Source organism: Lissotriton vulgaris, chromosome 4_1, assembly GCF_964263255.1.
Source record: "Lissotriton vulgaris chromosome 4_1, aLisVul1.2, whole genome shotgun sequence".
In the NCBI taxonomy this organism is placed as follows: domain Eukaryota; kingdom Metazoa; phylum Chordata; class Amphibia; order Caudata; family Salamandridae; genus Lissotriton; species Lissotriton vulgaris.
This window is the reverse complement of record NC_141691.1, coordinates 1,984,706,862-1,984,851,040: the sequence shown is the minus strand read 5'-3', so window position 1 is coordinate 1,984,851,040 and position 144,179 is coordinate 1,984,706,862. Positions and strand designations below refer to the sequence as shown.

Genomic DNA, 144,179 nt, shown 5'->3' with positions numbered 1-144,179 from the left:
GAGATCCCCTACTACAGAAGGAGTAGTTTCTGTCCTGTAACTCCAGTTCTGTAGTAGGGGTATCTCTGTTATAGTCATAAGCGCCCGCCCTCCTCCCCGGTGGAGATATTTCTTCATGTAAAGAATGCGACAGGTCTGGCGTGCTTCACCTTCAAAAAGAACTGAAAGTAGAGGGACCTGCTATGCATTCTGGGATACTGGGAGAAAGTTCTAGAAAGCTCTCTTAAAGGCACAGTATCCTATTTAAGCCACATAATGGCAGCCTATGGGGCTTGTCTGTCCATGCCCTCCTCTCTATCATTCCAGAGTCTTTTACTGGTGGAGGCAAGTTTCTGTATGGTAGAAACTGGGCTGGCTGTATTTTGTGTGGTGTTAGTTGGTGGAATTTCTAGTTGAAGTACTGGACAGTGTAGCCTGTGGATATAGGCTGCATTATTTGTCTTTAAATTCTCTCTTAAGTGTCTTTGCAGTTTCTGCATGATTTGACAACTTAAGAGATTATTTTTGATTGCCGGGGTCCATGCACATGGGCGGGACTATTCACTAGATTATGACTATAACAGAGATACCCCTACTACAGAACTGGAGTTACAGGACAGAAACTACTCCTTATCTCAACTAACTATAACAGCCAAATTTCTCTGGTTTTGTACGAGTAAAATGTCCAACTTACTATAACGTCCCTGAAACCTGTGTTTTTTCAGGGAATTTCTAAGGTTTTTTAAATGCTAATTTCTAACTATAACGTCCCTGAAACCAATGTTTTTTTCAGTGAATTTCCAAGATTTTTAAATGCTAATTTCTAACTATAACGTCCCTTAAACCTCTGGTTTTTTCAGTGTATTTCAAAGGTTTTTAAATGCTAATTTCTAATTGTAATGTTAAAAAAAATACTTTTTCCAAACTTTTAAAGTTTTATAAAAATAATGTAAACTTTTCTCTTTTCTAAATACTCTTTTACCTTTTTTTATTTCTTTAAAATTGGATTCGCGTACCCATCGTGTACCAAACACAGTGGTTGCGCGAATCAAAGAATTTTTCCACCATATTGCTTAGGACATGTATGATGCGCGTTGCGTATACAGGAGTGGGGCGGTTCTCGACACCGCGCAATGGCACGGACCTATTTCTGGGGGTCGTGCCGGGTGAGCGAATCCATTGTAAATCTTTACGTTTTAAAAGTATAAGTATCTAACTTTATCATATATATTATACCAAGACATTATTTAAGATAATTGTAATTATCGTATATTATAGTTAAATCTATTTTTCCGGAATCATGCAGGGTGCGTGCTAGTTGCACGAACCCATGTGACTTCAAAAGAAAGCATTTCATTGATTGAGAACCTATTGATTCTAGAATTGAAGAACCCCACCCATTTTTTTCATTCTTTGAAGAGCATCTTAGCAGACAGACCTGCTGTCTTCTGTTACTCTAGCTTGCCTTTTTTTGGTGTATTTTTTACAGAACTGAAAATGGCAGCTGGTAATGCACCTGTACTGCTTACCCCTGAAGAGGAAGAAGTCCTGGAGGAACCTGTAAAGAAGAGATATGAAAGTGTTGTATGGGCAAAAAAAAAGGTAAATGAGAAAAAAAGGTAAATGTCTGGAAAGTCACGTGCACTGTTTCTGAAAAAGTCCTCTCACGAGGTTCTGAGAAAAAATATTCCCGTTGGTCGTCGTTGATGTTGAAACACCTACAAACAATACTTCCTTGACGTCTAGCTAAGGAACAGCATAGACCGGAACAAGAGAGGCAGACAAGTGACAACACGCTGCTGGACCTAGCACATCAAGTGCTTCAACATCATCTAGCACAGCCAACATCTTCCCTGACTTCGCTAGAGTGGAGCAGCATTGCATGAAAGCAAAAAAAATCTCTCTGTTTTGATGAGCAATCACTGGGTGCTGTCCTGGTTGCTATTAGAAACCACCACTGTTAATGTTGTTTTTTTTTCTATGCAATGAGTTTATAACTGCATTTTTATTCAACATGTTCACTGTAGGTTCTGTTTATTTTTTCTTTAAAAAAAAATAAAAAACACACCCCAAAAATTCAAAAAAGGTTACACAAATATAAAAAAAAAATAAGAAAAAAACTGTTCTTTTTAGAACCACCTAATTGGTTGAAAATAGACAAACTTGTAGGTGTTAATGACTGCTATGGTAATATCTGAGTCATTGTATGAGTGAATAAGTACTGTCTCAGTGAATGCAGTTTGCCTGAGTCGTTGAATGAGTGCATGGATAGTGTTTGAGGGAATGAATGAGTGCAGTAGTAGTCATCCCTGACTGATTGCAGGCGGTTATAGGTAGTGCCTGGCTTATTGCATGAGTGAATGTATAGTGTCTGGATGACTGGAGGAGTAGAAGGGTAATGCCTGTGATGTGTTTTATCTAGAACCCCGATCAATATTGTGACCTTATGCCCCTATACGGCTATAATCAATACATATCCCTATAACAGCATAATTAATTAGAGCCATATTTCTGTAACTCGCCTCTGCAGTCCATGACAGTCCATGACACAGCAGAAGCCACTTCCTTAGATTCCTAGATAGCACACCGAGTTCTTTCGACACACCAAACCCCCAGCAACCTGGGAAAGCCCCGCTTGCTTTGTTTTGATTAGTAATAGAACTCCTGCGAGCACTGTAAGAACGACCAGTTCTTAGTGACATCTTTATTGACGTCTTATGTCCAAAAACTTACGTCAATCTCGGGACCTTTCAGGTATAAATAATACCAACGTTGCCTTAAGCAAACACACGGTGGTGGTGAATACTGGAGCAGATCAGCTGTCCCCTTGCAGAGAGCCCAGCAGATGCGAGAAGCCCACGGACGCTGCCCCATCGTCTTTGACGCGCTGAGAAAGACGCTGTCTTTTTCCTGCTGAGAAAATCCAGCTCCGGCGTTTCCAGCCTACCCTTGCGGGTGACTGGAATATCGAGTCCTGAGAGGAGATACCAGACCTCCAACATTCTATTCCAGAGGTACGGTGCTGACTAAACCCTTAAAGAGAATTCTTGAAGCAAACTCTTGGCAAAACCAACTTAACTTAAACTGTTACTTACTCCCTCCAACGTATTAGGCTTAGGTCAGGTACACTGGGGTAGGCGTAATTAGAAGCACCAGTTGAGAACGTTAGCCAATGTATATAAGAATGTATATATTTTATTCATTTTAACCATCTTATGGCTAAGAAACCATATCAATGCTTTTACAGTATTATTTCGTAATACTACTTTTACTGTACGCACTTTTTATAATAACAAGTCTTGCAATTGTGGCAATTCATTTCTCTTGCATGAGAAGGAAGACTGTTCAATAAATAAAACCTTTTATTGAAAACGCCCTTCTCTCTATTCTCTGCATCCTGGTGAAAATAAATCTTCACAACTGACTGAGTGAAATAGCTGTCTATTGTTCTACACGACTCTAGAGATTGACTCTTATTCTGAGGAGCAAAGTTGTCATGTTATATGGTTGTCGGAAAACTGAATCCCTTCTTGTCTGAGGCAGGGACGCTGATCACTTCCTATTCAGTCAAGAAAGTTTCCAGTGACCTCTGAGCTAGCTGGCACAAATCCAATTAAGTCTAACATAGTCAGTAGAGACCTAGAAGACCGCAGTCCTACGTCTACACTGCTGTTTATGTTATTCAAGTGCGCAGGGCCTAAAGGGAAAATAGGAACTACACTACATGGCGCCCAACGTTTGGTAAGGCGATAAAACTAACGCAAGACGGTAGAGTAACTCAGTCGTGCTTTTTCACACAGACCCTTTCTCCCGTAAATACTCCAATAGACGTCTGGAGTGGGTGAAAGGTTAATATCCACTGGAACTTAGTAGGATGAGAATCCTATGTATTAGTTTTTGGTTTAGTCAACGTTGAAGGATACAATGTTCCAAAATATTATGCACCTAATCTTTGTCTCCTTGAAACCTGATCTGCAACAAAAAACCTTTCTGACAGTAGAATGCCAGGAGGTGGCGAAAACAACGGGACCGCTGAAGCCGCGGTAAATGCGACTCAGCAGGACTATGATGAAACAGGGATTTATCCACCGGGTGCGAATATCATCCCGGCAAACATAAGAAAATCTATAACGTCAAAACTTATAGAAAACGGACTGACCTCACGAGGTGGTACAGTCATTTTCGTGATAGAGGCACACGAATATCGGCAGGCAGAGGTATTCTATTCATGGATAAACTTTCCAGCGGCAAACGCTACAACACACGAGTTTCACTATTACAAAATAGAGGAACCACCGGAAGAGTACGCTCCTTTCGAGGAGATTGAAATTCCATTAAAATACCAAGAGCACCTGCTCTGGTTTAAAGGCACCCTAAAACACAATGATCACATCACCAGGCTCGGTCCACTAGGTAGACCAGGAGCAACGTGGCCGGTTCTAGCCAGCTACACACCACATCCAGACATTGATAAAATGTCAAGAGAAGAACTTTTAGCACAGTTAAAAATATTAATTAAAATACACAGACAGTTAGTCCAATATGTAATGCGGACTGCAACAGTCCAAACAGCTGTTAATATTCCACAGCAAACCCCCCACTAGGGGAACACAAATAAAATTACACCACAAAACATACAATCATGTCTTGGGAATTCTCCCGCAAAACGGGAACAAATTCCCTTCTGGTTAGCACAGAAAATTACTCAAATAGAGGCAGTATTCCCTAATACTACCCCTATTGAGAAACACAGAATTCTGACTATCTGCCTTCCAATAGGGATCGCACCACATGTGGAGGACTGTGACACTTGGGGTACAGTCTTTGCTTCCATTTACACAAAACCACATGGCGTTCCGTCTATGGCGGTAATACCAGATGTGCTAAAACAGATTCAGAATGAATACTGTCCAGAACCTGCTTTAACTCTTGGTATGAAATTACTGAAAGACTTCAAACAGGTCTCGGCTACATTACTAGCCAACATAAAAGGAGAAGCAGCATCTGTGGCGATCCGCCAGAAATTTAAAGAAACAGATATAACAGATCAACCAATTGAGCTTGCCAGAATAATAGAAAAATGTTATGAAGAATTAGGTAGAGATAGTTTGGAAGGGAAACCAGTAAAACCCCAACTACTCGAAAATCCTGAAAAAATATTTATTAAAAATAATTTAAACACTCGTAAAAAGATCTGGGATGGAAATAAACAATCCACTCCCAAAGAAAAAGTTTTCCAGTCCAGAGGAAGGTCTCCTCGGAGGAGGGAAGGAACTCCTAATCGAGAACACCAGTCTCCCCAGAGGGAGCACTCTGAAAAAAGATATAACCTTAGAAATAGGGATAACTTGAAAAAGCCTGATAGATATCAAAGTATAGATACACGTCCCTCTTGATCTTTTTCGCAGAAATCGGAAAGAAGAGGACGGTCAGACCCAGGAGAGCACACCAAGTCAAAGACAAGGAACCTGCTCAAAGTAAAAAATCCCAATTTCCAAGAAAGAAGGTAGCCAGTATTAGAGTAATCGAACATGCCGAGAATACTGAGGACGCAGCTGAAAAACGGGGAGTGGGCACAGACAATCCTAGACAGCGCAGCAGAAATCAGCATAGCTCGCAAGATCCTGATGAGTCATCTGGAGACAGTGGACACAAATGAATACATTCAAGTAGAAACTGCAGACACCAGAGTTAGCGAACCTCATAAGATATACAAAATAACACTGTGTATAGAGGGAGGTAAGACTAGGAAAATAAAGGGTCTATTTTGGGATAACCTCTCAAAAGGCTATGACATCCTGTTAGCTGAGAAAGATTGGCCCCCGGAGTTTGTCAGGGAGTGCCCTCATGGCGAAGAAATGATTATGCCTGCCTTCTCGAATCACATTCCAATTCACACTAAATATATATATGCAAAGAAATGGGCAGTAGCCCAGGCACCGGCATTATATAAAAATCATGCAGGATGGGATGAGGATTCTCCTCCTCACAAAATCCAGTTAAAAAGTCAACCAACTGCACAAAGGCAGTATCCAATTAAGCAAGAAGCTAAAAAACAGGTCAGGGTGATTTTAGATCAACTTGAATACCAGGTGGTGATTGAAACATGCACCTCTCAAATGAACAATCCTTTGTTTCCTGTCTCCAAACCAGACAATTCGCATTGTCTAGTCTTGGACTACAGACACCTTAACTCATGTTGCAAAACATTTGTAGTACACAATTTGCATAGTGCTGCACTAATGAATAACATACCCCCACATGCATCAATCTAGGATTTTGCATTTCTCAAATAGCGAAAATTAAGGAATCGCTATTTAGGAAATGCAAAATGCTATGCATCATTTTTTTCGGTATTTCTTTGTGATTCGGTAAAAATCGCATTTTTTACCGAATCCCAAAGAAATACCGAATTCTTAAGTTAATTTTCGCAATTTCCATTGATTCCTATGGGCCAAAAGGCCCATAGGAGTCAATGCAAATTGCGAGTGGCACTTAGAAAATTTCATGGGTGCAGGGGGGGGTCCAAAGGACCCCCCCATGCACCCCTGAAATGTATTTTTCGCATCATGTTGCACACTGTCCGTAACATGAATGTTGAAAAAAAACATTTAAAGCATTTTAAACACTTTTTCCAAATTTACCGAGTGGTTCAACCACTCGGTAAATTTGGAACCCTAAGTGCGAATTTTCACTTGTCAAAAGTGATGATGCATTGCTTTTAAGAAGTCGCACATCTGCGACTTCTTAAAAGCACCCGCAATTTTAGAACTCGCAACAATGTTGCAATTTCTAAAATTGCTTCATGCATCCCAAAAAGCACTTTTGCATTCGCAAACGGCCGATTTTAAGGAATCGCACCGTTTGCGAATGAAAAAGTGCTTGATGCATGTGGGGGATAGTTCGGAAAAAATACAAAACAACATTAGACATATCTAATGGGTTCTTTTGTCAAAATATTGCACCGGAAAGCAGGTACTTGACCGCTTTCTCAATAATGGGGTCACAGAAAAATTTCTGTAGGCTCCCACAGGGATTCAAGAACAGCCCAGGACTATTCTCAGCCAGAGTAACAGAGTTACTACAAATGTATGATGATGAGGCATTATCTTATGTTGATGACATCTATCTCACAGATGACGACTTGGATACTCACTTGAAAAGAGTGAACACCATAATACTTGGGTTCGCAGCAGAGGGTTACAAATTCAACTTTAAAAAGTCTTGAATTGCCCATCTAACAGTCTTATTTTTAGTTTACGAATTATCAAGTGAAGGAAAAAGCCTGGCAGACAACTTCTTAGAGAAGTGCGCTGTACTCCAAGCACCAAAAACGCTGAAGAACTTACAATCGATTCTAGGCTTCCAGAATTTCGGAAGAACTTACATATTAAACTATGCAGAGAGGATTAAACCTCTCTACGAATTAATAAAACCTGATTTTAAACCAATCAACTGGACTCAAAAACACACAGAAATTTTGAGATCACTGCAAACAGACATGTTAGCTAAAACAAAATTAGAAACACGTGACAATACACGAAACCTTGTAATCCGTGTCATCCCAGGAAGATGCAGATTCACGTACCTGACCTCTAATGAGGGAGAAACGGTACCAATAGCTTACAAATCACATTTGTATACAAAAGCTGAAATAAAATTCAGTTCAACTGAGAAAATTCTAACTGCGGTTCAGACTGCTGTAGCAAAAGAAAGGGCCCCAGCACAAGGTAAACGAATAATAATCGTTACACCTATACCTGCGCTAGAAGCGGTAACAAAAGCCAGCATTCCAAATGCTAAAGCTCTGCATCCAAGATGGATCCAATGGGTTAATTCTCTTGCTGCAACAGACGTAGTATATGAATTTGATCCTAACCTAAAGACACAGGAATTTTTGAAATATGAATATGAATGTCCTCTGCCAATAGAGATTCTCCCTCTAGAACAATAGGAATGTATCATATATACAGACGGATCAGCACAACCCGCAGTTGGGGGTAAACAAGCTTATAGTGCTGCGTGCGCGATTGTTAAAGGTCGTTGGCACAAGGGAAAATTTAGACCCCTGGTCACTAAAACGCAATCTCTAGGAGATTGTAGAGCTCAACGAGCTGAACTACTAGCATTTAAGATGGCGCTCGAAAATACCGATCGCGAATTCCCCACACTTATAGTGTGCGATTCTTATTATTGCGTTCAATCTTATAATGAATACTTGCAGAATTGGGTTGAAACGGGTTCAAAGAAGCAAAAGGTGGCACAATCAAGCATAAAATGCTTTAGGAATAAGCAGTTCTTTTACAGAAAGAACTACAAAAGACTCACGTGATACACACTCTGAGTCATCAACGTGATGGCGTTCACGTTGTAGGGAATTCATTGGCTAATAAAGCCACAGCGGAAGCAACTAAACCGGCTTCCGTAGCCACAAAAAAGCCTTCAGAAAAATACATTGATGGGGAAACCATGCTGGCAGTAAAAACGTCTTCGAAAGGCAACTGTGCGGCACTACCTGTAAACTATCCACTCAATTATACGTACGTAATTGATGCAAACTCCGTTCCTTTTGCTCGAATCCCTGGAGTGGGGGATAGGGTAATTCCAAACACGAATCGGAGAGTCATATTAATAGCAGACGCACACATGGGTGAAGGTCCTAGGCATATACAGATGAAGGAATCTCTGACTGAATTACAATCAGAGTACTGGTGGCCGGGGATGAGCGTGCAACATCAAAAATTTGCAAAAAGCTGCCAAGACTGCAGCAGAGATCGCAGTTGTGAACCGGTCCAGCCTGTAGCCCAGATACCCTTTATGGACAGAGTAATGCTGTCTATACGCAAGAATGCGCCCCATAATGTTTAAGACTAAAACTGACTTAAAAAATGCGGCCCCAGCGCTCGGCTGACGCCAGAACTGTTATAAAAGATTTGCGAGTCTTTATCGGCACATACGCAATTGCCATGCTTCATTCTGACCAGGGTCCTGCTTTTAGCTCTCGAGCTTATAAGGAGGCCATGACCAGCATGGGCATTGGATTGTGGTTCTCTTGTCCCTTCCATCCTGAGGGAAACGGGGTAGTGGAAAGAAAAAAACGAGACATAAAGCAATCTATAACAGCAAAGGTATTAGGTTCGGGTGATGGGTGGGTCCAACATTTAACAAGTGTCCAAAGTAGTCTTAATAACTTGCCAAGAAATTCTCTAAAAGGTTTCAGCCCGTACGAACTATTGTTCGGAACTAGAATGTATTTTCAGGACCTTGATAGTCAGGCTTCAGTTGTAAAAGATGAGAATACAGACTTTGACATCAAAGATCGTTTGGCTGTTTTACAGGACTTAAATGAAACAAGAAAATCCTTAAGCAACATAAAGTTGAAACAACAGCCAACCACCACTGAAGACACACCACCTGTCCCAGCAAGACCTGTCTGGATTCCAAAGATTGGGGATCTGGTCGAGAGAAAATAGCAGTGAAGAAGAAATTTGGGCCTTCGTACAGAAAAGCAGTACCTGTCTTGGCAATCAACGGAACAAGATCAGTAGTACTACCGCCCCTTGCTGGTAAAAAGGAGAACCGAGTTGTATCGATCGACCTGGTGAAACCACAAGCATGTGGCCTATAATAAATAGTAGGCCCAGTGGACTCCCAAGAAGTAACAGAATACCCAAATTTGCTAGTTTCCAAGAGGTTCAAACTGAAAAACTAATCACATTTGATAAACCTACAGTGAATAAAAAAGGACTATGCAGAAATGCAATGGAACTTGTGCCTCTTGAAACCCAAATTGAAACAGTTCGTCATGAAACACCAGTCTACAATGATGTGGCATCAGAATGTGCTAATGAAAATCAAACGGGAAATGCTATTCCTACAATCGACAGAAAAGCATCTGGCTACTTCATCAATTTCGATAACTTTTCTGAAGATCAAAGCGACCCTGAAGTGACGCCAGAAACAAAGACTTTTAAAGAAAAGGCAACAGACCTCTTTCAGCAACTCAAGGAAACATTTCTGAATGCACCATTGTTTGAGAATTGGATTGTATCAGGGGTACTTATACTCCTACTATGCGTAATTTTAGTTTTAATTTTAGGAAAGTTTATTACAGTTCAATGGACACAGCAAGTCAGAACATCAACTTAGTTCTGAAGCCCCACAAATCAGCTCACATCGAGAAAAGAGAACTATCATCAGTGAATGTCACAGCCATTCCAATACCCGGCGGGGTAGTTTGGGACAAGACAGATTACGAAATATATGGCCCGTTCGAACTGTTGAAATATCCTCATCAGTTTAAGGTTTCATTAAGTGACTTTGTAAAACCAAGTACATTCTCTGATGATTGGGATTTTGAAAGTATAAATAATATGATGTCGGATTTAGTGTTGTCAGCAAAATTTACAGAACATGATTATTTACAAGGTTCATCTAATTATGAACAAATGTACTGTTTTACTCGTTACGCAGACCACTATTTACATAAATCTGCTCAACCTAGAAATGTTTTTAAATATAACCAATGGGAACATTGTGCTACTCCACCGAAAAGCAGTTCAAAAACATTCTATGGGAAATTCCAATACTTCTCATGGTTTAACACAAGTAATGCAGAGACATTTTACTATAAACTGTTGGATAAAACAGGGACAAAAACAATGCTGACAAATACTAAATTGATATATTCAGAAGCATTTTATTGAAAAATGATTACATTTGGTTGTGATTTCTGGAAAAATACCATTCAAACGAAAACCATCTGGGGTACAAAAGATTGGCAGGTACAAGGCCTAGAAGCATTATTTTGAGCCTGCATGATCCCAGAACAAATAATGTTCTTGAATGACACAATTCAACAAACAACCTTTCTTGGCCTAGCCAAGATTAAAGACTTTAACAAACCGCCTATTCCAAAGCCAATACCTGATAATCCAACCACAGATATTGAAGTAGACGTATCTCAAATTTTAAATAAAAACAGAACACATTCCGATTGGAAAAAGTGGTTAATCTGGCCTACAGACACGAACAACTGTCAAGATAGATTCCTGAACAAATTACAGGGGTTAAAAATGACCAGACCAGACCCTAGATACTCCCAGAGACAACATCCAGGGATAGTAACAACATACAGTGTAGGGAAACTATGCCTCGAATGGCTACAAACATCCACACTGGCACAAATTAAGCAACATTTGTCTTTACTTAAAGATGGTGCTGATTTGCGAGATTTCTTAATGGGACCAAGCAAACAGCGTCAGAAACGTTTCATAGCGGCCAGCATATATGCTGCATACAACGAGGCATGGAAATTAACTCAAATTGAAGCTGCAAAGAAAATACGAGAAATTGATCGTATTAATTTGGAAAAATCACTTTCTGTTGTGGACAATGGGTTAATGACTCTGTCCTCCAGAATATATTCACTGGACAGTATTGTATCCTCTGCTATTGATATAATAGACCAGGACCTGCTAATGTTACAACATGGCCAGTCCCAATTACGTTCTATTGTACAGCTAGGCTGGACGTTGCAAAGTCTCTGTTCAGGCTATGTGCCATGGCGTTTAATCAACACAACGTCATTGTTTTCTATCTTTAACCTCACTGATAAACAAATCAGTTTGGCACAGAAAGGAGCAGACTATACAATCCTGAGCATCGAAAAACTTGAGAGATTACCATTGACAATGTCAGAAAGACCTGTCATTGAATGGATAATACACGGGATTATCACAATTCCGATAACAACTTTCCAGTTTAAAAATTGCCTTGAGTATATACCGGTAGGCCAGTATGAAAAGTTGGGTAAAGGATACATTAAGTCATCATGGAAATTACCATATACACACACATGTTATAGTGACAACAACAAAAGTGTATTTCTTAGTGGTGATAAGTGTAAACATTCCCTAAGCGGTATACTTTTGTGCGAAGGTATTAACTTGCATGGGGCCTGTGAGGGTACTTCAAATAACCTTTCATGCCACCAGCACGGCGCACCTGCAACACAAATAGAGCCATTCTTTAGGCAACTTTCTAATAACGGATCACAGCTGTTGTGGCTTGGTGCCAGGGAAAGCATATCTCTTAAGCGTGAGTTCCATGGTCACTTGCTGTATGCAAGCATTGTATCCAAATGGCCCTGGAGACAAAGTGGCTCCGATTTGGCCTCCCTTGAATATCTCTTCTATACGAATTGATACTTTAAGGAGAATGAAGTCTGTGCTTTTGCAGACAACTGTGCCCATCACGTCATCAAAAGAAACGTATGATCTCCAAGTTGCAAGGACAACATCGGAGATACATGAACTTTTATCAACAAGTTGCCCCGTGCATTTCACAGAAATGCTCAGCCAAATCCTAAATATGTCGGATGCCAGTGGTATCTCGAGTGTATTTTTCGGGACTGTTAACACCATTTGAAGCAGTCCTGGGCGTTTTTCCAAATTTTGTCCATTCGATCTTTGGCGGCCTACCACTACTTTTGGGACTCGTAGCAGGTATTCTATTTTTGACCCTCCTGCTCCGATATGGCAAAACAAAATGCAGACATGACTCCGGCAGGGATGGAAGAAACTATCCTAGCAGTACGCTACCGGGACCGCATAACTAGAGTCCTTGGACTAGCCCGGCTAAGAGATCTGAATATGACCTGGTTTCTTTCATTTAGACCTATATGGCAGAACTGCATATTACCTGTGCTTCGATGTATGCTTTGCGGAGAGGAATGCGTATTAGACACCTGTCTTGCACTACAATCAGCAGTACCAATGGATGTCGATACTTTGCTAAGTCCAGTTATGGTTCACGCATCGTGTTGTCCCCAGCGGTTACCAATCCTGATGACGGCATTCGTTGAGACTCCTGCGCTACGACTAGGTGGCGGCAGTGAAGCAAGGAATGAAAGCAACATCACCCAGGTACGACCTTCTGTGAGCATTGCTGATCCTGACATCGATGATAGCAATCATTCTCACAACTGCCAGGTTACTGCACTATCGAACCTGGTCGAACTGTCACCTGAATATGTAGACCTATTCTTTGAGAGCTTGTCTGATATGATGTTCTCCCCTGAACAGAAACAATTAATTTTGGAAAACAATCCGGCGCACAGCGTTCCCATGAACTCTGAATTCGGCCTTTAGCTTTGATAAACAAAAGCTACTGAAAAGCGTTTGGAACTCTATTTCCCCGCTCACCATGAGATTTTTTTTTTTTTTTTTAATCAGAAATCTTTCAAAATATTTACCTTTTTTCTGGCACAAATACTTTGCTTAAAGTAGAACTATTCATAAAGAACAGAGCTTCTATTTTTAGTAGATCTAGAGACAAAAGCCTCTAGCACGCTTTACGGAATTGTATTTCTATGTGATGTTATGTTATGTTATGTTAAAAAAATTTTAATACCACGCTCATACACCAATTGGTTTCTTGGCGCTCGAAGACAGTGGACTAGGACGCAGGGGGTGTGGACAGCTAACCGTGAGCAAGACGGAACAAATGAGTTTTTAAAGATTTGCGAAAAGTAGGATAGTCAGGGGTGAGCCGAATAGGGAGGGGAAGGGAGTTCCAAGTGAATGGGGCAAGGAAGGAGAAGCTAGCACCACCGTGCTTCTTACGTCTAAACCTAGGGGTGACCAGCAGATTGTGGGCAGAGGATCTAAGGTGTCGGGGAGGAGTGTAAGGGTGTAGACAGAGAGAAATGAAAGCAGGAGCAGAAACAAAAAGAGATTTGAAAACGGTGCAACCAAGTTTGAAAATGCATCGTTGCGCAACCGGGAGCCAGTGCAAGGTTTTTAACAGCGGGGTAACATGTTGATGTTTTGGTTGCTGGAAGATTAATCTGGCAGCCTGGTTTTGCACCAGTTGAAGTCGTTGAAGATGGTAGGCTGGGATCCCCACGTATAGACAGTTGGCATAGTCTAAACGTGAGGTGACCAGGGCCAAGATGACAAGAATAAGAGCCTCTGGGGACAGGTACCTTCGGATCTTCCCGATCCTGCGGAGATAGAAAAAGCAGGCCGAGGTAACAGCATTAATGTGCGGCCGCATCGAGAGATCGCTGGAGATGACAACACCTAAGCTCTTCACGGAGTCAACTGGGCAAGGGGGGGGGCCGAGGGCAGGAGGCCAGAAGTTGGAAGTCCAAGGATGAGGGGACCCACCTATCAGGACCAGCTCTGTCTTACTAGGATTGAGCTTCAGCTGGCTGAAGTTCATCCACTCATAGATGGAAAGCATGGTGGTTTGGAAATTAGAGCGGGAGAGAGGAGAAGAGTCGATAGGAAAGATAAGTTGCAGATCATCTGCATAATTAAAAGTGGTAACAGAAGAGTGACGGAGGGAGACCAGAAGAGGCTGCAAATAAAGATTGAACAAAAGGGGGGGATAAGGCAGAACCCTGGGGGACACCGCAAGAAAGTGAAGTGGAAGGGGCAGAAAAGGAGGATAGGTGTACAGATTGGGTCCGAAGTTGGAGAAAGGACACAATCCAAGACAGGGCCAGGCCCGAGATCCCAGCATTTCTGACACGGTCGACCAGAATGTCGTGGTCGACCGTGTCGAAAGCGGCCGAGAGATCAAGTAGCACCAGGGCCTGGGCCAAGTTCTTATCCGCCCCCTGTCTCAGCGTGTCCATGATCGCTGTCACCACTGCCTCCGTAGAGTGGGAGGGTCTGAAGCCTGCCTGTTGATCATCGAGGAAATGAGTCTCCTCGATGAAAGAGCTCAGGCAACGGGTGACATAGGTTTCCAAGACCTTCCCAAGATATGGGAAAAGGGAGATAGGTCAGTAGTTGCCCAGTACCGCGGGATCGGAACCGGGTTTTTTCAGGATAGGTACCACCACAGCGCTTTTGAAAGCATTGGGGACAGAGCCTATGGAGAGTGAACGGTTTAGGAGGTCCAGAGGAGGGTCGGGACATGCCATCAAGGCATCTCTAAGGATTTGGGGGGGGCAGCAATCCTTGGGAGAGCCTGAGCCCACAGCCGAAAGTAGAGAGCGGAAGGTGTCTAAAGAAATCTGGGGAAAAACATTCAGGGAATGGGGATTCGAAGGAGGGAGGGCGCTGATATGAGACGTAGTGGTAGGGGGAATATTGTTTTTGATTGTGGCAATTTTATCAATAAAAAAAGAATTGAGGGAGTCGCACAAAGCTTGTGATGGCTGAGGCTGAGGTGTTACACGGTCGGGTAGAGAAAGTTCAGCGACAATTGAAAAAATTTCTTTAGTCTTGGATGCAGAGTTAATTACTTTTTGGGAAAAATAAGCAGATTTGGCCAGGATGATGGATTTTTTGTAAGATTTAAGTAAGTCAGTATAGACAGACTTCAATGAGGGATCATAGTTACGCCTCCATCGGCGCTCAGCCTGGCGAAGAAGGAGTTTGCTGGCCTTGAGTTGGTCAGTGAAACAGTGCTGAGCATCGTGGGGTCGCTTCGATTTAATGGATTTGGCTGGAGCGACTGCGTCACTGGCTTGAGACAGCCATTGATCCATTGCGGCTGCTTGGGAGTTCAAATCGGAGTGACTAGGGGGTAGGGTGGAAGCAAGGGTCGAGTGGAACAAAGAAATATCGGCGTGCTTCCAGTTGCGTGCGGGAAAATTAGAGGTTGGAGGGGGGCGGGTGAGTGCAATGATTTGTAGGGTAAAAGAAATAAAAAAGTGGTCGGACCAGGTACAGGGGTAGACCAAAGGAGAAGAAATGTCCAAATTAGTGGTCCACACCTGATCCAGGGTATGGCCCTTGATGTGAGTCGGAACAGAGATATGTTGGGAAAGATTTAGGCCTGATAAAAAACCAGAAAAATCAAGTGACACGGAGGATTCAGAAGGGTCGGATGGCCAGTAATTAAAGTCACCAATGATCAGGATCCTAGCAGAGTTAATGGTAAGTTGCGAAATGAGTTCGCTGAACAAAGATGGGAAAGAGGGCATGTTAACAGGGGGACGGTACACTAAAACACAAATGAAGGAGTGATTGGGAGAGGAAAATTTCAACATAAGAATGTCGGAGTTCGATATAGGAGTGGTTGTTAAAGAAGTGAATTGCAGGTTGGAGCGAATGATGGCAGCAACTCCCCCACCCGGTCTACCAGAGGTCCTGTTGGAATGAAGGATATAGTAGCCCGGGGGTATTGCGGCCAGGATGTCAGGATAGGAGTCCGCATGTAACCAGGTTTCAACGAGGAGCAGGATGTCAATGTTGCCAGCCTCGAGAAGTTGGAAGACCTCGAGCTGATGTTTGGGAAGAGAGCAGGTGTTCAGGTACACGACAGAAATGGAGCGCGTACCAATGGAACTAGGCCTGGGAAGTGTGGGAGTGGAAGAGTTGGGGGGAAAGGTAGTAGAGGGGGCAGCCAGAGGGGAGCTAGGTGAGAGAGGGGAGAAAATACCATGGGTCCGAGCGATGGCAATCGTGTGAGGGGAGGAGGAGCACGGGAAAAACATGAACGAAGTTCCTGTGAGGTATAAGTGATGCGCTGATCAGCATGCATGGCCCTGGCCCCGGTCGGCCGCGGACGGGCGCAGACGGGCTTGACTTATGCGCGACTTCGGCGCGAAGTCGGCGCTCCCGCTGCGCTCGTCCGCTGCGCTTCCTCCAGGTTGCCATTTATGCTAGTCAACGTTAACCACTAGACCGCTCACCTGCACGGTGGAGAGGCAGGGCGGAAGTGGTGCAAAGCCGGAAGTGACGCTCGTGCAGGGACCCTCCGCGCAAACGGCACTCTGCCGGGGCGGACCGGGGTCTAGAGCGGGAAAATGAGGTAAGCAGCAGGTCAGATAATGCAAGTTAGATGCGGGCGCGATGCAGCAAGAAACAAAGTACAAGTTTAAAATTGACAGCCAGCTCGTAGTCAGCTGGAGTGCAAATTAAAATTAGTGCACGCCCGCGGCCAGTAGCCACGATAGTCTCGCCCTTCTATTCTGTATTTAGAGACATTTCATGTGTAATTTCGCATAATCGTTCAACTGAATATGTATGCATAGATTTTTTTGAATGATTAATCTGCTTATAACGTACATTACCTATATTTTCATGTATTTCATATACACCATTTCAAATGCAAAATGTATTTTGGGGTGGGTAGGAATACACGCGCATCTTATTGCTTTAGTTTTTAGTAATTTGATGGACATAAATTCGTGGAGTGGGTGATGTGTTTTATCCAGGACCCCGATCAATATTGTGACCTTATGCCCCTATATGGCTATAATCAATACATATCCCTATACCAGCATAATTAATTAGAGCCATATTTCTGTAACTCACCTCTGCAGTCCATGACAGTCCATGACACAGCAGAAGCCACTTCCTTAGATTCTTAGATAGCACACCGAGTTCTTTCGACACACCAAACACCCAGCAACCTGGGAAAGCCCCACTTGCTTTGTTTTGATTAGTAATAGAACTCCTGCGAGCACTGTAAGAACGACCAGTTCTTAGTGACATCTTTATTGACGTCTTATGTCCAAAAACTTACGTCAAACTCGGCACCTTTCAGGTATAAATAATACCAACGTTGCCTTAAGCAAACACACGGTGGTGGTGAATACTGGAGCAGATCAGCTGTCCCCTTGCAGAGAGCCCAGCAGATGCGAGAAGCCCACGGACGCTGCCCCTCCTCTTTGATGCGCCGAGAAAGACGCTGTCTTTTCTCCTGCCGAGAAAATCCAGCTCTGGCGTTTCCAGCCTACCCTTGCGGGTGACTGGAATATCGAGTCCTGAGAGGAGATACCAGACCTCCTACATTCTATTCCAGAGGTACGGTGCTGACTAAACCCTTAAAGAGAATTCTTGAAGCAAACTCTTGGCAAAACCAACTTAACTTAAACTGTTACTTACTCCCTCCCACGTATTAGGCTTAGGTCAAGTACACTGGGGTAGGCGTAATTAGAAGCACCAGTTGAGAACGTTAGCCAATGTATATATGAATGTATATATTTTATTCATTTTAACCATCTTATGGCTAAGAAACCATATCAATGCTTTCACAGTATTATTTCGTAATACTACTTTTACTGTACGCACTTTTTATAATAACAAGTCTTGCAATTGTGGCAATTCATTTCTCTTGCATGAGAAGAAAGACTGTTCAATAAATAATACCTTTTATTGAAAACGCCCGTCTCTCTATTCTCTGCATTCTGGTGAAAGTAAATCTGCACAACTGACTGAGTGAAATAGCTGTCTATTGTTTCACACGACTCTAGAGATTGACTCTTATTCTGAGGAACAAAGTTGTCATGTTATATGGTTGTCGGAAAACTGAATCCCTTCTTGTCTGAGGCAGGGAAGCTGATCACTTCCTATTCAGTCAAGAAAGTTTCCAGTGACCTCTGAGCTAGCTGGCACAAACCCAATTAAGTCTAACATAGTCAGTAGAGACCTAGAAGACCGCAGTCCTACGTCTACACTGCTGTTTATGTTATTCCAATGCGCAGGGCCTAAAGGGAAAATAGGAACTACACTACACCTGGGTTATTCCACGGGTGCATAAGTAGTGCCTGGGGGATTGCATGATTGCAGGGGTAGTGCCTGAGTGATTGAAGGAGTGCATGGGTAATGCCTATGTGATTGTATGAGTGCAGGTATAATGTCTGGGTAATGGAAGGAGTGCATGGGTAATGCCTGGGTGCATGGAAGAGTATATGGGTAGTGCCTCGGTGCATGTAGGACTGCCTGGGTAGTTTATGGGTGATATTGAGGTGTGCATGAGTAGTAGAAGGGTGATTGCATGAGTGCAGGAGTAGTGCGTGGATGATTGGAAGACTGCTTGGGTAGTGCTTGGTTGATTGCATGAGTGCTGCAGAAGTGCCTGAGCACATGTATGACTGCATGGGCACTGCCTGAGTGATTGAAATAGTGCATGGGTCATGCCTGGGTTATTGGATGAATGGAAGGGTAATGTCTGGGTGGATGGAGGAGTGCATGGGTAGTGCCTGAGTGATTACACAAGTGAATAGGTAGTGCCATGGTGATTTGGTAGTGGTGGTGATTGGATTACCCAGGTAAGGAATACCCTGACCCCCCAGATTTGAATATTACAACCTAATTTCAAAATTGAAGACGCGCAGTTTCCCGAGGGTGGGCTAAATCCCAGTGGCATGCCGGGTTATTATAATAAAGAACGGGTGCTCATGGGGCCCCACTCCTAGGCTTTTGACAGGCACCCTCTCACCCCAGGGACTACCACATCATCTGGGCTTATTTATTAATGGGGGCTACACGGACCCCTCCAGCAGCCCAGGGGGCCACCACCTCCGTGAGAGTTAATTTGCAAAAAATGTGTGGGGTCCACACAGACCCCCACAGCCTTGGGGACAGCAACTTCCACCGGTCTTGAAACAAATTGAATGCGGGCAGCACACACCTCCGCGGCCCTGGGGACAACCACCCCTCCCAAAGCAACTTCTAATAAAGGAGTGGTCCCTGCGACCCCCCCCCCCCGGAACCATAAATGGCCCTGGGGACCGCCACCCCTGAGGGCCAGCTCCTGCTATGTTCCAGTGTGCCAACCTCTGCGAAATAGCTGTTTACTGTAGCTTGCCTTGGCAAGAGCTTTACTGCAAACTTTGAGCAAGTGAGAGCTCAAAGCGGAGCACAACTGCTTTGACAGGGAGGGAGCTGCATATTCAGCAGCTCCCTCTGTGTCAAAGCAATGCCTGCTCCTGCAGGAGGCAGGAAGCCGGCAGGGATCACAGGGACATTAAGGCTCCCCCCGCTGTCCCCAACACCTCAAAGTGGGGGCCCTGAGTGGGATCAGGGCACCCATACTAGAGGCCGGGTCACAGGATGGAGTCCATGGGACTGAAATTAGCCTGGAGGGTGTGTGGCTCCTCCCATTATTAATTTATCTTAAAAAATGAAAAGGCCACACCCAGGGGGATGGGATCACCTGGGACAAAATTAGCTCAGCATGGGGGTCACTCATCGACTCTCTCTTTAAGTTATGAAAAAAGGCTAGGACCAGGGGGATGAGGTCCCTGGGGCCAAAATTGGCCCTGGGAGGGGGGCCATGCAATCCCCCACCCCAAATGAAAAAATACAAAAAAGACAGGCAAGTCACCGGATGCCCAGCCCCCTTTCTTCAGCACTCTGCAAACATGCCACCTGGCACACTGTTGGTTGGGGGCTAAAGTCCCCTTGTACCCTGAGGGTCCTTGAGGGCCAATAAGCCCTCCTGTTACCTCCAGTAAGTTCCAAACAGCCTGATTGCTGAGAGGACTTCAGAGACCATGCCCCCTTTCTCCACTACTCTGAAAATGCGCCTCTTGGCATACCGCTGGCTGGGGAATGAAGTCCCCTTGGCTTCCGAAGATCCTTTGGGGCCAACAAGACCTCCTATCAGCTACAGTAAGTCCCACACAGCATGATTGCTGTGAGGTCGTCAGAGGTCATGCCCCCTTTTTCCACCTCTCTGCAAACGGGCCACCTGTCGCACTACTTTTTGGGGGATGAAGTCTCCTTGCCTCCTGAGGTTCCTTGGGGGCCATAAAACCCTCCTGTTACCTTCAGTGAGTCCCACACAGCAGGATTGCTGAGACGTGGACATAGGCCATGCCCCTTTTTTCACCACTCTGCAAACGCTCCTTCTGGTGCAATACTAGGTGGGGATGAAGTCCCTTCGAATGCTGAGGGTCCTTGGGGGCCAACAAGCCCGCGTGTTACCTTCAGTAAGTCCCACACACCAGAACTGCTGAAAGGTCTTTGGAGGCCACGCCTCCTTTCTCCACCACTTTACAGACACACCTCCTGGCACTCTACTGGTTGGGAGATGAAGTCCTCTTGGAATCTGATTGTCCTTAGGGGCCAAGAAGCCCTACTGTTACCTCTAATAAAGGTGATACAGTGGGATTCATGAGAGCTGTTTGGAGGCCTCGCCCCCACCCTGTTTCTCCACCACTCTACAAATGTAACTTCTAGTTAAAAAAACTGAAAATTCACTGAAAAAACTAAAGGTTACAGGGACGTTACAATTAGGAAATAGAATTTTAAAAAACGTAGAAATTCACAGAAAAACCCAAAGGTTAGAGGGACGTTATAGTTAGGCTGATATTTGACTTGTACAAAACCACAGAAATTCAGCAGTTATAGTTAGATGAGCTAACTATAACGTATGACTCTGCAATGCACTGCCTATTCCCTCACATATTACATCACTCTTGACATGATCAGTGACATCACTCATAACATTGCTGATGACATCTCAAATGAAATCACTGATGACATCATCCACACACTTGCCTACTCACTGATTCATAGAGCCACTCAGCCACTAACACAACCACTAACTCTAATTTACAGCCACTCGTGCACCTACTCACTGACAAATACAGCTACTGACACATCCAGACATATACTTAAACCCCCACTCACCCATTCTCATACTCAATCAGTCACCTATACAAAAACTCACATACCTACTCACTTACCCGTACAGTCACTCACACATATACTCACTTACTCATAGATATGCTAACACATCTACTCCCTTATCTATACAGTCACTGAGACAAGTAAAGACTCTACCATACAACCACTCTCACACTCACTTTTTCACTGATACATCTACTCCCACACCAATACAATTACTCACACACCCACTCACACATACACCCACTTACCCACCCATACAGTCACTATGTACCCTGTCTCTCACACATACATACATTTATGTACCTGCTAAGTCACCCATTCAACCACTCATGCACTCTCTCATTCACCATTTACAGACACTAACACACTCCCACACACAAAAACTCACACACCCACTCACTCATTATACAGTCTCTCAAATACCCACTAACTCTTATATACACCACCTACACCCACACACTCACCCATATAGGATCTCCCATAGCCATTTACCTTGGTATATATGTTTAACACTCAGTACCTTCTAGAAAACACTCACAAACACTGGATGATGTAATTAGTGATGTAGTTGTGATGTGATCACTGATATCATTTGAGATATCACCAGTGATGTCATCAGTGATGTTTTTTGAGATGTCATGAGTAATGTCACTGACCATGGAGTGTTAAGTGATAGTTAGCTCAACTAAATGAAACTGCTGAAGTTCTCTGGTTTTGTACGAGTCAAATGTCAGCCTAACTAACTGTATAACATCCCTGTAACCTTTGTTTTTTCAGTGAATATATATATGTATATATATATACACACACACATTTATATACATATATTTATAATTTCATATGAATTCCTCAAAATTACTATGTTAATTTAGAAAACACATTATACTAATCTGTTACATGTGATTTGCATTTTAATTTTTGATTTACAAATATGTAGGAATCAGTGTATGAAATATTTACTGTGATGTTATGCCAATTTCTGCATAAAGTGGAAGTCAGCATGTTTCTTAAAAAATTCACAATAGTAAAACAAACTGGAAATAACTTCTTGCTCTGTACTAAGGTTTATTAGAAACTTATCAAGCCCTTTGTATTTACTTGTGCTGTAGAAGTGATTTGTAAATCCCCCAAAAATTATTTCTTTATTTCTTTAACAGCATAAGTAAATACATAGGGTGTGATACATTAATAAACAAATTCAGCATTGAATTTATATAATATTTTTAACATTTGAAAAATACTAAGTTACTTGTAGAAAGTGATGCCATTGTGAAATGCTCAAATAAAGGAAACATGCATTCACTTTATACATATATTGGTACAACGTTACAGTAATTGTTAACACAAATTGATTCATATCTTAATTTTAAAAAATAAAAATAGTTCTGCTTTTGTTTTGTACACACGCTGTACAAATGTATTTTTGTTTATATTGTTTTGTTTGTGACATATGTTCACGATTCAAAACAACAAATCAGAACCATTCAGAGGTGTTAAACAGTTCCCGGAGAGAATTTAAAATAGTTAAGGGAAAAGATCATAAATTATATTGGAGCAATTATTAGAAATTACAAACGTGTGACAACATGATTTCAGAAGATGTTCCCTACATGCATGAAATAATGATGAAAATGAACCACAGTTTGAAAGCCTTGAAGCAGGTAAAATCTGAAAATTGTGAAAATGTTTTGAGAAAAAACCTCATGATCAGTTATATTTACACAATAACAGTAAAACTATTGTATATGTCTTTTCAGCATCTTCAGAAGCAGGTGAACGGGATGTTTTCCATGAAGGCGGGAAAGCAGCTGACCACTGGGTTTTGGGTGGTGAGACCACAGACAGCGATCAACGGGGAGGCCAACAGCATGTCAACATCTTCCGATGCTTCCACAAACTACCAATCCCCAGTGGAGCGGACCCTACAGGAACTGTACCAACTGAATCCATGTCTGCCACCCAGAGACCCATCTCCACTCTCCCTCTTTCTCCCCCTCAAATGGACAAACCTGACCCCCTAAAAGGGTTGGGGTCTCCTTCACCACAGGGATCTCACCCCCTGCCAACCCTGGCTGTGCCAAGTGAGGAGGCTATTGACCTCTTACACAGCATCTCTTTAGGCCAGACTGCGATCATTAATGGTACCCAAGGCCTTAGTTGTGAAATGCATTGAATGGTTGCATTTCTGGATGCCATTCATAGTTCAATGTCTGGCATGCAGAGATCACTTGCCTGAATAACCTCCTCAGTGACCCCAGCCTCAGAACCAGACCAACCTTGTGCCCCAACTCTGGTCCTTACCTCATCCCAAATCCCAAATCCCCTCACTTCTTTGCAGACACCCACTACAACAGACACAAGCAGTGCAAACACACACAAACAAAAACACCCAGACACTATACACACACTATTGACTCTACACCCACAACCATCACAACCACCACCACACCCACACAAGCACCATTACCATCAGCAAAGCCGCAAGCACCACAACCACTAGCACAAGCACCACAACCACACCCATAATCACCAGCACACCAACAATCACCACAACTACCACCACACCCACTAGAACCTGCACACCCACAAGCACCACAACCACCACCACACCCACAACCACCTGAACACCCACAAGCACAACTGCCAGCACACCCATAACCACCAGCACACCTACAAGCACCACAACCACACCAACCACTACAAAAGCACACTCTTCCAAAACAACACCCTCTCACAAAAGCACAACTACATGAAAAATAACACCAACCAAACAGAATGCACACACTCACCCAAACACCTGCAACAAAACACACACTCCAACATACAGACAATATGCCAGACCAACATGCACTTTCAAAACATACAGACGCACACCACCCACTCCAGCTCCCTCTACCTCCAAAACCCTACCCTCTCCCATCGCTCCTACCCTTACTCCTCAAGAGGAATTTACAATGTACCTGCCCCTAACCCCTGTAAAACCCAAACCTAACCCCTCTAAAGAATGAGTCTTGTGGTGCCTGCTTTGTGCCCCCTAGATGCCTCTTCCTGAAGAGGTTATCCTTTGGCAGTCTGTTTAAGAGGCATGTTCCAGGCAACAATCCCACAGGCTGCTACTGTATTTTGTGTTTGTCCTCCCTTCATAATAATTTTTTCAATATAAAATTCTAGAGAAGTATCTCCTTTATTAATAAAAATATTTCATTTTTACAAAGTTTGTCCTGAAATTATTATTCATTTACAAGTCATTGATTAATAACAATGTTAGTGATGAAAACGTGAGCTGTATATTCTTAATTACATTTGTGACAGTAAAGACAAATGCTTATTTAAATACCATACTTGTACAGTGCAAAAATCAGTGCTAAAACATTTTAATGGACATAGAAATGTTGGTGTAAGCATTCATCATGATAATGGACACTTTCACTTAAAATATTTACATTTTAATTTTTTTTAGTGTTAATACAAGTATGTTTATTTTTACTGGATACGTGATCAAAATAAACACTTATGCATTACACGTTAAAAAATTAAGAGTAAATTAAAATGTATTTACATACAGAAAATGGACTAGATAAAGGTGAAATGTGAAATTAATAAATATAGAAGATATTTTAAATTTAGAACTAACATTGATTTCACATTTATTGGAAAACAACATTGCCATGTCTAGTGCAATTTCTACAATCCATTAAATTGAATATATTCTAATAATGTGTAATGCATATGTTTATAATTTGATAGTTTACCAAAAATAATTAAACCCACCTGTGTGGACACTTTTTGATTGTTTGATTGATGTACATTTTTGAGTAAGTGTTCATTATCATGAAAGCATCTTGCATCAAATTAAATAAAATAATGAAATTTTACAGGTGTTGGTCTATAAATTTCATAAATGTTCACATAACATAAATATGCATTACACATTTGTTTTGTTTCCATATCTTTATTCAATCTAATTTGAAAACATAGATCATCAAAGTGTACATGTTAAAAAAATGAGACAGTGTCATTCTTCACAGTGCAATACAGTTCACTGCATATGAGTTATTAAAAACTAACAATTAAAATAGCAAAAAACAATGTGCAAGTCCAGACCCCAAAACAATGGGGATATGCAAATTATGCAATTCAATGTGTATTATTTGTGCAGTTTACGTAATAAAAGAGTAATTGCTGGACTGCAAGTTCTCCGTTTCCCCATAAATACATAGATTTAAAAACAGATACATTTAGTTAATAAGGGACAACCTTTGTCAGTTATAAAAAGCCCTTTTAAAGGTATTACATGTGTTATGGAGATCCTTTGGGCCATATGCATCAAGCTATTTAGGAATCGCAAACGGCGCGATTCGGTAAAATCGTCCGTTTGCGATTCCTAAATAGCTTTTTACTATGCATCAAGCATTTTAGGAAAAATCACTATTTTTAGCGAATTCCAAAAATGCGATTGCTCTTAAGGAATCGCAAATTTGCGATTCCTTAAAAGCATTGCATGATTAATTTTAAAATTGCGAATTCGCAATTAGGGGGGGCAAATTACCACGAGAGTGAACCTCGTGGTAATTTGCGAAAAAGGCTTAAAATGCTCAAATTAGCATTTTAAACAATGTCATGTTACAGACACACATGTCCTTAGGACATGTGTGTGTGAAACATCCATTTTAAAATACATTTCAGGGGTGCAGGGGGTGGTCCTTTGGACCCCCCCTGCACCCATGGAATGCATTAACATTTTGCGAATTCCAATTTGCGAATTCGCAATTCCCATTGATTCCTACTGGTTATGGAGACGTATTTGTCTCCTATACCCATATTATTAAATATAATATCCAATTTGGACATAATATAATCTATTGTTGTGTAGCATTATCTCTCGATTATAGGATACATTTCTTAACTCTATTCCAGTGACATAACGATAACATACTGCCTATACAAACTCCTTCTTTTTGTCATGGGAGTTGAAAACGCGGTAGACACCCCGGGTAGTCTTTCATCGGTATCTATTACTTCCGCATTCGTCATTCAGACGTCCGCCGGCAAATCAGTTCTGTGTATATATGTCAGCGCGACCTTCTCAGTCGTTGCTAGCCGGTAGAAGGAGCAGACATCCACGCGGGACGCTTTTTGTGTGTATTAAAGAGGTAAGGAATGATGCGGGCTTGTTCATATTGAAACGCGGTGCTATTAGCGGGGCACGCCTCCGACACAGACTGTGTCTGTTTGTTGTGTTTTGAATACAGGGTAAAACACGGAGGATAGTATCCCGTGTCCCGGGTATTTATTTGGAACCTGGAACCCCTCGACGTTATAACCGCTTCGTTTATAGTTGGAAGCTGGTATCCAGTTCAGCACTACCGCGTGTTTTGGACATATTATTTTAACTCTTCTGTGAGTATATCTGGAGACTGTATTAGTATTGGCGGAATTTTTCCTGTTCCGATTAAGCCATTAATGGCATGTTCTCTATTTTCAGTTCCCAGCCATTATGCTGGATGCGCTACCAAAAGTGGAATTATGATAATGATTCCGCCATCATTTTAATTTAGTAAGTATAAGGCGAACAGTCCCATTTTTCTTTATGTGTATGACTATCCGTGTTTGATCGAACAAGGTGCCATTTGCTCCAAGAGTAGATACAGATCCACTATTACGTGTGTTGATGATTGATCACGTTTCTTTATGTCGCGTAGAATCTCTGGCATAAACGCTCTAGTATAATATGAGGTTTAAAAAAATTGTGTAAGACGCTGTAAGGAAATGCTATCAGTAGGGCGAGGCTCGCTGTATCAGGTCTGTTAACACTTAAGTGGGAGTATATATACTATGTACGGATAGATCTCTATTCTATTTGGTATCTAGATAGGTCGTGAGCTAAGGACGTTGATCTAAAAGAACACATTGGTCTTCATAAATATTAAATGGGATGTTTATTCATGTCACAATTAGGAATACAGTGTATAACGAGAAGAGAATTCGCTGGACGAATATCTCCAACAAATGATAAGGAGGCAGTACACCCCTTAAGACACACTGAAAGACCCTTTGCTTACCTGAGGTAGGTGACGCATTACAGTTCTCCATTTTGCCACCTCGGTTTTAGAACGGGCCTTTCTTATAATTTGACATTAAAATCATGTGATGTCTGGTCATATGTTCCTGGCCTTTAGCTAGGTTGATATAGTGAAGGTCTCGTATCATATATAGTCAATATGAGGAATATTACCTATGTGATGTAATGAACTTAAATGTTTTTGGTTACTATTTGGACCCATATGTGGTCTGTAATGATATATGTTGTATGTTTTGTATATTTGGAAGCAATGTCTATGTGTGTTTATAAATTGAGTAGAGAATATATACATTATGTTTTTTAAGGATGTTGTTTGAACTTGCTTTTGTTTAATATGATCTGTTGTGTTTATAACCTGTAACTAAGACCAATCTTATTTTATTTTCAGAAGTATTGGGAAACATTTGTACTAATCGCCCTGATGAAGCCGGTTTTATATTGATTATACCGCCGAAACGCGTCGATGCCCAAGGAGTAAATCTGGGAATAGAAACTAAGGAAAATTCAAAATAACTGTTTTTGTTTGAGTTTAGTCCTTTCTCCCTGTTGCTCCTTTTTTATTGGAATGTTGATTTTTATTGATTATTGTTCCGTCCTGTATGTGTTTCCCAATTTTTAACAAATGTAATGTATGCTAATAAATTGTTTGAATATTTAATTTTATCATAGTGTTTTCACGTGTATTGAATTTATCACTTATTGTCATTGCTTCCCTGTTATTTGTTTTTGGTAAGTTTATTATTTGTCTGTAAGTACTTATGTATTAACGTTAATTCGCCGAAAGGGAATTAATTTTTGACTTGCGTACACAGAAACATACAAAAGGATCATGAAGCTTTTTCTGGTGGAATAGGGCAATGCGGCACTGCTTAAATTCGTTTTGCATTAAAGGAGGTGTAATATATCTGGCTCTCTGCTCCTTATAAAAATGACAAAAGAAGGAAAGGTGGAAGTCAGACTGGATTGATTGATTATCGCATGGGCAAGTTGACAAGTCACTATAAGCATATTGTTTGATGGGAAGCCCAGCATTAGGGAAATTAGGTTGAAGCTGAACGTTAAAAGGATAAACTTATAGTGCAGGTTCCTTACCCTGTCCAGGTAGAAGTATTCACCCACTGTCACTGGTGGGATCGAGTGATAGGTCTTTACAGTTATTTTTAACTTCTGTGATTCCTCCCTTTCATAGGCTAGCTTCACCAAAATTAGTGTCTTTAGCCTCTTCTTAGGTAACCTGGAACACGAGCTGGGGTTTACATACAGCTGGGTCTAAAAGTATGGCTTCAAGAATTGTGTCGACATGTTTGGCTCAACGGAGTCTACAGGGCTTTCGTCAGGACTAAACAGACATACAAACATAGAGTAATTACTTACACATTTTGTGCAGTGTACTTAGATGGCTAACTGGTAAATTTTTCAGTGGCCATTCCAACTCTTTTTTAATCTCTATTTTGAATAAGGAGAGGCTCCGTCAGGGGTACAGGCTAAGTTACCGCCTCAGAGCCGCGTTGGGGAAAGCTTCCGCCTCTTGTGCTGACTCTGCCCCTGGACGTCCAGGGGCAGAGTCAGCACAAGAGGCGGAAGCTTTCCCCAACGCGGCTCTGAGGCGGTAACTTAGCCTGTACCCCTGACGGAGCCTCTCCTTATTCAAGGGGCAGAGTCAGCACAAGAGGCGGAAGCTTTCCCCAACGCGGCTCTGAGGCGGTAACTTAGCCTGTACCCCTGACGGAGCCTCTCCTTATTCAAAATAGAGATTAAAAAAGAGTTGGAATGGCCACTGAAAAATTTACCAGTTAGCCATCTAAGTACACTGCACACAATGTGTAAGTAATTACTCTATGTTTGTATGTCTGTTTAGTCCTGACGAAAGCCCTGTAGACTCCGTTGAGCCATAGGGGGCTGAAACATGTCGACACAATTCTTGAAGCCATACTTTTAGACCCAGTTACACGGTCTAGTAAAAGTACCACAACTTTTTAATCATTAGATCCACACCATTAATAAATACCTGGGTGTAGACCTAATTTTTAATTTTTACTTTTCATTTTTTCTCCTTTTTTTGGGGGGGGTCCCTACAATTGTAACTCACACCTCAATCTATCTCTGGACACTGCAAATCGAAACCAGAGGAGCCTCTGGATGAGGCAGGCACCTAGCACGTCTTATGGTATTCAATGATAACTGCCACAACAACAATGTAGGGGCGGATGAAAGATATATACCGCTATTCCAACTAAAACATTGTGTTTTTGAGAATACCATAAATCTATCCAAAAGTTGAGATTTGTTACAAGTGCCCATTTCACACCTGATAACTTCCATACTTACCCAGGGGAAGCAAGTGGACACTTATTCCTCCTCCCTACCTTGATTACTTATTTTATTAATTTAGTATAATAGTCTGGTTAACATTCACTGTATCCCTATTCCAAATTGAGTGCCACAGCATGATCTGGGTTACTCTCACCATGTCAGACACATAGGGCATATCCAGCTCTAAGTGAGTGACATGGTTTGAAAATGAAAGAGGGAGCGGGGTGATCCTTTTTAAAAACCCATTCTCCAGGTTCTGTAAGGAGTCGATTGGTGCTGTGTCCAAGAGCCCTGCCCCATAGGTCGCAGCCAAGACCGTTTTAGCATTATAGATAATTTTTAATGTTGTTAGGGGTTTTGAGCCTAGTTTTTTAATAAAACCAGTAACTGCCGCCATAGTATGCTCCATTGTTTGGGCCCTAGTACTTACCATGTATGACCAGGTTTGTTTAGTATCGAAAACAACCACTAGGTATGAGAAGGTCTCCACAATAGCAAATTTATGAGTTCCAATATGGAACTACGGAATGTTTTTGGAGGAGGTAGTCCTGACACTAAGATAAAGGTTTTCGACTTGTTGGCTTTAAGATCCATGGATTACATAAAGCTCACATAGGTGTCAATTAGGCATTGTAGTGCTACCCCTGTCCTTGCTATCAGGACCGCGGGGTCCGTGTAGCCCAGAATTGGTAATGGACCTGGGAGAAACGGTGGAACATCAGGCGTGCACGTTTTCAGGGCTCCTTCATCCCCATTTGTGTAAATTGTGCATTACAAATTCATAAAATATTGCTTGTATTGATTTAAAAATGCGCGAGTCCAGGGCTAATGTTGACAGTTAATTCAAAATCCCTGTGACAACGGGGTTGAGTTGCTTTTTTGTGAAGTAGCAGCAGCAGCAAAGGCAGGACTTGGTCAATTGGGCCAATGACGGAAACGGAAATTGGAAACAGGAAGAAGGTAAGTTTCAGCCTTAGTGCCGGTCCTAGACAGATCTGTGTACCAGCTCTCCCACGACAGTTCTCTTGTCCAGCTTGCCAGTAGACCGCTAACCTCTGCTGCCTGTGTACCTGCTGCGCTCTGTTTTGCCTTTTCTGCACATTTTTTTCCCTCTGTTTTGCCCTCTTTGGCTCTGTTTCGCATTTATGCTCGTTTTTATGCCCTCTGTTTTGCCCTTTGATTTGCCTTTTCTGCCCTCTGTTTTGCCCTCTTCTGCTCTATTTTGTCTTTCCTGCTTGTTCCCCCCCTTGTTTTGCCTTTCCTGTTAGTTTTCTGCTTTCTATTTTGCCTTTTCTGGTAATTTTTCTGCCCTCTGTTTTGTCCTCTTCCGCTTGTTTTTCTGCCCTCCTTTTCTGCTAGTTTTTCTACCCTCTGTTGCATTTCTGCTCATTTTTTTGCCCTCTGTTTTGCCCTCTTCTGCTCTGTTTTGCTTACTGCTCATTTTTATGCCCTCTGTTTTGCCTTTTCAGATTTTTTTGCCCTGTTTGTTTCTCTTCTCTCTCTTTTGCCTTTACTGCTCCTTTTTCTGCCCTCTGTTTTGCTTTTTCTGCTCGTTCATTTTCCTGCCCTCTTTTTTGCCTTTTTCTGCTCATTTCTTCCTTCTTTCCACGACCATCTCACACCTGACGCAGGGGGAGTTGGTGCGACAGAGACCTCACACCCCAGCAGGGTATCTTCCAGGGAAGACAGTGCCACGCTCTACAAATGCTGAGTGATTGATATCCCATTCAATTGGCCAACTCAGGTGTGGATGTTTCCCCGCCACAGTTGCGTAGCGTTGACAGGAAGGCACATTGGACAAACTGGCTGTATTCCCTCAAACAGCCGCTTTGGCAGATGGTGTTGTTGACGCGGGTAGAAAAATGTGATGGTGGCACTCTGATGGTGTTTCATCCATTTAACCACCAGCTTCTAAATAGGATGGGCGGACTACCTAGACGGCGGATGGAGAATTCGACAGAAAAGCGACGGAGGGACTAAATCCGCCAAGGTCTAAATCATGTCCTCTGTCCCAGTTCGGTGAAACCAGATAGCCACAGTTGGCACTTTGTTCTTTTAAGCACTATTTTGATCTAAACATTTGACATTGAATATCTCTGGTTCTACTAATAGGATGTTTGTAATTTTAGCTTCAAATAATTTATTCAATTTTACTCTAGTTTTCTAAATTAGTGAGAAATGTTTCTTGTGTTATGTTTTCACTTTATAAACACAACAAGATGATGGATGGGGTACTGAAACTTCAGCCACTCACCCCCAGTCATAGATCTGGGTTTAATCCATTGTTCTTTTGCTCACTATGCCACCCCAGTTAGAACCCATCCATATGCAAATCAGTCTTGACCCTGTTCCTCATGGGAAGAGGTCAGCCCGAACTGCAAGCCCAGGTCCTCCCTGGACTAGAAACAAGCATCCTGGGATTGGTTTTGGGTTTCACCCCTCATCAGCCAGGCTTACTTTAATCCAGTGGTACAGTGAGCAAGGGACCTATGTCTGGGTATACCCTTGACCACTTAGGGCAAACATAGCAAACACAACAGGATGATGGACGGAGTGCTGACATTTTTCAACCACTAACTCCCTGTCACAGACCTGGATTTAATCATCATGCCTTTGCTCACTATGCCACACAGTTTGGACCCAGTCATATGTAAACCAGTCGTGGCCCTGTTCCTCATGGGAACAGTCCAGCCTGAACTTCCAGGCCAGGTCCTCCCTGGTCTTGAAACAAGCATCCTGGGACCAGTTTCAGGGTTTCACTCCTCGTCAGCCAGACTAGCCTGAATCCAGTGGCACCTGAGCCTGGGACCCATGTCTGGCATACCCTTGGCCACTTAGGGTGAGCATAGCAAACACAACAAGATGATGGACAAGGTGCTTAAAATTTTCAAACACTCACCGAGTCACTTTATTACTGTTTGAGTGCTTCATAAATACTTTACACATTGTTGCTACATTAAGCTTGACTGCTTTTGTGCCGCACTACAAGAGGGCTGAGCACAGATTAATTTGGGGTTCTGCTTGTGTTTCACCCAGAGAAGCTGATTTAGTAGGGTGTCACCCCCCCAACCAGTAACCCAGTTTCCTATATCTAGTGTTTGCAAAAAATATGTATTCCATACGCTCAATTTGCAAAAACTTATTTGGCTTGTTCTGGAGTTTTGTCAAAAAGTGGGCACAGATAACAAGTTGCCGCATTTCATATGATACACCATCTAAAATCTAAAATATGATGACAATTAGTTTATCTATGACTGGTACATTTGGTTTTCTTATAAATCCCTAGTAAAGTGGTATATCATATACCCAGGGCCTGTAAACCAAATGCTACTAGTGGGCCTGTAGCACTGATTGTGCCACCCAAGGAAATAGCCTTTCCATCCTGACTCAGGCCTGCCATTGCAGGGTCTGTGGGCGCAGTTTACTGCCACCTCAATTTGGCATTTCCAAGACCTAAAACTCCCCTATTATTACATCTCAGTCACCCCTAAAGCAGGACCTAAGTAGTTCTATGGGCAGGGTGTTTTGCAACTAAAAGGTAGGACATGCATTATTAAGTTTTACATGTCCTGGTAGTGACGAAGTACTAAATTCGTTTTTCACTACTATGAGGCCTACTTCTCTTAGGCTAGCATTGGGAATTCCTTAAAGCACTTTAAAAATATAATTCCTGATTGGAAAGAAGTAGCTGCATCATGTTTCATATCTTTGGAATGATAATGATAAATCCTCTTTACTATTAAAGTTGAATTTAACATTACTATTTTTGAAATGCTACTTTTACAAAGAGTTGGGGCGGATCACTGCATCTGATCGAACACACCACTGGATGACAGAATTATGGATTCATGAATTTATCATAATGGAAGGAGTGCATTCTCAACATATGTGTTCTGCTTTACCATTTATCGTTCTAAAAGAGTTTGCACCCCATGGCTGAGTAATATATTTTGCGAGTCAAGACAAAGATTGTTGCACCACTGTGGAGATAGAAAATGGAGCAAATTTTTCAACAGCATGTGTGATATATGAGAAACTGTAGCTGGATTACGGACAGTTGACCTTTGCGAGTTTAATTGTTTTATGCACTAATACTTTTCAGTTACAGGACATCCATTTTAGGAGCAATAGACTCTGTGTTTATTTTCATTTTGATAACGAACTGACATTTATTTATTTATCATTGTTGCAAATATTGATTTTTGTCACAGATGATCAACGGAAATTGCTGGGTTGTTAGTATTTGTTTGTTTTTTGTTTTAATGTTGGATTCAATCGTGGTATGGTTTTCAGGAGTGCATTGTGGGAGTTGAAGTTGTTGTTGCACTTCGGATGAATATGGTGCAAATTGGCACGGGTCAGAAGCACTGAATTTGATTGGGTATACGTAGGTGATAACTCGGTTTAAAACAACGGATTACACGCCAGCGAGAATGGATGACTTTCGAATATACAGGGAGAGTTGGATGAGGAGGTTAGGCTGCCGGTAGCGGCTTGAGTAAGGTAATTTTGTCGACTTTGAAAGTGGGGGAAAGGGGGAAGACGAGTTTCGATTTGAAAATGGGTCAGAGGCATATGGCGAGTATTGGTAATTGGATAGAGGGGGTTGCATTAAGCATTTTGGGGATTTTTTTTATTGCGTGTTTAGTTATGATTAACCCTTTCGATGCTGATGACGAGCTCAGCTCGTCATGATGCACGGTTGAGCTGTGCTGATGACGAGCTGAGCTCGTCATGAAACCAAAGCAATAATGAAATATCAGCACAGGAGGGGAAAACACCTAGCAGCCAAGGTGTTAAGTGGATAGGTTAAAGGATAGATTACATTGAATTTTATATACCCTCAAGGAGTCTGCCGTCACTACATTTGGCGCTGGGTAGAACAAAGTCCATTAAGAGAGTGAGGTCTGGAGGGAGATCCTTCACATACCTAGTGGCAAAGAAATGGAATGAGATACCTTTGGATCTACGGCTCACCTCCAACCATTTAGCTTTCCGGAAAAAACTAAAGACCCACCTGTTCCCCAAAACCTTGGAAACTTCAGCCCGACCCTCTTTAGCTTCACCGGACCATGTGCTTTAGCGCCTTGATATCCCGATGGGATGAGGGCTGCGCTTTATAATAAATAAATTAAATTAAATATATAGGTGAAAGGGGTTTGAGTAATGGGAATGGGATTTTCTTGATGTTTGAGTGAACAGGTTCCTAGTTAGGTGGGTTTGGGAGTAGAAGGGGCATGAGTGAGACAGTGTGGGTGTTGATATTATTTGGTCGTATTGAAGGCCAACAGTAAGTAGTTAGCTGAGTGTCTTTTATTTATTGCAGAATACCCTGAAGAAGAGTCAGTGTAGGTTTGAAATGCGTTGGGTATGACAAGACAAGCCAACTCTGTTGTACGTTCTACTTTTCCATTGTACGGGTTGCTGTGAAAAGTCTGATTGGCACGCAGTAGTCATTTGAAGTAAATAAAGACAGAAGGTGGAAAGGCGCTGTCTCCTCAGTGATTTAATAAGCTTGGATGAACGAAGAAAAAGAAACAGTATAACTATTGGTTTCTAATTATGAAAATGGATAAAGGATGTTTTATGGGTTTAATGAAAGGAGAATTCCTACCCACAACGCAGTGCGACAGATGGGACGTGAGACGTGTGTACTGAGGTATATTTTTAGAAAGTGGACATTTCTCTGCTCAGAAATATTCCTTTGTCTAACCACAATCTCCCGCGCTGATTGGAGGGAGAGAAGAGACAGAAAGAGAGAGAGATAGATCTGACTGTCTCAGAGTGTCTCTTGCAGGCTGTGATCTGCTTTCAATGGCCTCTCTGTGGGAAGGGGGGGTGGGGAGAGAGCGATCTCTGCAGAAGCACTGAACCCCACCCCAGGCTGCCGTGTTTGGTACTTTGAATCTGACAGCCACGCTTCAGTTGTTTATGTTCGACTGTACAAAGCTGGCTGGCATGACCCTGCTCTCTTTAAATACAAATATGCATTTTCTGAAGAGGAATTTGAGACTGTGGAGATTTTAAGGGCTCTAGATTTGGGAAGATCAGGAAACTGGCTTGCCCAAGATCACACAGTTTGTTCAAGTGGCGCTTCCGAAATTTCACCAGGTATCACCTGGTTCCACAAATGTATCCAAATGTCACATCTTTCCCCTGCTTCTCTCGTGAGGCTTGTTTACCCAGACACACGGCCTATCCTCGCCTAAACCCCCAGACCCCAACCAGTAACCCAGTTTCCTATATCTAGTGTTTGCAAAAAATATATATTCCATACGCTCAATTTGCAAAAACTTATTTGGCTTGTTCTGGAGTTTTGTCAAAAAGTGGGCACAGATAACAAGTTGCCGCATTTCATATGATACACCATCTAAAATCTAAAATATGATGACAATTAGTTTTTCTATGACTGGTACATTTGGTTTTCTTATAAATCCCTAGTAAAGTGGTATATCATATACCCAGGGCCTGTAAACCAAATGCTACTAGTGGGCCTGTAGCACTGATTGTGCCACCCAAGGAAATAGCCTTTCCATCCTGACTCAGGCCTGCCATTGCAGGGTCTGTGGGCGCAGTTTACTGCCACCTCAATTTGGCATTTCCAAGACCTAAAACTCCCCTATTATTACATCTCAGTCACCCCTAAAGCAGGACCTAAGTAGTTCTATGGGCAGGGTGCTGTGCAACTAAAAGGTAGGACATGCATTATTAAGTTTTACATGTCCTGGTAGTGACAAAGTACTAAATTCGTTTTTCACTACTATGAGGCCTACTTCTCTTAGGCTAGCATTGGGAATTCCTTAAAGCACTTTAAAAATATAATTCCTGATTGGAAAGAAGTAGCTGCATCATGTTTCATATCTTTGGAATGATAATGATAAATCCTCTTTACTATTAAAGTTGAATTTAACATTACTATTTTTGAAATGCTACTTTTACAAAGAGTTGGGGCGGATCACTGCATCTGATCGAACACACCACAGGATGACAGAATTATGGATTCATGAATTTATCATAATGGAAGGAGTGCATTCTCAACATATGTGTTCTGCTTTACCATTTATCGTTCTAAAAGAGTTTGCACCCCATGGCTGAGTAATATATTTTGCGAGTCAAGACAAAGATTGTTGCACCACTGTGGAGATAGGGTGAAAATGGAGCAAATTTTTCAACAGCATGTGTGATATATGAGAAACTGCAGCTGGATTACGGACAGTTGACCTTTGCGAGTTTAATTGTTTTATGCACTAATACTTTTCAGTTACAGGACATCCATTTTAGGAGCAATAGACTGTGTTTATTTTCATTTTGATAACGAACTGACATTTATTTATTTATCAGTGTTGCAAATATTGATTTTTGTCACAGATGATCAACGGAAATTGCTGGGTTGTTAGTATTTGTTTGTTTTTTGTTGTAATGTTGGATTCAATCGTGGTATGGTTTTCAGGAGTGCATTGTGGGAGTTGAAGTTGTTGTTGCACTTCGGAAGAATATGGTGCAAATTGGCACGGGTCAGAAGCACTGAATTTGATTAGGTATACGTAGGTGATAACTCGGTTTAAAACAACGGATTACACGCCAGCGAGAATGGATGACTTTCGAATATACAGGGAGAGTTGGATGAGGAGGTTAGGCTGCCGGTAGCGGCTTGAGTAAGGTAATTTTGTCGACTTTGAAAGTACGGGAAAGGGGGAAGACGAGTTTCGATTTGAAAATGGGTCAGAGGCATATGGCGAGTATTGGTAATTGGATAGAGGGGGTTGTATTAAGCATTTTGGGGATTTTTTTATTGCGTGTTTAGTTATGATTAAGTGGATAGGTTAAAGGATAGATTAAATTGAATTTTATATCCCCTCAAGGAGTCTGCCGTCACTACATTTGGCGCTGGGTAGAACAAAGTGCATTAAGAGAGTGAGGTCTGGAGGGAGATCCTTCACATACCTAGTGGCAAAGAAATGGAATGAGATACCTTTGGATCTACGGCTCACCTCCAACCATTTAGCTTTCCGGAAAAAACTAAAGACCCACCTGTTCCCCAAAACCTTGGAAACTTCAGCCCGACCCTCTTTAGCTTCACCGGACCATGTGCTTTAGCGCCTTGATATCCCGATGGGATGAGGGCTGCGCTTTATAAATAAATAAATTAAATTAAATATATAGGTGAAAGGGGTTTGAGTAATGGGAATGGGATTTTCTTGATGTTTGAGTGAACAGGTTCCTAGTTAGGTGGGTTTGGGAGTAGAAGGGGCATGAGTGAGACAGTTTGGGTGTTGATATTATTTGGTCGTATTGAAGGCCAACAGTAAGTAGTTAGCTGAGTGTATTTTATTTATTGCAGAAACCCCTGAAGAAGAGTCAGTGTAGGTTTGAAATGCGTTGGGTATGACAAGACAAGCCAACTCTGTTGTACGTTCTACTTTTCCATTGTACGGGTTGCTGTGAAAAGTCTGATTGGCACGCAGTAGTCATTTGAAGTAAATAAAGACAGAAGGTGGAATGGCGCTGTCTCCTCAGTGATTTAATAAGCTTGGATGAACGAAGAAAAAGAAACAGTATAACTATTGGTTTCTAATTATGAAAATGGATAAAGGATGTTTTATGGGTTTAATGAAAGGAGAATTCCTACCCACAACGCAGTGCGACAGATGGGACGTGAGACGTGTGTACTGAGGTATATTTTTAGAAAGTGGACATTTCTCTGCTCTTACTGCTCTGTGTGTCTTGCTACTTGTCTCCATTACACATCTGACATGGTGACAGCTACACTGTGTGCATACCCTCTAGAAAGCAACAAACACAGGAAGGATGGGTGTGACAGAGAACCCATCTGCATTCATCTATATTCTGAAATATCTTATTGGGCAGATTACCCCCATAGATAACCTGCCATGCAGGGCTCAGATGAAAGAGGACCTGTGCACTTCAAGGGCCTGCTTTGAAGTCACTCGCACTTCAAAGGCACATTTGGGTATAATTAGTGGGGCTCTGACCCTGCCAAGACAGAACACTACTGGCCCTGTAAAGCCTCACTCTCCTGAGGCTTTCCCAATGCTGATTGTCTGTGGCCGCTGTACAATGAGGTTACACAGGCACTAGCTTAGTTCTCTGCCATGTCTGGGGATTTGCACCTGTTTCAAGATCTTCTTGGTTTCTCATTGCTCAAATGGGTGTCATTTCTGATAAATATATGTTTCCTTCATCGTCATTCCTTAATTTTGCTCGTAAGAAAGTGTTACTCATAGTCGTTGAAATGCCACTGATAATTACACTGAAATTATGAAAAGGTCACATATAGCAATCTGAAACCTTGGCAGCTATCAGCACATGCACCCGTTTTCTGATACAGTTGCATAGAAAACAGCCTGAGCCTACCTCTAAAAAAACTGCAATTTTGATAAAAATGGGTGATTGGCTGTGAAGCATTCACTGGTAAGCTGCTGACTGCCCAGATGGCGTGTGACACTGCCTAGCACCTGCACTTCACTGGAGTAACACTTAGACTGGACTGTGTGCATCTCCCTGCTCTGTAGGTGGTGGTCGGGCAGTGGAAAGGGCTCCGATTTTATGAACAGTGTGCAAAGAGACGGCACATAAGTGTTCTATGAGCTCAGCTCATTGGCGAGATAATTGGGAGACACACTGTGGCATATAGAAATGCTGCCCAACGTACAGCTACATACTACATTACGCAATCTAATGTTTACCCCTTAACCCACTACATACTGCATTCTAATGTGTTGTATCCTTAAAAATGGTAGTCCACACAGGAATGAATGTAGAATAAAGGTTTATTCTGGATTAAAGGAAGAAAGCACCAAGGACACTCACTGAGCAGCTCCCATCATCAGCCCACAGCATCAACTGAACTATTCTGGAGCTTCAGAGAAGCTAACATTCTCATAACTTAGATGGCTATGATGAAATTAACACATAACTACCTATGGAGTAAGTAAACTGTAGTTGGCAGGTGCTCCTCAGTGTAAAACGGAAATTATGTATGAGGAGCTCTAACCAATAAGGAGACTCGAAAAAAGAGGAATGCAGGAGTGGACCAATGGCAAGCAGCAGGTGGGATTGCATTCATAGAGTGATTACAGCAGGTCTTTCAGACAGCCATGTGCGACCTTAAAACTGCTGTGCTCCTTCTGAGGCAAACATGAACCCATACTGCTGCAGCCATATCCAACTGGGCCCAAGTGTTTACAAAACATACAGTAAAAAGAGTGAATAGGAACTATAACATATTACTTTTTAAAATGTTTATGTCCTGAAATGAGCTACTTTTTAGCTGTAAACAGTGTAGAATTTTAGAGAATTGTTTTCATGTGTGTGTAACTGTGTATTTTATTGTGTTTGGTGCAAACAGTGGTGGACTGGTAGCTAAAAGCAGCCCTGGACATTGTGTCCATTTCAACCACAGAGTGAGTGTAACGACTGAGTGCGACAGTCTCCAGAGGACACTAGGGGGCAAATTATATTTATGCAATGCTTAATTTGAGCCAGTGGTTGCCAGTGGGAGCTACTGACACTTTTTGGGGGAACCCACACTCATTTTTCTGCATCACACGTTGACACATAGGAAAACAGAAAAACCCACACATCGGAAAGTCAGAAGAAACGAAAGATGGAAAACCAGTTACAAAGGCAGAAAGTAGTGAGAGAAAAGTGCAGGGGGGTCTGATAATGGATTAAAGAAGCCTGAGGTGAATTTAGACTATACAACTTTAGTATTCGGCTTGCTGTTGTTTAATTGCACTGGCTATAGGCGTCTGAGCAGAGCTTTAAGCAGTCACTCATTCTTTTAAAAATTAAGCACTGTCTATACGCCTACCAGTAAATAGTGTCCGCTTCCCCAGGCCCACCGACCCACAGCTTATATGGACAATCAAACCCTTGGTGAGAAACATGCATCTTAGTAAGCCATGGACTGAATAACAAACAGGCGCGTGCCCTGCTTCTCCAATGAAAGAATGACCCGTCAAAGACGTCAGGCATTCATGGACACCTTTGAAACCGCGGAAGCAGAGGGTGCAGTTGTGCATTGTGCCCGCAGCTGTACTTGTCGGACCACATTCTTTAGAAGGATGTCAGACCGATGGTGACATCCACTTTCTCACGAAACAATGCTATATATACAGCCTCGAACGCCCCTCAGTACTTTCAGGAAGCTTCCAACACCATACAAAGATGAAGGCCCTTCTGTTTGCTGTGTTCTGTGCAGCCCTGAGTGTCCAAGTGGGTAAGTGAGGCTGGTTGGGGGTCCCCAGGGGCCTGCAGCATGTGGGCCCTCTTTCACAGCTGTTAAATGCAGGCTTGCCCCAGTTTCACAAAATGCACTGCTTCTCAACTGGGACATGGCTCTCTGAGCTTGCACTGTGGAATATTTGGCAGGCATTGCATTTGCCCAGACTGGTCTATTGTCATTCTGTATGCGACAATCAGCTGGCATTCTGAACAACACTAGGTCCATCACAAGTGGTGCAAGGCCGGATGGGGCTGCTCTTTAGCATAGAAGAGGAGTGCGAGGTTGCCCAAACAGTGAGTTCTGCAGAGCTCTGAGGATTTTTGTAGGGGAACAATGCAGCTTTCTGCAATGCCCAAAATTATGGAAAAAGGCGTCCATAAAAGGGATCATCATGGACAATGGATGTGAGATCCAAATAATTGACGGTCCATTACATTTATGGACAATTGGTCACCCTAATGACATAGTGCTGCAGTAGAACCAGTGATACCCTAAAGTGTATTTCTCCTCAAGTGAACATCACTTTTATAAGTGTGCAAAGTTTTTGTCTCACTAGCAAATTCTCCCTTCCTGTAAATTTGCGTAGGTCATTACAGACACTGTCCCCAATCTTGAAACGTTTACCAACAAATCACTGATTTCAGGTGTGATAGTCTAATTAGATTAATAGATGTAAAACTATCACACAAAAATTCATGACTGGAAACAAAGTCTCTAATAATTTGGAGGAAGGTGTGAAGTTTATCAACACAAACCGCATTTATTAGAATTTTGAGTTCTAGTTAGCGCTAAAAATAAGTATGCCTTTTTCTCACAATTTAACTATAAATCTTTTTCCCTTTCGACTTTGAATACTGTATGAATGTGGGAGTTTTTTTTCCAAATAACTTCAAAGGCGCACTTAAGTTTCAATTGTGATTTGACACAAGGACTTCCATTCACGAAAGTTTCTTGAACAGCAGAAGTGAAATCAAACACCCTTGAACTTAATGACATCACAGGAAGTGAAATATATATTATCTTTGAACTTCAATATTTCTAGGAAGTGATGTCACATGAGCTTATAAAGACACAACACAAACAAATGTATACTTTAGACACCACCTATATTAGGGTGCTGACGTTATATGCCAAGGAAACCTCGAATTTCCATGACCATACAAAATAAATATACCTTCGAACTCATTTGATATGGTCACGGAACGCCTCAGTAACTTGCAATATCCTTTTAATGCACAGAAGGTGGTACTTTATCTCGTATAATATTCACTATTCGCATGTAAAATAAATGGGCACAAAAGAAGGTGGCGGAAATGCAGAATTACTACACAAAGAGAACCTCAGATTGGGTACTTTTCTGGTTCTGAATTCCCGCAACACTCATGAGCGTTCGTCCTATTAATATTGAGTGTTGGGAGAGAGGTCTGCAGCACATTAGGTGTTATGCAAAATTAGAGCTCAGAAATAACCATTGTGTTAGTTTTTTTTTTTGCATTTTCGGTGGGAGCGGAGGGAGGAGCAGATATCAATTGTTTCAAAGAGGCCCTGGCATAGCAGAGGGCAGCGCTGGGGGCTTTGCTGATACCTGACAACCTGTCTTTGCATTTTGAGGGTAATGGCCAGTCCACCCCTAACTGGACATTTAATTTTCTGCTGTGTAGAAATAATTATCCTGGAGAATGTGGCATAGAATCCCTTACTGTTTAGGTTATTTAATGAGTATCAAAAAGGAAAAAAAAACACTGTTTCTAAAAAGTATTGCCTTTTAGTGAATATATTTTTTTTTAAAATACACTTACAAATACCAAGTTCAGCAATATTGTTCCCCTCCTGTACTTTTGCCCCTTCACCACCTGAAAGGCTTTGCTTGTCATGACGTCACTTCTTTCTTGGAGGATGTGTGTTATTCTATGACTTGCACAGAATGAAGTTTTGTTGGTACTAACGCCGACATAAGCCCTCGGATGCATAACCAACGGCATGCCCTTCGGCACAAAGCCAAGGGCGAGATTCACCAAGATGCCAGAAAGGTACAACAAGCAAAGTTTGAGCCTCAGAGACGCCACAGGGCCGTTTTAGCCAATCAGCAGCCTCCTGTTTGCCAACGAAGGGCTAAGGCGAAGGAACGCTGTTGCTTTTTTGACCCCTGGGACTAGAGGTCGCAAGGGCAGTGGCTGAGGTACAAATGGGCCCCTTGAAGTCCTAAAGAATGGAGTAGTCCAAACACTTCTGAAGGTTGAGTGACAATCACTCTGTCCCTTAAAAGGAGTCATCCGGTGTATGACCCCATGAGTCATCTTCAAACTAAGCAACATTCTAGAACGCTGGTTGTTAGAGAGCCAGGACTGGGTAAAGAGAACTGTTTTTCACTGTATACTAATTCACCACTCGCCAAAAAAGAGCTTCAACGCCTTATCAAGGGTAGCAAGCGCTATATAAATACACAACTTTTCCCCTCTTCTGTCCCTCCACTATCCTTCTCAATCCAAATAACTGACTAATATATCCACTACTACTCAAATCACTTTCATATGTCACTATACTAATTCACCACTAATCGTTTATGGGTTCCAAAGTAGCGTGCTACTCGCCGACAAAGCGGTTTGACGCCTCGTCAGGGGTAGTAAGTGCTAAATAAATGCAATCACAATACAATACAATACAATACACTGGATGGCCCCTTTAAGCAGAGGAGTTAGGTGGAAGGATAGGTGAACAATGACAGGAGGACCGTTCAAAGGGAAAAGCGTATTTCAATTAAATAGATGGAAAGAATGCTACCTGCTAGTGATCTAATAGTAATATTCGATAAAAAAAAGCTAAAGGGAAATGATATATCTAAGAGCTCACTTTCACATTAAAGTTAATGAACAAAAAAGCGAGAAAGGCGGAGCAGTAGAAAAGTAGGGTTAAGGGTGGAGTGGGGCATGGGATAGATGGCAGTTTCAATCTGTTTATGGCATCAGCTTCACATTTAAATAGAGGCACGTGAGAGTAAGAAGATAGAAGTAGTGTAAAGGAACAAAGCAAAGGGTGTCACCGTTTTCAAAAAGCACCGTTTTTCCAAGACAAACAAATCTTGTTTAAACCACTTGACTTTGAAATAATTACATTATGTGGTCAACAAAGAAGGGAGTGGACATGTATGTACTTGTCTGCGTTGCACTTCCCTTGTGGCAGAACTCTGTACTACCAGAACTGTGATTGTGCACTGGGTGATAAAATAGGCACTGAAGGCACATATTTCATTTCATCCCCCTGTGAATAACAGTGATCTGCCCCATCCAGGGCCGGCTTTAGGGCAGTCCGACTGGTGCAACCGCACTGGGCGCTGACCTCGGGAGGGCCGCGGTGTTTAGCAATGCCTGGTGGTAGTGAGAAAATCCGAGATGGCGGTCACGGGGTGTGGGGGCACCAACACTGACTGTAGCACAGGGCGCCACCAGCCCTGGCCTCATCACACCTTCTTGCATGACTGAGCCCCAATCTTTGTCACGAGGCAGAAAATGATGAGAGCAATGTGTACATACATAACACATTTGTTTGTGTGCAGATGTGTGAATCAATGCACCATCAGCATATTTGTGGGACCCCCTCTCAATCGTTGGGTGCAGTTAGAAAGATTTAGTACATTCACCTAGCCACTAAATATTTCAATATGTTTGGCCGTATCATTTGAAACCAAATGGCAAGGGCGAAATGTTAAGAAAATGTATATTTGTGTCTCTTTTGGTGAAAAATCGTGTTTTTCTTTACAGCACATTCTTTGGTTTGCTACGAGTGCGATTCACAGTCTAACAATGCGAACTGCTTCACCAAAAAGACCTGCTTGTACGGCGCTGATTCCTACTGCATGACCACCGTGACAAATTCCATAATTAGTAAGTGCCAGTTTATATTGGGATCATGATTAACACTAGGAAATGTGTGTTCCAATGCGCATCTTTATTTTTAATGCGCTAAAGTAATCTGTCATGTGTGTATCCCGATTATTTCAGTAGATAGTCAACTACTTGGGTACTCACAAAAATCCTGAGGAGGAGTCTTGGAAATCGATGTAAGTCTACAGTGCGCCACCTCTGCATCACTCACATAGGTGCAGACTTACTAACACTTTGCTCTGGGTTTGCTTTACTTTTATAACTTTATATCTTTTGTAACTTGTACTTACTGATTTGCGATGGAAAGTTGGCCAAAGTAATGCTAAGTAGAAAATTGGATTGTTGAGAGCTCCATTGAAGACAATGGAGCAGCAGAGGCCTATAAGCACTGGCATAGGCCTGCTGTCTCAACATTCCAAAGTACTTATAAACAGCCTCTGCCTTTCTCTTTCCCCTGCCTTTCCAAAAGGGTAGGGGAAAGCGAAAGGCAGAGGCTGTGCTGCAGGGCACACCAGGGCCTTCCCCCTCCCCCTCCCTTGCTCAGAGTCACTGGAGTTCAGAAGCAGGGCTGACTTCAGCCCCTTTTCACAGCTTTTGCTGTGAATGTTCAACAGTTAACATTCGTGGCCCTGCGCACACTGTTAATTGTTGAACAATCACAGCAACAGCTGTGAAACAAAGGCTTCGGAGCTTTGGTTTGGTTTTTTATAATTAGGGCATTCTGCATTCCTCAGGTGGAATGTTCTAATAGCCTTATTGCCCGCTGTGGCCTCGTCTTCAGCTCAGGCCTTTAACGCTGGAGCAGTCCTTTAATGGCCGGTATAGCCTGATACAGTGGGCTATGAGGCTCCAGTAGCACTATGCGCTACTTTGCCTCATGGGGGCTTTTCATGGGTGGTACATGGGTGTTACCATGAAGCCACCCATAGGTTCTTATATAAATCCCTATCCACAAAGCATTATAGAAGAGGATCTGTGGCAAAAACGTAGACTTTCTTAAGGCAAGTGTAACAGAGGGTAAATGTTCTAATCTGCCCACACTGTTCAAACTTGGCATGTGTGCTGCATTGTACCGCACATGCACAGAGTGGGAAAAGTGATAAAGGATAGCTTTTCTACAGGAAGCGTCTCCTTCCAGCGCATAACCTATGCTTGACAGAAATCACATACCCTTGCCCTATTATTCAAGGATCCGTCGATTAGGACATTGCAGTCACATTTTTGCCAGCATTGGGGATCTCTTATTTTAATATTGATGCTAAATTTATGTAGTCTCTGCAATGCAGCTTTTAGAGATTTAAGGAGGATGGGTAGATCATTAGATGGAAGGTGTGTCCAAGATGGTCCAGTGTATGGGCTGCAAGGAAGGGTGGAGGTGTGGATGTTGTGCTGCCTACTTTTGTTAGTCTTGGTTGAAAAAAGCTTCTTTATGGCAATGCATTCCTCTATCGAGTTGACAGGAAGAACAGCTTGCATGGGATTCCAGCAATGTTTGTTTGTTTTGAACCTAGGCTTCCTCTCGTGATATGCAGCCAAAGTGTTTAATTGGCTGGTTCTAGCTGCAGAGATGCACTATCTGTGGGAGAGGTGTACTTCATACATTTTCTTGAGATTGCACCATTTCCAAATTCCTGGTTATACACAGGCATGGGGGGTTTCCATTTCTATGCATTGGGATTAGCTTTGGTCAGAAGTACGTGGTCTCAAGGATGAGTCTCAATTTTGAATTTTGGTCTGCAGGTGGTGACTAGTATCAAGATACTTTGGTGGAGTGCATGTTTTGGGAAGATCTTGAAGGATCTCTGGAGGAGATGAGTTAGGTACTGTTGTTCTTTATGTTTTAGGGATGTGTTTTGACCAAAGGCAATGGTTGTGTGGACAGACCGGGTGACTGAAGGAGGATTGAGATATATGAGGTTGGTCATGCTGCAGCAGATGAAGCCAAATGTGTTTCCTCTAGTGTGCATCAGAAGAGCCAAAGGTGGTCCTGGATACAGGTCTCCTGGAGATTGAAGTAACAAAACAAGGAGCTTTTGGTGTTACAGTCAGAAGATGTGAGAAGCAGGAAGGAATTAGGAAATTAGGGGTGGACTGGGTGGTGTGTTGATGAGAAGGAGTGTTACAGTCTCAGTTACTGTCAGAGGATGTGGCAAAAAAGATTTGGAACTGGGCACGGTGATTGATGGATCCCTGGACAACTCTAGGCTGATGGGGCATTTTCTCTTCATTGTCAAGCAGGGCTGTGGCAAAGATTCTCTGATCTTGGGTCTTGGGAAGCTCCATGGACTCGGACCGGCAGCATTCACAGCAGGACCTGCAGCTCTGATGCTGAGTAAGGCTGAGTCTAAAAAAGACCAATCTGTCTACCTCCTGTCTGTCAGGTCATAGAAACTGCAGGCCTTTTACACCCAGAGTTCTTTGAAGTCAAAGTGGGAACTCGGAAACCTATGTCATAGGGCCTGCTCATACCCACATATTCTATAGGTATAGCTGAGTGCCATTGAAACTGGTATCGAATAATATGCACAAAATGCACAATAGCTGTGATTCCATGCTGATGGCAGGGATCCCATACTGTTCATAAGAGATATATCTGTTCGAAACACACCTTCCACCAATCAATGATTGTTGCTGGGCTCAGCTCTCCTTGAAAGACCTAGGATATGGGGATGGGCAGTCAGCCCGTCTCTTTTGTTGAGGTCTCTGGCAGGGGCAGGCCATGGTCACAATCATTTATTCTGAGGGAAGAAAACCGATAGGCTGGATTACAGGCCAAAGGTAATCATCAATGGTGGAGATTAATTCAAGCAACCCAACATGCGACACCCTGTGTGTAATGGATGTGCCCAGGAGTGGGTTTCATGTTCACTGTGCCATAGGATTCGAGCTGCACTCTAACTATGAAGCCCAAAGTGTTTGACACAGGTCCGGAGTTGCTTGCATTCTTACCCAGAGTGCACCTGGCCTGGTAGCCACCCATCAAGGTTTTGTTTTTCTCAGTTTGAACATGGAAAGCGTACACACAAAATACATTCCAACTCCATTCTATCAATAATACATTTTTATTTTATTTATTTATTATTTATTTATTGAAGTTTTGTACAGCGCTAGCTGGACCCGGTGGTATCAGAGCGCTTCACAGCAAATAGAGATAAGCAGCAAGGAAAATAAACATAGAAAAACAGGAATCAGGAACAACAGGTAGGAAATAGAGTCTGTAAAACAGCAACTTGAGCGCAATATGGGACGGAGTTCAAGAGCGAATCAATCGGCTCTGGATTCAGATAAATATCGGACTTCACCATCAGGCGTGGGGTTCTCGTTAAGCACCGGAGCGTTCAAGGAAGAGGGCTTTGAGTAGCGATTTGAATTGCGGGAAGGAGGCGGTCATTCTGATAAGGGGGGGGATGGCTTTCCAGATCCTGGGAGCATTCCCCGCAAAGGATTTATTTGAGGTATTGCGTTTCTGTGATTTCAGAGGGATGAGTAGTAGTGTGTTGGTGCTTCTGAGGTTCCTGGATTGACACGCCCTTTTGAGTTTGGTGGCCAGGTATTCTGGTTTGCCTGTATGCAGGGCTTTATATGTGAGGCAGGCTGTGCGGGAGTTGGCTCGTTGGTCAATCGGGAGCCATTTCAGTTCTTTGAGTGCTGGAGAGATGTGGTCATATTTCTTTGTTCCTGTGACCATTCTTGCTTCTGCGTTGAGGGTGGAGGTGAGAGGTCCGAGGTGCGACTTGGCTGTTCCAGTCAGTACAGCAATGCCATAGTCAATTCTGGAGAGCACAAATGCCTGCATGGCCTGTTTCAGATCTTTGGGGGGGAGGAAGGGTTTAATTGTACAGAGAAGTTTCAGGTTCATGAACGCGCTTTTGGCGGTTTTAGAGATGTGTTTATTCATGGCCAGTTTGGGGTCGAGAGTGATTCCTAGGGATTTTGCGGAGTCCGTTGGCGTTATAGAGACATTGAGGGCATTTAAGGCTTTGAGCCATTCCACTATTTGTGGGTTTTCATCTTTGTTCAAGATTAGGAGTACTTCTGTTTTCTCTTCATTCAGTTTGAGGTGGATGACTGAGAGTTCGTGTTGGACCTCCATGAGTGTAGCATTTAATCTGTGAATGTCTGCGATCGAAGTGGATTCCAATTAGAGTTAAGTGTCATCGGCGTAAAGGTGGAAGGGGATGTTGGTTTTCCTTAGAAGTGCGGTGAGGGGTTCCATGTAGATGTTGAAAAGTTGCGGGGAGAGTACTGAACCTTGAGGGACTCCTCTGCTGAGGGGGAAGGGGTCTGATTCGAAGCTGTTGATCTTCATTCTTTGAGTGCAGTTGTTAAGAAAGGAGGAGAACCATTTTAGGACTGTCTTTTCGATGCCCGCTCTCTCTCAGAGGACATTAAGTAGGAGGGTATGATATACTGTGTCAAACGCAGCCGAGAGGTCAAGGAGAATGAGAAGGCTACAATGGTCGAGTGACATGTGCAGATCATCAAGGACATTTAGGATTGCGGTTTCAGTACTGCAGCCTTTCCTGAACCCTGACTGGAGAGGATCCAGTAGATTATAATTCTCTAGATGTTGGTTTAATTGTGAAAGCACACACCTTTCAAGAATTTTGGCTAGGAACTGAAGGTTCGAGACCGGCCTGAAGTTGTTCATGTCCTTGAGATCAAGGCCAGCTTTTTCCAGCAGTGGTGTGACTTGTCCTAGTTTAAGGCAGTCAGGGATGTAGCCCTCGCTCAAGGAGCTATTGATGATCTTGCCCCAGATTGGGGCTAGAGTGAGCTTCAAATCTTTGGTCAGTCTCGAGGGAAGTTGATCGAGGGAGTGAGATGAGGGTTTTACAGCGGCGATAAGATTGCTTATAATTTCTTCCTTGACCGGCTGGAAGAAGACCAGCGGATAGACGGGGTTACTGGGGGGATGGGGTTGGTTGCAGGACTCGAGCTGAAGGAACAATCAATTTTGGCGATTTTTTCATTGAAAAAGCTTGCAAAGTAGTTACACTGGGTCTTGGATGCAACTAAGTCGGCTGATTTAAGAATGGAGGTGTGTTTCCTAATGATGTTGAAGAGTTCTTTGGGGCGGTTTTTGGCATTATCTAATGAATGTCTGACATAATATCGACGGACAGAATATCGAACTACAAAAATATCGGAACAAAAATATCGACATCAAAAATATCGGAATCCTATCTTCATAAAGGTAAGTACAAAAATATCGAAAAAAATTATCGTAGTACAAAAATATCGGAATAAAAAATATCGTTTTTTTAAATGTATTAATAATAATGAAAAATAATTTTAAAATACATATAATTTTACAAATATTAAATAAAAATATTAAAACTAAATTAAAAGTAATACATATACATTTAAAATAAATAAAACACTTAATAATTTAATGTAATTTTATTGTTTTAATGTTATTTAATTGATTTAATGTAATTTTTTTTGTTTTTACCCTGTACGCCTGTACCCCAAAAACCCCAAACTGACCCTGAACCCTAAAAATATCCCTGTACACCAAAAACCCCAAACTGGCCCTGAACCCTAAAAATACCCCTTTACCCAAAAACTGAAAACTGACCCTGAACCCTAAAAATACCCCTTTACCCATGAACTGAAAACTGACCCTTATCCCTAAAAATACCCCTTTACCCAAAAACTGAAAACTGACCCTGAACCCTAAAAATACCCCTTTACCCAAAAACTGAAAACTGACCCTGAACCCTAAAAATATCCCTTTACCCAAGAACTGAAAACTGACCCTGAACCCTAAACATACCCCTTTACCCAAAAACTGAAAACTGACCCTGAACCCTAAAAATACCCCTTTACCCAAAAACTGAAAACTGACCCAGAACCCTAAAAATACCCCTTTACCCAAGAACTGAAAACTGACCCTGAACCCTAAAAATACCCCTTTACCCAAAAACTGAAAACTGACCCTGAACCCTAAAAATACTCCTTTACCCAAAATTAATTAATATTATTTAATTACCAATTAATTATTAATTAACAATAACAATAAAGTAAATATATTAGCACATTAGCTGTAATTAATTTAATTTAATAATTAATATTATTTTCCCCAATTAATTAATTAAGAATAACAAAAACTTATATATAAAAAAATTACTATAATTAATGTAATTAACTAATTAATATTAATTAATTACCAACTAATTAATAATTAAAAATATGTACAAAATTATATTAATTAATTAACTAATTAATATAAATTAATTACCAATTAATTATTAATTAAAATATGTACAAACATATATTAATTAATTAATTATTATTAAATTACTTCCCACCCTATTCCCCTATAAACCCATAACCCGCTACAGAACATATTTATCAATTAATCAATTAATTAAAATTAATTAAAAATTATTTCTCAATTAATTAATTAATAATTCCTACTAATTAATAATTAATTTAACATAATTAAATTACTTCCCACCCTATTCCCCTATAAACCCACAACCCGCTACAGTAGTAAAAGACAATATTTAATTAAATTACATTAAAAATAAATAATAAAACATAATATATACAATATAATATACACTAAATTTAGTTAAAAATTGATATTAGTAACATCGAAGTTATTTATTTCGATATTATTGACATCGATATTTAAAACTTCGATATTACTGATATCATACTAATATCGATATTAAGACTGTCGATATTACCTACCTTCGATATTTTGTCCCATCGATATTTAAACTTCGATATTATTGTATATCGATATTTAAAACTCGATATTTTGTCTGTGTACCTTATCTAATGCAGAGCAGAAGAAGGAAGATTTTTTGCTTTTGATGTGGGTATGGTAGTTTTTGCGGGCTGCCTTGAGTTGGTCCCGATGGTTGGAGGTGGGGTTGTATCTCCAGGTTCTTTCCAAGGATCTTAGGTGTCTTCTTTCATCATTAATGTCAGTAGAGAACCATGACCTAGAGGGAATGCTTCTAGGTTTTTTTAGTTTCAGAGGTGTCAGCTGATCCAGGCTGAGCTCAAGGTTGGAATTGTAGAGCGAGGTGAGTTCCGAGGTTGAGAGGGACTCCGTCGTGTTCGGGAGGAGAGTGCTGAGTCCTTCCTCTAGCTTGTCTCGGGGGACCCTGGAAATGTTCCTGACTCACCTAGGGGGGGCTTGAGTAGGTGGGAGGGATAGGGCCAGCTGGATGATATGAAAGAGAATGATGTGGTGGTCTGACCAGTCCACCTGGATGATGTGATCAATCGAGACTGCATTATTGTTCTCAATGATGGCATCCAGGGTTGCTCCTCTGTAATGCGTTTCCTCTGAGCAGTGTTGGATCAAATCGTTGTCTTGCAGAAGGGTGTTGAGAGATTGAATCAGCGGGTTATTGGAGTCATTCCATTTTAGGTTGAGGTCGCCCATAATTAAGCTGTCGTCGCTGTTAAGTGCAGATTGGGTGATCAGATCTGACAACTGAGCTCTAAATTCATTGGAGTTGCCTGGGGGGATGGTAGATGAGATGGCATTGACGTGAGCTATGACCGTGAGATTTGATGTTGACCGACAGGCATTCAAAGGAGCTGTACAGGCAGGAGGGGGCTTCTGAGATGTAGAGGTCGCTTTTGTGGATAATAGCTATGCCGCCACCTTTGTGTATGGGCCTGTCTTTGCGGATAATTGAGAAACCGGGTGGCACCAGCATGCCCAGAATGGGGTGGGATAGGGTGTTTAGCCATGTTTCCGTGATGAAGGCTACATCAAGTCATGAGAGAGGATGGATTCAGCTATTTCCGTTGATGAAATATCACTTTTCATCAGTCTTTGTGAGAAGGAGGCCAACACTGAAACAGAACACTTCTTTGACAAGTCTTACTTATGCATCCTTGAGCACCTGTAATTTATAATGAGAAATTTCAATCACTGAAAGTTAGAATTGGAAGTTAAAACTTCCCTTCTCAAAAAACTCCCACTCTGTGTTATAAAGGTTTTCCTTAGAAGGGATAAGCATTGCACACACTGAAGGACTGGAGACAAAACAGACACAAGTTTAATGTGCGCCTTTACATATTGAAAAACATTGTGAAAGATGAATTATGGTTAAGTACTACAATTTGTTGCAGTTCACTTTACAAGGCCAGGAGTTAGCAAGTCATTTGGCTATGCCCAGCATGTTCTATCATATTTGAATGGTTGAACAATAGAGTGGAGGGTGAAAATATGCCTGTGTTCACCATAACTGGAAAATTGCAGTGGTTTATGGTTTTGTGCTATAATTAAGCATGGGCGAATTTTGCGAATCTGGCGTTTGCGAATTTGCGTATTTGCAAATTCGCAATCTGCAAAATCCGCGAACTCCCGCGAATTTGCAGAATTTTTTTTGTGTGTTCGCAAGGGTTGCTGCCAGTTCGCGAGGGTTTTGTACCAGTTCGCAATTACGAACTTACTTGTCGGCTCGCAATGGTCGCGACTTTGTTGTTACTACGTCTGGTTCATGATCACAGGTTCACAGCACCCTCTGTTTCACCCATGCCACCCTCTGGTACATCACTGCCACCCTTTGTTTCATCACTGTAGATTATGGGGGGGAAAAGCAAGCACACCTGCCCTGCTTCAACTGACATGAATTAATTTCTGGTTCATCACTGTAGATTATGGGGGGGGGAAAGCAAGCACACCTGCCCTGCTCCAACTGACTTGAATTAATTTGGGGTTCAATAATGTGTCACTGAATTTAAACTTCCTGTCTGGCACCTGCTTCCTTATCTGTAATTTGTTTTCTGTTGCAGTGCAATTTTTTTCCCAGGACCTTTGTGGCCTACTTGTAGCTATTCTATGAGCCTGCTGTGAGGGTCAGAGCAGGGTCATAGAATAGTTGCAAGTAGGCAACTGAACTCTGGAGGGGCCCCTCAGGAAGCACTACAGGGAATGGTTACTAGTGATGAGTTTGAACTTTTGCACCTGCTGAGTGCTTTCAGTTTTGCAAAACTTGTTTTTCTGTGGGGCACTTCCTTCCTTCCTCCCCCCTTCCCCCCAAAATGGACTCCTTGCAAAAAAAGTGCAGGGAAATGTTAACCTGAGGAGTTATTCTGATAAAAATCATCATTTTCAGAAGGTTTATGCTGCTTGCTGGTGGATTTCTTGTGCAGAATTGCAAATTTTGTAATTTCGCGAGTGCGAGATTGTTGCTGCCCGCCGCATCTACATGTTCGCAATTGCGAACTCTCGCGATGCGTCGCCAAACTCCTGCGGGATCCCGCAGCAAGATCCAAAATGGCGCAGCACTCGCAAAATATTGAGAAAAACAACTCGGTAAACGCTGATTGACGGTAAGTGAACGCCGCACGCCGCAATATTGTTTCACCAAGCAAAAAAATCCGCTGCGTGCGAATTTGCGGATTTTCGGTAAATTCGCGAGAGTTCACGGATTGCGAATTTACCGAAAATCCGCAAAATCCGCGAGCGGAACGGATTTTCCGCCCATGCTTAGCTATAATCATTACATCCCCTCTTCTAAAAATTGTTATATTACATTTATCTAGCACAATGTTTATATTCTAAACAATTAACCACAACTTTCCTCTCTCAAAGTTGTCCCAGTTATTTTAAGGTCTCTGCTAGACAGCGCTTGTGCTGTCTCTTCGAGATATGTTGTATATAGTGTGTGGACTTCAGCCTGCCCATAGGCTTCCCATTTGCTGGCTCAATTGTTGCTCTCCTATTCTTTTTCCCCATTTGTCCATGGCAGGCATTTGTCATGTCTCTTCTGTGTTTAAGACTCCCTGAGATCAGGGACTAAGTACTGAATCAATACACTGGTCACCATTTTAGCATGTGCTTTACAAACGACTTTCTTCTTTCTCTAAGGGTAGTTCATAGGAGTGTTTGTGATTCGCTCCAGCTCCTCTGTAAATTGGCCTGTCCATCTTGCGGTTATTGCCTTACCTATGCGGTGCATTCAAAGATGCTCTTTTCTTTGTCTGACTTTAACGTGAGTGGATGGCAGGCCAGACTGGCCTTAGCATGTATCAGGTTTTTTCCCGGGAGGCAGGCAGGGTGGGGCAGGTTTTGCGGCAGGGGGGGCCATTTTTTTATTACAGCGGGCCGGTTTTGCAGCAGTGCGGCAATATCAGTCCCCAGTAACAAAAGCAGAAGTGCTTCACACTTGCACCCCCATTTTGACCCCCGGGGGAGGCTTGTCCTACAAGATTGCCAGGGCTGCTTTGGGTTCCCAGTCAGTCCTGGTGGATTGTTTTTGGTTCATGTCTTGGTGTTGCTTTTGCCTCTTACCATAGCAGCCCCACACATTTGACAAGTCGATGCTTGTTCTACTCCCATTGTTGATGCTCCCCATCTTTGAGGCTTCCTGTCGAAGGTTTACTCTGTTATTGCTTGTTTGCAGTACTGTGATGTGTGCTTTGGAGCATGTTTCCTTGTATTAATGTACAGTAAGTGTTATTACCAGTTACTTGCATTTCTATGGGAAAGACTACATGTAACAATAACACACGTCAGGGAATTCCTAAAATGAGGAACGTACTGCAGAGCAGGGGGTGTCTATTTTATCCTATCTTCCTTGGTGTTAAATTCACTCCCAGGGGCTCTGCCCACTCCCCTTTGTTATTCTAATCTTACAACTAGTTACGAGCAAAAGTAAACAAGCATTGGGGAGGAATTTAAAACACCCCCATTTGACCTAAGCATACTTAGAGCTGAACTGGGATTTAGCAATACTTTATACCCTTCGCACCCCGTTCATAGGTTACAAGTGAAGGGAGAGGGTGGTTTGCAAAGCCTTGCTTGTAAGACCTTCCTATCCTACACTACGTTGAATACGTTTCCTAGACAATAACTGTGTTGAGTGTGGACTGTGGCAGATTACAAACATCTTAAGTCTATAAAAGCATGTAAACTACAGACTATTTCCACTTGTGTACCGTCAATGTTTTGTTTTCTCCCTTTTTTTAATCACCTCCTCTACGAGGCATGCTGTATTTGAATATGGACTTCAAGCCCTGCCCATTCGCTGCCCATATGTGTCATGGGCTTGTCATTGTCCTACGTAAATGTGCGCTTCTGATTCCTTAATAGACTTGTTAGTCCGTCCTTAGTGCCGCCTTGTCTTAATTTGTAACCTCCCATGAGGACTGGCCGTTTTACTTCTGTTTGTTCAATGGTATGTTTTATTTAGTCTGTAAGCACTGTTTTCTTTAATGAGTTTCTCCTACTGCAAGTACGGCATTCTTTCCCGCAACATTCAGCGTGCCATACGTGCTTTCACTTTCCAAGCAGCCTGGGACAATAGTGGCCACTTCTTTGAAATTAAATAGGTCTCTCATTTACAAGAGTTTGAGCTATTGCCATTGCAAATGACAATACCTTTTATTTATGTGTTAAATATCTAAACAGATAAATAAAAGGGATGGGCATTTAAAATGTCAATACCATAAACTTCGCAAATGCGAGACCTATTGCATTGCAAATGCGTGTTTAGAATTATTTTGCGTGATGTTACTTATTCCATTATGTTTGTTCATACAGCAAAACAGGTAAACATACACCACATTAATTTTCAGTATTTGACACGAGTGCGCAGCTGCTTCTTTCAATGGCAGTAACTCCAGCTGTTTATTTAACCCTGAAGGTCCCGTCCTGCTTGACTGGTGCACAGTGTTTTATTTGTCTGGCGCTTTGGTATTTTGGACTCGCCAATTAAATAACTTTAAATTCTCTTGTCCTTTTTAGGTCTCGCCTGCATAGGCTTCGCATGAGCAGTCTCGCTGGCGAGATTTTATGTTTTAGAGGAGCTTCTGTTACGGGCTTTAAGCCCCGCCCCTCTTTTCCATTGGCCAGCGTCACCGTTCATGCTAAACGGTGGCCAGCCATTGGAAAAGAGGTTTGTGTGACGTACACTTTTCTCTTTTGTGGCCATCCCACTTGGATGGCCTGGCCTGCTTTCCTTCTGCTGCAAAAGGTTTCTTATCTTTATGGGGCCAAACACATGGCCCCATAAAGATAATAAACTTTTTACTTCAGAAGGAAAGCAGGCAGAGTCCGTCCAAGTGGAACGGCAGAAAAAAGAGTAAAGTCGACGTCATGGTGAGCGCTCTTTGCAGTTTGCCCCTTGTTTAACTTGTGCCCTGCGTATAATTTAGTCAATCTGTCGCATAATTCAGTGCTCCGTTGTCACATACTATCAGTTGCCCTGGGCATGTGTGAGCAGTGAGCCTTGCTGTTCAAGGGAGTTGCTTTGCCAATACTGTCTTTGGTGCTGTAAGTATCTTGGGGCGGCAGGTTGTGCCAAATGCGTTGTGCAGTGCCTATTAAGAAGATGTGGGGAATCGGTTGAAACGTTGATTTGAAGTTCACTGTCCAGCAGCTCTCAGACTTGTTGAACAGTCACTGCGCATCAGCTCTCAGATGTGTCTGACTATCACAGACACTCCTCATTCGAACATTTCAAACATTCACAGTTCGCATCATTCACTACAAATAAGCCATAATTAAATAAGCACAAATGGATTTATCGTAACCTCGGCGCTCTCGCTCTCTCCCCCTACAGTAGTTTACATAAACTTCTCTTTTTCTGGTTTCTGCACCTCTCTTAAAGTTGACCCTTATCACAGGTGAACCCATCAGGTTGTTTTGTCTTTTTAATCAACAGTGCTTTGCTTGCCAGGATTGGCCAGCTGGGACATGTCTCAATTTTGCTATTCCAGCTTTAGGATTACAAGTCCCAGCATTCCATGCACTGTTGGCTGACGAGAGATTGCGAACACTGGATGGAGGCATTCACCATGTCATGCGCCAGTTGTACATCTCCCTTTTACTCTCAGCCTCTCCTCTCCTATCAGAGGCCCTCAGGAAACCTCTCACTGTCTCTCTCCTGCTGCTGTGTATTAAGAGCCTGGTTGAACACCGGAGTGCTTGTGAACCGTCTTCTGGGGGTTGGGGGGAGGGTGTATTGTTGCTACCGTCTCGTCAAGTGCCTGGAAGGTTCGTCCCTATTCTGTGGGCGCTGGTTCCTTCAATGTGAAACGCTTTGCTTTTTATTCGATCAAACACAACGCAGGTGTGTGAAACAACACGAGGACAGGGGCTTGCACAATTCAGTGCGGACTTATACACTTTGCACAGTATATTTGCTTTTGACCACACTGTGTTTGTCTCCAAACCCTCCTCCCCTCTGTGTTTGAAGATCAGCAGCCAGTACTTTTACTTTGATGTTTGGGAGGTTTGTGCGGACGCATTGTAGATGGTCTGGTTTTTCAGATCACCTACCGTGTGCGCTTGGGCGAGCGTTTACATTTCCTTTTGCTGTTGTCTTCTCCTGTAACCTAGAAGTGCTTCAAAACTTTTATCTGATGTCTTTAGATCTTAGGCTCTATATATTATTGTAGCTGGGAGACTAGGCTTATGGGACCAAGCAAGCTCTCCACATAGTCCGGGCCCTCCTACCAGCTGGGGTGAGATGCAAGGCTTTGGGTCCCAAGTACCACTTGTCATCCTTGAAACCTTCAGCCAATCCTGGATTCAGATTCAATGGCAGATTTATTTTTGAAAATGTGAACCCATATGTACCTTAGTAGAAGAGGCAGTTCACTCCAAAACGGGTCTCTCTGAAGATGGTGAGGCGCAAGGCCTGGGTTCGAGGTTCTCAGAAAAACCTGTCAAAGTTTTTTATGTGACACCGAAATCTATAAGCACTACTTCTAGGCACTTCCGTAGGAAAGCAGCCCAGAGGAGCAGGATGAGTAGGAGGAATGAGACTCCTCGGAGCGCTGTATGCAGCATGTGCTGGGGCGGGGGGGGCAGAGTTCCTTTAGAAGCTAGTAGTTATTATTTTAGGGACATCAGGTTCTGTTTGGGACTTACGAGGGTCTGTTAGTTTCATGAGCGGATTCATTATGTTAGAAAAGTTATCTAAAATATTTCTGTATTTCTTGCACTATTAGCATTTCTCTTTTTTATCCTCACAAAGCATTTCTAATTTTATATCCCTCTGTTTGTCCCTGATTCCGTCGATTTGTCTTTTTACTCCGAGCTCTCCTTCAGTTCTCCTTAAAATGTTCCATTTCATCCCCACGTTTTCCATTTTATATACCCCCTTCCTCTCACTCTAATTCTCTCCATCGCTTCTACATTTCCCTCTTTAACCCTCACACGCTCAGTTTCTTTCTTGATATTTGTCTCTGCTCCCTCCCTCCACATACTGGAGGAATACTCCTCTGCAGACCACCCAGAGGACGAGGGACACACATACAGGCACAAACACAAGCACAGACAGACATGACCAGAGAGATATACACACACAAACTCGCGAAGGCAGAGACACGCATAAATACTCATTACCACACAAACTCAATCCAGATTAAGCACACGCACAATGCATACACAGGCACACACACCAGCATACTCTCCCACAAACACATCCATGATAGATACACAAACACAGGCACATACACACACACCGGCGTACACTCACTAAATGGCACCGACAAATGCTCACACAAACACAACCACGACACATATATAAACACTGGCTTACACAGGCACATGGAGTGGTGTGGCTCACTGGTTAGAGGCGGCAGACCCGGAAGCAGAGGTCGGCCCGGGACCAGGGTTCGATTCCCGACGCGGCAGGGTCTTGGGCCATGGTCAGCGGACTCGATAATTCTCGTCTCGGTGCCTACTCTAACCATGGGTCCCACTCAGCAACTCTGGGCAATAGCTTGCTTAATCTCTACTAACGGCCCCATCAGCGCCGGGGATGCTTGTCTTCACCTTGGAGATGCCCAGGAGTGACCATCTCACAGGGAAAGCCAGGATGGGTTCCCCAGCGGTATACAGCGCCAGGTCGCCCCTTTGCTGGGGCAGCTGTGCGCTTTACAAGTATACGACATTTTACATACACCCACCAACAGGCACATACACACTCTGGCAGTCACACAGGCACACTTGTACACTTTTTTGCCCCTTCGCCATGTAGCCGCGGACACGTTTGGACTGGGTTTCAATAAAGGGGCAGCCTTAGGCATGTGCAAGCTGTGCACCTGCACAGGGCCACCAAACCCCAGGGGCCACCACTGCAATATATATCCTTAATATAATAATGCTCTGAGGATGGATATCCCTGCCAGGGGCCATGGCGACCCCTGGCAGGGATATGGTGGCCTCCGGCTCTGTTCCACTTCCAAACACCCTGACCCCCCCCACCCCCTTCACTGGCCTCCGCACTCACCCCTGCCCGGAGCCCCTCTTTCGGGGCCCCCTACCTACGCTTCCTGCCCAGAGCCGCCATGAGCCTAGAGCCGCCCCTGTGAGGCACACAGGCGGCTGCCTGCGGGGCTGGACGGGGGCAGGCGCGTCCTCACTGTAGGAATACTCCTCTCAGCCCACCCCGAGGACGAGGGATGCACATACAGGCACAAACACAAGCACAGTCAGACACGGCCAGAGAGATATACACACACAAACTTGCGAAGGCAGAGACACGCATAAATACTCATTACCGCACGCACAATGCATACACAAACACAGGCACAGGCACAGGCATACACTCCCACAAACACATCCATGATAGATACACAAACACAGGCACCCACACACATTCAGTGTTTATGCTCAATGGTTATTGTATTTCCCTAAAAACATAATAGATGAGAGAAGTAAGCAATGAGCCATACATTTGATTGACCAAGTTGCAAGAAGATAGACAATAAAAGAACGCTACCTTCTTTCTGACCTCTGCTAATGCAGCCCACTCAAAACCAGGGTCAAAACAAGAATGTGCGAGCGGAAATAAGGTTTTTTCAATACATAAACTGATCTTGTGGCCAGATACATTAAAGTCGCATCTGTAATATAATGCAGAAATATTTTGGACTGGATGTAATAATGATGCATGGACAACACAATTATTTCACTCCGCCCCAGTTATAGGGAAAAGCCTGTTTTACGACAAGTCTGCAACAAACTGTGTGTGTGTGAGACTGCATGTGTGTGTGTGAAACTGTGTGTGTGAGAGAGACTGTGTGTTTGTGAGAGACTGTGTGTGTGTGACACTGTGTGTGTGAGACACTGTGTGTGAGAGACAATGTCACTCTCTCTACTCTCTTCTCACTCTCTAAAACTCACTCTCTATTACTCTCTACTACTTTCTACTATTCTACTCTCTACTCATTCTCTACTACTCTCTACTACTCATTCTCTACTACTCTACTACTCACTCTCCATTACTCGCACTCTACTACTCTCTACTACACTCTACTACACTCTACTCACTCTACTACTCTCTACTACTCTTTACTACTCACTCTCTACTACTCTACTACTCACTCTCTACTACTCACTCTACTACTCTCTGCTACACACTCTCTACTACACACTCTCTACCACACACTCTCTACTCTACTACTCTCTGCTATTCTCCACTACTCACTCTATATTACACACTCTCTACTACACACTGTCTACTACACACTCATTACTCTCTACTACATACTCTCTACTACACCCTCTCTACTACACACTCTCTACTACTCTACTACACCCTCTCTACTACTCTTTACTACACACTCTACACACACTCACTACTCTCTACTATTCTCTACTACACACTCTCTACGACTCTACTACTCACTCTCTACTACTCACTCTCTACTACTCTGTACTACACACTTCTATAGACTCTTTACCACACACTCACTACTCTCTACTACACACTCTCTACTACAATCTAATACACACTCTCTACTACTCTCTACTACTCACTCTCTACTACACACTCTCTAGTACACTCTACTACTCACTCTACTACTCTCTATTACACACTAAAAACACTCTATTACACACTCTACCTCACACTCGCTACTACACACTCACTACTCTTTACTATTCTCTACTACACACTCTCTACTATACACTCTCTACTACTCACTCTCTACTACTCTACTACTCACTCTCTACTACTCTCTACTAAACCCTCTCTACTACACTCTACTACACACTCTCTACTACACACTCTAGTACTCTCTACTCACTCTCTACTAATCACTCTCTACTACACACTCACTACTACTCTATTCTCTACTACACACTCTACTACACACTCTCTACTACACACTCTCCACTACACACACTCTACTACTCACTCTCTACTACTCACTCTACTACTCTTTACTACACACTTTGCTACACACTCACTACGCTACTACTCTCTACTACTCACTCTCTACTACACACTCTCTACTATTCTCTACTACTCACTCTATATTACACACTCTCTATTACACTCTACTACACGCTCTCTACTGCTCACTCTCTACTACACACTCTACTACACACTCTCTACTACTCACTCTCACCCTCTATTCTCTACCACTCACTCTCTACCTCTCTCTTTACTACTCTCTACCTCTCTACCTCTACTTATCTACCTCTACCTCTCTACCTCTATCTCTACCTCTCTACCTCTCTCTACGCGCATATATGCACATATATATATATATATATATATATATATATATATATATATATATATATATATATATATATATATATATATATATATATATATATATTACCTATTGGTGGTCACCAGTAGGTAGTAATAGTTAGTATTTATATATATATATATATATCCAAAGAACCCTCCTTCAAAGAAAAAAGGCAGAGGCCTCAGTAGAGGAACAAAGTGAAGCTTCTTTATTGTAGATTTAAGGCAGGCAGGCGGGCGTATACATTTCGGCCGTGTGGCCTCTTCAGCGCCCAGTGTGTGACGGAGGATGAGTTCAAGTGCTGCCAAAGGTTACTGCCCCAGTTAAAACAGTTCGTATAGGCTCCACCCTTGACAGGAGATTGATATCACCTGCTGTAGCTGTTGGCTGGTGGAGCAAACTGCAAGTCCCAACATGCAATAGTTTGGCATAGTCGGCCACAAAGTTGCGGAAACTGTGGATCCTTCGAGCGGCTCTCACCCATCGATTCTCACTGCCCTCCACAACAGCGCAGCTCCTCGCGTCCCCAAACTACACACCCACCGCAATCAGGTGTAATGTCCACGGCGGCAAGTGCAACAGTGTGCCGAGCCCAGTGCGGAGTTCCATGACTCCGACCCCGCTTCTCTTCTTCCTGCTTGGAGTGGTGAGCCTGGTCCTTCCGTTACCACGGAACAAACGAATGCTTCTGCCGAGGCAGAAACTGCGCCAACAATGACCAGGGCAGCTTGAGTGTAGGGGCCTCTGTAAGCACGCTGCTAGCTTGCAGTGCAAAAATGTCCAAAGAACCCTCCTTCAAAGAAAAAGGCAGAGGCCTCAGTAGGGGAACAAAGTGAAGCTTCTTTATTGTAGATTTAAGGCAGGCAGGCGGGCGTATGCATTTCGGCCGTGTGGCCTCTTCAGCGCCCAGTGTGTGATGGAGGATGAGTTCAAGTGCTGCCAAAGGTTACTGCCCCAGTTAAAACAGTTCGTATAGGCTCCACCCTTGACAGGAGATTGATATCACCTCCTGTAGCTGTTGGCTGGTGGAGCAAACTGCAAGTCCCAACATGCAATAGTTTGGCATAGTCGGCCACAAAGTTGCGGAAACTGCGGATCCTTCGAGCGGCTCTCACCCATCGATTCTCACTGCCCTCCACAACAGCGCAGCTCCTCGCGTCCCCAAACTACACACCCACCGCAATCAGGTGTAATGTCCACGGCGGCAAGTGCAACAGTGTACACCCTCTCTACTACTCTTTACTACACACTCTACACACACTCACTACTCTCTACTATTCTCTACTACACACTCTCTACGACTCTACTACTCACTCTCTACTACTCACTCTCTACTACTCTGTACTACACACTTCTATAGACTCTTTACCACACACTCACTACTCTCTACTACACACTCTCTACTACAATCTAATACACACTCTCTACTACTCTCTACTATTCTCTACTACTCACTCTCTACTACACACTCTCTAGTACACTCTACTACTCACTCTACTACTCTCTACTACACACTACTATACACTCTATTACACACTCTACTACACACTCGCTACTACACACTCACTACTCTTTACTGTTCTCTACTACACACTCTCTCTATACACTCTCTACTACTCACTCTCTACTACTCTACTACTCACTCTCTACTACTCTCTACTAAACCCTCTCTACTACACTCTACTACACACTCTCTACTACACACTCTAATACTCTCTACTCGCTCTCTACTAATCACTCTCTACTACACACTCACTACTACTCTATTCTCTACTACACACTCTACTACACACTCTCTACTACACACCCTCCACTACACACACTCTACTACTCACTCTCTACTACTCACTCTACTACTCTTTACTACACACTTGGCTACACACTCACTACGCTACTACTCTCTACTACTCACTCTCTACTACACACTCTCTACTATTCTCTACTACTCACTCTATACTACTCACTCTCACCCTCTATTCTCTACCACTCACTCTGTACCTCTCTCTTTACTACTCTCTACCTCTACTTATCTACCTCTACCTCTATCTCTACCTCTCTACCTCTCTCTACGCGTATATATATATATATATATATATGCCTTAACAAACGCCGCTGTCCTGCTGAACTCCTTTAGGCGGGTGCATCCTTCGTGCAAACGGCAATGCACGTGTAAAAATCACTAAACAAAGTGTCCCTCTTTAAAAGACACGCTGGAGCACACGGGGATTGCAAAGCTTTTAATGCAGACAGCATGACGCGTTTCGTCTTGCGACTTCCTCAGACGCTGTGTGCACAAGTTAAAAACTTTTCATTGTCAGAGTTTTAAATGTCAGCCGCGCTCCACCCCTTCTGGCAATAGTGACGAGGGACTGTTTTCATGTTCCTCCCCCTTCTCAATCACTCTGCTTGTGGCTGCCATCTTGTAGTGTGTTAATTGGGCGTTACCATTCGTGCCATTCACCAGGTTCGTGGATTTCCACTTGAGTTGTCTTTCAATATTCCTGGTATCAACACATTGGCCCTGCCAGGGGTAAGTTGTGGAGCTTGTTGGTCGGCTTTATTCCCATTTCGCCTACCGCTGATTTCGGATCCCGTTTTCATGTAGACGATGTCAGTCATCGGTACTACCTGTGTAAGTCACAAATCAGATAACAGGATTCCTTTTCATTGGCGGTTCAAGCAGGCTTAATATCCACAGATGCCTTAACAAACGCCGCTGTCCTGCTGAACTCCTTTAGGCGGGTGCATCCTTCGTGCAAACGGCAATGCACGTGTAAAAATCACTAAACAAAGTGTCCCTCTTTAAAAGACACGCTGGAGCACACGGGGATTGCAAAGCTTTTAATGCAGACAGCATGACGCGTTTCGTCTTGCGACTTCCTCAGACGCTGTGTGCACAAGTTAAAAACTTTTCATTGTCAGAGTTTTAAATGTCAGCCGCGCTCCACCCCTTCTGGCAATAGTGAAGAGGGACTGTTTTCATGTTCCTCCCCCTTCTCAATCACTCTGCTTGTGGCTGCCATCTTGTAGTGTGTTAATTGGGCGTTACCATTCGTGCCATTCACCAGGTTCGTGGATTTCCACTTGAGTTGTCTTTCAATATTCCTGGTATCAACACATTGGCCCTGCCAGGGGTAAGTTGTGGAGCTTGTTGGTCGGCTTTATTCCCTTTTCGCCTACCGCTGATTTCGGATCCCGTTTTCATGTAGACGATGTCAGTCATCGGTACTACCTGTGTAAGTCACAAATCAGATAACAGGATTCCTTTTCATTGGCGGTTCAAGCAGGCTTAATATCCACAGATGCCTTAACAAACGCCGCTGTCCTGCTGAACTCCTTTAGGCGGGTGCATCCTTCGTGCAAACGGCAATGCACGTGTAAAAATCACTAAACAAAGTGTCCCTCTTTAAAAGACACGCTGGAGCACACGGGGATTGCAAAGCTTTTAATGCAGACAGCATGACGCGTTTCGTCTTGCGACTTCCTCAGACGCTGTGTGCACAAGTTAAAAACTTTTCATTGTCAGAGTTTTAAATGTCAGCCGCGCTCCACCCCTTCTGGCAATAGTGAAGAGGGACTGTTTTCATGTTCCTCCCCCTTCTCAATCACTCTGCTTGTGGCTGCCATCTTGTAGTGTGTTAATTGGGCGTTACCATTCGTGCCATTCACCAGGTTCATGGATTTCCACTTGAGTTGTCTTTCAATATTCCTGGTATCAACACATTGGCCCTGCCAGGGGTAAGTTGTGGAGCTTGTTGGTCGGCTTTATTCCCATTTCGCCTACCGCTGATTTCGGATCCCGTTTTCATGTAGACGATGTCAGTCATCGGTACTACCTGTGTAAGTCACAAATCAGATAACAGGATTCCTTTTCATTGGCGGTTCAAGCAGGCTTAATATCCACAGATGCCTTAACAAACGCCGCTGTCCTGCTGAACTCCGTTAGGCGGGTGCATCCTTCGTGCAAACGGCAATGCACGTGTAAAAATCACTAAACAAAGTGTCCCTCTTTAAAAGACACGCTGGAGCACACGGGGATTGCAAAGCTTTTAATGCAGACAGCATGACGCGTTTCGTCTTGCGACTTCCTCAGACGCTGTGTGCACAAGTTAAAAACTTTTCATTGTCAGAGTTTTAAATGTCAGCCGCGCTCCACCCCTTCTGGCAATAGTGACGAGGGACTGTTTTCATGTTCCTCCCCCTTCTCAATCACTCTGCTTGTGGCTGCCATCTTGTAGTGTGTTAATTGGGCGTTACCATTCGTGCCATTCACCAGGTTCGTGGATTTCCACTTGAGTTGTCTTTCAATATTCCTGGTATCAACACATTGGCCCTGCCAGGGGTAAGTTGTGGAGCTTGTTGGTCGGCTTTATTCCCATTTCGCCTACCGCTGATTTCGGATCCCGTTTTCATGTAGACGATGTCAGTCATCGGTACTACCTGTGTAAGTCACAAATCAGATAACAGGATTCCTTTTCATTGGCGGTTCAAGCAGGCTTAATATCCACAGATGCCTTAACAAACTCCGCTGTCCTGCTGAACTCCTTTAGGCGGGTGCATCCTTCGTGCAAACGGCAATGCACGTGTAAAAATCACTAAACAAAGTGTCCCTCTTTAAAAGACACGCTGGAGCACACGGGGATTGCAAAGCTTTTAATGCAGACAGCATGACGCGTTTCGTCTTGCGACTTCCTCAGACGCTGTGTGCACAAGTTAAAAACTTTTCATTGTCAGAGTTTTAAATGTCAGCCGCGCTCCACCCCTTCTGGCAATAGTGAAGAGGGACTGTTTTCATGTTCCTCCCCCTTCTCAATCACTCTGCTTGTGGCTGCCATCTTGTAGTGTGTTAATTGGGCGTTACCATTCGTGCCATTCACCAGGTTCGTGGATTTCCACTTGAGTTGTCTTTCAATATTCCTGGTATCAACACATTGGCCCTGCCAGGGGTAAGTTGTGGAGCTTGTTGGTCGGCTTTATTCCCATTTCGCCTACCGCTGATTTCGGATCCCGTTTTCATGTAGACGATGTCAGTCATCGGTACTACCTGTGTAAGTCACAAATCAGATAACAGGATTCCTTTTCATTGGCGGTTCAAGCAGGCTTAATATCCACAGATGCCTTAACAAACGCCGCTGTCCTGCTGAACTCCTTTAGGCGGGTGCATCCTTCGTGCAAACGGCAATGCACGTGTAAAAATCACTAAACAAAGTGTCCCTCTTTAAAAGACACGCTGGAGCACACGGGGATTGCAAAGCTTTTAATGCAGACAGCATGACGCGTTTCGTCTTGCGACTTCCTCAGACGCTGTGTGCACAAGTTAAAAACTTTTCATTGTCAGAGTTTTAAATGTCAGCCGCGCTCCACCCCTTCTGGCAATAGTGAAGAGGGACTGTTTTCATGTTCCTCCCCCTTCTCAATCACTCTGCTTGTGGCTGCCATCTTGTAGTGTGTTAATTGGGCGTTACCATTCGTGCCATTCACCAGGTTCGTGGATTTCCACTTGAGTTGTCTTTCAATATTCCTGGTATCAACACATTGGCCCTGCCAGGGGTAAGTTGTGGAGCTTGTTGGTCGGCTTTATTCCCATTTTCCCATTTCGCCTATATATATATATATATATATATATATATATATATATATATTACCTATTGGTGGTCACCAGTAGGTAGTTATAGTTAGTATTTTTCTCAATGCAAAATCTCAAAATTCTATTGTGAATAACTTTGGCGTCGGTTGACGAATCTGCCTGAAAATGTCCTCAAATTTGCCTCGCGGAGCTCCGGTCAAGCGGGGGCCGAGATAAAAGGGGGGGTCCCAAAATGTGTTTTCCCCATGTTAATTTCCATAGGGCGGTCGAACTCACTTTTAGCCCGAACGGCTGAATGGATTTGCACCAAACTTGGCAAAATTGTAGGGACTGGTAGCCCGATGTGCCTTTGCTATGTCTCAAGATATGTGCTCCAGTGTTTTTTACGAAAATTAACTTAGAAAAAATATATATTGGGCTACATTGGGCTATATATATGTTAGAGCCCAAATGTAGCCCAATGTAGCCCAATGTAGCCCAAAGATGGCCACCAGAGACAAAAAAAAACAAATGTAGCCCAAATATCAGCCAGATGTAGCCCAACTATAGCCCAATGACAGAATGTCCCAGAGTGTTCTAAAGAAGAACTAGAACGCTAACAGTCTTACTTATGACAAAAGTATGGCACACCTGAAGTCATCTTGATTGGAATGAGGTGTTAACACTTAAAACATTTAATTTGCAAAGGAACAAATTGAGGGGGTTCATTTTGCCATAGAAATTATATATATATATATATATATATATATATATATATATATATATATATATATATATATATATATATATATATATATATATATATATATATATATATTTATTCACTGAAAAAACCATAAGTTTCACACCAGTTATAGTTAGGAATTAGCATTTGTTATGTTATGTTAATGGTTTTTGTACCGCGCACAGCTGCCCCAGCAAAGGGGCGTCCTGGCGCCAAGAAAGGTAAACACAACATCACAAAATGCAACAGAATCAGGGATTTTTATTAAAAAGGAAAGTTTTGATGGCACGTCTGAACTGTAATAAATTTTCCAGAGCTCGGATTTCACTAGGAAGGGCGTTCCATAATTTGGCGGCAATTACTCGGAAGGAGCGGCCTCCACTCCTGCTCAGTAAAAAGCGAGGAAGAACTGACAAATTCTGACCCATCGATCTCAATGATCGAGAGGGAACATATGGGGTAAGTAGGTTCGTTAGAATAGGTGGGGCCGTGCCTTTCAAAATTTTAAAAGCCAGGCAGAGCACCTTAAACTCAATCCGCCGTGCAACAGGCAACCAATGGAGCGTATGCAATGCTTTAGACGCTGAAGAACGTCTAGGCAGCCCTAATACCGCTCTTGCGGCGGCGTTCTGCACCCGTTGCAGCCGCATAAGTTCTGCCTTATTCGTGCCTGCTAGCAGGGCACTGGCATAATCTATCCTGGATAGTACAGATGCCTGAACCACAAGCTGTCTAGTGGGGGCATCGAAAAATTTGAGCACCGGCCTAATACCCCTAATTATTCCAAAACAGGAAGCCGCCACCTTCTTAGTCTGGCAGATAAAACTAAGAGTGGGGTCCAGCCAGACCCCGAGATTTTTTATCTCCATAGCAGGAGAAGGGATCATTCCTAGCTCGGGGGGCCACCAGTTGTCGTTCCACCATCCAGGTTGCTTCCCAACCACCATCACCTCTGTCTTCTTTGTGTTCAATTGGAGGCAGTTTTGGTTCATCCAATTGGCCACCGCGCGTAGCCCCTCACAGAAGTTGAGGGCGTCCACAGCTGAGTCCCCACTTAGTGTGACCGCCAGCTGCGTGTCATCCGCATAGGACACCATTGTCAGGCCCCAGCGTTTGACTACCGCAGCCAGCGGACTCACATATAGATTAAATAAAGTGGGGCTCAAAGATGATCCCTGTGGAACCCCCAAAGTGAGCGGGTGAGAGGTGGATTTAGCGGGTGGTATTGCAACCTGAAAAGATCTATTGGACAGGAAGGAGCGGAACCACCCCAAGGCCACACCCCTGACCCCAGCTTCCTCTAACCGCCGCAACAGGATCTCGTGGGACACCGTATCGAAGGCGGCACTCAGGTCTAACAACAAAAGTGCCGCTGTACGTCCGGTGTCCAGCACGGAGCGCAGATGTTCGACCATGTATAACAAGGCAGTCTCCGTGCTGTGACCTGCTCGAAATCCATTTTGCGTGGGATCCAAGATGTTAACTTTGGCAAGATGGTCGGCCAGGATCCTATTCACGTGGGCTTCGGCTTAAAAAAACCTATTACATTCACTGAAAAACTCATAGGTTTCACACCAGTTATAGTTAGGTGGAAATTTTACTTGCATAAAACCATTGAAATTCCCACGTTATAGTTAATTGGACTCACTATAACTTGCGCATGCAGTGCACTGCTGATGACATCACATATTACATCACTCATGACATGGTCAGTGACATCACTCATGACATCCCTGATGACATCTCAAATGACATCACTGATGACATCATCCAGTGAATGTGTATCTTTCTGAAAAATAAATATTTTTTATATATGTATATCTAAAGGTTGATGGAAGAATAAACGGGTAAATAAATGTCTAAATGGATGTTTTTTTGTGTAAAATTGATTGGTTAACTGACTTATTAAATGTATCTTAGTGAATACATATATTAGCGAGTAATGTTTAAATATTTAAATATCTGTATCTGTGTCTCACTTTGTGTATAAGTGGCTGAATGGGTTGGTGAGTAGCTACATGAGAGTGTATATGAGTTATTAGTTGTTTGTTTGAGTATCAGTATCAGTGTCTGTATGGTTCGGTGGGGGATATTACTTAGAGCACAGATGCATGAATGAGTGACTCACTATTTGTATGTATTTTGAAGACAGCATGTGCGCAAGACTGTATGGGTGGATGATTGTGTGTATGGGTGGGTTAGTGAGTATGTGTTTTTATAATTGATTGATTGTTTAAGAGAGTAAATATGTTTCCGTTTCTGTAGAAGTATGTGTAGTGGTGTGTATATAGCAGTATAATCAAGTAAATGGTTTTTTGATAGTTTATTTGCATGTGTGAATTTGTGTGTGAGTAACTATATGGATGAGTATTAGTGTGTAACAGGATGTATAGGTGTATGAGTACAAATGATGAGTAAGTACATGCATGAGTGACTATATAGAGCTGTTGGTGAAAGAGTGGATGTGTATGTAGATGTTGGAATTACCTAATAAGTTGTTGTAATTGGTATTGGTTTCTCCTTTTTTAAGAAAATGTTAGTTTCTATTTTTGAATGTGTGTGTCAAAGGTTATTTTATGCTGATAGGAGGTCTGCCACTTTGTCACAAGGATGTTGTCATCAGTGATATCATTTGAGATGTCATCAGTGATGTCATGAGTGATGTCACTGACCATGTCATGAGTGATGTAATATGTGACGTCATCAGCAGTGCATTGCACACGCAAGTTATAGTGAGTCCAACTAACTATAACGTGGGAATTTCAATGGTTTTATGCGAGTAAAATTTCCACCTAACTATAACTGGTGTGAAACCTATGTTTTTTTCAGTGAATATATATATATATATATATATATATATATATATATATATATATATATATATATATATGTATGTATATATATATATATATATATATATATATATATATATATATATATATATATATATATATATATATATAATCCAAGTTTGGCCCAAGCTGGGGCTTCCGAGCTCTATTTAGGCGGTGCATTCAAAGAGCAGCGGAGCCTTGCTGCAATTTCTCGTTCCGTTTTTGCCGAAGCAGTTTCTTGCGCACTCCCGGCTTTCACCAATGACGACCAACAAGAGGCTTTACAGTTAAAGTTCTGTTATTTAATTCCAGCAACACTTTCTCGACCGAAATGCTGTTATGAAAATTAAATAACAGAACTTTAACTGTTAAGTCTTTTTGGTCGTCATTGGTGAAAGCCGGGAGTGCGCAAGAGACTGCTTCAGCAAAAACTGAACTATATGTGTATATATATGCATATGCATTTATATATATGTATATGTGTATATATTCATACATATATAAACATATATATACATCTGCATATCTATATAAATACATTCATACATATACATATATGCATACATAATCCACAATTCTAAATTGTCTTGAGCTCTTCAAACAGATACGGACCACAAATGTAGAGGTGTTAAATCTTCTTTATTCGATGCAGATTTTAAAAGTGCAAGTGCAGTATCATTGTGTGGCAAGTGCCCAACGGCAGTCTTGATCACATCTCCTACTCTACTACTCACTCTCTACTATTCTACTACTCACTCTCTACTACTCTCTACTACACACTCACTACTCTCTACTACACACTCTCTACTACACACTCTACTACTTTCTACTCACTCTCTACTACTCACTCTCTACTATTCACTCTCTACTACACTCTACTACACACTCTACTACACACTCTCTACTACACACTCTCCACTATACACACTCTGCTACTCACTATCTACTACTCACTCTACTACCCTCTACTACACACTCTACTACACACTCACTACTCTCTACTATTCTCTACTACACACTCTCTCTACACACTCTCTACTCTCTATTCTCTACCTGTCTCTCTCCCTCTCTCTCTACTACTCTCTACCTCTCTACCTCTCGCTACACGCACACATTTGGACATATATATATATGTATATATATATGCATATGCATTTATACATATGTATATGTGTGTATATATACATACATATATAAACATATATATACATCTGCATGTCTATACAAATACATGCATACATATAGGTATACATATATGCACACATATGCATGTTATGTACATGAAAGTTTGAAAAACACTAATAAAAGCCTGTCTTTGGAGGAAGTGGGATTTGGATTTACAGGGCGATTTCCAGTGTCGCGCACACGAGGTCCCCGTTTCTTCAAGCAGGCTCTGGCTCGCTGGTCTCTACGTAAGTGGAACTTTGCAGCGGATCCGGGTTACTGGAATGACCAGAGCCCACCTGTCAGCCCGGGACGAGAGGAGACGGTGTTGAGGCAATTCTGCTTCATGCTGGGCAAGGAACATTTGGGTTTCCAAGTCCCTGTTTATTCAAAACCGGACACTTTCAGGTTGAAACGGTTGGGGATCTGAGGAGATATCGTGTCCCAGAAGCATGAGGCACGGAGAGTAGACACCTTCGCAACACGCAACAACAACCCGCCCTGCACAACATCACCCAGAAGTGCTTTCAAGTAACCATGCATGCTGGGACTGGTAGTCACAGAACATGGAGTGACTTTCCAGGGATGTCCACGATAGGCATTCACCATTTGGGGGCGGTGCGGCGCATAACCAATCAGCATAGGGCAAGATACTTTATCTGCAATACCTGCCCTATACCTGAACAAGCACACCACTGGCGCTGAGGAAGGCTCAATTTACTGCCGAAATGCATTCGCCGAGAGTGGTGGTGGAACTGCTTTCTTTACCTGTGTGATGGAATGAAGGTGTTTCCTCGTGTTCCCCTGCTGTGGCCTCGCACTTTGTCTTTGGAGGAAGTGGGATTTGGATATATGTATATATATGCATATGCATTTATATACATATATATACATCTGCATATCTATATAAATACATGCATGCATATACGTATACATATATGCACACATATATGTATTCAGGCGGTGGCAGAGCCTGGGGCACGCTTGAGGTTCCCTGCAGGGAGAGGTCACTTCCCTGAGAGCTGTGCTGTAAATACGGAAATATTGATGCATAGTGCGCCGCTCGGCGATAATTTTTAAAACTTACTACTTTTATATATTTTATATTGCATTTCTGCTTCTGTGATGCACTAACCCCTTTTTGTTGTCCAGGACCCCGGCGCTTTCACACTTCTCACGGTCTTTCCCTCGCTGACACTCACCGGCCTCGGTGCCGAGAGAGTAGAGGGCGGCCGCCATCTTGGGAGGGTGAGTTCCACGAGCCTGGCCGGAGTTAGCGGTCCAGTGCTCGGGTGGGACAGGGCACTTAAGGCAATGTGCTTCCGGGAGCGCAGCGGACGGGCGCAGCGGGCGCGCCGGCGGCGCGCCGAAGGCGCGCCAAAGGAAAGCCCGTCTGTGCCCGTCCGTGTCCCGGACGCGGCCAGCGCCAGCTTCCCTGTCGGTGCACCACTAATACCCCACAAGACCAGGACTCGCTACTCTCGTGAGTACCTATTGGCACTTAAATTGACTCCCTTCCCCTGTAGTAACACATGGGAAGCAGCTGACGATCCCTCGCGGGTCTGTCAAGCCTGTAACTTTTGTTATCAGCCCACTCTCCCATCTCCAACTCTGTTCCCCGGTGATCCATCACTCATTCGGGCAGGCCTGATCAATGCCAGATCACTGGTTAAGCACTCTGAGGACATTTTTGAAATCCTGAGTGACAATCAGTTGGATCTTCTCTTTGTCACTGAAACCTGGCTAAATGAGACATGCGGACCGGTGGTCGAATTCGCCATCCCACGGGGTTTTAAAATTGCCAGGAACGACCGCCCATTAGGCAGAGGTGGTGGCCTAGCAGTCATATTCAGAGAATTATGGACTCTCTCTCTAGAACCCCAAGGCCCCCCAGCAGATGCTGAGATACTGCACTTTTCACTTTCACTTGGGGCGCACTTCACTCTAGGGGGCTCTCTGGTCTACCGACCACCAGGCCATGTTGGCAGATTTCTAGGTGCATTGGAGGACATAGTAATCCCACGGGCATTGAGATACTCCACATACCTTCTTCTGGGAGATTTCAATATACATGTGGATAATCTGGACCTCCCTGACACGTCTCGCCTGAATGAAGCTCTTGCCATGGCCCAGCTTAAACAATGGGTAAAAACTCCCACTCACTCAGGTGGACATGTCCTTGATTTAGTCTGCACTAATTTCGACATCAATCTAACCAACCCCGAAATTGTGCCCTGGTCCGACCACAGGCTGATCAGATTTTTTTGGCCCCTGACACGCCCGGTTAAGACTAATGACTCAATTGTTCACAAACAAAAAATTACTGTAGAGATCATGTCTGAACATCTTGACACCTCCCGCCCCACTCTACCTATGGAAATTGAGTTGGCCGTTAGTACATTTAACTCCTGGATAGAAGATGGTTCGGCCGCATCAACAAAAACAGGTCGGGTTTGCCGATTGCGTACCACTCCCTCCAAACCTTGGTTCACCTCCACCCTCCGTGATCTTAAGTCAGGTTGCAAAAAACTTGAACGAACATGGAGACAAGCCTATCTCCCCGAGGCTAAAAAGAACCTAAGGACGGCGCAAAAGAAATATTATGCGGCGATCAGAACCGCAAAAGGCCAATATTTCGAAGGGCGCATAACTAATGCAAATAACAATAGCAAAGAAATCTTTGCTATAGTGAAAAGTTTTACTTCACCTTGTGCTGCCCAACCCATACTTGCCTCCACAGAGAAATGGTGCGAAGAACTCTCCGTTTTCTTCGTGGACAAAATCACCAAAATCCAGGATGATTTACTTACTGTATGTAACAGCTTTCCATCCACACTGGCCATCCCGTCCCCTGTGTTACCTACCCCCATGGAAAGGTTCCATCAGTTCTCCCCAGTAGAAAATACGGACATTGTCAGCATCCTCACCTCCCTACATTCAGGATCCCCTTCTGACCCGTGCCCTGCCAGTGTACTTGCGCGTCTCGCGGACACAGTGGGCAATGAGGTAACGCATATTATCAATTGCTCTTTCCTCACTGCCACGGTCCCGACCTGCTGGAAGCAAGCTAAATTGCTCCCACTTATAAAGAAAAATGGATTAGACCCTGCTATCCCTGCTAATTTCCGGCCTATATCATTGCTGCCGGCCCTAGCAAAAGTATGTGAAAAGGTCGCCTTCACTCAGCTAGACAAATTTGTCGAAAATTCCCAGGCTCTACATGCAGCACAGTCAGGCTTCAGAGCAGCCTATAGTATGGAGACGGTGTTGGTGGAAATCTCTGAGGCCATTCGGGAGTGCTTGGACGAAGGTGGCAGAGCGGCTCTGATTTTATTAGACCTCTCTGCCGCCTTCGATACTGTCCCTCACTCCCTTTTGCTTACCAGATTAGCGGCCATAGGCATCACAGGCTCTGCTCTTGACTGGCTAACGTCCTTTTTGGACAACAGATTCCAACAAGTCTGGATGCCGCCCTTCGCCTCTTCCCCCAAGAAACTTGTAACGGGTGTACCCCAGGGCTCCACTCTTAGCCCCCTGCTTTTTAATATTTATCTAACCCCGCTTATTTTCCTTGCTGAACAATTGGGAGCAAAAATAATGGCTTACGCTGACGACACTCAACTCCTGTTTACCTGGCCCAAAAACAACCTGGATACATCTGGAGCCCAAACTTGCTTGTCATCTGTCTTTCGTTGGCTTGCCCTCGCCCAATTAAAATGCAACAAAAGCAAATCTGAAATTTTGCTTTATGGCTCCTTCCCAGACAACTTCGGCAACTCTCTCTGGCCAGCCGACTTACCTTGCCCCAAATCCATCGGAGGCCCTGCTAAAAATCTCGGAGTCTGGTTTAACAATGACCTCAAATTCGAGGATCATATAAAAAGACTTACCGGGATCTGCTTTTCTACACTTAAAACTTTACGCAGGTTCTTTCCACTTCTCCCGAGAGCGGCCAAAGAGACCGTCATCCGTGCCCTTATATTACCAGATTGGATTACGCAAACGGCCTCTTCTGCGGCCTTCCTGCTTATCTGATCCATCGCCTCCAAGTTATACAAAATGCCGCTGTACGGCTTTTGTTTAATATTCCAAAGAGTTCAAGTGTCCGTCAACCTCTCCGCGCCCTGCATTGGCTCCCGGTTGCCCACAGGATTCTATTTAAAATCCTGGTCCTTGCCTTTCGAGCTGTTCATCAAGCTGGTCCTGTCTACCTGAGGAAAAGATTCTCCCTATATGTTCCCAACCGCCCCCTCAGATCAGCTAATCTGCACCAAATGAATGTTCCAAAATTCAAATACAGCAGGCTTGGCGGCCAATCCATCTCAGTCAGAGCGGCGAGAGCATGGAACACCCTTCCGCAGCAGCTAAGAACAGCTCCTTCCATTACTCTGTTCAAGAAAGGACTGAAGACCTACCTTTTTAACATCACTGTATAGGGTCCCCCTCTACCCTGCCTCTCACCCCTTTCGCGCCAGGATACTATTTTCTTAGTAACAGAGCGCGTTATAAAAGCCTATAATAATAATAATAATAACATATGCATGTTATGTATATGAAAGTTTGAAAAACACTAATAAAAGCAAAGCTAAATAAACCACCTAATTACAAACAGAATTGCTTTAACGTAAACGAGGGCGAGACCTATTGCATTTTCAATGCTTGTTAGGTGTCGGTTCTAGCAGCGTATGTAAACAGCATTGCAAATCTCTACTTATCTTTTGCTGCGCGCCATTTCTCCAGGAGGCCCTGTCTTTCAGGAAAGTGACCTCTTGTTAACGGCGTCTGTCCCTATTTGAAATGCTGGCAGGCTTACTCCAACCTTTAAACACCCCGTGCAACTGCATTTTTGGGTAGTTCATTTGCGCACGTACTTTAAACTGTCTTCGCCTGATGCGTCTTTGTCTTGACTGATACCTGCCCGCATACTTGAAAAACGTCGTGCAACAGCATTTCTTTTATTTACGTCTAAACTGTATGTGCGAGTTTTACCAGATCCACGCATTTTTCTAGGCTAAACATTATTTTACTACAATTAACATTTTTATGCCCATACCGGTTATAAGAGAACAAAAAAATACCGCAACAACTTGTTTTGGATCGACACATTGCCGCATACTTTAAACACTTCATGCAATTGTTTTTCTGTAAATGTATTTACATTGGCACTTCTTTCTGAGATGCACATTTTTCAGCAGTAGATTGGCAGAAGAACGAAATAATTTCACAAAAAAAGGTTAATTGCAGGCCTTGTTACAACATTCCACAGGTTTGTTTGACAGCCCTTTCATTTATAATGTGGGGGGAGGGGGAGCTGCTAGGTCACTGTGTGGCCTTGTTTTCTTCGGGCTGTTTAAGGGCCTGTTTAATAGTTTGGCGGAACGATTTGAATATTTTTTGAATTATATTAAAATAATAATTGACGTACATAATACCCTAATTGAATAACTTGACACACTTTTAATTATCGAATTCAGTATACGGGGACAGTTTTATTTCAGGACCAGCATTATTTTGTGTGCCATTCCCAACCTGTCCATATTCAAACGTTGACTAATTTAAAAGATATTCCACTGTTATTAGGAACAGTGGTGTAGCTAGGCACTTTACCACCCATGGCAGTCCCTGCCTTTTCCGTCCGAGGGCCGTGCTGAAGAGCGGGGCAGGTGCTAGCGGTGTCTCCTGCGTTTGCCGCCCCGCGGCAAACTCATATAGGGTGGTGGGGGTGAGCGCCCCCCTTTGCTACCACACTAATTAGGAAACCGGGGGCAGATTTAGAAGAAAGTGGCGCAGCGCGCCACCGCAAATCCTTTGACTGGGCCACGCTGCAGCACTTTCAAAGCACAAGAATGCAACATATTTACAAGGATATGTCGCATTCCTGTGCTCTCCCCTGCACTGGTGCACAAACAGCTGCCATGCGCCGGCACATGCACCCTTGCACCATGGTGCAAGGATGCCTTCCTCATGGGGAGATTGTTTTTGTGCAGGAAGGGGCACCTTCCTGCACAAAAACAATCACCATAGGCCTTTTCCTCTTTCAATGCATGCTGTAGTATACAGCACGCATTGAAAGAGGAACAAGCATTGGCATAGCCAATAGGTCTCGCATTTGGGACCTTATAATTGTTTAGCCATGCCACAGTTGGTGTTGTTGCACTAAGGATATTCTGCTGCATAACTAAATACTTATAGGGCCCATAAAGCGAGAACTATTGGCTTTACCAATGCTTGTTTGTTTTTTGTTGCTGTTTTGTTTAAGTTGCCAGATCTACAATAGCTGGATATGTTTTTTGTTAATAGTTCTTTGCATCAAATGAACTTGTTTCCATTGCTCTGAATATTGTTTCCATTCTGGTTGTAGGAATCAGTCATTCCCGGGGGTGTGGGGGCTGCCCATGCGCCGAACTTTGCAAATGAGAAAAAGCCTGGTGCAGGCGCAATTTACAAGTGTGGAGTGAGTGAGCCACAGGCAGCATGACTCACTCACATAGGAGTTCATGCACTGCACCTGCATACTCAGCATGGTTTAAGGAAACTCGACCCACTCCCTCCCAGGCATCGAACACATATTTACCAAGAAACTCTGAGAAGAGCCTGCCTGCCGCACTGACGGCTGGTGGTGTGTGTGCCTGGTGAATGTGGGCTCTGACGGCTGGTGGTGTGTGTACCCGGTGACAGCGTGCAGTGACGGCTGGGGGGGTGTGTGCCAGGTGGAAGTGTGCACTGCCGGCTAGTGGTGTGTGTGCCTGGTGGAAGCGTGCACTGACGGCTGGTGGTGTGTGTGCCTGGAGAAAGCGTGCACTGATGGCTGATGGTGTGCCTGCCTGGTGAAATCATGCACTGACGGCTGGTAGTGTGTGTGCCTGGTGGAAGCGTTCACCGACGGCTGATGGTGTGTGTGCCTGGTGAAAGCGTGCACTAACGGCTGGTAGTGTGTGTGCACTTGGTGGAAGCGTGCACTGACTGCTGGTGGTGTGTGCCTGGTTGAAGCGTGCACTGACGGCTGGTAGTGTGTGTGCCTGGTGGAAGCGTGCGCAGACGGCTGATGGTGTGTGTGCCTGGTGGAAGCGTGCACTGACGGCTGGTGGTGTGTGTGTCTGGTGGAAGCGTGCACTGACAGCTGGTGGTGGCAACTGTGACAGGAGGTGGGAGTCCTGCGCCAAAGGAGGAGCTGGAGGAAATGGAGACCAGACATCAGTGTGGAGACAGTGCAAGGAGGTAGGAGTACTGGCACAGCTCGAGAGGACCTGACACAACAACAACAGGGTAAGTAATGACCAGGGACTGGGAGGACGGGGGAGATGGGCACAATGGCACACATGCATAATCAATAGCACACTGCAGACCCACAACGACCCAGGATCATGTCCCTCATCCCACTGGCACACTGCAGCACACACACATAGCAATCACAGCACATCCCATGGCAGTGTGGCACCAAATGCAACACCGACACTGCAGAACTGAGGACGCAACTGGGTCCGTTCATGCGCAGAAACAGGCCAATCACATTTGACAGAGCAGGGAACTGTGAGATGCATATGCATGAGTACAACCTCACATCCGTCATGTAGTCCCAATGTCCACTCTCCCCGCCAAATTGCCAGCACCACCGCCCAAACAGTCACAATGTACATTGTTGCACAGTCAGCATGTAAACAAGAACAATGCGCAAACACAAATGTCAACACAATGTCGACATGCATCTCCCCTTCACATTGCAGAGGAACAAAAAACACTTCCAGCAGGTCAGACCAGACAACCCATCAGTGATACCGGAGACAACCACCACACCTCCGACACCGACGCCCTACAACAGCTCATGGATTTCTCAGGCAACCCACCCCCAGGAGCAGGACAGCCAATCTACATAGAGAATACCCCAGCCCCTGCACAGACCACACAGCAGGGAGCACCCACCACCATGGCTGGCTCCCCAAACTCCACCGAGGCACACATTGCATTCCACTGCCAGGTGTCAGAATGCCCAAAGGAGGTGGCCGAACAGGTTAAGCATGGGTGAATTTTGCGAATCTGTCGTTCGCAAATTTGCGTATTTGCGAACTCGCAATCCGCAAAATCCGCGAATTCTCGCGAATTTGCAGATTTTTTTTGTGTTCGCAAGGGTTTCTGCCAGTTCGCGAGGGTTTTGTACCAGTTTGTAATTGCGAACTTACTTGTCGGCTCGCAACGGTCGCGACTATGTTGTTTCTACGTCTGGTTCATCATCACAGGTTCACAGCACCCTCTGTTTCACCACTGCCACCCTGTTTCACCCATGCCACACTCTGGTACATCAATGCCACCCTCTGGTTCATCACTGTAGATTATGGGGGGAAAAGCAAGCACACCTGCCCTGCTTCAACTGACATGAATTAATTTGGGGTTGATTTATTAATGTGTCACTGTTTTAAAATTCCAGTCTGGCACCTGCTTCCTTATCTGTAATTTGCTTTCTGTTGCAGTGCAATTTTTTTTCCAGGACCTTTGTGGCCTACTTGTAGCTATTCTATGAGCCTGCTGTGTGGGTCAGGGCAGGGTCATAGAATTGTTGCAACTAGCAACTGAACTCTGGAGAGGCCCCAGTCAGGAAGCACTACAGGGAATGGTTACTAATGATGAGTTTGAACTTTTGCACCTGCTGAGTGATTTCAGTTTTGCAAAACTCGTTTTTCTGCAATTTCGCGGGGTTCGCGAGGCGCGAACTTGCGCGAGATAGAATTTGGAAGCCGCAAATTCGTGCAAATATGCGATTTGTTTTTTTGCGGCGTGTTAGTTCTCAAGGTTTTGTGCGTTTTAGCGAGCCGCTTGTAGCACAACGGAGCGAAGTTACCCTCACGGTCGTTCACGGGCGCGACCATCTTGTTTGCATGACGTATTTCCGTTTCCGGGCGCGATGTTTAATCTCGCAAAGTGTGCGGCTCGCTAGTACAATTTTGCGTGTGATCGCGAGGAAAATCTCGCGCGAACTTACCCACGCAGTCGTGAACGGGCGCGGCCATCTTGTTTCTCATTCATTGCTATGGTTCTGGGCATGCTTTTTGTATCCTCTCTGAATCTCTGCCATCCTTTACTTGTTTGAATTTTTTTTTAATCTATTTTACTTATTATCTATCCCTCTATTTTTCTAGCTCTATATTTTTGTGTTTTCTGCTACTTTTGGTTAATTTTAAACTACTTATTCAAACTCTTTTCTTTTCTTCTTCCCTATTCTATTTCTTCTTTATTATTTAGCTTCCTTTCGGACCAGACCATGGTAAAGGGAGCCGGGAAGCATCCTGAGAAGGGGAAGGGTCCCGCACCCCGAGCCCGGCTCCCGTGCGGGCGTTTGAGGGGAGCAGGTCGCACCCCGGGAGATCTTTAGCGCGGAGGAGGCGGCCGCACAATTTTTTTATGTTCAGCGCCGCCTCCCCAGGACCATCATGGGAAGCGGCAAGATCGCTAGCGGGTACAGGATCCAGGAGCGCCGGAAGCAGTGGGAGAAGGTGTGCCGGGCCATGTACCAACACTCTCGGGTCCGGCGCACCTACAACCAGGCCACCCACCGTTGGACGGATGTCCTGGACCGGGAACGCGATCTGCTCGACCTGCTCGGCCTTGAGATCCCCAGGCTTGGTGAGTAGTAGTAGCTATTTCTTTACTACTCTGTTTTCTCCTGCTCTGTGTGTTATTATATTGCAAATTTTTGTTTTTTACCAAGAGCATTAATGCTGCTGATTACATTGTAGGTAAATTATATTTCAAAATCTTCTGTGCATTTCAGGTGCACTGTTCTCCTTCTCAGTAGCGTTGCTACTATGCTTATTTGTTTTCGATTTTGTGTTCATTTCATTGGCCTGTGAAATTATGTAGGAGTGTAGTTTAAAGAACTGCGTAATGCTAGACACTAAGGGTCAGATGTTTAATTACCGGCGCATCCCTGCAAAGTAGCAGGGATGCGCCAGTAATTGTGCGCCACGCCACCACCACCCATGGTGCGCCGTATTTACAATGCCGCGCACCATGGGCCCAAAACGTCACCAAAACGTTACGCATCTGTGCCGTAAAGGCGGCGCATTGCTGGAGTTGCGTCGCAACGATGGCGCAGCTCCAGCAATGCTCTGGGGTGCCCTATCTCCCCAATGCTGCATCGAGCCGTACGTCTGCTTCAAGCAGGCGTAGGGTTTGAGTCACGCATCATTGTCCTCAAAGTGACTGATTGAAATCTTGTAGATTTCCCTCAGCCACTTTTAGGATGCGTTCCTGCGCAGGAACGCCCTCCCTTGCGCCGGAACGTCCCCTGATGGCGCAGGGCTTTACAACGTGATGCATCTCCCATATGCGTCACGTTGTTAATATACGCCGCACCATGGCGCCTCTTTTGTTCTGCCGCTGCGTCACAAAAGTCACGCAACAATGGAGCAAAAGAGCCGCAAGGGGCTTCTAAATCAGCCCCTACAGACTCAAGTCCAGTCCTTCCTTTGTACACATGGCGATAAGAAGAAATAGTGGTGGTGGATTGATAGTTTGAGTATTTTAATGACTGGTTAATGTAGTAGGAAACTTTTTAGTGTTGTCGCCGATCTGCAATCACGATGGACTTTGTCTGTCACTTCGCGTGCTGCGGACTGCTGCCTGCCAGTCCTAGGCGAACATTTTTAGTAGTTTGTTTAGTGAGTTATATAAGAACTTTCCAAGTCAACGGTCCGCAAATCAAGCAATACTAATAACGTAGTAGACCACATGAGATCGGTCAATATATCCCGTGGAATAGTTGTCTATTTGCTATTTCGCCAAAATATTTTGTTATTGTTCTTTTGAAATGTTTGATTTGGTTGACAAATATCATCCATGTTTTCTGGTCTTTCTTTCTTTCATGTTGTACATCAGCTTCCCCCAGGGGCAAGAGGGCATTGGAGGAGGCTGCTGCTGCTGCTGAACAGGATCAGTCAGGCGAGGGCTCCTTTGCTGGCCCCGGTAATTTTTAATTTTAATATAGAGTACCTATTTTTTCCTAGCGTTCCTCATTCGATTTTTTCTAAATCGTCTTTGATCTTCTTGTAGACTGTATCTAAATTCTTATCCTGCCTCGACTAGTCTATGACTCCCTGTGGTATTACTAGATTATTCTTATTAGTCTGTCTGTGTAGCTAAGTAAGATTGCACATTTGGCAATTCCATTGGACTCCCATTCTAGTCAGTAATAGCTCTATACACTGAGTGCAATCCTCTGGGATTGTCCATAATGTCTTTTCAAGTCTTCTAAATGTTTATGCTTTGACAATTGCCAACAATAAAAAGGTGAATGACCACCAAGAAAGAATAAGATACTACTTTACTTTTGGTTTGGATAGGAGGACAATCCATTCTACTACTGTTGCAGGGACAAATCTGCACAAACAGAACTATGGACACTAAATAGTGCATTGTTTATCAATTATAATAGGCGCAGGTAGACTTTCCACATACCTCAGTGATATCAGACTTTTAAGAACCCCCAATCTCCTTACTGACTAGATAGTGTGGCAGAGCCATTTAGCTCCCGAATTCATCGATGACTGATCCCCAATGATGATTATCCAACGCAGGACAAGAGTACGAGTCCAGAAGTGTCAGAGGGACGGGCTCATGCTTGCAAATTGCAAAACCTTTTGCTCATTCACTCATGACCAAAAACCACAGAGTCTATTTAAGTTTTAAAGCTTTATTAAAAGTAAAAATATTTATTAAAATCAAGCTTGTCATAAAACAGAAACGGTTGATTAAAAATGGAAAAGTGCTAATAGTGATTTATTTCACACATTTACTGTAGGCGAGCCGAGCCCTCACCTGGTTTGAACTTTAATTTTTCTTTTTGGTGATGAATCGTTGGTCCCTCTGTCCTAGTGGTGATGATGATGATTTTTTCTTAGAAGTGAAGCTTCTGTCTGTTATGAGAAAAATGGTGCGTGTTAAAAAGCAAGCATTCATCAGTTGTGCCAAAAAGTGCAGCAAGACAAGACCCTTCACTGGAAAATTTTACTTTAGAGTAGACAGTCACAAATTATTAGATTGCTTTCTGTATTCACATTTCTTCATTCCTAGACAAAATTCTAGTGAGTGGTGTATGTCTATAAAATCTAACATTCTTAAATGTACTTTGTAGGTGGAACATCTGGTGCTGGGCCCAGCGCGGAGGTGGAGGGAAGCTCTGGGGAGGAGGCGGTACAAGTGCCGGAGGAAACTGCTGTGCGGGTTACCACGGTAGTGACGGGAAGGGGTAAGCTCTTATATTCCTTACTTATTGAGATTGCAGACTGCATAGTGTGCTGCTCCCCGTGAGAAAACGTAAGGTTTGTCCAGATGAGAGACATCAAGAAGAATGATTGACATTTAGGGGCCTATTATGATGGCGGACGGACCTGAGTCCGTCCGCCACCATAGAGTAGGAGGGACCATCCACAGGGGCAGTGGCGGTCCCTCCGTGGTAATTAGGATGTGACCGCCACCCTGGCGGTCACATCCTGTATTTTTATCATTGCGGCGGGTGCTGCTTGAAGCAGCACCCTCCGCAATGATAAAAATGTAAGTTGTGCATTTGCATGCACAAAGCGGCAGGCACCGCATGGTGCCTGCCGCTTTGTGCAGGGAAATGCAGGGGGGTATCATAGGTACCTACCATGTGCACCCCCCACGCCCCCTTCACCTCTGGGGGCCCGCAACGGGCCCCCAAACAAAAATCCGTATGCCTTTGCACGTCGGAAATGCCGCCGTGTAAAGGCATGTGTTCCTCCAGACATCCTAATATGGCTGGCGGTGTCTGATAGACACCGCCAGCCATGTTAGTGCTGCGGACTGAAAAACGATCCCCCAGCCATCCTAATCTGGCGTGGGGTCTTTTTCAGTCCACTGCAGATTTCCCGCATCCTCCGGGCCGGCGGTAGATTCCGCCGGCGGATGCGGGAAATCCGCAATCCTAATCTGCCCCATAGTTTGAATGGATGGATGCCTGGATCATGGTACTATCTGACTCTTAGATAGCATATGTGTATCTAGAGAGAGTAGACAGTCACTGGATGAACTAAGTGTTACTTTGAAGACCATGTAACACCGCACCCACACGTACGTCCCAGTGTAGGAAAGGCAAGGAAAGAAGTTGTAATTTTGTCCGAATACTACCATGCATAGTAGCAGTAGTTTGTATTGCAAGCACAGCATATATCCGACTATTACGATGGCCACTCACTACCTCTGTTAATAAGTTTAGTAGAACTCGGTCATTCATGTGTGGATGTATCACTGTTCACTCAATAAAAAGCAAAGCACCTAAAGTCATCCCATATGTAAGTAAATACATACCATGTGCAGTGATAGATAATCAGATTATTTATCTTCTTTATTTTCCTTTTCTAGTATTCATTGGCACTGTAGGGTGAAACTTAAATTAATTAAGCAGTAGCTCTTGTAACAGTGTATTCTCAGTGCCACCCGTAATAGAAAAGTAAGAGCATCACCACCTGTATGTACTGGACTGGTACAGTAACGCAAGTCTGTCTCACTCATCATGGCGGGCGTCTGTTTTCCTCGGGTGCAAGTTGACTGCGCTGGCATTATGCCGCCTTGCAGAAGTTAACGTACCAATTTTGCTAAACAAGAGAGAAGAAGAAGAATAAGACTGGTGTACTGTCATAGTCGACTCTAATGGAGTGAGTCCATAGTGCTTGTAGAATTGATTCCTTAAACTCCCACTAATGTTAGAGCAAGGGTGAAGAAGTGGGAGGTTAGATAGATACTGGCCACAATAGTTATGTACTGCACTTGCAAGTTGCTAGGTCTACTGTGACACAACTTTCTGCGGAATCATTTTTAGTTAATCTTAAAGAGCATTGGTTACAGACTATGTCTTTCTTTCTTCATATAGATGCTCCTTCCAAACCAAACCGGAAGGAGCTGGCTAGACAGGCCCGGCAACTGAGGCTGGAGGCTGGAGGCCACTGTCGCTGAATATTGGTGGCTGGTGGCCCAGGAGGAGGGGGACACGCAGTCTACCACAACATCTACCGGGACAGCTGCATCCTCCTCCGCGCTCCCTTGGTCACCCAGACGGCGCAGGTCTCCAGCGATATGGAGCCATGGTACCGCAGCCACCCGCCACCGCCAAGCAGCCAGAAAATCAGCTGCCCCCCACCGCAGTTGCAAGAAACGTATGCACCACCTTTCCCTGAGGGTTTCCTACCTCGAGCAGGAGCTGCTCAACACCAAAACCCTGCTCGAGACCCTCCGAAAGGAGCATTCCGACCTGGCCCGGAAATTCAACAGCAGCAGCCAGTAGTAGGAGGAGACTGTCCCTTGCCCCTTTTTTAAAGACTTCTGGGGGGGGGAATTGGGAGTTGGGTTTTTTCACTTTTTTGGACTTTTCACGGACATTCGTTGGGGTTAGGGAGTGGGGGTGGGTTGGGTCTTGTGGGAGATTATTTTTGTCAGGGATATAAATATACTTTAAACTTTATCTTAGCATACGTGTTTTTTTTTACTGTTTTTGAGGCTGGTGGGTGGGGGTTTAACAGTAACTTTGTTTTGGTGACACTAAAGTGGCATCTTGATTCAAGTTGTGTAATTAATTGCCCAACTGTTTTCAAAACTAAGTGCCTCTCACAGAGTAAGTGAATTCAATAGTCCTAGGACTTTACTAGTACTAGCGTCAGTCTCTCGTCTCTCCTAATACTCCATTATACTTCCTCCCCCCAAACGCTTATCTTACCTGTAATTTGTGTTTGGAAATAGGGCTAGGCACAGGGCTGGCTGCACGTCAAATGGCGATATGGCAATCCTGGGCGGATGAAATGTCATCATTGCGTTGGTACTAGTGGTGTTACACAGTGGCAGTTGCAGCATCTGAAAAAAAAAATGAAACCTTGTTTGTCCATTCCGTAGCATTAGAACGGTACGATACAGAATATAGCAGGTGACAGTACACTAGAACAGTGCCACAATATAGCCTAACAAATGGTAAAGTATTGAAAGTATAACTAGTACTTGCGTTGAATTTCTTTGACATTGGCTACTACTACAAGAAATAGTACTGAAGCTGAGTAAGTCTAGAATATATCCTCGGATTCCTTCACCAGCCTGTTGCTATGACCTTATCCTCCCCAGCAAGTGTGTGGAATTATTGCTGTCATTTAGTCACACATCAATCAAAACCACACAGCCCGGGGGAAGAGGGTTAGGGTTTGGAAAATGGATGGGAATGGGGGGTTCTTTTTGGGTTAGTTTTGTTGAGAGTAGAAAAAAAAGCACAGCATGGACAAACAATAATTGAAGATAAAGAAATCTTTGAGTACAAAGCTAACCATAAATCTTTTGAGTGACATAAAGGAAGTGCATGCACTACTGCATGCATTGTTACTGAAAAGTAAGCAGTACTTTCGACAACCGCGAATGACAGAATGCGACAGTACAGGGCTGCAGCGGTTTCACTTGCCTATCTCTGCACTCTGAGAAACACTTCTTACATTAAATTAGGTTTAAAAAATAGCCGAAGTAAAACCTATAGAATGGCTGTAGGGATCAATTTAAAAGCAGAGAGAGATCCAAGAAATGCAGAGTCACACTCATAGAAGTTCACAGCATTAACATTACTTAAAAAATAATTTGAAAAGAATGGATACTGTATCTGTATGTTGTTGTAGTTGTCCTGTTGAATTTGGTAAGTAAGTTGCACGCATCAAACCATTCCTCTTATTAGCGGCACTCCTCCATTCCAGCTGACGCTTCGTCCATCAATGTTGGTGACCAGAAGACACCCTGTCCACTGCCTGCCTGGCGGATGCTGAATTGCGGCTCACTAATGTGAAGCCTGACTTCATCCTTTTTTTCCCATTGCACAGACTGAAACCCGGCCTGTAATTATTGATGGAAAAGCAGGAAGTGATATTAGAACACCACTGATAAATAAATATAAGGTATGTACGCCGTGTCGTGCAAAAAGTCACACTTTGAGTTTCCTAATAGACAACACAATATTTTTGAAAGTGCTTACTCTGTCTGAGTCTCCTTTTGAAGGATAAATAAGTATGGGCAAATTAATTTAGCAGATCTTTCCCCTCAAGCTAGGTGTACTGTAAACTGTGTTTTAGAACAAAATTAGACCTTCCCAGCAGTGCTCCCACCCAGACCCTTACTAAAGCCAGTCGCAAAAATGTAGAAGACCCCCAATCAGATCTCAAAAACGAGGCCTAGTGGAAAACTGGTGACAAAACGTACTTTGAAAGTAAAAGTAGGCCCAAATCCCCCCTAACCCACCGTGGATTGTATTCAAACCACTTGCAAGCAAGCAAAAGTATCCATACCCAGCATCGCTCCAAGACTCGCAAACCCCCCCACAAACAGCCCCCCACCCAAACACATGCAATACAAATACTGCTAACCCTAACGAGCCCTAAGTTAAGAATAGTGGCAAACGCTTTCTTTAACTATGCCAAATCCCCCCTTTCCCACCATGGATTTTCTTCAAATCACTTGCAACCAAAATTACACATTCCCACGAGTGCTCTAAGACCCCAGAACTCAGTTGCAAAAATCTAGAACACCCCGAAACACATGCAATCCTGCTGCTAGGGCTAACCCTAATGAACCTTAAGTTACAAAAAGTGCCAAAAGTCTTTTCTGCATGGATTTTCTCCAAACCAGTTTTATCTGGTATTAGACCTTCCCAGGAATGCCCCAAGACCCGCCAACCCACCCGCAAAAAAGCACAACACCCCCAAACAGCCAAAAAGGAAAATCTCATACATACAATATTTGTCGGCCTTCGGTCCAAACGCGCTGTGCAGCTAGGTCATAACTCCGGTTTTCCACCACGGATTTCCTGAAAAGCAAATGCAATCAAAATTAGACTGTCCCAGCAGTGCTCCCAGACCCCAAAACCCACCCACAAACACCCGGAACCCCCCCCAAAGAGCACCTCAAAGGCAAGCAAGTCAGCAGAAACGTAAAAGAAAATTCGCCTCCGATTTGGTCCAAACCACTTTTATCCGGTATTAGAGCTTCCCAGCAATGCCCCAAGACCCACCAACTCACCCGAAAAGAAGTAGAACACCCCCACAAGTGCAGAGTCTTTCTTCATTGGGTGTAATCCAGCCCTCTGCTTTGAGGGAAATAGGAGTCTGGGGGAGGAGGATAGAGGAGCATGTTCTTGTGAACTTGTGAACCCGAGGAATGCAGACTGCTGCACCTTCAAATCAATAAGCAAACAAGTGAAGACAGTTCGGCTGATGGGCTTGTTTTTGTGATTAGGTGATTAAAGTTTTAATTATATTAACTGTGCAAAACAAAGAAAGACAGACATACAGGAATAAAAGTGAATAAGGACGAAAAAGAAAGTTATTGATTCATTGGCTCATTTTCAGGGCTCGGTGTCAGGGAATAAGAATAAGAGTTTGTCCTCATACTCTGAGAATTCAGGCAGGAGTAGGTCAGTGTCACCTAACAGAGAAGAAATTCCCTCATCTAAGTTGCTGTACTCCTCGTCTTCATTTGGCGTGTGTTCTCGTACTTTGTAATCTAGTGGTATGAGGTGCTGATTCATCTTGATCATTGTTAACCTCTCCACATTTTTGGGCGAGAGGCGGGTCCGTTTGGAAGTTACAATGCCACCAGCAGCACGGAAAACTCGTTCAGAAGACACGCTTGCGAGTGGGCAAGACAAGTAGTTTATAGCCAGGTTGGAGATCAGTGCCCACAATTCTTTTTTCCCATGCCAATACGCCAATGGGTCAGCATTAACATAGACCTCTGTTGAGTCATTCAGATAGTCCTGCACCATCGACTCAAGGTTCTCCAAGGTTCCTCCACTTTGCTTACTTTTTGCTGGTACCTTTTGAGAACCAAACCCAAGCCGAGTTAGCCAATCCTCTTCTTCACCCAATGTTACTGTTGTGTCTGGTGCAGATGATCCGGTTGCCGGTGTCTTTAACGGCTGAGAGGTCACTTGTGCCACAGCCACAGGTGCAGAAGTGGATTCTTTTGACTGGGGTTGGCCTCCTGATGCTGATGTACTGCCTTTTCCTTCAATTTGCTGCTGTTCTCTTTCAAACCTCATGGCTGACAAGGCTAGCCAACGTTTGTACTTTGTAACATCTTCATCATCAAAAGGAAAGAATGCTCGGCCTGCCAGCGCCTTTTTGTAGCGTGGATCCAGAATAGTAGCACACATGTAATGCTGTTCTGAGTGGATCATTTTAAGACGTTCATCGCCAAGTAGACGTCTCTAATAATTTCTCCGCCAAAACAAAAGCGTCTTGCTTTTTTTTATCTTTTTGAAACATAGAAGACACCGCCTTCAGTTGGTGCTCCAGCATGCGCAACAATGGGATAGCTTTTCCCAAATTACAGTCCTCCTTGCCGACTGCACGTGTGAAGATCTCAAAAGGACGAAGCATGTCTGTCAGGCTTTTAACTAGGTTCTATTGCGCCGCATCTAGCCTCAGGTCCTTCTGAGCTGTACCCAGTGTTAAGAAATAGTGATCGAGTACCGTATACTGCTCATACAGACGCTCAAGCATGTAGAAGGTTGAGTTCCAACGTGTTGGCACCTCCTGGATGAGTGCTTTCACTGACATTCGACGTTCATGTAGCAGGCTCCTCAGATGCTTCCGGGCCTTAAAAGAATGGCTGAAATGGTTGCACATTCTTCGGCAGGTGGCCACTAACTCGCACGCTGGACTGTCTTCATCACTCAAGAATTTTTTAACAACCAGGTTTATACAGTGCACCAAACACGGCACTCTGAAATAGTGACCCAGATCCATGGTCTTAACTACATTGGCGCCATTATCTGTGGAAACATAACCAATCTGGCGTTTTTTTGGGGACAGCCAGTGAAAGACCTTTGTGTTAAACTCATTCAAAATGTTTTCTGCTGTATGACGTTTCTCCAAGCCAAACATGGCTAGTGTTGCATGTTTCCGAGCAGCTTTAAAAACTTGGTCCGGGTCAACACCTGCGTTTAGGTTTGCTTTAACCCCTGAAAAAGAGACCCAATGTGCAGTGATGCACATGTAATCAGCGCCTGCGCCACTGGTCCACATGCCTGTTGTCAGATGTATAGTGTGAACAGCACTCTTCTGCAAAGCTGCCCCAATCACCTCCAGCACATCTTCATGTAGTGTTGGAACCGCAACTCTGGCAAAATAGAACTGGCTAGGAACCTTCCATTTAGGGCAGAGCGCTGCCACTAATTCTAGAAAACCAACCCCTTGTACAAAAGAAAAAGGGAGAAGGTCCAGAGCTAGCATTTTAGCCAGCTTAGTGTTATACAGACGCGTCAGTGGGTGGTTGCGATCATATGGCGCTGCTGAAAACAACATGGTTCTAATGTTGGCCTGGACCATGCTTTTACGGGATGATGATGATGAAGACTTCTTCGACCCAGTTACGCTCGCTGATGAACTTTTTCGCATTGGTGTCTCACTCTTTCCCACACTCTTAGTGTGACTCACAGGGGGTGTGCTGCTGACAGGGGTACTGGGTGTAAGTGAAGTGTTTGACACTTCTTCCTCCTCGTCATCATCAGATGAAACATCGATGTTTTCTTGACTTGCAAATCGGGCTTCCTTGATCTCCTTTAGGTGCGCAAACCATTGGACAGCGTGCTGTCTCTTAAGATGACCTCTCTGGCCTCCAGTACCATAGTTGGTACCAAACTTACCACGACTAACTGCATGCTTACAAATGCTACAAATGGCGAAGTTTTCCTTTTTTGGGCAAACACTAAAGAAGTCCCAAACTGCGGACTTGAAATGTCTGTGGGGGCCGGAGGAGGCGATACTGGTGGTGGTCAACCTGCTAATGCCAGATGAAGTGGAGGATGTGTATTGCCGAACTTTACTACGTTGTGCACTTTCACCACCACTAATTGAGGTTGAGGTGGATGGAGGTCCCTTCTGGCGAGGAAGAAATATGGAAGCGGTAGGTGTTGGTGTACTTTAACTCCAATGATTGTGGTGTTTCCATTGCCTCCTCGTCAACAACATCATCGCGCTCAGCAGCTTCTCGGGCTAGGGTCAAAATGTCTGTTTGCTGCATGCCTGCTGGGGCTGCAGTGACCTTTATGATGACTGCGTCGTCGTCGTGAGAGTCTTCATCAGCAGGAGTATCCGCCACTTCTTGTTGAGCCTCATCACACTCCATAACTATGAGACTTTCGACGACCTTCCTTTTACGCTTAACTACCTTTGTCAGATCATGGTGTGCCTCACTCTCAGACGGCAGTGATGGTTCCCAATTTAGATCCGTATCATCAGAAGGAGGTGGGCTTGAAGAAGATGTAGACACCACCCTGGATCTTTTCCTTGATGGGGATGTGGAAGACAATGAATGATCATCAGGAGGAGTGGCTTCCTCAAATGATACCTCGGCTTGATTGTCGATTTCCTGATGTGCCCCTACTTCGGGAGGAACAACTATTGTGGGCACTTGTGACCCTCCACGCACCTCTGCTTGCGCATCTCCTTGCGCTGCCTCTCCTTCCACATGTACTTGGGCTTGTACTTGCACATGTGGTTGTTGTTGCGGCTGTGGTTGTTCAACACTCGTCAGATGAGTTACAACAACCTGTGTTGATTGAGGGACATTGCTGCTTCTTTCTTGCGATGAGCCAACATCACTGGTCGATGGTGATTGAACAACTAGACTAAGTGCCTCTGCAGCACTCAAGGGCTTGGACTTAAGTTGGCGTGGTGGTGGTGGCACTGAGCCCAATGGTGCCGGGGTGCTGCTCCCAGCTTGGTCCCCAGCAGATCCCGCTGCTGCTGCAGGCGTACTTTTTTTTTTACTCCCAAAAAATGTGGCGGGCGGCACACCAGTCTCCTTGGTAACTTGCTTCTTCTGCTCCTCACTGGCAACTTTCTTGCTAGAGGAGCTACAGGGAACTTTTTTTGGGGCCATCTTCTTCAGAGGTCAGAACAGCAGGCCACAGTTGCACGAGTTGAAGAGTTGTCTGTGGCCAGACGTGACGTCGCGTGACGTTATGCTGCACACACACACCGCTGCAGGACTTCTTCCTGGCACTGGTGGTTCTCTTGAGTCTTGTGCACCTAAAAGCAATGGAAGACAGAGGAACATCAGTTCAGTTATACACCCCAAAAACTCGAAAACCACATAAAAATCAGCACAATCCCATGCCTTCCAAGCCCTCCATGATGTTTACATTCAAGACACCCCACAAAAAGACTAGGCCCATGCACCACTCACTACCCCTGGGCCTAATGTATGAAAGCTAGGCAAAATGGGTGCAGGCCTGGGAACACTGCCTGCATTCAAAATGGCCCCTTGCCTCCCAGCACATGGCCAGGGCCTGCCTGTACCAGCACTCAAAATGGCCCCCATCCACATGGCCTGTCCCCATGAACACCCCAAAAATCAAAAAACACTGAAAAATCAGCACAATCCCATGCCATCCATGCCCTCCATGATGTTTAAATTCAAGACACCCCACAGAAATACTAGGCCCATGCACCACTCACTACCCCTGGTCAAAAGGCCCCAACAACAGCCCAAAAATCGAAAAACACTGAAAAATCAGCACAATCCCATGCCATCCATGCCCTCCATGATGTTTAAATTCAAGACACCCTCAGAAAGACTAGGCCCATGCACCACTCACTACCCCTGGGCCTAATGTATGAAAGCTAGGAAAAATGGGTGCAGGCCTGAGAACACTGCCTGCATTCAAAATGGCCCCTTGCCTCCCAGCACATGCCCAGGGCCTGCCTGTACCAGCACTCAAAATGGCCCCCACCCACATGGCCTGTCCCCATGAACACCCCAAAAAATCGAAAAACACTGACAAATCAGCATAATCCCATGCCATCCATGTAGGAGAGTAGGGTCTGCAATCCTATGATCACCCAGATTTTTTGCTTTTGTTTCACTGGTTTACGACTTTCTCTGGCTGTGGGCCTGCCAATCAGACCCACAGCCTGGCTGTTCTCTTTCTAAATTACGAGATGTACCCTAGGTGCATATACCAATTGGTACTGGGCCACCTTATCAGACCCTGTAACTCAGGGCGTAGGTGTACCCAGGGCCGCCAGGGGCTGCAGCATGTATTATGCCACCCCTGGCTGGCCTCCTAAATTTGACACAACTGGCTGCATGACAGCGGGGGCGAAGTCGTGTAATCACCCTTTGCTTTAGGTATAGTAGCTCTATATCTAACCATACAATGGACACCCGAGTCCCTATCAGTCACTCCTATGGCAGGCCTTGACAACCCTGAAGGCAGAGTGCATGGGCTCGTGTGAACTAAGCTCTGGCCCGAGCCGAGCCCGGTTGCAGCTTGCGGAATCAAGACCCAATGGCTGTTCCATGATAACGCGTACCATATCGGTAACTTCGGTGTCGCGTTATCAAGACATGTCGAGTAAGGTGTCATACAAATCGGGATGCTGCCCTCTCATCAACTCTGGCGACGAGGTTAGCATTCCGCCCTTCTAGAGGGACACAACATGTACGTGACTGTGAACCCCGGTTAAAGTTAACGAAAGCCTCAGCTCCACAAAATGGATGCTGCCACCACAGACACAAGTCTGACCTCCTGCTGCTGGGAGTCCTTCCAGCGAGGAGCACTTGGACAAAGGGTTTCCTGTCGAGGGCAGTGTTCGCACCGTCCCAGACAGGGTTTGTGTATTCTGGGTAGGTAGGGCTTTTGCGAGAAGGTGACTGCGGAGTGGCACCCCGGTGCTCACTACGCATCTGCCGGTTAGAACCAGTTCCAGGGGCGACAGCCCTGGCCTGGGGAAAGTCCGGCAGGGGAGAGGGGTGTAACTACCCCCCTTTCTGGTCCCACCCTTAGGGCAGGACCTAGTCATGTACCCACCCCTTTCTTTAGGATAAAGGCCGGAGCGGGGACCCTTCCAAATTAGATCATCTTTGAATCAAGAATACTTTCTACGAAAGGACTTCAAGACTCTTCTCAAGATTTCTCCCTTGTGGCTAAGGAGTAGTCACCCTGCATCAGCGGGCACCATCTAAGAACTCTGCGGTTTGCTGTAAGTCCTTCCTCAAGGAATCCGACGGCCCAGCTCGACGAGAACCGGCTTCCCTGGCACCTCTGACCTCTACCCACGTCATCAGCTCAGCTGTGATCTGTGGGTGCGACGAGACCTCGAGGGACCGGCCATCATCAGAACCTGCACGCTCTTAAAAACCAGCACGACCATCGAGGTAACTCTCTGGTGAGTGCTCTGGGGTCCGAGAAGCCCCGACCCTGAGCCGCTCCAGCACCGAAGTGCAGTCTCCCAGCATCTCCACGATCTGCGTGGGGCCCTTCTGCTCGCTGCTCAGCACGTTGTCTGGTCACTTGCCGCTGGCTCGTGCCCTTCTGTGACGACGACCAAGAATCAACACTGCCGGTCTGGTTGCTCCAGACTGGCCCCGGCTTCCATCTTTTGAGAGGCACCCCGGACCCTCCTGGTCCACCCAAGACGCCGACAGCGACATCCGTCGTGGGACAGCTCGCACCTCCACCGTGGTCGCCGACAACGCCTCCTGGTCCGAGAGACTGCAGAGCCTAGCGTCGCCCACTCACCTGGTCGAGGTGACGGCCAACCGGTGCCTTCCTGGTACCCTCTGACTACTGGCTAGTAGTACGAACTTGGTCCCCTCTGCTTTCAGGTTTCATCAATCTCTACGAACTATTCAACACTGGTCGCCGGCCAGCAACTCCTTTTCTTCCGGCTCCTGGCTCGTCAGCGAAGACCCCGACGCCTGTAAGACTTGTGCAGCCGCAGCCCTCGTGGCTAGGTAACTCGGCATTTCGGTGCCTGCATAGCCTCCTTACTCTAGGGTCCCGAGTCCCTCGCTTCCGACTTGCCTTAACCTTTCCGTGTCCTAGGACACTTGTCTTTAAACTGTGCACTTGAGGTATTTGCTAAAGAGATTTGGTTTGTGCTTAGTACCCTGTCCTCATAAAGAGTACAGGGCTGTTGTGATTCTTAATAAATATACTGTTTATTTTCATAACACTTGTGTGGTGTCCTTTCACTGGGTGTTCAAGGGGTACATGTGTGGTAAACAGCTGGCTTAACGCGCCCTCTCGAGTCTTTAGCCTTAGACTGCTCGTATCCATGCTACTAGGATAGCTGGTCTATAGGTTGACTTACAACCAAACACCATAAGGGTCGTTGGAACGATACATAGCGGTCGCTAGAATAGCGAACGTTGCATATCGGGCCAACTTCTCACAATCCATGCCCTACATGATGTTTAAATTCAAGACACCCCACAGAAAGACTAGGCCCATGCACCACTCACTACCCCTGGTCAAAAGGCCCCAACAACAGCCCAAAAATCAAAAAACACTGAAAAATCAGCACAATCCCATGCCATCCATGCCCTCCATGATGTTTAAATTCAAGACACCCCACAGAAAGACTAGGCGCATGCACCACTCACTACCCCTGGGCCTAATGTATGAAAGCTAGGCAAAATGGGTGCAGGCCTGAGAACACTGCCTGCATTCAAAATGGCCCCTTGCCTCCCAGCACATGGCCAGGGCCTGCCTGTACCAGCACTCAAAATGGCCCCCACCCACATGGCCTGTCCCCATGAACACCCCAAAAAATCGAAAAACACTGAAAAATCAGCACAATCCCATGCCATCCATGCCCTACATGATGTTTACATTCAAGACACCCCACAGAAAGACTAGTCCCATGCACCACTCCCTACCCCTGGTCAAAAGGCCCCAACAACAGCCCAAAAAACTGAAAAACACTGAAAAATCAGCACAATCCCATGCCATCCATGCCCTCCATGATGTTTAAATTCAAGACACCCCACAGAAAGACTAGGCCCATGCACCACTCACTACCCCTGGTCAAAAGGCCCCAACAACACCCCAACAAATCGAAAAGCACTGAAAAATCAGCACAATCCCATGCCATCCATGCCCTCCATGATGCTTAAATTCAAGACACCCCACAGAAAGACTAGGCCCATGCACCACTCACTACCCCTGGTCAAAAGGCCCCAACAACAGCCCAAAAAATTGAAAAACACTGAAAAATCAGCACAATCCCATGCCATCCATGCCCTCCATGATGTTTAAATTCAAGACACCCCACAGAAAGACTAGGCCCATACACCACTCACTACCCCTGGGCCTAATGTATGAAAGCTAGGCAAAATGGGTGCAGGCCTGAGAACACTGCCTGCATTCATAATGGCCCCTTGCCTCCCAGCACATGGCCAGGGCCTGCCGGTCCCAGCACTCAAAATGGCCCCCACTCACATGGCCAGTCCCCATGAACACCCCAAAAAATCGAAAAACACAGAAAAATCAGCACAATCCCATGCCATCCATGCCCTCCATGATGTTTAAATTCAAGACACCCCACAGAAAGACTAGGCCCATGCACCACTCACTACCCCTGGTCAAAAGGCCCCAACAACACCCCAACAAATCGAAAAGCACTGAAAAATCAGCACAATCCCATGCCATCCATGCCCTCCATGATGCTTAAATTCAAGACACCCCACAGAAAGACTAGGCCCATGCACCACTCACTACCCCTGGTCAAAAGGCCCCAACAACAGCCCAAAAAATTGAAAAACACTGAAAAATCAGCACAATCCCATGCCATCCATGCCCTCCATGATGTTTAAATTCAAGACACCCCACAGAAAGACTAGGCCCATACACCACTCACTACCCCTGGGCCTAATGTATGAAAGCTAGGCAAAATGGGTGCAGGCCTGAGAACACTGCCTGCATTCATAATGGCCCCTTGCCTCCCAGCACATGGCCAGGGCCTGCCGGTCCCAGCACTCAAAATGGCCCCCACTCACATGGCCAGTCCCCATGAACACCCCAAAAAATCGAAAAACACAGAAAAATCAGCACAATCCCATGCCATCCATGCCCTCCATGATGTTTACATTCAAGACACCCCACAGAAAGACTAGGCCCATGCACCACTCACTACCCCTGGTCAAAAGGCCCCAAAAATTCGAAAATTCCAAAATTTTAGTTGCAGCAACTGTAATGCCCCAAACAAACTTACTTGTGAAATTTCTAATCCAAAAGTGATCCAAAGAAAGTCAAAAAGGCCTCAAATCCAAACATCCAGCAGCATCCACAAAAAGTAATCCTTCCAGGTCAAGATCCGAATGAAAGTGACCAGCACATGAAGAAAGCACTGGGAGGAGCCTGCTGGACAGGAACAGGAAGTTGGAGACTGTGGGGCACTTCCTTCCTCCCACCAAAAAATGGACTCCTTGCAAATGTCAACCTGAGGAGTTATTCTGATAAGAATCATCATTTTCCGAAGGTTTATGCTGCTTGCTGGTGGATTTCTTGTGCAGAATTGCAAATTCTGTAATTTCGCGAGTGCGAGATTGTTGCTGCCCACCGCATCTACGTGTTCGCGAACTCTCGCGATGCGTGCTGTGCAAGGTGGCAAGCCGCGAGTACGTAATTGCGGTCGCCAAACTCCCGCGGGATCCCGCAGCAAGATCCAAAATGGCGCAGCACTCGCAAAATATCGAGAAAAACACCTCGGCAAACGCTGAATGACGGGAAGTGATCGCCGCGCGCCGCAATATTGTATCACCAAGCAAAAAATTGGCCGCGTGCGAATTTGCGGATTTTCGGTAAATTCGCGAGTTTGCGGATTGCGAATTTTACCGAAAATCCGCAAAATCCGCGAGCGGAACGGATTTTATGCCTATGCTTAAAACAGGTGCGTGTGGGCTCAGAGCTTATGGAAGCTGAACTACATCTCATGCATGGGTGTTCAAGTCCATTCAGGGACCACCTACACCCCACAAAGGAGACCCACACAGCAGCAGATACACATGCATATGCAAATGTCCTGCAATGAACCAGCGCCACAGAATCATCATTCACACCCCGACGCTGGACTTACGTACGACGGCCCAGTCCACTCCTCATACGCATTGAGTGGCTGTTGACAAAGCTACATGTCCAAGGTCTCAGCCGCTACCTGCGGTGACATCTCTGCGTCCCCTGTACACAGCACAATGTAATGTCGTAGGGCCCAGGGCCCTCATGCATACAAGACCACAGGGACACATGCATATTAACATGTTGAACTGGCTATGGGCACGTGCACCCGGCCCCTCTATTGGCAGGGCCACATGTACAGTGATGCCTGTGCTGAATGTGTGTGGGGTGAGTATAAGCCAGCCCGCAAGTGCTTAGTGCTGGCAACAACTTGAACATTGGACACCAGTGCAATTGAAACACAAAACACCTGCATAACAGACTCAACTGCTGAGCAACATGGAGGGAGCCGGAGCTAGTACAGAGGTCACCCAACATACAAACAGAATTGTCCATGAGTTGCAGTGCACTGAGGTTGGGGCACTAGAGCTGAGCGTGCTCATGTGAAGAAAATGTCTAGGATTGTGTCCCTTCAGGCCATTCCTGAGGCAGATGCAGTGGGGGGGTGTCACTCATGCATCATCTTCCTCATCGTCGTCCCCGGTCTCCCGCACTGCCTGAGGTGACATTGCTGCATGAGGTCCCCACAGCACATAACTAAAACAGTAATGGACGATGATTCGTGGTGCACTGAGTTAGTGACACCTAGAGTGCTGAGCCAGGGATCAGGCAGATGATGGCATCCATGATGGCCATCTTGGCGGCGAAAGCGTCCTACTTTTCCTCTAAAATTCTGGAATCCACAAATAAATCCAAGGACATCTTTTCCATCCTCAATGAACTTACAAACCTAGACACGGTCCGACCCAAGATCATCCCCACTCAGTCTTTATGTGACTCACTTAACGTCTACTTTATTGACAAAATACTGGACATCAAAGCCAGCATTCCTCGACCGGTGTCCCCCCTTACATCTGGTATGTCAATCAAGCCGAATCACTACACCCTGAGCAGTTTCCCACCCATCACCCAGGACCAATTTCGGGAATTACTGTCAAGAGTAAAATCCTGTGCCCCTTCAGATAGCTGCCCGCCCCACATCTTAAAAGAGTGCTTCCTGACTCACCCAGCCCCTGCCCTTACACTCTTGAACAAATCACTGACTCTTGGACTAGTCCCCGCAGCTTTTAAAGAAGCCATAGTCATTCCGCTTCTAAAAAAAACTGGGGGCAGACCCAGCCTGCAAAGCCAACTTTCGACCTATCTCGCTGCTGCCCTATCTGGCAAAAGTCCTTGAGGCACACGTGGCCAAATGCCTATCTAATTTTCTCGAGGAATCCTCCTACTTCGACCCCCATCAGGCAGGCTTCCGGCCTGCTCACTCTACTGAAGCAGTAGTCACGACAGTTCTGGACACCCTGCGCGACTGTGCCGACAGACGCTCCCCACAAGCCCTGGTGCTCCTAGACCTCTCGGCCGCTTTCGACACGGTCGACAACAACATCTTGGTCGACCGTGTCGAACAAGCCGGCGTCAGGGACCTAGCAGCCGGCTGGCTGAGATCCTTCCTGACTGACCGTAACCAAACTCTACGCCTTGGTGACTCAATGGGCACCAAACAGGCCATCACTTGTGGAGTGCCACAGGGCTCCTCCCTGTCTCCCCACCTATTCAATCTGTATATACTCCCTTTGATCCAGACCTTAAGAGACAATCAGGTGAGAGTCTTCAATTATGCAGACGACTTACAACTGCTTTTTACCATCGATAACACCGAAGACTCCATACGGCACTTCCAGTCTACCATGAGCTCCATCAAAACCTGGATGGACCAGAACCAGCTCAAATTAAATCCGGGTAAAACTGAGCTAGTCCTGACCGGCGAAAACGGCAAGTACTGGGGCCCGTACTACTGGCCTTCTGAGCTAGGCCAAGCTCCAACACCCTCCTTGTCAGCTAAAACACTTGGAGTCACTGTGGACCGCGACTTATCTCTTAAAACTCAAGTTGGTCAAGTGGTCTCCAAGTGCTTCTTTCAACTGAAAAAAATCCGGAAGGTACGCCGCCTGCTCACACCCGAGGCAATCAGCCAGGTTGTGATTTCTACTGTACTATCCCATCTGGACTACGCAAATGCCATCTACCTAGGTCTTCCCAACTACCTAGTTAAGCAACACCAGATGGTACAGAACCATGCCGCAAGGCTAATTCTGAACCAACCAAGGCGTCAGGCAGCCACCCCCTCCTTAGGAAACTACACAGGCTCCCTGTAGTCCAGTGCTGTGCCTTCAAGACTGGCTGCATAATCTTCAAGTCCCTATACTGTAAAAGTCCATCATTCATCAACAACCTGATTTCCAAATACACCCGTCCCGCAACCTACGTTCACTCCATCAGAACCTCCTGCCGTCGCCTTCTTTCAATCTAAAGCGCGTAGGAGGTCGTAGGTTTGCCACCCTCGCTTCCTGCTTGTGGAATTCTCTCCCGGTGGAGACCCGGAATTGTCAAGACCTCCTCTCTTTCCGGAAAGCCTTGAAGACCTGGCTCTTCAGACAAGCATTTTCATAATTCACTCCCCTCTATGTTCATGTTATTGCTGATCACAGCGCCAAGCAACCAATCGGTCATAGCGCGCTCTAGAAATATTTTAATAACATAATAACATAACGACAGGCCTGAGCAACTCCATTAGTCTGCCAGTACCACTGTTTCGACTCTGGCAGATGGTGGATAAAGTAGGCCCTTGCGATGGGGGTGTGTGCCTCCTTCGGTGATGCGACGTCCGGGCCGGTCAGGACTTGATTTGATGTGTGAGCCCTGGTGGTCTGCATTTGGGACCAGAGGCAGTGAACAGCGCAGGGCCCCAGGCACATGATGTCGATGACCCCAAGACCTCTGTCACAGAGGTCATCCAATATTCATTCAGACATGAGCTGCACAGAGTTAGTGGCCCTGGATGCACAGCAGTCGGCACAGGCACACCGCCACGGGACAGTGACTTTCGGTGCACTGAGGTAGGGCCACTCAACTGGGTGGGACCTCATCGATGTCCGAGGTGAATGGGACGGAGGGTTGCGGGGGACAGTGGAAGGTGTCCTCCAGGGCATAGTGCAAAGGTCTGAGTTTATCCGGAAGCAGCAAATGGAGGAGTGGAAAGTGCCACCACCAAATCCGTGACAGCCACATGAGGATGAAAACTACCCCCTAGTCCATAGACTCGAACTGCACCAATGTACGACCAGGGCCAGGGGCACCGGGGCTGGGAGGGAGTGCAGTATGCGATGATGCCGGTACACTGATATGAACTCTGCCATCGCTAAAGCAAGACTCTGTGACCTACTGGCCCGCAGTGTAGGCCAGAGGCAGTGGTCAGCAGTGGCCCACAGCCACGTGTCCTTGGCTCTTGATGCACAGAGTTAGTGACACCAGGGCAGTTGTTGGTAGTGTTCGATCACCTCCGTAACGATGATCCTATTCCCTCTGGACTGCAACACGTCATCCTCTTACACTTTCCTTGCGTTCAATGATATGTATTCTGATACTGAATAATCCATGTTCAGTTCCAAATCTGTGATCTACGCGTGAGCAGCGTAGGCCGAGGGCAGTAGTCCGCGTGGGCACACAGACAGGTGTGGTTGCAATGCTATGCACAGACTTGGTGGCACCACATCGAAGGGAGTACAGTGACATAAACTCTGCCTTAAATAAGGTTCACTGACATTGTGTAATCAAGACTCAGTTCCAAATGTGTGACCTACTTGGCCGCTGTGCATGCCGGTGGAGTACGTCAACGAGTAAGGAGTACTGCGGTCCGTGTTGCGGCAGCCATGGGGGTCTGAGGTGGCTGCCACGGTCGCAGACCTCGGGCTTGGAGATTGCACCGTGAGTGGTCAGCCCTCTTCGGCACACTCGCAGGGGCTGGCCTGACAGGTTCGGGGTCCAACGTGCCAGGATACCGCAGGGGCACAGGATCGCAAGCAACTCTGCTCACGAGGACGGCGTCGGCCTCGTGTCGGGGTGAGAGGCGCCGCCCTGGCAGTGATGTTGGGCGTTCCGGAAGAGGACCACACCCAGAGTTTTGTGCCTTTTATTCACACCCCAAAGCTGGCCTAGCATACGCTGGTCCAGCCCACTCCGCTCACACGTATGGGGGGGACGTAAAAAGCTACATTCCCGCGATCCTGGCTGGGGTGACATGGTTGTGTCCACTGTCCACTACACTCCAAACATCAGCAATGTATGTCGACATGGATATGTGGGTGGTCTGCATACTGCAGTCTGGCCATCACATCCATGCCACACTTGGCATTGTGTACAGTCTCATTTGTGCGTTGGTTGCTTCCTCCGCACATGCCATGTTGGTTTCCACAGTGAGTTGTGCTGTTGTGTCTGGTGGAAGTGCCTGTTGTATGTGAGCTTGTGATGTGTGCACTCTCAGTGTTGTGAGGTGCATGATTGTGGAGTTGAGGTGTGTGGTGTGTGCATTTGGTATTGGCCAACAAGCAGTGCATTTTGGTGGCTGCCATCCTGGATGGCTCTGGTTGATGATGGACTGTCAGAAGGTTTAGGAATCATGCACACTGCCTGGGTGGTTTGCGAGGGCGTTGGCGGAGATTCCTAGGTAGTAAACCATTGCCTGGACATTAGTGGGATATGTGCGCTTTCTGTTGCGCTTCTTGTGTGCAGTGTTGCCAGGGGCCACTAGTAGGACATGTGTGCAGTCAATTGCTCCCTGATATGTGTGGGAAGCCAGCTGTGGTGTGCACACCTTGCTTGGTCTCCGGCTGTTCCTGCGCAGTGTGTGGGAAGTATAGATTGTGGGACACCAAGCTGATGGTGTCATCCATGGCCATTGTGAAGGACTTGGGTTGGCCTGGCTGTGTGACTCCTCCGTCTTCGGCTGATGTTGGTTGGAGGGTACCAGAGGCCAAATCGTGCAGCACGGCCACCAGCTTGATCTGAGGTGGAGTGTTGGTTGTCTGCTGTGTTGGTACCGTCAGCCTGTTGGCAATGGTGGTCAGGATGCGGAGGAGGGTTGTCCCTTTGGGCATGTAGTGGGCAATGAAATTCTCTGGTGTTGGGTCTGTGTGGTTGGTGCATTCTGGGAGGATCTCTGTCTTTGGCTGCCCTACCTCAGTGTTGGTCCGGAGGGGGGGGCGGTGGGTGTCCGTGGGGGTGGAGTGTTGTTCCGGGGTGTTGGCGGGGGTGTTGTGGCTCTCCTGGGTATCCGGCCCGCATGTTCAGTGGTTCTATTGCATCTGTTGTTCTTCAGTTTCGGGTCTGGACTGTGCTCCCTTTTGTGGTGCAGGCTGCTGTCCGACTTTGCACCAGGTCAGAGTAGGTGTTAGTTTCCTGGTGCTAACGCGCCTTATCTCATGTTTTGTGTTCTTATCGCTGATCTGTCTGGTTGTTGAGAATGTTGGGGAGTGGTGTTTTTGCGGCTTTTGGCACGGGAACGCCTACTCTGCATCTCATTAGCGATAGTTGACGGGGTCATCTGTGGTGATTTTTTTGAGGCTGTTATCATGGGTAAACTGGTGTTATGGGCTGTTGACACCAGCTTGTGAATGGGGCGATATGTTTATGGCAACTTTGGGTGCAATAAGGTGCATTTAACTCGCCGATAGCTCATTGAGAATATGGCCCCCTATGCACTGTCGGTCATGTCCTACGATACTCCTCTCGATTCCGTCCTAGCTTTTTAACAGAGGCTAAGACCGCATGCTGCACATTCTAACAATTGCATGGAGTTGTGACTGAACGAGAGGCTTTCACCTGATCACACATGAGGTGGTTACATTCCACAACAGATTAATCTTTTTTTAAGACTTTATTTAATCATGTTACTCCATGACCATTAACTATGACAATTTCTCTTTTCCTTGTGATTTTTTTCTCCCATAAAGTGTGACTATAGGGGGTCTCTCCTTGGCACTGCCATTTCAAATATGAAATAGGGTGAAACTCAGTGAGTAAGGATACACTGAATTCCTACTGTTACTGTGGGTGGACACTGTGAATAATTAGTATCGTGTATGCGAAGCTGGTATCTATGACCACATAGAAGGCAACAAGTATGAATGATTGATTAAGATTTTACTTACTTTACTCGGATGAATAGGAGTCTTTTTCAGGGTGATTTACCCTTGTCTTTTGTAGTATGAGCGATTTTACAGAACAAACTGTAGTGTATATGTATACATATACATATAGCTTGAGAAACACAAGGGAGATTATTCCTTCTAACTTCTTTTCTTTTTCTCCCTCTCACTGTTTTGTCTCTTGTCCCCTGTTCCTTTTAGTAATTTCCACGATTAACTTTGAGGAAATCCCTCGGATATGGAACAACGTTTTTTTACACCCTCTTATCTCAACCAGAGGTGAGAGAGTTACATAATTCCACTGGGACCGGTAAAGTCCTGAAGAAGGTCGGCGTGACCCCAATCGAGGGGGACATAGCCGAAACATGTCAACCACCTGGCAGTAAGAAGGGGTGTTAGGAGCTCATTGCATCTCCCAATCATCACCATCGTTCACATTTTTAATCCTGATCGCAGGGGTCCAGTAATAAAGTTATAGACACAGTGACACCTCCGAGCTAGTTTTAATCTACACCACACTGCACTTTCACTTCTGGCGTTCCTAGTCACTTTTGAAACAATTATTTCTCTTTTGTGTCGTATTGTCCTCCCCCACCCTTTTGCTCCACCCCAGGCGTTGGCTGCACCAGTGTGTTTTATAAGCAGCCCTATGATGAAGCATGTCACACAACAGTGTGAGTGAGGGCAGTATTAAGATACACAGCATGTGCCACCACAAGACACAGACATTTTATTGCTTCCTACTCCTTTTGGTGTAATACATAATTTCACTCAACATAATTTTAATCAATGCCACAACGTTCCAGGCCACACACTTCAACTCCACACAATTCCATTGCACACCACATAATTCAGCACCAATCTACACAATTCCACTCCACAACACAATTTCACTACACACCACAATCCAATCCACAACACAGAATTCCACATTGTGCACAAACATCAACACCACAGCACATAATTCCACTCCACTACATGTCACTCCACAACACACAATGCAGCTACACATATTAACACTCAATGACACAAAAAAGCGCTTTAACACCCCATCAGAGTTAACAAGCACTATGTAAATGCAAACCTTTTTCTCTCTTCTATCCCTCCGCTATCCTTCTCACTCCAAATAATTGACTAATATCCACCACTCAAATTACTTTCATATTTTACTATACCAATTCACCACTTATCCTTTCTGGGTTTTCGGAGTAGCATGCTACTCCCCAAAAAGCGCTTCAACACCCCATCAGGGGTAACAAGCGCTATATAAATACAAACCTTTTTTTCCTCTTCTTTCCTTCTGCGATCCGTCTGAATCAAAATAACTGACTAACCTATCCACCACTCAAATTACTTTCATATTTCCCTATACTAATTCAACACTAATCCTTCATGAGTTTCGGAGTAGTGCGCTACTCGCTGAAAAGGGGATTTGACGCATCGTTAGGGGTATTAAGAACTTCATAAATGCAATTACAATACAATACAATACAATACCACTGAACATAATTCCAGTACATTCAATACCACATAATTAATATACACATTATTCCACTGTACACAATGCCACAGAATTCCACTACACACAACTCTACAACAAGCAATCCCAATATAATCCACATAATTCCACTCCACACCACATACACCCACTCCACCCCTTAACACATAGCTAAAATACATGAACATTGACAACACTTATAGCTCTTGGGTTGCCGAGACCAGCTGGCTTTGCCAATGCTTGTTCGGGTTTTTAATTACATACTTTTAGCCTCTGCACCCTCATGTAACAGGCTGTGGGATGAGAAGTGGGCTTTGACCTCACCCTGTACCAAGTTATCCACAGAGGGCTCAAGGATAGGGCTGCCTTGAGCCTGACCCCGCATCAAGTCCAGGGACCTCGGTCACAAACCTACTTCCTCAAGTACCTTTAATTTGGATTTGAAGTTTTCTGTCGATGGTTCGCAGGTTTTCCAGGGTAGGGATGCCATCCTGTATATCGTGAAAAATTCACATGTTTTCCAAACCATGGGGCCGATTAGGATTACGGTGAATCCGCATCCTCCAGGCCAGCGGAAGCCACCGCCGGCCGGGAGGATGCGTATTCACCGCTGCGGTGATTGCAAAGACCCCCCGCCAGATTAGAATGGCAGGGGGGTCATCTGCGGACGTGAAGACCGTCCGCCGCTTTTTCGCTGCGGTCCAGCGGCGGAAAAGCTCTAATATGGTGGCGGTGTCTATCAGACACCGCCAGCCATATCAGGATTCATGCGGAAACATGCTTTTCCACGGCAGGTTTTCCACTGTGAAAATGTATGTGGTCTTTGGTGTTTGGGGGCCCGTTGCGGCCCCAGGGTGTCGGGGGCTTCAAGCAGCACCCGCTGCAAGGTTAAAGGAACAGGATGTGACCGCCAGGGTGGCGGTCACATCCTAATTTGCATGGAGGGACCGCCGCTGCCCATGCGGACGGTCCCTCTTCCTCGGGGGTGGCGGACGGACGCAGGTCCGTCCGCCATCCTAATGACCCCCCATTTTCGGACTGGTTTCCCTGGCTGAAGATTGAACTGCGTCAAGGAATGGTTATGTGAATTCCAAAACAACTGGGAATTTGCGAGCATGAAGGTTTGCAAACCTGTGGACGCAGACCTCTGACTGCCTTTAATAATCAAGGCCTACGAGTGCATAGAGCTCTGTGCCCAGGGCATTTGGCCTTGTGAAACATGGAAACGATGCAGAGTGGGATCTGTGGCCCTGCACCATGCTTCCTGCACATGTTCCCAGCAGAGCACGACCTTCATTTTTGCACAAATCCGTTGTACACAGCTTTTGTCACATGCAGTGAGGCCTTGAATGACTGCATGACTTCAGCCACAGCCTGCAGCCGGGGAAGTTCTACCCGAACCACCTGAGCACAGCCTTAGGCCATATATCTCACTTTCCCTTCAATGTGGCATATGTACATTTTATGACGTTTTTTTAATTTGTTGTGCCTTTTTCCTTTGGATTAGTGTTGCAATTTATACTTTTGAGTACACAAAATGAAACATTGTGGGTCTGATTCACACAGGTAATTTACATGATTTAGTAAGTTTACTACTTTATTGCGATTCACAAAATCCAAGTGTAAGTTACGTTTTTGGAGTATACTTCTCCAAAAGTGTATTTTGTCAATACTCAAAAACTAGTAAACTTATAAAAAAGTGTAAATTACTCAAAAGGGTAAGTTACCTGTGTGAATCAGGCCTGGTGTTTCTGCACCTCTCACATATTATGTGCAATATTTTTACTTTATTTATTTTGTTTGTGTTCTACTTTTGTATTGTACCTGGAGTTTCAAGGGGAGGTCACAGCACTGTCCGAAGAGCGAGGGCGTGATGCTCCTTGGCCACGTGCACATGCATAGCAAAGCATTAGAACCTCTTATTCAAACAAGGAAATGTGGCCTGGTCAGTGGCAGTCCGTGCAGGTAAGTGCAGTGGAGAGATGGATGACAGAGTGTAGAAAGGTTGAAATCACCACACTGAGACAGGTTATTGATTAACTTCTCTTTATTCCGGAGCGCCGGGAAACACTTGCTCTCCCCTTCGCGGTCGGCGCCAACAACCCAAAATGGCCGCCTTCCGCTTCCTGTCCCGCCCATCCGGTTCCGGGACTAGGAACACTAGACTGTCACCACATATCTCCCTCCTTTATGCAACAACAAACACTTAATAGTCCTTACTTGCTTTTCATCTCAAAGTCCTTGAATCTCGCCAGCACCTTTACTGTTCTTCCTGCTCTCGTCTTTGTCACTCCGACTCTTCCTTCTCTGCTCTGTTCAATCCCTTCATTCCCCTCTCTCGCACCTTCCGTGCCTATTTCCACCTTGACCATGTCCGATCTGTCTTTGCTCCTGTCTCTTCCCTCTATCTCTACTGTGCTTCCTTCCTCTCCTTCTTCGTTCCCTCCTATCACTTGTTGCACACCTTCTACGACCTTCTCTCTGCTCGCTCTGATACTTCCGCCTTCTCCTTCTTCCACGTGCTCTGTGCTCTCTTCCGTCTCTTCTCCCCACTTTAGGATCTTGCTGCATCTTGCCATTCTGTCCTGCGACCACACCTTTCCATCGCTGAGCAGGGCTGATCTGGCATACGGCTCAAGCACTCGGAGAGGCGGTGAGAACTTGCTCTCTCCTTTCCTTTTTAGGATGGCAGATTTAACCCTCACCCAATTGCCTTTCTCCAGTTCCACCCCTTGCACATTATGTCTTTTATTGAAATGTTCTATGTATACCTCCTGCGCTTTCTCTAGGTTCTTTCTGACCACCGCTGGAGACCATTTGCTTTGTACTACCAGTTTCCTCCATGCCATGTTGTCCTTAGTGAAGGCCTCTCTCCCTCTCAATACTTTGAAGGGACTGTACCCAGTGGTCCCCTCGGTGATGTGGTAGGCCCATATCATCTTTGTGAGCTCTCTCTCCCAGTCCAGTCCATCGTTGATTGCCGCTTGTATGGTGCCCATGATCACCCGGTTAAATCGTTCGACTTGTCCATTTCCTGACGGGTGATAAATGGGTGTGTGTTTGACCTCTATGCCATTCCTCGATGTGAACGCCTCCCATTTGGCTGAGATGAACTGCGGTCCATTGTCGCACGTGATGACTCTAGGAATTCCTTCCCTGACAAATATGTTGCGCAGGAAGTTCACCACTGCTTCTGTGTCCACATTTTCTCGCACTTCCACTTCAGGCCATTTAGAATACTTGTCAATGAGGACGATGGCATATTTTTGTACTCCCTCCTTGTTGAGAATGGGTCCCAGTATATCAACCAACACCATTTCCCATGCTCCTTCAGGTATCGGGAATTTTCCCAAAGGTGGTCTCAACATGCTCTGGGATTTGTCCGCCCTGGCACATGACTCGCACGCTCTCACATGTCGTTCTATCTGGGCATTGATGGCCGGCCACCAGTACGCTTGCCGGGCCAGGGCCTTGGTCTTTGTGATGCTCTGATGTCCTTCATGTAGCAGTGCCATCAAGTGTTCGATTATGCCTTGCGGTGGAACCACCTTGTCTCCTCTCAGGAGGAATACCCGATTTTCTGCCAACAACATCTCCTCTCTCACCTCCCGGTACTGTCTTTTCTCTGGCCATCCGTGGACCACATATCCCTTCACCGCTTCCAGGTCTTCATCTGCCTTGTAGGCTTCTTCCCATTCCTGTGCACTGATCACTCCTTCTGTATCTTGGATGGTGGCTACCACGTACCCTTCCCACCTAGAGTGTTCTTGCTTGTCTGCATCCTCCATAGCTGCTGCTCGACTCAAGAAATCGGCCACTTTGTTCTGTGGTCCCGGTATGTGTTCGACCTCGTATACAAAGTCCAATAGGCGCAGTGTCATCTTGGCAATCCTTGGGGTGGCATGTGCATGTCCACTCGATGTTAACACCTTGACCAACGGTTTGTGGTCAGTCCTCACTAGGAATTTCGCACCCCACAAATACTGCCGGAACCTCTCCATTGCCCATACTGCTGCCAGCATTTCTTTTTCTATGACGCTGAACTTTTCTTCGTTCGGCGCCAAGGACCTTGAAGCAAAGCTGACTGTTGAAACCTCTCCAGTCTCTGACTGCTGCATCAGCACTGCCCCTAGGCCTCTGTCGCTCGCGTCAGTTGTCAGGATGGAGTCCGCATCTGGGTTGAACCCCTTTAGAGGTATGGCTCTACTCATCTCCTTTTTAAGGTTGTCGAATTCTTCTTGTTCATCCTGGTTCCACATAAACCCATTCCTTTCCTTCAAAAGGTGTCGCATGAAGTGTGTCTTAGTGGCGAAGTGGGGAATACATTTGCTGTAGAACTCAGCCATCCCGAGGAATGATCTGACCTCTTCTTTCTTACTTGGAGTTGGTGCGTCTAGGATGGCTTGCATGTTGGATCTTTTTGGTTCTATGCCTTTTCCACTTACTTCATGCCCAAGATAGGTGACAGAGTTGACCATTCCGTGGTCAATCCATTCTCCTGTAATGTCCGTAGTACAGAGTGTAGTTTCTCATTGTGCTCTTGTATAGTCTCTCCCATTACCAGGATGTCATCCTGGAAAAACTGGACTCCCGTCATTTTTCTGAAGAGCTTGTGCATAAGCTTCTGGAATACCGTGGCCGCTGATGCCAGGCCAAACGGCATCCTCACGAACTCATAGCAGCCAAACGGCGTGATGAATGACGTGAGGTGACTGCATGATGGCTGTAGTTTAATCTGGTGGTAGGCAGATGACAAGTCTATCGTGGAGAACCACTGTATGCCTTTCGTTTTGGCTAGCATCTCATTGATGCGGGGTAGGGGAAATTTGTCGACAAGAATGTTTTTGTTGAGTTCTCTGAGGTCGACGCACAGCCTCACCTTCCCATTGGGCTTCTGTGCTACCACCAGGGGCGAAAGCCACTCCGCGCTCTCAATTGCTCTGATGACTCCTTCTCTTTCCAATCTGTCCAGTTCCGCCTGCACTGCATCTCTACATCGAAATGGGATATTTCTTACTTTGTGGACTACCGGTTGCACTCCCTCCTTCAGCTTGATGAGGTGTTTGTACTTGCTTAGTTCTCCAATCTGTCTACTAAACACTTTGGGGTATGCCTTGTGCCATGACTCCCCATTGTCACCTCCCTTCAGGTCCATCAGCAGGATCTTTTCTACTCCTCCTGGGCTCAATAGTATTCCCAATGCCCCCTGGTCCTTCCAGCTGAGCACCGATGGTCCCTTCTCGGCAACATACAATTTGCAATTTGCTTGGCGGCCCCTGAATTCAAACAGCAACAGGCAGTATCCTATCATCGGAATCCTTTGCCCCGTATATGTTACTGGTCTCAAGTCCATAGGACGCAATTCGTCCCTTCTTTGTGTCCCAAACTTTTCTTCCCATACTTTCTTCTGAATTATGGTGATGGGTGCTCCACTGTTAGCAATCATCTCAATGGGCACGCCCCCTATATGCATGTCCAGCCTCGGTCTGTCTGATTCTGTTCCTTCCAGCTCTAGCACTTGGACATCGATGTAGAGTATTTCTTCCACGTCCTCTTCTTCTTTGTGGCTCCCTGCTTGTTCCTGGTCTACATATCTGACTATGGCTCCCTTGGGCTTCCGTCGGCACACTTTTTCATAGTGCCCAAACACCTTGCAGAATGAACACTTCGCCCTGAAGGCAGGGCACGCCTTGTCGTTACCCAGGTGTGACGTGCTACCACACCTGTAACAGTTCGGGCGATTCCCTCTGCCTGTTCTTTGGTCTGAGTAGCTGGAGTGGGAGGGCTGCGTAGCCTCTTGGACTTTTTGTTGGTCCCTCGGCTTTGTCCTTTCCCCTTTCGCCTGCGTCATGATTTTGCAGACGGTTTGCGCTCCTCCCGCTTCTTTTCTAGCAGCCTGTGCACATCGTTTCGACATCTACGCCTTCTTCACTAAGGCCCAGACTTCCTTCAGGGGAGCCTCTCCGTTCACCCACAGTTTCTCCTGGATGTGGGTGCTGGTTGTGTGCATAATTATCTGGTCTCTTATCAAGTCGTCGTGTAACATGCCAAATTTGCATGCCAACGCTAATTTCTGTAGAGCCACCACATATTCATCTGCCGACTCTCCGTTTTCTGCTTCCTCTGGAAGAAGTTGCGTCTATCAATCTCTACACACACCACCGGCCGGTAGTGCGCATCAAGGTCAGCGATGGCATGAGCAAACACGTCCGTATCTGCTGCGTCCCTTGTGCCCTTTACTATGGTATCAAACACTCTAATACCTTCAAGACCCAAGTTGTGCAGTAGTATTTTCTTCCTCCTCTTGCTCGAGAATGGTACGTCACCCTCTTCCTCCAATGCTTCCAAGTAGTTGAGGAAGTATCTTTTCCAGTCTTCCCACTGCATTTCTGGTTCCCCACTTTTCGAAAGAAATGGCACCATTTGGGTGAGGGACGTGGATTCGGTAGCCATCTTGTTGCCGCCTCTGGGTCCTGCTTGATCTGGGACGCGCTTTCCGGGGGGCTCCCTGGTGGCAGTTGGGTGTCAGCGGCCTCCTCACTGTGGTCGCTGTCGGTTGTGCCGCTATTACCCGCTCTCTCTCCTTCTGGTGGGTCTTGTACACTGTCCTTTCGCTCTGGGAAACACTTGCTCTCCCCTTCGCGGTCGGCGCCAACAACCCAAAATGGCCGCCTTCCGCTTCCTGTCCCGCCCATCCAGTTCCGGGACTAGGAACACTAGACTGTCACCACACAGGGTGGGGGGATTTAAGGGACAAACGACGGAATAGTAAAAATAAATAATAAAATAAAACCACTTACCTTGGGGCTTGCTGCATACTCGTTTGTCACTTCCACTGCCACACCGTGCTTACATTGGGACTGGTCTCCCTATTTTGGTGAAAAAACAAAACATCTGAATTTGGGATTCTAACACACCTGTGCCCCGGTGCTGTTGCACCTGCTGCATTATTGATACCTACGTACCTGGCTGCGTGTTATTTAAATATCCACAATATTTGTAATTCATAGTCTTACATCTTATCAAATTGACTGATACATTTTCTAGAATTGTTTTTATTGTATTACTCCTTTTAAATTAAGGTTTTTGTTAACTTTAATGATGCCATTCCATGCGATTAATAAATGCGTTATTCCCAAATAAAGGGTGATCGAAGAACTAAGTGAAGTAAAGCAGGATTTAATCACAGTTCTTGGTCGAAAAACCAGTGGCTACTCCTACGCAATGGCGGAGGAGCGTCAAAACATAAAATGGTAATAATTTTCAGTTATTACCATTTTATGTTTCCTTTGTGGGCCGGTGGGGCTGCTCTGCTAGCGGAGCAGGACAGGGGAGGAGTGCTTTGCCCATTCCTAAGTGTGCAATGACTGTTTAATCGGCCCTCTCGGGCCGCCCAAACCAGTCATTCGCACTTTCACCCTTCTCCATGCAGGCTGCATTACAGCCTGCATGGAGAACATGCCCACCCCTACAGTCCCTGGTTCAGAATAATCACGTGTTGTGATTGGCCTAGGAGATGAAGCCTGGCTTCCTGTTCCTGGAGTCGGAGACAGGAGAGCAAGAGCAGAGACATGGTACCCGGCCTAAAGGTAAGGTAATTATTTATTTCTTGTTTTTAAATTATGCTCCCTCCTGCGCGACCCCCCACACCAACCCCACTCACAAACGAGCCATGCCGGTTGCAACTGGTGTCTACCTAGAACTATTTTGTACCTATAAACTATACAAGACAGGATTTTGTGGAAACCAACAAAGTATTTTTGTAAATATTTGCATGTGCAAAATTTACTGCCATTTACGGTGATTTTGCGTATAAAGTGTGAATTTTACACAATAAATCAAAATGACGGGAATACTTAATTCTCTTCACCTTACCTGTGGTTGAATAATAATTAGTATATATAGAAAGTAAGTAATGGTGATACATAAGTCTGATTTGTTGGATTGAATCATCATTTCACACTTTTATAGAATGCTGAACGTCAGTTGAACTCTTATTTCCGCATCTGGCACCTGTTGGGTCAATGTGTTTTGGTCCTCTGGGTAGTGGCGGCTTCTCGAGGGAGTGCTGCAGGGCGGGGCGGGGTAGGGTGAGGGGTAGAAAACTCTGGCATACGACCGATTGGAGTTAAGTAAATAATTAAATTAATAAAACAATTTACAATGCGTGCATGCTTCATCGCCAATTTGGCGTTGCAGCGAGCGCAATGCATAATATGCAGATGTGAATGTGTATTGAGAAACAGCATCTCACCACTATTAGATAAACTTGGCAAATTAGAGAATTCTGTGTTATCGCTTCAAAAATCCATCGATAATATTAGAATACAAGACGGCCCGGAGAGGCCACCATTACGGAATAATGTCCTCCTTCCTGACAACAGTAATGAGGCAACAGGCCAATTGAAAAACAAGGTTTTCTAATGTTTATCTTGTAATACTGATTGTACGAATCTTAGTTATCAAGACATTTTATTTGTTAGAAGAGTGGGTTGGGTTATAGCCTGGGCAGGGTTAGCAGAGTTCAAAGTAACACAAAACGTGGAGTTCCACGAGCAGTGGAGTGTGTTAGGGTCATGCTATTCTCTGTGATTTTGAGAGCATGGTATTTGTCCCACGCTGTAAAATCATCGCAAATGGCACCATGCGCAGCGCAAGAGGGCGTACCTTCCTTCCGCTGTTCGAGTAGATTTTCAATTTGAGTCGGAGCTTTCTCAACACGAACGGATAGGTTTCTCAACACTAGTGGTCACGACCTGCTGTGACCACTCGCATTGAGAAATCCGAACACTCATGTTGAGAAATCTCGCCCGAAGGTCGATTTTTCTCGCTCGCCAACTAGACCTTGGCAAGCGCGAGCAAGGAAAAATCTTGGCGGTAGGTGGATTTGCTGACGTTGCAGCAAATATATAATGGTTGACCTAGACCTGAGGCCTAAAGTGTTTGACATGGTTGTTATAGACAGACATGACAGTGATCATCATGCACTGGTCAGTTAATACTCCCTTTTTTGATAAATCACATTGGTCTGGTGGCCATGCCCATAGTTACCACAAACAACTATAGGTGGATCAAATGGCCAAACGTAGTTTCAGATGAGAAGACGCTAGCCGGTATCTATACAGCGGTAGCCCAAACTCTTCTCATTATGGGAAATTCTAATCATAATGACATAAGAATTGTGACCATTTTCTCCCATCTCCTAATGACCATAAAGAGCTACTTTTGTGGCAGCGTCAAACCAACTGAGACAGGCGGAGAGTTGTGCCCTGGTATAATGGGAGTTGTCGACAAGCTAGAACAGTGCTAATCTCTGCTGTGAAGAAAATAAATAGTAGTGACATAACAGAGAAAAGAGGAGAATATAGTAAGACGGAGGTCAAGGCAAAGAGAAGTTGGGAGTAAGAGAACTGGCATGCCCTAGCAGAGGTGTCCAGAATGAAAGATTGCCAGCCATTCTGGCATCTACTCTCTAAAGGAACAATCAATTTGGTTAAAGAGGAGGACTTCTTAATTCAACCACATGTCTGGGAAGATTTCTTCCGGGAATGATGACACCAGGGATAGTAGGGAGTCGGACAAAGAGAATACTAAGGATGCGATGCATTGTTTATTTGAGTAAGAAGTAGGGGATCCAGTTAGTATTACCTGGGAAGAGACTGAAGCTGCAATTAGTACATTGCAATCTGGAAAAGCACCAAGGCTAGACAGAACACCCTGAGATTTTTACCATTGCAAGCCAAATATATATTTTTGTTTACTCCACTCAATCAATCTATCAATCAACAATCTTTATTTCGCATTAAATTCATGCATAAAACATGGCTAAACTACAACCGATAAAAACCTTCTTACATCCATAGAATTCATTCTCCAATAACTCATTAATCTGATAAGCCATTTAAAAACATCAGTAGAATACATAGATGATAAGAATAAAGCTATCTAAAAAAAGCAGCTATTCGACAGACAAGATTATAATAGATTTTTCATTTGATTGATGTTAACGCACCTGTGGAGAACATTGTTAATAATAATTCAAAACTATCTGTAACTATAAAACAACCATTTTATCTCGTGAGGGGATATCCCAGGGACTTGGAAGGGTACTGAAATTAACCTGATATACAAGAAAGGGGATAAAGAGGACCCCTCCGACTATAGCCTATTAGTCTCATAGACAAAGCACAGAAAGTCTTTTGGAAATGATCCTGACCAACCTACACTCTTGGATTGAGGAAAATAATATACTGTCTCACTTGCAAGCTGGTTTTAGGTATCGACAAGCACTCTGGATCAGGTCTTCCGTTTCCTATTGCTCATGTGGAGGGAAGTTACGATCAGGAAAGGGACACCTGTATGTTGTGTTTGTGGATCTCAAATCAACCTTTGACTCCATCAGTTGACCAAATTATGGGTCGCCTTGAGGGATCTTGGGATGTCTAGCGGCCTGTTGCAACTTATAGTGCGACAGCATCAAGACAATTACGCCCAAATTAGGTGGAGCACTGGTGGAGATCTAACCAAAAATATAAGTGTCTCAAAAGAGGTCCGTGAAGGTTATGTTTTGACACCAACCTTGTTTACCTTATATATGAATGGGCTTATCAATGCATTGTTTGATTGTGGGGTTGATCCCCCTAAATTAGCAGGTAGATTAATTCCCTCTCTCCTCTTTGCAGACAATACACTGCTAATTTCTAAAATCCCAATGGGCAAGCAGAATGTCTTAAATAGGTGTGCAACAGCCTGCAATGATTGTGGCCTTGAGATCAATTGTCTAAGACCAAGTTCATGGCTTTTAATCCTCATGAATTTTTAAAATGGAAACCAAGGCTGGGCTCAAATATTTTAGACCAGGTCAAAGCCTTTGATTATCTGGGAGTTAGATTAACCAGTATCATGACACAGTGGCGGTGCGTCCATTGGGGGCGCTGGGGCATTGCCCCACTTATGCCACAGCCCATGGCATTAATGCCACGGCATTCAAATAAATTCTTAATCGTTCTACTTCTCCTACAGTCATTTTAATTCCAATCAGGACTCCTGATTGGAATTAGCGTCGAAGAAGTAGAACAAGGAGGACGGGGAAGAGGGTGGGAGGGGGCAGGGGCTGGTCGGCTCCGGCAGCACTCACAGAGTTATATCGCACTAGAACTGTCTCACAGCAATAGTTAGTGCGCATGGGTGTTTTTGGGCTGATAACTTTTACGGTCAGCCCAAACATGCGCACTAACTTTCCCCTTAAGAGACCGAGGGTTGCTTCATGCTGCAGCCCCCGGTCTCCTAATGGGCAGGGAGTATCTCTGCCCACAACCAATCCTGGTGCTGCTGGAGCAGCGTCAGTAGAGGAGTTGGCAGTGCCAGTGACGTCGGGCTGTTCCAGTTTTTTGAAGAGCGCGCGCGGGACCCTAGGAGCAGTCAAGCAGAGGCGGACCGCAACTGTAAGTTTTCTTTTATATTTTTTTTAATTTTAATCTTCTTTCCAACCATCCCCCAAACCCCCGGTATTGCGAGCTGGAACACAGGCTGGTCTCAGGCTGCATGTCACGTCAATCTTTCTAGCAAAGACGACCGTTTATGAAGGTGACGTTGACATGATCCTGCTGCCCTGTCATATATCTTCGTTCCAACTTCAGATCCTCAGCAAGAAACTGCGCACCTGCTGGGGAAGCACGCTGTGTGTGAAGAAATGACGGTATCCCCCGTATCCAGAGCTGTTGTACATCTGCGTGGGCGTATGCTGCACTCAAAGCTCTAGTTTGTCTCTTTTTTTATAATCTCGGCCTGTTTGTGCTGTCAGTGGCCGTTTGGTTGATGTGACTCAATATGCTTGCCTGGCATTTGACCTAATTAATACTGCTGTCTCAAATTCTCGGCACATATGCTTGTGACCCATTGTGTACATTTGTGTGTATGTGTGCGATATGCATTTTAATGGCCGCTTTATGTGTAAGTGTGCGGTGTCCATTTTAGTGGCTGCTAATATGTGCGCCTCTTGCCATTTCTGTGCCTCACTGTGTTGCTGCTCGAAGTGCTCTGTTTATTTCACAGTGATGCTCGTATTGGCTCTCTCTCTCTCTGCACATCCTTATGTTTGCATCTACCAGTAGTGGTTTTCTGGTCGCTTTATGTGTAGATTTCTTGGGCTGTTAAGAGTGGCATGTGGTTCTTATACCAGCGTTTGCCTTGCTGACACTTTTGGTGTGTTTTTCTGTTTGTATCTTTAAAAGTGTCTGCTATGTCCCCTTGTGTATTGCCTACTATTGGTTCTTGGTGAATTAAATCATATGTTTCTCTCTGTTTTTTCTTCCCCTGAGTAGTTGTTGGTATGTTATGTTAAGTCTTCTTCTATACAAACTGTTTCCATACAGAAGAGTAGTGGTTTTACCAGAAATGTTTTTTAAATACATGTTTGCCAGTAAAATCCTATGGAAATGATTTATTGGCCAGGATATAACAGTCAGGTTTTCAATAATGTGTGAAATTTGAAACAGTGCCGGCATGTTTAGATGGTCTCTGGGACAGAGCTCCATAGAGACAGGTGCACCGGATTCTAAAAAAAGTTCTTTGCCCTTGCATTCTAAAAGCTGAAAAAAATGGGTCTGAAATGCAAATTCCTATTATTTGATGTTACTTATTCGCATAATTTTTGTTTTTCTTCTATGTACGATTTTTTACATTATTTTTACCCAGTGCCTTGTGGTAACAGTGAAAAATTATGTGCGCTGCTACTGCATGCGCTGTGGTAGAAAACTTCCCCACATGACTTTAGTGGATAAGGGTATACCTCTTGTACAGTTTTCACATAAAAAAACATAATTTTTTCGCATATTAAGTCTAATTTTCACAAAAACTATACTTGGAAAAAAAATGTAATCACCTGCACCTAAATCCACCCTGGCTCATACCCCCCAAATTTGGCACCAATATCAAGAGATACCAAAGCGGACAACACAAATCCCCTGCAATTTCATCTGGAAAATCCTAATGAACTATGCCGTTCTTTGAGTTGGAGTCATGTTATTAATAGTGTTGACTCTCCATGTTTCTAGTTGAAGACAACTCTGAATCTTGCCAAAGGCTGCGTTTCATTTATCTACTTTCCACTATTGGGTTCTGTATGATGTCCTGTGTGCTACTGTTGTAGTCTGTGTGTTGCGGCACTTATTCTCCCAACAAGTCACCAGGCGAATGATGCTTGTGTAATGTAACTAATGCTTATGTAAAGTGTTCCATGAACTTTTACGCCTCACCACTTTCAAATCTCACCAGCCGCCACTGTCATGACATGGTCCCCCCAGACACAAAAAATGCACTCCAGCATGTAGACAGTGCAATTTTTAAGAAACTAATTCGATCTGTTTTCCGCTCAATTTCCCTTGCAATTGAAATACATTGGGCCAGAGGGTTGGGCGCTGCTCTTCATGGCACTGATGTGTGGAGCATGGAACAATTGAAGTGCCTAGAGGTGGTGGAAAATACATTTATAAAATTACTTTTAAACCTTACAATAAACACCCCACTATTTATGGTACGTTTAGACCTAGGGTTAAAGGGCATTGTGCTCATTGCTGTATTGATGGTACTAGTTTTCTGGGTAAGACTAGACCAGTAACACTTAGGTCCCAGTTAAGGAAGCAATAGCTGATCGGGTGGTCTAGTTTAGGGAGGTCAAGCTGTGGCTGTTCAAACTGGGGATGGGGGTTTTGTGGGAGGATCCAAAAACATGACGAAAGAAGTGCTTCCCCATTTAAAAAAAAAGATTTTGGAATTATACTAAGCTATTACGTCTCAATGCTACGGCACTGGGCACTTTAACTGATTTTAGATTTTAAAAATGGTTTCCAGTTTGGCATTTTTATGGATGAAATCGAACCCCCACATGTAAGCGCACTTTACTTACAATTTAGGCTTAGGACTTTGCCTTTGAATGCCACCAAAGTAAATGGATTTTCAAAACAACAAGTGGTCCTGAGCATACAAGAATAAGGAATACTGATATATATAGATCACAATGGAATTCTATATAGTTCAAGATTCCTTGACCAGCCGGCCAAGGAATATTTATTATTCAATAAGTTTGTAATCACAGAGATACAACAAATAACCCAAGGAGTGAGGGTTATACTGGGGCACAGTCCTGTGCCAAGCAGAGAGAAGAAGGCAAAGGGGTAAAGGTAAAGGTAAGTGAAGGAAGTTATCAGGCAAACAAGGTGAGCTAGCAGGTCACTGGTATTAGATATACATTTAGCAGTGTATCCTGGAGTCATTCACACACCAAATAGTATCATAAAAGTACATGTATGAATTACTCTAAGGTCGACGTTTCGATCCCCAGCTCAAGTATCACGGGATCATCATCAGGACAAGAAAATTGATTTTGCCTGAACACAATTAATTATTGTGTCGGCTGGTCAAGGAATCTTGAACTATGTAGAATTCCATTGTGATCCATATATATCAGTATTCCTTATTCTTGTATGCTCAGGACCACTTGTTGTTTTGAAAATACTTGCCGCCCATGGTCCCGAGTGATTAAATGGGTTCCCCTTGTCCTTCTTGATGAACCAAAGTAAATGGAAGAATGCTACTGTGACCCCACTGTGTCATATGTGTAGTATTAGCTCTGAATCTTTAGAACATTTCATGGTCATCTGTCCCTACTAGGCACACATTAGAAGAAGTTGGATAATCCCGGCATGTCAACTTTTGTCATTTACACAACCAGCAGAAGCCCTACGTGTGTTTAGATCTGACACTACCAAATGGCTTGTGTTTACATTAACAAGATACTTGTTATATGTCTGGCGGGTCGGGATTAATATGTTACCCAATAGCAATTAGCATGGCTGTGTATTGATTGTTCTTTGGAGTGACCTTCCTCTAAATCAGAAATGATGATTCTACCTAACCATAAAATAACTGGTGATTTTTCTCGATGGGCCTCAAATTAATTTGCCCTGGAACTAAAGATATTTTAGTACTGACAAGTATCTGTTTTTTTTAACTTCATTTTCTAACTATGATGTTTTTCTATGTATTACTTTTAAATGTATGATGGGAGTTTTTTTTTTTTTATGTGAATGATCATTTATTGATCGAATACAGTTACTAGTACTACTACTTGAAAGACGTGCCACAACCAATTTCAGCTTGGCAGAGGTGATGCTGCCTTGTCCAGTCTCGTTCAAGGGTACTGGCGACCCTGGAGTGTCCGAGGCTTCATTTCATATTTTGTATGATTTTACTTGAGAAAGTGAGGGCCAAGGGAATTCCAAAGTCCAAAAGCTGCGCGGCCTAGCACCGGTGAGGGGGGTTCATACTGCGGTCACCCCCTATGGGCGATGGTAAAGCGACCTATTACGAAATAAAATGACCTTATAGTTCTTTGAAACACACTGCACTTTATACTATAACATCACTAGAAGGGAAAACTGAAGGAAACACTAAATGGATTAATGGCTGGATGAGTAAATACATTAACAAATGATCTTTTGGTGAGGAGAGGATGAATAACAAAGACATTCTAGAAGTAGAGGCAAGATGAAAGAAATCACTGAGGGCACAGCTAATAAATATAGCAGTCTCATTGTTCAGGGCACGTATTATCCTATACAATGTAAATAATTATTAACATTATGAATTATTTGTGTCTAAGGCACCCTTATCTAACAATTACTTTATGAGAAGTCTGGAAGCAATTCCACTCTACTGTCCCAATGTGCCTGTAAGCTCCCTCTTTCTTCACAGGATGGGGTTCCTGTGAGTATGGTGCACACTTCAATACACAATGAATGCATGGGTAGAATGTACTGAAGCCGGTGGGCCCTTGGTGGGCAGCGCTGACACTGTTACTACGTATGCATCTGACTGTGACTGAATTAAAGTAGCCTAAAACACCACCCTACTAGCCTGACTGCACTCACTCAATGTGATAGGAAAGGGTACAACACAGCTGAATATTCTACACATGATTCTTCTCATCAAACTATTGTGCCTATTTACCATTGTTTCTCTTGCTTTGCAGTGGGGTCCCAGATCACTAAGCAATGCTCTGAGGAGTGTGCTCCCGGTAGTTTTTCTATATTTAACGAAGACGTCACCGTCACCTGCTGCAGCTCTGATCTTTGCAATATCAATGCAGTGTTCAACGGAGTGGCCGGCACCATGGCCAGCAAGGCCGGCTTCGCGGTCCTGGCGCCCACTGCGGTTCTCATTGGTCTTCTGTTCACATATTGACCCAGAAAGGTGAGGTATAGTGAAATACCCAGCAGCCATAAAAACATGACATCTGAAATATTCACAGCAGAGTATTTTACTTTAATCCAGCACAAAGCAGAAAAAACCACAAATTATCTAGCTATATGTCTTTTGAAGTCCTCTTACGTTTTAATGTAAGCCTTTCAGTGTCCTTGTGTCTTTTCATTGAAGAACCTCCTTTTCTGTCCTTCCTCACTATTTCAAACCCATGAATCAAAGCATTATGATACATTTATGTAAACTTGTGTATCCTTCACATAGTAGAACAATGACCCTTGTAATATTGAATTCAGCAGTCTTTGTCAAATTCAGGAATAGCAATCATTTTTGTGGGGCCGGGGTTAATAAACTTGAAGGACCTGTGTCAAATTTCTGGGAAAGAGAAAACACGTCAGTCTCTGGTGCCATTATGCTGTGTTAGCTGCTTATCAGAGAAGCTTTGCTTTAAAATCAATCAAATAAATGCTCTATCTGAAATGGCATGTTGCCTAGGGAATACGGTCCCTGTGCTTCCCCCTTTTTTACAGGCCAGCTCAAATGCAGTCAGCTGGACATGCTGCATGAGCATTTTGACTCCAAGGTAGGGTCACAGCAGCTTCATGTTGTCACACTTCTAGTGCTGTCGAAAGTTACACTGTTGAGTGCACACTGTTAGGGTGCAATGCCCTGTGCTTAATTTGAGCTGGTTGTTGCCTCCTTTTTGGGAACTGGCAGATATTTTTCCTTATTTACATTTACAAAGAACAAGAGACAGAGAAAAACACATGTGAGTCTATGCCAAATGATTACCGAATCCTTAGACAAAATTGCCCCTCTGAGGAAATCAAGAGATAGGCCTAAACCCGCCATGCCATGGTATACTAAAGATCTCCTTCAGCTGAAGTTGAGATGCAAGCAGGCAGAAAGAGCCTGGAGGAAGCAGTATTTAGCGGAAGAAAAAGCTCTCTTTAAACAGGCCCTCTTGGACTATAAAATGCAGATCAAGTGCGCTAAAGCCAAGTTTCTGGAAGATACGCTAATACATGCAGTGAACAAATCTCAGACTCTTTTTAAGATTGTTAAAGATCTTTCGCATCCTGCTTGTGCTACTAATGATATTTCGGCCTCCCAGTCCTTATGTGACTCTCTGGCGGCGACCTTTGAGGATAAGATCGTTACCATTCTTAGCGGTTTATCTAACCCGATTTCCACCGGTCAGCCTCCATCCGCTTCGGTATTGCCACCTATTGCCGAGGTTGATGCGGAAGTGGCAGGGCTGGTACATTTAGATCGTTTTCCCTCCCCTTCTTTTGATGAGTTCTGTACCCTGGCTAATAGTGTGTCTTCAGGATCACCCATGGACCCGCTCCCCCATAGATTTTGGAAGGTGTTTCAGGAGGAACTCTTTCCTCCTCTTCATGCCATGTGCTGTCAATCGCTTAGCACTGCTACAGTTCCCGCGTGTTGGGAACGGGCAGTGGTCTCCCCCCTTTTGAAGAAGGCTACTCTGGACCCGACATGTGTGGCGAACTACCGGCCAATATCGTTGCTTCCATACCCCATTAAGATCCTGGAAAAACTGTTTTTCCCTTTGTGGAACGGACTATGGATACGCCAGTATTGAGGTCCTATTTGATTCAGGACGTTTAAAGGTCTTGTTGGCGTACCTCATGGATTCTGAGGAGAATATGGACTTATAAATACCCTGTGGATATATCTGTTACCTACCTGAGCTGGGAACCAATTATTGTTTTTTTTTAAAAAACATAGAAAATCGAGGATCGTGTGGCATGCAGTAACTACGGAGATTCCAACTTACTCCAATACCTACTTACATAGGGATTATTATTTGGAAGATAGATATAAAGCGAACGTCTGATACCTTACTTTTGGATCATTCCATCAGAATTCCTTCTGAATCAACAACACTTGCTTCTCTGTACCCCCTGGACATCTGGGTTGCTTTATAGTAAGTGGTCCTGAAGAAGGTGGCTTTGAGCCGCCGAAACGCGCGTCGACCAAGTGGGGGGTCTCACATTGATCTTGGAGACCTGTATTCATGATTTTACTTCCTTGTCTCAAATGTTGTGAGAGTGTGTGTAGTCTGAGTGAGATTGTAGAGATTGTTATGAATGTGTGCAGATGACAGTATTTTTCTTTTTTCCAGGGGTTTATTGAATTATGTATTAATTTGCAGTCATTCAATTTGATATATGTTTGACTTAATTGCACTGTATTATGCTTTTTGTTGTTTTCACTGTTTATATTTGAAAAAATGTTTTGTCTTTATAAAAAACTGTAAATTTTATAATATTTGATGAACTTACAAAGAAATGTTAATTGATACAAATTTATGGAATTTATATTTATAAACATGGAATAAAAAATATATTTTTTTTAAAATAATGTAAGTCATGGTTCAGTCTTTGTCATCAACATTTGATTAATCTTTTTATTACTATATTAAAATTATGTGTTAGGTAAGGGATACTTTTTCTTTCTGTTATGTGATCCTGGAAAAACTGGTCACAAAACCTCTGTCCAGGCTTTTGGAATTCAATCATTGCCTTGATGTGGCTCAGTTTGGTTTCCGGCCAGCTCATGGCACCGAGTCTGCTTTGGTGGTCGTGCTGGATGACCTTCGTTCGCGTGTCGACTCTGGTCGGGCAGCCTTTTTAGTGCTGCTCGACATGTCGGCCGCGTTTGATACGGTCAGCCATGGGATACTCATCAGCAGACTAGAGGAAGCCTGGGTGACAGACCAGGCCCGGGATTGGTTGGTCTCCTATTTGCATGAGAGGCACCAGGTAGTGGCTTTGCCACCTTTTAGGTCTGCCCCCAGGATAGTGGGACAAGGGGTGCTCCAAGGGTCGGCTATAAGCTATATCCTTTCTAATTTATATCTTCGCCCTTTGGTCAGGCTGATAAAATCATTTGGTATCTCAGTTGTGAATTATGCTGACGATACCCAGCTTATCTTTTCCTTTGAAGGCAGGGATGCTGTGTCTCAGGAGACTTTTCATCGGTGTATGACAGCCACGGCGAACTGGCTACGCCTAAATTCCCTCCAGTTTAACAGCGCTAAAACGGAGGTACTACACTGCTCCTTGGACCGCACCCCTCGTCCTCTGCCAGCGGATTTCTGGCCACTTTCTTCCCAGGGCACCGTGGCGGCGGCAGACTCCGCGCGCAATTTGGGCATCCTGTTTGGACCCAATCTCCAGCTGGATGCCTCTGTCCATAAAACTGTTGCCACCTGTATGATGCTATTGCGTTCTTTGCGTAAAATTCTTCTCCTGCTTCCGACCTTAGTCAGACCAGAGGTAGTGCGCAGCGGATGTATGACGTTAAAACGCATACTTTTACCACGCATACCATTACCACGCCATTTTTACAACGCAGGATCCTTTACAATGAATACCTTTACAACGCATGACATTCCATCGCAGATACTATTACAACGCATGCCATTACAACGTAAGTATAGGTAAGTATATTATTTTTTAATATTATTATAATATTTATTTTAAAAATGTAATTAATAAATATTTAATTAGTTTTATTTTTTAAATACATTTTTTATAAATGTCATTGTAATTTTAAAATTATATAAATATATATACTTTTTTCAAAAAATATTTAAATTACTAAAATAAATTTATTTAATTTCATTTAAATATTTTTCAAAAACTGAACCCTTAAAATACCCCTGTACCCCATAACCCAAACCTAGCCATGAACCCTAAAAATACCCCTGTACCCCAAAACCCAAACCCAGCCCTGAACCCTAAAATACCCCTGTACCCCAAAACCCAAACCCAGCCCTGAACCCTAAAATACCCCTGTACCCCAAAACCCAAACCGAGCCCTGAACCCTAAAATACCCCTGTACCCCAAAACCCAAACCCAGCCCTGAACCCTTAAATACCCCTGTACCCCAAAACCCAAACCCAGCCCTGAACCCTAAAATACCCCTGTACCCCAAAACCCAAACCTAGCCCTGAACCCTAAAAATACCCCTGTACCCCAAATCCCAAACCCAGCCTTGAACCCTAAAAATACCCCTGTACCACAAAACACAAACTATATATAAAATTACTTTATTTAAATTAATAAATTATTTTTTAATATTTTGGTAATAAAAAAAAAGGTTAAATAAAATGATATACTTACCTATACTTACGTTGTAATGGCATGCGTTGTAATAGTATCTGCGATGTAATGTCATGCGTTGTAAAGGTAAGCGTTGTAAAGGATCCTGCATTGTAATGGTGTGCGTTGTAACAGTATGCATGGTAAAAGTTGCGTGGTAACGGTTGCATACCGTGCGCAGCATCATCCTTAGTAGATTAGACTACTGTAATGCGTTGTTGCTGGGTGCCCCTGGCTGTTTGATCGGCAAGCTGCAACGCATTCAGAATATGGCAGCTAAGCTGGCCCTTTCCCGATTGCGCTCGACATCCTCCTCTCTAGTGCTGAAGGATCTGCACTGGTTGCCCATCCTTTAGCGTATTGATTTTAAAGCATCTTGCATTGTCTTCAAGGCCCTTCATGGTCAGGGGCCTGTACGGGTACAAGAGCTTTTTTCCTGGTACACCCCAACCAGATCTTTACGGTCCTCATCAGCCTATCTAGTGGCGGTGCCTAGAATGCAAAGGGTGCGAATGGGTGGCCGCTCCTTTGGTCACACTGCAGCTAAACTCTGGAATTCTCTCCCGCTAACATTAAGGAGCATTGACAATCTTGCTTCATTCAAGAAAGGCTTGAAATCCCATCTTTTTCCTAGGGATGTGTAATTCCTTCTGTTGTGTGGGCTAGGTCAGTATGAGTCAAAGCGCCAGGATACCCTTTGGGTGATAGTTGCGCTATAAAAGTATGCGTACTACTACTACTACAAAGGGGAAAGAAGGAGGAAGAGGAAAATGGAAAACTCTGTCACAAACGGCAAAAGCAGGAACATGCAAGAGCGAGAGAGGAAGGGGTAGGGGGTGTTGTTGATTAACCCCTTCCACACTGATGACGAGCTGGGCTCGTCATGGCGTAGCCTCCTCGCACGCTGATGACGAGCCCAGCTCGTCACGTAAAGTGCGGTTTTAAAAAACTCAGCACAGGAGCGGAATTCCGCTAGCGCGCATGCGGTTAAAGAAGCATGAGGTGGATTTAAGGCTACGCAGCCTTGCTATTTGCCACACCAACATTTATTGACCACAAGCCAAGCACGTCTGAGCAGAGCTTTGGGCACCAACACTCATTCTTTTACAGTTAAGCATTAATGAGGCCCTGTTAAGTTGCGTCCTATGCACGATTTCACATACGCCTGGCTTGGTATCAGAAGACACAAGGTGTGGATTTACTGGCAGTGCAGTGCACAGGAAGACAGAACAGAGCCACCTGTCCCTATCCTGTCACTCTGAGTGTGGGCACTCTATCATGGGTACGTGTTTTCAGCATGTGGCAGCCAGTGGCGGCTCCTCCTCTGAGGTGAAGGAGCATAGCCTCACTGCTCCCAGAGCAGTGTAAACAGAAAAATAAAATGATAATACCTTACGGTATTCTCATTATATTTTTCGTATGGTCAGGCGGCGACATGGCGGGGCTTGGCAACCCTGATGTTGGGGAGGAGGAGTGGTTGTGCCAAAAGTGCACCAGAGCTACGAGAGAGAACTGTGCCAAGATATGGCAAAGTTCCGCCCTGGTAATAAATATGCCCTGAAACATTTAGCAGGAAAGATTACTCTCTCCCACCAACAAAATACTGACAGCTGAACACATTGTTAAAATATTGTTCATTTTACCACAACGTTTTTACTCTGATGAACATATTACCAGAATAGTTCCCAATAACAAACTCTCCCATTCTAGTTCAGCATCTATTAATGGTCGATCTATGGATTGATTGAACCAATACACTATCTCTTCTCATCCCAACCACATCCCTACTGTAAACAATTTCCTTCTACGGGTAATTTGTGCCTTTTGGCTTTTGAATCTACAGCTCAATTGACCAAGCCTGAATAACTACAAAACACAGCCATTCAAAGCAGGCTCAATTCGAAGCAAATAGTAGGTGCATTGTTCTCCTGTGTATACCCAAATACATGTTGTTTTTTCAAACTGAACCAAGATGGACTTTTTTTTGCAAAAGGCTCACTAGCAAATGATGTATTCTTGAAGTGGGAATAAGTTGAACTTTGGAGATTTATTTGTGTCAAGGAATGGTTATGTAAATTCCAAAACAGTTGGAAATGTGCGAGCATGCAAGTTTACAAATTTGTGAACACAGACCTCTGACTGCTTTTGACATTCAAGCCTATGATTGCTTAGAGCTCAGTGCCCAGGGCCTTTGCCTTGTGCAACATGGACACTGTGCAGAGTGGGATCTGTGGCCCTGCACCATGCTTCCTGCACATGTTCCCTTTAGAGCATGGACTTCATTTTTACACGCATCCGTTGTACACAGCTTTTGTCACATGCAGTGAGGCCTTGAATGACTGCATGACTTCAGGCACATAATGCAGCCGGGGAAGTACCGCCCGAACGGCCCTGAACATGGCTTTAGGCTACATATCGTACTTTCTCATTACTGTGTTTTTAAAAAGTGTTATTGCGGTATTTGTCTTGCTTTCTATGCTGTTGTTTAAATGTGTTGTGCCTATTTACCTTTGGGTCAGAGTTGCACTTTATACTTTTACATACCCTGTTGGATCTGGCCCTTTCTACAGGATTATCCCCACACTTTTTGTCTACCTCCTACCCTTTTTGCTGAATTTGGTTTGGTTGGCTTTAGGAATCTGGGCACTTTACCACTGCTAACCAGTGCTCAAGCACATGTGCTCTCTACTTAAAACAAGGTATCTTTTGCTTATCCACAATTGGCATATTTAATTTACTTATAATTCCTTTGTAAAGTGCACTGTATGCAGGGGCCTATAAATACATGCTACTAGTGGGCCTGCAGCACTGATTCTGCCACCCTCTTAAGTAGCCTTTTAAACATGTATCAGTCCTGCCATTGCAGATCCTGTCTGTGCTGTTTGAAACTCCCATTTCGACCTGGCAAGTTAACTCTCTTGCCAGGCCCTAACCCTCATTTTTATTATATATAGGTCAAGTCAAGTCAAGTCATGGATATTTATTAAGTGCACATATCACCCGGAGGTCTCATGGCGCTTGTGTAAACTCCTCTAAAACAGAAATACAGACCGAAAAAGGAAAAGAAATACTTTCAATGGTTGAAAAAACAGGTTTTTAATTCCTTGCGGAATCGATTAGGATCTATAATAAGGCAGGTTGATGGGGTGGAAGTTTATTCCAAAACGTAGGTGCCAGATATGAGAAAGATCTCCCGCCATTTCTGACGGTGCGAACTCTGCATGGAGTCAGGAGAAATTTGGTACTTGACCTTAAGGTCCTAATCGGCTGGTACCAGCAGAGTTTTTTTGCAAAATAGCCAGGCCCGCTGCATCGGACGCTCTTATGCACTAGACAAAGGACCTTGAACTGAATGCACTTCTTCGTGGATAGCCAGTGGAGGTGCCTAAGATTGGGTCTCGATGGGGACCTAGAGGGAAGGTTCAGTACCAGTCTGGTAGCTGTATTCTGCAGAACCTGGAGCCTGGAATAAAGTTCTTCGTTGATAGAGGCCAGCAGGGCATTTCCGTAATCAATACGGCTGATAATCAGTCCTTGAACAAGTGGCTTCCTCGACTTAATTGGGATCTATTGAAAGATTTTTTTTTAAACTCCGCATAATTCCATAACAGGTGCCAATTACCTGGTTTACCTGATTTTTCATCGATAACTGGTTGTCGATCATTACTCCAAGGTTCGGCACTACTGGTTTTGGGTAAGGGCAAGTACCCAGATTTGGGGGCCACCAGTCGTTAGACCATACTTCAAGTGCCCTACCTAAAAGAATGACCTCCGTCTTGCTTCCATTTAGCTGGAGATGGTTCGCATTCATCCAGCTATCTGTGTGAGTCATGCAGTTTTTAAAACAGGTCTTTGTGTCAAGGGGATCAAGTCCTAGGGTGATCACTAGCTGGGTGTCATCAGCATATTACACCAAGTCAAAGCCATAGGACCTGATCACTTTAGCCTGAGGTGACATATAAAGAATAAAGAGCATAGGGCTCAATATGGATCCCTGGGGAACACCCATCTTTACTGGCTGGCTTCGGGTGACCCAGTTGTCAATTTGTACCGAAGTGGTACGATTGGTTAAATAGCTTTTAAGCCAGTCCAGGGCCTTCCCTCTGACACCCATCTCCCAGAGCCATTGTCCTAAAATGCTGTGGGAGATGGTGTCGAAGGCAGCCGACAGGTCCAACAGGACAAGCATAGTCAATTGTCCATTGTCCTGGGCTAATCTGATGTTGTCAATAACTTCCACCTGTTTCTGTGCTGTGGGCGGCCCTGAAACCGGACTGTGACAGGTACTGTAGTCTGTGGCTCTCCAAATGGGTTGTAAGTTGCCCATTAATCAAAGACTCAAGGACTTTTCCAAAATAAGGAAGCAAGGAAATAGGATGATAATTGCTTGGAGTTTTAGGACCAGCAGTAGTGTTTTTTAGGATAGGTCTAACCATCGCAGCTTTCCCTATAATTGGGACTTCTGATTGCAGAAGTGACATATTGATAATATCAGTAAGATTTCTAAGAGGCGAAGGGGCGATGGTTCAAAAGAAGCATGGAGGTATAGGGTCTGCCAGGGAACCGGATTTGATCTTGGCCAAGGCAGTTGCCACTTCATCTGGGTTAAACATAGTAAACTCCTCTAACAGGTGAAAAGTGCTCTCCGAGTCACTTACCATGTTTTTTTCTATTTTAATCTCATGTTTTGGAAACGAATTATGAATGGCAACAATCTTATCCTCAAAATACAAGGAAAGAGTATCTATCCAGCCTTGAGAGGGAAGATTACGTGGCTTGGAAGGGGAAGAAGTAAATTCTTCAAAAATTTTAAAAAGCTCCTTATTGGAGTTAGCTGCCTTTTCGATCCTATTCACTAGGTATGATTTTTTTGCTACCCTAATGTTGACCAGGTAGCTTCGATGCATAAGTTTCTACTTTTTCCCATTTGAGCGCTTTTACTTTTTCTCCATTTCCGTTCGGCTGTCCTACTAGAGAGTTTTTCATTTTTATTTGTTCTGTGAACCAGGGTGATGTTCTAGTCTTAGTTTTAACACTTGAGAAAGGGGCCATGATGTTCAGGGTATATGTAATTTCTACTTCGAAAGAGGTAGCTATGTGGTCGATACTCTCTGTATGAGATAGCAGAGGGGGACTTAAATGAGCTGAAAAGGATGCAGTGGTAACTTTCCATGTCAGTTCGCTGCTGCAATCCTTTTATGTAGTGATTATTGCTATGGGAAATGTCAACATATCATGGTCAGACCATAGCATGGGGAGTGGGGGCTCTACTCTGATACTAGTTATATTAGTAAATATAAGATCAAGAGTATGTCCCGCTGAATGTGCAGGTCCCTCCACCACTTGAACCAATCCCAATGTGTCTAGATTTGTGATTAGTTGATTTGTGTCAGGATCTGATGATAGTTCCGCATGATAATTAAAATCCCCTATCAAAAGAAAATTGTCAGCCGGTAATACATGGGGAGCAATGACTTCTAGTAAATTATGAATAAAATTAATTTTCGCACCCGGCGGCCTATACACTATTGCTCCTCTCCAGATTCCCCTAGATTGTCTCTCAATTCTGAAAATGCATAGTTCTAGTAGGTCGGATGTAATAGATTCCAATACAGAAATTTCCAATTCAGCCGTCACAACTATTGCTAAGCCTCCTCCTTTCTTGCCATTTCTATCTAATCTAGTTAGGTGATATTGAAGAGGGAAAGTAATAGTCACATATAGCCCCTTTAATTGTTTAAATGTCTTACTAATATCTGGTACCAGAACATGCATAGGTTGAGGTTTTGATGGTGAAGCGTGCTCCCTCAGGATGTTATCCCTACAGTTCCTGGGGATCACTATGTTCCCTGGTATGGTTTGGCTATCCTTAGGGGGACTAGACCTGTGAGGATCATTCAATCGTAAGAGTTCCTATCTTGTATAACACATTTTTGCCATGACCGTAGTGCAAAGAAGCTCAAAACACTCATAGAAAGCCAAGTGATAAAAACAAGTAATAAATTGGGCAGGGATGCTGGTGGCGGTCTGGCGCGGACGGGCTCCTTTCCTGCCCTAAATAGGTTTGGAAATAGGACACAGCACGTCATGACCGATAATCTTCACTTCTGGTCGGCGAGCCGGAAGCTAAGCCAGAATACACGTCCCTCCGCACAACCGGCTCAGGCCGTGGCAGACCGGGGACTACTGGCGGCTAAAAGAAAACAAGAGTGTGCAAATACGTGAGGCAAAGAACGGCACAGGTAAAAGTAATGAGTGTTTTTTAAGTCCAAAAGGTTATGAGGTAATGCCTTACAGTTTTAAAATAAAGGTACAGGTACAAGTTTGAGAATACAGCAGTTACATAACAGACAGTGCTATACTGTCCTAACACTAAGGTCCACTGTCTGACCTGCAATAGAGGGTCCGCTACGCGTCCGCGTCCTTTCCTGCCTTAAATAGGGTTTGGATATATGACATGGCGCGTCATCCCAAAGGTAGGTCTGGGACAGGCAGGGTGCAGTGCACTTTAAAAAGTAGGACATGTACTTTTAAGTTTTACATGTCCTGGTAGTGAAAAACTATTACATTCATTTTTCAGTACTCCAAGGCCTATCTCTCCCATGGGTTAATATTGGGATTACTTCATTACATTTCATAAGTGTATTTTCCAATTGGGAAAGATGAATCTCTGGACCCATAATTTTAAATAACAACTTATGCTAAAGTCGTATTTTAAGTTGTAAGTCTGCAAATGACACTTTTAGAAAGTTATATACCAAGGGGTTCGGCCTACCTAATCAGCAAGTTTAGACCACTTTTAAAAAGTTGGCATTTTCTTACCCTAACCATTCTGTGCCTCTGCATGTCTCTGAAAAATACACGTCTGAGGTGGGTAACATCTGGGATTTGTGCATTCCTTCTAGATAGCCATACACAAAGGGAGCTTATGTGTGCCTGATGGGCCATTCACATCCTAATGGGGATGCACCAGGCTGATGGGCTATCCTGGGCAGGATGGGAGTAAGGAGCTGACCCTTGAAAATAAATAAGGCTGTGCCTGTCCCCACACAAAGAGCTGCATACTCCCCGTAGTGAGTCTGGACCTAGGGCAGGGACTTTGTGCTCTTCAAATGCCTCTCTTTGAAGTCTCTCCCACTTCAAAGCTACAATTGGGTAGAAGTACTGGACCCCTGACACCACTAACCCAGTATGTTCCTGGACCTGAGGACACTCTGCCAAGAAGAAGGACTGCTGTGCTGCTGAAAGTACTGTCACTCTGATGGACATTGGGTATTATGTGCCTGCCCTGCTGCTCTTCTTGCCTGGCAGTGAGAAGGACTGGACCTGTAGCTCTACATCTCCAGAAGCAAGTGACTCCACGGGCTTGCTGGCTTGCCTCCTGTTCTGAAGTCTCAGGGACATCAAATATTTTATTGAACTCTGCTACAGCCTCTGGACTCTGCCAACTGTGAATCCTGCAATGTCAAGTGGTGCCAATCCAGTCCTGGGCCCCTGTAAGTGGGTTTTCTGACTGTTTCTGTGGGATCAACGCATCATCAACTTTTTTTTCGTCACCCAAACCTTTATTTTTGATTCTATTCTTGCCCACTGTCAGGTATGGGGATAGACATTGTTGAGGAGGCTGCACCTCTCTCATATTATCCGGCTTCCAGAAGTTGCATTAGAAACACAGCCAGGAGAGCTATATAGGTGCAATCATTAGACAAGATATATGCTCTTATCGTGCCTACTCCTACCCCACTTATGCCCCTGCCCACTCCATCAGCAATCTCGAAAACTTTTTTTCTTTGATGAATTTCCAATTAAATGCATTTTGGAGGTATAAATCAGGGCGTCTAGCCACTCTGCATTTTGAGGGAGAATACCACTCATCCACTTTCAGCATACTTCCCTTCTCACCAGTAACATAGAAAAGAACAGGACATCTCTAGCTTGCCTAATAAGCCCCTCAACTACTCCAAAGAAAATCAGCAAAAGGCTTTCCTTACCATGTAGCCCCAGAATGCATGTGAAGGTCTTGCCAACATCATCCCAAAACCTCAGTAATCAAGGACATTGCATGAACATTTGAACTTTGGTCTCTTTTTCTAAACCACACAAAGCATTGCCTCCATGGCCAGGAGTTTGACGACGATGTATCTCCCCACTGTGCTACTCAGAAACAAAGCATCACCTACCATGCTACTGATCGATGCACCACCGCTCTTCACAGCTTGCTCCTCTACGTCATCGCTTCCTTCGCGAAGGTACTGTTTTTAGCAAGCCCTGTGTAACTCCTGTAACTGACCCACACTCCATCGTGGTTGGCCTGACTTTTCAGATTTGACCCCGTCTAGCGCGGCCAGATAGCCCCAGTTGATACTTTATGTTTCCAAGCACTATATTTCAAGATTTCTTTTTAAATTCATAATTCTGGCTCTACTCATTGGAGTTTGTCATTTTGGTATTTTTTTGTTCATTAAACCAAGCTTTATTCATGTTGCCTATTTGTGCATGGTATTGTCACTGTTTTACTGTATTAAGTGTTGCACAAATACTTTACACAGTGCCTCTCAAGTTAAGCCTGCCTGCTCTGTGCCACGCTACCAGAGGTTGAGCAGAGGTTAATTTAGGGTGTGTAGCTGACTTTTATCCTGACTAGGATTGTGTTTCCTGCTTGGATAAGGTGAATACTTATGCCAACTAGAAACCCTATTTCTAACATTAGTGGTCAGCGGTGAGGATAGGGCTTGTGTTTGTGCAGTGTCTTACAGTAATTTAGTGTGCACTACCAAACCATACCAATTCAAATCAATTCCTCATGATTGACATTTTTCCTAATTTTCTTTTGTCTTTCCTCTCTGATTGAAGTTTTTAATTTTTCAATTCTCCTCGATTGCCATTTTTGCTTTTTCCTAAAAGCATGTCTCTGACTGGAGGTTCTACATCTACCCCTGAACCTTCAAAAATTGATTTTGAGCTGGCCAAACGTGAGGGTTAAACTGTGAGCCAACTTAAGGATTTCTGCAAGGACTCCAGGCTTCCTGTGAAGAGCACCACTAGGAAGGTGGAGCTGCAAAAGGCCCTGAGAGCCTGGTTAAAAACCCATGCTGCACTGAATGAGACCCCAGAGAAGGAGCAGAAGGAAGTGGAGTTGAATGAGGTGGAGGATTTGGATTAGGGTCTATAAAAGTGTCTTGGACTGCTGCCTGTGGAGGAGGGGGGGCAATGCCCTATCAGGATTGGAAATTTCATTCTGGGTCGGAAACATTGTGTCATCCAGAGGTTGTCTCCAGGGCAGGAAGCAGGAAATGAAGTTAAAGTCGGGACTTGCCAAGTTAAGAGCAAAAGAAATTTGCCATGGAGGAGAGGATTGCTTTGGAGCGTTTAGCTCATGAGAGGAGCCTTAGGTGGCAGTGTTTCTTCAGTGCCCTCTGGAGACAGGAGGGTGCACATACCTAATGAGCTGGTGCCTGACTATGTGGTGGGCGGCAACATTAATAGGTGGTTTGAGGCCTATGAGATTGCCACCATAAAAGAAAGCAAAGGCCCAAATTCACTAAGATTTTGCAAGGCTGCCTGACTTGGCAATATATACCCACAAGTGCACCGGAGCTATGAAAGAGAACTACACCATATCTTGGTAAATATGGCAAAGTTCTGTTCTTTCCCCACCTCAAAATACGGACAGTGGAAAAGATTAAAACATTGTTAAAATGTTGTTAATTTTACCACAACGTTTTTACTCTGATGAACGTATTGCCATAATAGTTCCCCAAAAAACACTCTCTCATTCTATTAATGGTTAATTGATTGATTGATTGATTGAGCCAATACACTATCCCTTCTTATACCAACCACATCCCTACTGCAAACAATCCCCTTTGATGTGTAGAATGGGCCTTTAGCTTTTGAATCTACAGCTCTATTGAACAAGCATGAACACCAATAACACATATCATTTCAAAACAGGCACAACTTGAAGGAAATGGCTAGTGCATTGTTCTCCTGTGTATATTCAAATGCTCATTGTTTTTTTAAAGTGAAGAAAGGAGGATGTTCTTTTTTGCATAAAGTTAACTAGCAAATGATGCATTCCTGAAGTGACGACAAATTGAGCCTGTAAGGTTATTAGTAAGTTATATTATACAAGAGCTAGTGTCCCCTGTAGAGACTGTTGATCAGAGGTGAAGCCTGAAGTCTAGAGGCAAAGCAAGCGACCCTACTTTGCCACCCATTCAGTAACTACAGTAGTGACCTTACCTTGCATAGGATTGCTAAATAGATTAGATGCCTGAAATGCAGGCTGTAATTCACAGCCTTGTTCAGATGTGTTCATAAAGATATTATTGTAGGTGGAAGGTTACATGAGGGATGTAGTTTTTTTTTGGTGATTAGGTTGCCACCCTTATTGCTCTTGGGTTTGGGATTAAAGATGACAATGAAATGTTGGTCCACCGGAAGAACATGCCTATTTCTGAGGACAATAGCAGATTATTTCTCTTATGGCTTAAAATAAGGGTTACGTACTGGTCAGACTCCACAAGCTCAGGGTCCCAGGAGAACACACATAGATCAATCAACAAAGCTGGTGCTGCGGTGATACAGAAGTTAAAATCCAACTTAAGTCCCTCCGAAGTCTCTTGTTAGCTCCTGAGAACACAGTGGTGGGACGAGGAAAGCAGGAGCGCCGTCAGGTGAATTGTGAACTGATTCCAGTGTCGTGCTGAATCTTCAGGGTTTCTACAAAAACAAGGCATAGTGATGTAGGCTGTGACTGTCTATTTGTGTGTGCTAGTTGCATATGACTTTACCTGGTAGATATTGACTTGCTTGAACTCAAGATTCAGCATGTTGGCAATACCCCGTTATGCGAGTTTCTCATGGAGTATCAAACATGTCACCTTGTGGCTATATTTTGAAACTTAAGAATGGTGCAGAAGTACATTTTGTAGGTGTGCAATAAACGAAGCACGCCCACGTCAACCACCGACTGGTGGAATGGTCGGCTAGTTATCAGACTCCAAACCTTCAAGGTCTAAGCCCGGTTGAAGAAGTTGTGTCAAGGGCTTTCTGAACAGGTGATATAGTTCAGTGACAGAACATATGTCATCTGGGGAGGGAAGCTTCGTGATGCATTACTCATGAAAGTTGATCAGTAAGGTTTTTTGAAGAGGCAGTGTTTGGGTTGAGTTCTCAAAGAGTAGTGCAGGGCTTTCCATGATCCGCCTTGCCTTCATGTTAGTTATGGTTGAACTCAGTCTGCCCACTTTGCAATGGAGGAGAAAGTTATGACTTTGGAATTAAAATACCTGTTTAATTATTTGTATAGATTGGAAGAAGTGCCAGGAGCCTGTGTTTCTTGGAGGACAGCAGGTGTGATGGGAGCAGAGGGCTGCAAGGAGCACACATTCCTCATCAAATTTGTAGATGGTATGCCACTTGAGTGAAGATAAAAACAAAATGTTATCTTTGTGATATTTTCTTGGGAATAAATACTTTTCTTGTTGCATCCAAAATTGCTTAGAAGTTTTCTTTTTCCTGAAGGATAAACTATAGAGAACAAAACATCCTATTCCCCTAATAAATAGCTAAATGATGCATTACTAAATAGTCTTGTTGGCGTGCGTGTGCATTCCATTCACCTTGAGCAGGGTTTTCAATCACAGAAACATATAAACACAAAAACAGGGAAAGAGTTTATGTAAGTCATAATTTTCTCAGATTCTCAGACATGCCATCAGCAACAGTCAATGTGGTGCCTTGAAGAAGCCCCAAGCCTGCAAACCAATGAAAGGGCAAAACACGTGTTGGCCGTCCCAACTCCATTGTTACTCAGAAGCTTAAGCTATAAATCACAAAGAATAGAGAAAAACAAGGCAGATTAAGCAATTCATTAAAAACAACAAACACCTATAAAATGTATGACTTGTGTAAACTCTCTTTTTTTCTATTTTGAATAAATTAGTGACTACACTGTGTAGAATCCTGGGGACTTATTTCCAAGCCTCTTGCGCCGCCGGGGCGTCACTTTTTCCCATTATAAAAGTGACTCACCAGCGGTGCAAGGGCCTTGTACATAACCCCTCTGGAGTCTGCCTTCCCTGTTTTGTTACTTTATGCTTAATGTTTGAAGAACCTGAAAGACTAGTGGATCGCCTGGAAGATGTGCATTGTGGAATCGCAGCTGGATCCTGCAAATCAGTAGTGGGACTGGGGGCAGGGGAGGAAGGTGGGCGGAAAGAGGGGGAGAACAAATGTACTTAGTGGCTGGCTGCCACCTCTCTACAGTCCTCTTCCTGGCTTCTCCTGGAACAGTAGGCAGGAAGCAGAATTGGCTCTCCTGAGCCACTCCCGACCCTGTAATGCAGTGTTGTGATTGGTAAGCACACAGGCTCTCCTAAGCCAACACAATGCCACAATGCAGCGCTGTGATTGGTCTGGGCACCATAATTCGGCGCTCAGATGGGGAATGGAAGCCTTGACATGTTCTCCACCCAGGCTGTATAGCTTGCTAAGTGTGCATAAACGTTTGGTCGGCCCAAGAGGGCCGGCTAAACATTCATCCCCACTCCTCCCACCTGTGCAGTCCAGCCCCGCCTCAAAAACTGCTCCATCACAGAAAAATAAAATGATAATGCCATTGCGTTATTATCATTTTATTTTTCCTTTTTTGCTGCACTGCTAGGCAGTAGGGAAATGCTCCTCCTCCTTAGCGGAGGAGCCGCCCTTGCATTTGTGGCCACTAAAAATTAATGAGAACTCTTTTCAACAAGAAAACAAGCATTTGGGAAGCTCATAGGTGCTAATGCAAGCTGGCACTGGCAAAGCATGCACACATGTGCAGATCTAGTTAGTCCTGGTGTGATATATGCTGCTTTGCCTCCTCCAGGGCCTCTCATTTGTGGCTCACCCAGTAATGGGTCAAACATGCTCCTGCTGCAATCCTTCACAGCACCCAAAGTTTACACTACACATACGCAGTGGGGAATGCAGCCTTAGATCTGTTACCTTTGGTAAACAGGCAAAATATCCACTTCAAAATATCGAATGGACAAAATATCGACTTCAAAATATAGAATGGACAAAATATCGAATGGACAGAATATAGACATCAAAAATATTGTTTTTAGGGTAAGTAATGTAATATCGAATTTTATAAATGTAGAAAGTCAAAATATCGAAGTATATAATATAGATTATTAAAATTATCGAATTTTTACTAATATCGAATTTTTATATAGTTTTGTATGTTAGTATATGTGTGACAAGTGTATATTTATGTTATAATTTATTTTAAGTAATGCATTTTATGTTATTTAATTTATGTGTAATATGTTTCTGTAGCGTGTTGTGGGTTAATAGGGGAATAGGGTGGGAAGTAATTAATTAATTAAATATTTAAATGTATTTATTGGTATTTATTTTGAATTAATTGGTAATTAATTAAAGTGTAATTGGCAATTAATTTTACTTAATTGATTAATTGATAATTATGTTAATTTTACTAATTTATTTTCTGTAGTGAGTTGTGGGTTTATAGGGGAATAGGGTGGGAAGTGATTTAATTATAATTAATCAAATATTTTAATGTATTTATTTTGAATTAATTGTTACTTAATTTTTATTTGGTAGTTAATTAAATTTTAATTGACAATTAATTTTACTTAATTGATTAATTGATAATTATGCTAATTTTACTATTTTATTTTCTGTAGTGGGTTGTGGGTTCATAGGGATATAGGGTGGTAAGTAATTTAATTTTAATTAATTTATTTTTTGGTATTTATTTTGAATTAATTGTTAATAAATGTTTAATTGCTAATTAATTAATTGTTAATTTGTAATTAATTTGTAATAATAGGAAATTAATTGTAATAATTAATTTCTATTTGTATTTTAATTGATTATTATATTATATTAAATTGGTAATTACTTTTAATTAATTTTTAGAGATACTAATATATATATATTTTAAATAATATATGAAGTATTTACTTTCCCTACTGTTGCACTCACTGGAGTAGGAAAAGTAATTTTAACCCCTACGCTATCCAACGCTTTCCCTACTGTTGCACTCTCTGGAGTAGGAATAGTAATTTTTACCCCTACGCTATCCAAAGCTTTCCCTACTGTTGCACTCACTGGAGTAGGAATAGTAATTTCTACCCCTACGCTATCCAACGCTTTCCCTACTGTTGCACTCACTGGAGTGGGAATAGTAATTTTTACCCCTACGCTATCCAACAATTTCCCTTCTGTTGCACTCACTGGAGTGGGAATAGTAATTTTTACCCCTAGGCTATCTAATGCATTCCCTACTTTTGCACTCACTGGAGTGGGAATAGTAATTATTACCTTTACGCTATCCAACGCTTTCTCTACTGTTGCCCTAACTGGAGTGGGAATAGTAATTTTTACCCCTACGCTCTCCAACACTTTCCCTACTGTTGCACTCACTGGAGTAGGAATAGTAATTTTTACCCCCACGCTATCCAACCCTTTCCCTACTGTTGCACTCATTGGAGTGGGAATAGTAATTTTTACCCCTACGCTATCCAACGCTTTCCCTACTGTTGCACTCACTGGAGTGGGAATAGTAATCTTTACCCCTACGCTATCCTACGGTAAAAATGTTGTGTTTTTATTAATTAATATCATGTGAATATTTATATTTATGTTTTAAAGAATAAAAAATAAATGTTTTAACTTAAATTAATTATTTTATAACTTTAAGGTATTTAAGTATTTTTAAGTATGTTTTAGTTAATTATTTTTAATATTTAATTTATTTTAAATTACTTTTAAGACATTTACCAAAATTCGATATTTTGACTAACTATATTAATTTTAAACTATATTTTTGATTCGATATTTTTGTACTTACCTGTTTGTAGATAGGATTTCGATATTTCGGTATTAGATATTTTGAACTCTATATTTTTATATGCCTATATTTTTGTACTCAATATTATGTCAGTGATCCGTTACCTTCAAGTTTCATGATGATTCACAACATAAACACATATCCTCTGCACTAGATCCAAATCTTTACAGTACTATATATAAAAACCTAAAGGGCGTCTGTTTAAATGAAAAGATGTCTCGGAGAGAAGTTGTGTAGAAACAAGTAATTGGTTTATTCACAAGGTAATAGCCTCACATAAAGGTAACTGGAAGATGGTAAAGTCCATGTAATGCCCCACCAGGAGCAGCCTCCTTGCTGCTCAGCCCATCTGCTCCAACTGACATCTCTTCAAGCCACACACACTCAACAGCAAGGCAAAGAACAATAATAGGGAAGATGCACCAACCAACATCAATTAGGTTATAGCAGCGTCTCCTTTGGATTCTGGGGAAACAAACGGAAAATAATATTTTAAATGCTGCAGTGGCAAGTCCCTACCTGGGGAACGTACCTTGCATTACATAATACATGCTATGTGATGCCCAGTTAAATTTGCACAGTACTACAGAAATACCAATGCATACATCCATCACATGTTGCCATTGGTTCGAGAGGAGCAGTGTTCCACATTTGTGCAAAACAGGAAACATTCCTGTTGCCCACTAGTGTCAGTGCACATTTAAATTCTGTGTTCGTCTTTGACAATCAGCAATCCTGCTGCCACTGCAGTGATTCCTTTATGCAAAATGTACAGCTGTGTGACCACTGTACAATCATGAATACAATCATCCCAAGTTCACACTTGTGCTCTCAGTGTTCAGGTACTGAGCCCTGGCAAATACCTGCTCAAGTGAAGCACAAATGAGACCGCTCTTAAGTTGTTTATCCCTTCCACTGCTTGATGATGCCACTGCAGCATTTAAAATATTCTCTATTGCCTATTGAAAGGTGGAACCATTACCATTTTCTGTAGCAAAATTTAATTCAGCTGTGTGGCTCATCCATGGTTTAATAACATTGCCTTTTCCTCTGTTTAAGTTTAGTTCATGTATGAAACATTATGCCCTGGGTACATATGAACCACTTGGTACCACTTTTCTCCATGAAGCTTGGTCTCTGCCCTTCTCATACAGATGTCTGAGGGATGGCAAAGAGGTTTACTTAAAGGTGGAGGAGTGCTCTTCCACACCTGATCACTTAGTCGTACGTACGTATGATTCGTACGGGAAAAACGCTCCGAACGGCTATTCAGAGCGGTTTTTCCCGAATCGGAATCGATCCCATAGTGTTGTGTGCAAAAGCAGCAAAATGCCATTTGAGCAACTAACTTACTTATGCTAACATAGAAATGTGTGCAGGCAGAACCTTATCCTCACTACACCCTCGAACCAATGCACGAAAATAAATATAAGAAGAATGCAGAGTTCAAGTTCGTCCGAGACAGAAATAAGGTCATTCTTGCCAAAAATGGGTCACAAGGAAATGACAGGGGCAAAAAAAAAAAGGAATGGCTTTAAGAAAGAAAAAAAATGCAAGTGAGAGAGAAAATAAATATCACCACGGGGCGAAGAAAAAAAACTTGAGTGAAGAAAGCATTGCATCCTGGGTAGTCGCCAAATTAATCAGCTTGTATGAATAGTATGTCGCAACAGCCTCCAAAAGGAAGTCATTGTTATTGTCAGAAAAGAGTTCCGTCATCCAATTTAGTAACGGGAATGAACACACATGTTCTTCAACTGCAGGAGTCT

The 144,179-nt window shown here is 44.1% G+C and overlaps 1 protein-coding gene across 1 annotated transcript; it reads left to right on the top strand.

Annotated features, from left to right (window-relative positions):
• Window positions 1-40,887: 40,887 nt before the first annotated feature.
• Window positions 40,888-139,042, top strand: LOC147724787 (lymphocyte antigen 6E-like). Its single transcript, XM_086967068.1, has 4 exons — window positions 40,888-41,002; window positions 44,767-44,889; window positions 123,178-123,398; window positions 138,856-139,042. The coding sequence occupies exons 1-3, from the start codon at window positions 40,951-40,953 to the stop codon at window positions 123,387-123,389; spliced, it is 387 nt and encodes a 128-aa protein (XP_086823194.1). The 5' UTR covers window positions 40,888-40,950; the 3' UTR covers window positions 123,390-123,398; window positions 138,856-139,042.
• Window positions 139,043-144,179: the final 5,137 nt, after the last annotated feature.

Bases quoted from the DNA above. Each gene is read 5' to 3' on its own strand.
- LOC147724787 (XM_086967068.1), top strand. From the start codon at position 40,951: ATGAAGGCCCTTCTGTTTGCTGTGTTCTGTGCAGCCCTGAGTGTCCAA. The intron at 41,003-44,766 runs GTAAGTGAGGCT...TTTTCTTTACAG, and splicing joins AGCCCTGAGTGTCCAAGTGG to CACATTCTTTGGTTTGCTAC. The intron at 44,890-123,177 runs GTAAGTGCCAGT...CTTGCTTTGCAG, and splicing joins CGTGACAAATTCCATAATTA to TGGGGTCCCAGATCACTAAG.